At 38.6% G+C, this 144179-nt stretch overlaps 1 long non-coding RNA gene and 1 pseudogene across 1 annotated transcript; one reads left to right on the top strand and one right to left on the bottom strand.

Moving 5' to 3' along the window:
- Positions 1–60540: 60540 nt before the first annotated feature.
- LOC114672626 (uncharacterized) lies at positions 60541–128719 on the top strand. Its single transcript, XR_013404886.1, has 4 exons — positions 60541–60575; positions 63986–64104; positions 123962–124048; positions 128552–128719. It is a non-coding gene; the product is annotated as an uncharacterized LOC114672626 (long non-coding RNA).
- Positions 77861–78396, bottom strand: LOC106993622 (breast carcinoma-amplified sequence 4 pseudogene; annotated as a pseudogene).
- Positions 128720–144179: the final 15460 nt, after the last annotated feature.

Raw genomic sequence — 144179 nt, 5'->3', positions numbered from 1 at the left:
TGCCAATCATGGTGATAACTCATTCCTATCTAAGGGAATGCCCCCTGAAGTCCCTTCTATGGATAACTGTCTCTGTTCACACCCCCTGCTGAAAGAACAGCGTAATAGCCTTGATTTCCAGCACGGAACAGGCTAACATTTCCTACCCCTATGTTTGTCCACCACAACTGCTATAGATAGAGCAACCAACTTATATACAAACTGGTGGAGTGTGAGATATCTTGGTAGGAAAAGTTCCACTCAGAGTCAGACCCTCATTCTTGGAAATGTGTACTGCAAACTCAGATTAAATCTGGCAGTTGATACCTTGATTTTTATCTATAAGCACACACTCTGTTTACCACCAACGGCTGGTAGCACTACTGCCCCCATTGTAGCCATCAGCATGTCTTCTGTGAATTATTCCATTATCTTCTGCCCTTGCCTCAACTAGATTTATTTTTAGCATAGCAGCCAGAATGTAATTCCTTTGTTCAATACCTTCCCGCTCGTCTCAAAGTAAGCCAGAGCATTTAAGATAGTTTGCAAGGCCCTCTACAACCTGGATCCCTGCCTTACCTATTTAACCTCACTTCCAACTACTGCTGCCCTCCCTGCTCATTCACTCCAGCCACTCTGGCCTCTGTTTTTCTCCTTGATATTCCCACCATTTGCTCCCATGCAAGCACCTTCACATTCATTTTTAGTTTCCTTTACAATGTTCTTCTCTGACATATCTGCATGACTCACTCTCTTGCCTCCTAAATGTCTTTGTCAAATTTCACCTTCTCAGGAAGACCTCTGACCACTCTGTTAAAAACCGTAAACACCCATCCCCACCCAAGTCGCTTCTCATCCACTGTCCCTGCTTGACTTGTCTCTATTGTGTGGATTATCCTCTAATCTAGTAGGTTATTTACTGTCTATATCTCCTACCTAGAATGCAAAGTCTCTGTAGGCAGTGCTTATTGTCTGTTCATGACGTCAATGTATCACTAGCATGGCAGACATTGTTGTTACACAATAAATATGTGTTAGATGTTGGTTGAATAAGCGAATAAATAAGTGAATGACAGGTGCAATGAAAAGCCAAAAGACCAGTCATGAAAGGCTATTACTGAGTGATAGAGTTCAGCAAATAGAATCTACCAGACAGAATCTATGGCTATGGAGAGTAGATCTAAAGTATAGAATAAAGAAGCAGGTGAAAAAAACTGGAACAACCACATGTCTTGGAGGGAGGAAGCACAGATTCGTGTTTTAAAATTCAAGGAATCACCTTACACTCCAATTTTTGTGTGACCCAGCCTGCTATACGGAAACACCACTAAGACTTCAGATCAATCATAGTTACTCTTAAACTCCATCCTCTGCCTCAAGAGTCTACCTTAGATTCAGTCTTTGTTTGTAATACTGAAGCCCAAATAAACCTTTGTTTGTCAACAGTTCTGAATTGTTTTGGCAGGCATAATGTTTTACCTGGCACCTGCAGGTATACCAACTCATTAACTCATTGACTATTCCTAGAAATGTTTCATCATAAACATTCTTATGACCATTTTACAAGAATCAGAATCTCCAAGAAGGTAAGTCATTTATCAGAGTCCCACATGGTGTTGCAGCAGGCCTGAGATTACAGTGCAAATTTTCTGACCTCAAGATCATGGTCTTGGCTGTTTTTCTACACCACAGTGCCTCTTCAGGGTTTTGTAGGTAACCTTTGTCTTCAAAGGTGCAACCATATATTGTCTATATGTATCCTTCTTATGATTCTGAAGCTCTTATAATTCTTGTGTCCTCACCTAGCATTACCTTTCAGAAACATTTAATTTGCTACCTTAATTTTTGATGGAACCACAGAGCTAGGGAAACATAAATACCTTTGTTCCTTCTTTTGTCTTCTGAAGATACTGCTTTGCTTTTCTGCCCCAACCCGTATCTTCCAGTAAGTAACAAGCAACATCATGGCTAGCGATATATCAGGACATTCAGGAGCCAATTACACAGGGATGAAACAGGCAATTGACAGGCAAGAGCACCCTTCTGGCCTTGATGGACAGCTGATCAGCAATTAAAGGGATGACTTATGGCTTAAAGGAAAGAGTGCTACCTATCTCATGAGCACATACATATCTATACATATAAAATACATCTTTCCAAAATCTCTGAATCACGCAAGTATTGTCTTGGACTTCATTCTTCATACATACGTTAGCTAATATAAATAGCTTGCCCAACAGCACACAGATAATCAGGATTCTGTTTCCTAATCTGCTCAATTGTTCTTTTCTGGTCAGATGTTGCCTCTTGACTTTTGAAGATAAAACTCAGTTTTTGGCCTTATTTCCAAGACTCACCATGGTCTGAACATTCTCAGAGCCATCCTTCCTCTGTATCCCAGGCTAGAAGCCACTTCTTACCTGAAGGCTTTCACTGTTGTCATCCCTTTTATTTGATGCCTTCCTTTTATTAGTTCATGTTGCATTGTAATACCTCATTGCAATAATTATCATAGTCTGGAGGGTTGTAATTGTGATAGTGTTTCTCTGATTTTTCTGATTCCTACTGGAAAGAGTCAAAGCTTTTCAACAAGAACATTGACTAGGAGAGGCCAGAATCTACGACTTTCCCCCTCTGACTAGTATTCTTTCTATTTTTAACATTCTCCTGGATTCTTGAAGCTTTCTGAATACATGGAATAGTGGAAAAACCTAATAAGACTCCTGCTATTCATAATTTACCTTAGCTTACCTAATGACTTTGAGCCAAAGGTAATCAGTAGAATTAAGTAGAAACATAATCTCCCCTCATAAACCTTTAAGTATTCAAACAACCAAGCCCCAGAAGATATTTCTACCAGATTTGTCAACTGGGAGAGATTAAACAAAGAAGCAACAACCACCACAACAAAACCCAGCAATTATAATTCAGGCTTGAGAGCAGCTTTTCCAGTTGGGTTTAGTGCCAGTCCTCATTGTGTTCTCCTTGGTGGGGCCACCTAATTCTCACCTCTGTTTGCCCATGTCTTCACCAGCCACACTCAGGTATAAGGAATGGATGAGCTTTCAACCAGTGGCTTTGCCCTGCAGGAGCTAGGCAGAACAGCATCACTCCTAAACTAGCAAAGCTACAGAGTATGGACTTCCATGTTTGCCCCTGGTAAGCAAACTTAAACATGATGATATTTCTCAAATATGCTTACTTTCTTTTTCTTGAACCTATTGTATATTCAACACTTTGCATATGCCAATCACACCATGAAGCTTTATTTACATTATTTCATTTATACTTATGCCAGTGAGACAGGCATCGACCAGGAAATGGTAAGCCCAACCAATGAACTAGGCTGTCTGCCCCTGGAGTCCACGCTCTTGGTCCTCAGAATTGGATGGCAGCCATGAACTCCAGCTGGTTTGGCTGAATCCATGGTCTTTGTTTTTAACAAACCTGGTTTTGCTCTACCAAGCTCTTATCCTAATGCAAGGAGTCACAATGGTAGTCTCTATTCCACAGGAACAGATTGCTCAGAATTTGGATTCTTCTGTCCTCTTTTGCTAATACTTCTGATAATGTATCTCTTTAGAGACATATTACTGTTCCAATAGATGCCGAAATTGCAGTGTTCATGTAGGCATTGTGATTTGGATTGTCATCCTTCATCTTTCCACCATGCTTACCTTATTCCATAGCACACATCATGGCCCAGACAATATCTTAGTTCCCTCTTCTGGTCTCTGCATTATTGTACTATTACACTCCATCATGGATATACCCAGAAAATGGGTTTGAAAATCTGGGGTGGGTCAGCTTTCAATTTTGTCTTTACTTTTTTGGCTGATGTTTTCTGAACCTTCTCTTCCTTCCATGAGTGTCTAGACCTCTCCGTGGGCTGGTGGATAGCATTGCTCTCTCTGAAAATGGCATAGAACCATCAAAGCCAAAGGGGAGGGGATTAGTTTACAATGCTAATCAGACAGAAGCATTTACCAAAGTGGTTATAAACATGACCTCTGGGCTCATATTACCTGCATTCAAAACCAGGCACTACCATTTACTACCTGACTAAAGGAGGCAGGCTATTTTATTTTTGTGAGCCCTAGAACCTATACCTTCAAAGTCAAGATTGCAACATCTCCTAGGGTTGCTAGTGGAATGCAATGAGTTAAATCTTGTAAAATGCTTCATATGTTGTTTGGCTCATGCAGGCCCTTCAGCATCATTGCTGTACATGTTATAGAAGCAGATGTGAAAAGCCAGGTCCCAGGACCAGGGATTAGAGGACTGAAGATCTGGGTGCTAGGAGCATGGAAGCATGTATGTGAGACGTGGGAGGACTTTCTTGGACCCCATGATTTCACAGTAGTATTCTCTGTGAAATTCCCACAAGATGTGTGAAAGAGTTGACTTCATTTAAAGGGCCAGAGGCAGTATGGTAGTCATCATAAATAATATCAATTTCCAAGTTACTTTCACCAAATAACAAAAAAAGCAGAAATATTTCTCCTGAATAATTTAGAATATTGAGACAAGAAAAGATCAGGGAACAGAAGGGTGATTTGCTCAATCACTCACTTGTTTTTGCTTGGAAAAACTGATCTCCTAAAATTAATATTTGCATGAAAACAATTTTTAGTTAATGTAATATTTGCTAAACACAAAAGGACATATGAAATGTATATATACATTCAGAAGCATAATAATAAAAGAAACACTTCAATCTACTGCCCAACTTAAGATCTAAACTGCAATGACAGTTTCTGTTTGAAATACCTGAGTATGTCCCATTCTGATCCTTTCTTCCTGCCTCCTCCTCAAAAATAAATTTTGTCCTGAAATTTTTGTTTGATTTTCTTGCACATATAAAATGTAGTTTATTACAATGTACATGCCTCTGAGCATATTATTTAGCTTTGCTAATTTGTTAACTTTTTAAAAATGCTATTGCATTGTAAGTAGTCTTAACAATTGGTTTTATTTTGATTCAACATGTTATGTTTAAAATTCATCTATATCATTTATACCTATAATATATTCATTTTCACTACTATAGAACCTTCCATTGTGTGGAGTCATTTAAAAGAATATTCATGATCACAAGATTTTTAAGAGGACAGTCTCAATTTATTCATCTCACCCAAATTTTTACAATGACTTATATGTTGTTTTTTATTTCTTCCAGATTCTTTCACCTCTAAACCAACTTTCATAATAGGTGCCAGAGTTCTTCCTGAATATGAGAATTCTATTAACATTTCCCCACTTAAAAGTCTCAGTGGTTTCTTTCCGCCCCCAGTATAAAATCCAAGCCACTGGACCTACCTTCCTGACTTATCATAGTCCCACTCCGATATTCCTTTCAGGTTCGTCTTTGATTATAAATTCTGTCTATCCCATCTTCTTCTGACACACTCTTTGTTTGCCTAGACCATCAGAAATACCACCACTCCCTAAAAGCACCTGCATTCCTTCTGTGCATGCAGTTTCCTTTGCAAAAAACAGGGTTTCTCTTATCTTTGCTGAAAAAATAAAATAATAGATATCATTTAAGACCTGGTTTTAAAATTACCTGGATCTCAGAAAAAAAGGAACAAATTATTCCGTACACTTTGCACCCATAACATTTAATTAATTTTTTATTTATTACTTCTGTCTTTTTATATTAATAAAGAGATACATCATATCTTGAAGACAGAAAGCTTCATTGAGTCAAGGACCATATCCATTTTATGGTTGTTTCCTCCCACCACCGCATTCTCACTCTACACATGGCTGTACTCCAGTAGAAAGTTTAGGCCTGATACCTAGAACAGGACAGGTCTGACAACAGTTGCCCAACTGACTAGGGACAAGAGACTTGAAACTCCATCTTGAGGTCCATGTTTATAAATCACTAGGATCTTTTTGATGACTGCATAGCAAATTGGATTTAACTTTTCAATTTTGCATTATTCTTATGTTATTGGGATTATGATGAATAATAAGATAATAACAGCAATTAGCCTCTGAATGACTAATAGTCCATCAAATTGATTTTGAACAAACAATTTGAACATCTTCCCTCAGCCAAAGTAGAATAGGGTGGGGCAGAGAGTGTTCCATGAATATTCCTGAGAATGAAAATGGGAAAATTATGTCCAATGACCACTGAGCATAGTATGGAAACTTCCTAGGATTGGGAATGGGGAAAGGTGCAATTTAATAATTGAAGCTTGCTTTCTGATGAAAAGTTGAAGTGTCAACAGAGTATGTTTCAAAAATGTGCTATGTTAATTACTTAAAACTTAGTGGAGTTCTCAACATGAAACTAGCATTGCATATTATATTTTTAGTTCTTCCCAATCCACCAAAACTTACTGAATCTGTAGTGGGCCTGAAGTTCAGTGTTTGATCATGGCCACAGATTATTAGAGGCATCGAGCAGAAATGTCTTCAAGGGCCAACTTAGGTCTCCACATTAAGACTGCTTCCCCACTGCAGTGGCACCTGCATCCCCACTCTGACTACTACTTCATCACCATAGAAGTGGATCTCACCTAACTTCAGGCCACTGGGAATAAAGACTTTAGTTTTTGTCTAGAGTTTAAATAGGATAGGGTAGGAGGAGGAAAACGGTAGCAAATGGAAGAGTAAGATGCTATCATTTGAATGCAGAGATGTAATGCAGAGATTTTCTTCCTGTTAGTAAAATCTCTGCATTCATCTATGAGGTTCACACTTTTGGTTAGTCTTTTACTTTATTCTGTAGATTTTGGATATTTCTTCACATGCTTTCACAGTTTCTTCCATTCCTTGCTGCTTCTGACTGGATTTATTATTATTTCTAGTCTTAAGTCAATGCACAGGATGCAGCCTTTTATTAAGAAGCAAGGAGAAAGGTAGTGTCATTGAAATATTTAATTCATTGCACAAAACATAAGAATGAGTTATGAAGAATACTAACAAATAGGTATAGCACTGAGGATCAGTTAGGGAGACAGGCACAAACATAAAAATCTATAACAAGTTCTATACACAAAGTTATGTAAGAGCTTCAAAAAGTAATTTATTTTTGTCAAATAGTATTTGAAGAAGACTCCTTAGAGGACAAGGCATTTGATCTTGGTTACAGGAATTGTTCAGACCCAGATGTTCACTGAGCTTTCCTGAGCTTTGAGATCTTCATAAGATTGCTTCAGGTCCCAAATTTTGTCACCTTTGGAATTCTAAACTCTCATGAGATATCTTCAAGTTTCTGAGGAGGTTTATGGTTTAAATTCATAGCTTAGATATGTGTGAGTCATCTCTGTGTCCCATGCATTATTCACCATACCCAGAGACTGCTCTGAGCTGAGTCAAATTAACATTTGTCTTTGCATTTTTTCACTTATATATACACACACGTATTCACATACACTACACATATTTCATGTTTATTCTTTTGTTGTTATTATTATTATTATTATTATTATACTTTAAGTTCTGGGACACATGTGCAGAATATGCAGGTTTGTTACATAGGTATACATGTGCCATGGTGATTTGCTGCACCCGTCAACCTGTCATCTAGGCTTTAGGTCCCACATGCATTAGATATTTGTTCTAATGCTCTCCTTCCCCTTACCCCCTAGCCCCCGCCAAGCCCCAGTATGTGATATTCCCCTCCCTGTGTCCATGTATTCTCATTGTTCAACTTCTACTTATGAGTGAGAACATGCAGTATTTGGTTTTCTGTTCCCGTGTTAGTTTGCTGAGAATGATGGTTTCCAGCTTCATCCATGTCCCTGCAGATGACGTGAACTCATTCTTTTTATGGCTGCATAGTATTCCGTGGAGTGTATCTGCCACATTTTCTTTATCCAGTCTATCATTGATAGACATTTGGGTTAGTTCCAAGTCTTTGCTGTTGTGAATAGTGCTGCAATAAACATATGTGTGCTTGTGTCTTTACAGCAGAATAATTTATAATCCTCTGGGTATATACACAGTAATGGGATTGCTGGATCAAATGGTACTTCTGGTTCTAGATCCTTGAGGAATCGCCACACTGTTTTCTACAATGGTTGAACTAATTTGCATCCCCACCAACATTGTAAAAGTGTTCCTATTTCTCCACATCCTTTCCATTATCTGTTGTTTCCTGACTTTATTATGATCACCATTCTAACTGCCATGAGACGGTAACTCATTGTGGTTTTGATTTGCATTTCTCAAACGACCAGCGATGATGAGCTTTTTTTCATGTTTGCTGGCCACATATATGTCTTCTTTTGAGAAGTGTCTGTTCATATCCTTCACTCACATTTTGATTGGGTTGTTTGTTTTTTTCTTGTAAATTTGTTTAAGTTCTCTGTAGATTCTGGATATTAGACCTCTGTCAGATGGATAGATTGTAAAAATTTTCTCCCATTCTGTAGGTTGCCTGTTCACTCTGATGATAGTTTCTTTTGCTGTGCAGAAATTCTTTAGTTTAATTAGATCCCATTTGTCGATTTGGGGTTTTGTTGCAATTGCTTTTGGTATTTTAGTCATGAAGTCTTTGCCCATGTCTATGTCCTGAATGGTATTGCCTAGGTTTTCTTCTAGGGTTTTTATGGTTTTAGGTTTTATGTTTAAGTCCTTAATCTATCTTGAGTTAATTTTTGTATAAGGTGTAAGGGAGGGGTCCAGTTTCAGTTTTCTGCATATGGCTAGTCAATTTTCGCAGAACCATTTATTAAATAGGGAATTCTTTCCCTATTGCTTGTTTTTGTCGGGTTTGTTGAAGATGAGATGGTTGTAGACGTGTGGTGTTATTTCTGAGGTCTCTGTTCTATTCCATTGGTCTGTATATCTGTTTTGGTACCATTACCATGCTGTTTTGGTTACTGTAGCCTTTCAGTGTAGTTTGAAGTCAGGTAGTCTGATGCCTCCAGTTTTGTTCTTTTTGCTTAAATTGTCTTGGCTATGTGGGCTCTTTTTTGGTTCCATAAGAAATTTAAAGTAGTTTTTTCTAGTTCTGTGAAGAAAGTTAATGGTAGCTTGATAGGAATAGCATTGAATCTGTAAATTACTTTGGGCAGTATGGCTGCCATTTTCACGATAACAATTCTTCCTATCCGTGAGCATGGAATTTTTTCCCATATGTTTGTGTTCTCTCTTATTTCCTTGAGCAGGGATAGATGCAGAAAAGGCCTTCAATAAAATTCAACACCCGTTCATTCTAAAACACTCAATAAACTAGGCATTGATGGAACATATCCCAAAATAATAAGAGCTATTTATGACAAACCCATAGCCAATATCACACTGAATGGGCAAAAGCTGGAAGCATTCCCTTTGAAAGCCGGCACAAGACAAGGATGCCCTCTTTCACCATTCCTATTCAACATAGTATTGGAAATTCTGCCCAGGACAATCAGACAAGAGAAAGAAATGAAGGGTTTTCAGATAGGAAGAGAGGAAATCAAATTGTCACTATTTGCAGATGACATGAGTGTATATTTAGAAAACCCCATTGTCCTCAGCCCCAAAACTCCTTAAGCTGATAAGCAACTTCAGCAAAGTATCAGGAAGCAAAATCAATGTGCAAAACTCACAAGCATTCCTATACACCAATATTAGACAAACAGAGCCAAATAATGAGTGAACTCCAGTTCACAATTGCTGAAAAGAAAAAAAAATACCTAGGAATACAACGCACAAGGAACGTATATTCTTTATACACAGAATATTTAGTGCAAAATTTGAGGAGCTAAGGAAGAGTTTTAGATCACAATAATTCAAACCACTTGTATTAGTCTGTTCTCAGACTGCTAATAAAGATACACCCTAGACTGGGTAATTTATAGAGTACAGAGGTTTAATAGACTCACAGTTCCACAGGCTTCACAATCATGGCAGAGGGCAAAGCAGAAGCAAAGACATATCTTAGATGGTGGCAGGCAAGAGGGAGCTTGTGCAGGTGAACGCCCCTTTAAAAAACCATCAGATCTCTTGAGACTTATTAACTACCACAAGAACAGTGTGGGAGAAACCACTCCCATGATTCAATCATCTCCACCTGGTCCTGCCCTTGACACATGAGGGTTATTACAATTCAAGGTGAGATTTAGATGGGGGCACAGCCAAACCACATCACCAACCAAAACATTATTACATATTCTTGTTTATAAGAGCCCCTTTGTTGCTTGATTGAGGATTTTTCATGGCTGCTTCATCCTCCAAGGTATCCAGGCCTCACATTATCTTATTACCCTTCTTGCTTCTTTCTATTCCATGATTCTTCCAGACACCATCCCTCCCAGATTCCTTCACAAACTTCAAAATCAAATTTATTCAATTTTTCAAGATAATTTAGCTTTCCCCACTCCTGCTCCTGACTCAGCTCCATGCCCACCTTTGGCTATACAAATTTGTTAAATAATATCTGTCCTGCTTTGAACATGTTTATGATTTATAGGCTAATTATTATTTCATTGGATATGCTAGAGTAAAGATGTCCAAGAAAAAGTAATATAACTGGAAAGTCTTTACAAGTATTAATTTTTACTTAACTAGGAACTCATCAAATTTCTTCTTTGGACTCTGAACTAGTGCCTCCCTGGCATACCCTCCTGGATATAAGCCCTGTCCTGCTTTAAACAATACTACATTTACAGAAAAGAAAGGCATAAAGTGATTCTGAACTAGGGAAAAAAATATAAAATTTACACATGCATAATTAGTACCTCATCCCACAACCCCTGGCACAACACATACACACAGCCTGAGACTAGATAACATCCTGTAGATTGGGGCAAAATGAGAAAGGAGGAGCAGTGGGATGTGCCATCAAAAGGAGATTGCCCTGTTTTGCCTGAGATGGAGCACTTGCCACCAGCACAGGGATGGGTGTGGACTAAAGACGATCCCATCTCTATTTCAGTAGTGTGCAGCACATCTCACCTGGGTTGAGGAGCTCTTGAGGAGTACTTGTAACTGCTAACAGTAAGTCTATGATCCACTGACAAGGGAAATTGCTACTTGTGCCTTAATATTTTAACCCCCTCTCACACACACAAACACACCATAAATATGCTGTATGGACAACTATCTTTCTTCCTTTTTTTTTTTTTTTTTTTTGTCCATTGCCGAGGCTGGAGTGCAGTGGTGCCGTCGTAACTCACTGCAGCCTTGAACTCCTGGACTCAAGCAATATTCCTGCCTCAGCCTCCCAAGTAGCTAGGATTACAGTCATGTGCCACACCAGGCTATTTTATTTTATTTTTTGTGTAGAGACGGGGGTCTTATTATCTTGCCCAGGCTGGGCTTGAACTTCTAGCCTCAAGCAATCCTCTTATCCTAGCCTCCCAAACTACTGAGATTACAGGTGTGAGCCACCATGCCTTCCAGACAACTATCTTTCAACAGAAATATAATTACAAACTTTGGGAACAGATAGTAAGGACCTAGACACCTAGGGTGGTGATGATGATGTGGAAAGAAAGGAACCCCTAGCACCACATCCTGACTATCTTTTCTCAAGACACATACAAATATAGATGAACCAAGCAAAGATGCCCACTGAGTTAAGATACAGGTGGAACATCTATCCCATTGAGTATAGAGATAGGGGATTAGGGGAAGGGAAAAGGCAAGGAGGGAACTGACAGATGCTGGCAGTTCCTAGACAGGCCATCTGGAAGTGGCTTTATGAGCCAGATATCTAGAACTGAAGGAGGAAGACACAGTCTCTTGATTGGGTTAGGGAAATTGAATATGTGTGGTCCAGGTCCAGGACTATAGGACTCATCAGCAGCAGTGGTGGAAAAAGGGAAGAGCTGAAATTTCACAGAAGTACTTACCCTCCCTATCTCCTCCACTTTTCTGTTAGCTTCCAGCATCCATAGCAACTTCATCACATGTGCATTTGTCACACCAGGTGTCACCTTCAAATAAATTTGTTTTTATTGATATATAATAGAGGTACATATTTTTCAAGATACATGTGATCATTTGATACATGTATATATCTTGTAAATATCAAATCAGTGTAACAGGGATATCCATCACCTTACATTTTAATGGGTGATGGAATGTCTACAGTGTGCCAGGATATGCTATGCATTTTGGTGCATTCGCCTATATATCTTTTGGTCGTCACATTGATCATAAGGCATTGATATTTTATTCCCATTTTTCAGATTACAAAAATCAAGCTGACCAAAGATATGAATTGATTTACTTAAGGTCACAGAAGTAATAAATGTCAGAACCAGAATTTAAACCTGGTCTTCTGATCTCAAGTTCATGATTCTTTCCACAGCAGCAATATATTCTTAAAATATTAGATTTAAAATGGATGTTGATAATTATTTAGTCCAGGAATGACAGATATATTCTAAATGATGTGCCAGCTTGGATTGTTCCAGGCTGCCTGGAGTGCGTGTTGAGAAGAACACAGGGACCTATTGCCAACTCCATGGGAAAAAGTATCATGATTGATTCTCAATGTCTGCCTCAGGCACCTCTGCTGGGTACTTTCCAACCTTAGCTTAATTCTCTCTTCCCATTTTTACAGATGAGAAAACTAATGCTGGGAGATTTAAAATGAATTGCCCAAGAGCACACAGTGTGGCGTTGGCAGAGCCGTGGATAAGCCTCCACCTTTCCCTATTTCTTATCTCCAGCTCTTGGCCTCACCCTGGTCCTTCCCTCAGAGTTCTCATGGGAAACCTGCAAATCACTCAATTTTTCTGAATCTCTTTCTGACCTTGTTTCTCTCTCTCATATCTCATATATGATATGTATATCATCTGAGTAAAGTGTTTTGAAGAGGAGTCCATTGTGAAACACTAGCTTGCTATTGTCGATAAGATTCCACAGTCAAGGTTTTTGTTGAGGAGTTGCTGAGAAGGATATGTCACAAGGGATTGATGCACACCAAGTGCTGATTCTGAGACTGGATGAGCAAATACAGAGCAGTTAAGAAACAGACAGACCCAACTCAGCCTTTAGCAACTGGCTGGTGCTAAATTTTCCTGAATGAGTTTTATCTGATCAGTTCAAGGCACCATAGAGTGGTTTATTGGTGCAAGGAAAATGGCTGAAGCTCTGTGTTTAAATTTAGGAGAAACACTGACAAACATAGCCACTCACTGAAATGTCATCCATTTAATGGGGGAGAAAAAGTACATATATATAAAATGAAGTGGACATTTAAAGAGTCTATCTAGATCATTCAGGCTGAAAATTATTCTATAGTAGTATTTAACTCAAAAGATGTAAAATTAAATGAGACAATGTTTGTCAATTATTCAACCAGTTTCTGAAAACAATAATTGCTTAAAAGTATAATAATACTTTTAAATGAGAAAGAGTTGTAGGGCTGTGTGCATGTATAGGGGTGCAAATGCATGTATCGATGTATGTGTGTTCAGTTAATCATCTCCTTAAACTAAATTTTCCTTGTGCTGTAGATACTCTAGTTTTCTCCATATCTATAAGTGGAGAAAAACCACACTTTAAACTGGAAGGTCCAGGTATTGCTTTTCCTTTTTCACCAAACACAGGCATCTTATTAAATCTTCTGGTGTCATGAAATGTGGACTAATGAGCATTATTAGATTGGAGTTGCTAGTGATGAAACTGAGTCACAGAGACATTATGTGATTAGCCCCAAGTCACACAGCTATTGAATTCTAGGGCAATCGTGAGGAATGGGTTTCCTTCACTCCCAATTCAGAGTTGTGGTCTGTCTCCCCTTTGTATTAGGTTCAAAAATCCCTCTCCTCTCCCACCCCTTTTTTCCCTCTTCTCTATTCCTTGTATTTGCTTTTTCTATTACTTACTCTAACTCAAATCAACAACTATTTATAAAATTTATTTAATGTGTTCACTCTTGATGACTAGACCATGAATAAACCTTGGTTCGTATTAATGACAAATGCTAGTAGTTGTCTAACCTCCATTTTTCTTTTTGACAGTTCTTGTTAAAATCATTATTGCTCATTTGCTTTACATAGTGTATCAGTCCGTTCTCATGCTGCTAATAAAGACACACTCAAGACTTGGCAGTTTATAAAGGAAAGAGGTTAAACTGACTCACAGTTCAGCATAGCTGGAGAGGCCTCAGGAAACTTACAATCATGGTAGAAGGGGAAGCAAACATGTCCTTCACATGAGGGCAGAAAGGAGAAGTGCAGAGTGAAGGCAGGAAAAGTCCTTTACAAAACCGTCAGATCTCATGAGAACTCACTATCATGAGAACAGCATGAGAGTAACTCCCCCATGATTCAGTGACCTCTCACCAGGTCTCTCCCATGACACAGGGGAATTATGGGAACTATAATTCAAGATGAAATTTGGGTGGGAACATGGCCAAACCATATTATATAGGGGAGGAAAACTCTATTCCTGACTCCAGGAATAAATCCAGAATACCTAGGGAACACTGATCATGTCCTTGCTAGGGATATGCTTAGCAGCATCCTGTGACGATACTTGGGACAATGCAAGGAGATTTACTCAGGACTTCTGGGAAAGGTTTTTGTTGTTGTTGTTTTCCAAGATGATTCCAAAAGAAATGTTCACTTTCTTGTAATTGATGTTGGCATATCTGGATAGAAAGCTGAAATTGCACCTGCTTTGTTCCCAGAGGGAAGCCAGATTTCTGGCATTGTAGGGCTGGACCTTCTGGGCCTCTTGGTATGTGAAACAAGCTCCCATTTGAGATATGGTTTCCTCTGAGTGGCTACTAGAGACATCTTAACAAATAAAGTACCCTAAAGAAACTTTGTAGCTTTGATTATTACTATAGTGTATGGTTACACACTGTGGGGTAAGACTCAGAATATTGTCTCTAGCCCTTGCTAGCTGTGCAATGCTGGGCAATTAGTTTTTCTGTACTTGGGGTGCCTTCTTTCTCTCCTCTGATTTATTGTCCTAACAACACACATCACCCTGAAACAAACTATTCATTTTAATATGTGTGTATGTATACTATACATACATGTATATGTATATGCTATAGATATGTAATATATGTTTATTTTTTATTTTTTCTTTCATTTATATATGCTCCATGAAGGCAGTGATTTTTGTCTGTACTGTTTGATTCTGGATCACAGAGCCCGGCACATTGTAGAAGGTTAATAAGTAGTTGTTTAACAAATTAATTGATTTATAAATGAATTAATAAAACAGTTACAATTAGGTCATAGGATAGTAGTGATGATAAATTTAGATAACTTGTATGAATATGTGGAAACTGCCTGGCATATGATTATTAAAATGAATAAAGACAACCACTTTTCTAAGTATTGGCAAGATACCAATCTTTTTAATATCCAGATTAATCTACCTTTTTAATACCCAGATTTGCTCACGAGGCTCAACACAGTAAGACTGTAGGGAGAAATGAATGAACTTTGGAAACTGTAAGTCATGACACAAGAGTGAGGCATTCATTCATGCACTCATGAATCTGCTTTATATACAATCTATGTGTTAGATACTATTGTAAGCATTGGCGACACTATGCTTAGACATTGCCTGCCTTAGTTGAAATTATAATCTGTTGGAGAAGAGATGGACTATGAAAAAACAAATAAGTAAAAGAATAGCATAGCATTAGAAAGTGGATCACTGTATACCACCTCCAACACAATAATGACAAAGACAACAAAAGCAGGAGAGGAATATAGAGGATGTGGTGGAGAGGATGATGCGATCTTAAGTAGGGTGATGAGGGAATGTCTGAATAAGAAGATGACAGTTGATCACAGAGCTGAAGAAGGTGATGGAACAAGTGTTTCAGATGTATGGGGCAATTATCTTTCAGGTTTGAACAACAAATAAAACAGAATAGTATATTCCTATGTCTCAAAGTGAGAGTATGTCTAATGTGTTCTACAATGGCAAGGAGGTCAGTGTGGCTGAGTTAGAGTGAGCTGAAGGAGAGTATTTGAAAGTAATGCCAGAGTCGGTCAAAAAGACAGAATAAGACTCTGCAAGTCAGTATAAGAACTTTGGCTTTCACTCTGAGTGAGATGGACACTCATCGAAGGAATGATGCCATCTTTTGAAAGGAATTCTCTGGATACTGTGTCAAAAGATGATGTTGTCCTGGAGTCGGGTGATAGTTGTTGATAAATGAGCAATGGTCAGGTTCTGGGCATAGTTTGAAGATAAAGTGAACAAGATTCATTGACAGATAACATGTGAAATCTACCAAAGAAGGTATACATGGATACAAGGATACCACAGTCATTTGGCCTGAGAAACTGAAAGGGTGCAGTTTGTATTGAAAAGTATGAGTAACACTGTGGATAGCAAGTCTTGAAGGGCAAGATTGGGACATTGGTAATAGTTGATATGCCTGTTAGACATGCAGTGGAGATACTTGGAATAGTTGGATACAGAGACCCGGAACTCCAGAGAGACATCATAACCAAAGATGTAAATTTAAAAGTTGTTAGTGCAAAAATGCATTTAAAACCAGGTACTCAATGGGATAACCAAGAAGGGTCTGTAGATAGAGAAAAAAAAAATGGAGCCCTAGGACAGCCAGTGTTTAGAAGTGAGAAGATAAAAGGGACCCAGAAGAAGACCCTTTAAGTGTTCACTGAGGTAGGAAGAGAAATAAAGAATATGTATCTTGAACCCAAGTGAACTAAATGTGTTTCAAAAATGAGAAAGTACAGTTGACCATTAAAAAATGTGAGGATTGGCCGGGCGCGGTGGCTCACGCCTGTAATCCCAGCACTTTGGGAGGCCGAGGCGGGCGGATCACAAGGTCAGGAGATCGAGACCACGGTGAAACCCCGTCTCTACTAAAAATACAAAAAATTAGCCGGGCGCGGTTGTGGGCGCCTGTAGTCCCAGCTACTCGGGAGGCTGAGGCAGGAGAATGGCGTGAACCCGGGAGGCGGAGCTTGCAGTGAGCCGAGATCGCGCCACTGCACTCCAGCCTGGGCGACAGAGCGAGATTCCATCTCAAAAAAAAAAAATGTGAGGATTAAGATCTCTGACCGTCTGCGTCAAAAATTTGTGTATAATGTTTTACTCCCCCAAAACTTAACTACTAATAGCCCACTCTTGACTAGAAGTCTCATCAATAACACAAAGCCAATTAACACATATTTTTATGTTATATGTATTACATGCTGTGTTCTTACAGTAAAATACGTTAGAGAAATAAGTAGATCTTATTAATAAAATTATAAGAAAGAGAAAACATACTTTTTATTTATTAAACAGAAGTGGATCATCACAACGGTGTTTATCCTCTTCTTCACATTAAGTAGGCTGAGGAAGAGGAGGAGGAACAAGTGTTGATCTTGCTGTCTCAGGGGTGGCAGAGACAAAAGAGGTGGAGAAGGTTGAAGGGAAGACAAGAAAGGCAGGCACATTTAGTGTATGTTTTACTGAAAAAAAAAAATCCGTATCTAAATTTATCCACACAGTTCAAATCCATGTTGTTCAAGGGTCAACTGTAATCACGAAGTGAATGTTTCTGTGGAGTCAATTAAGACGAAGATTACAAATGGAATATTGGATTTAGCAACAGGGAGGTTGAGGAGATCTTCAAAAGATTAGGTAGTGCTATCATTAATATTGAACTTAAGGAGTAGAAAGAATGCTGAATTTGGAGTCAGGAAACTTAGGTTCAAGTATAATAAATAAATAAATAAATAAAATAAATAAATAAATTCCTCAAATGGTGATTATGATCATCAAATGATATAATGAAGCTAAACGTACTCTGTGGGACATCAAGAAATATGTAAATATCAACTCAAAAACATCACGGTTATGAAGCATATGTGATTATTAAGTATTTGTAACTACTTGTGTGCTTTCAAACACTGCTCAGGCATACACCAGGCTCCTACCCCCACCACACACACACACACACACACACACACACACACACACACACGGTATACACAAGTTCTTCCAATAACAGAGGAAACGGAATATGTATCATGAAGCTTTAGCAGGTTTAGGAGTTAAGCCAGCCTGTTGCAGTTCTGGTGCTGCTGACATTACCAGACGGCATTAATTTAATTCCACTCAGTTATGCTTTTAAATTTGATTTGAGTAATGTGTCATAAAATGCTATTGAGAAGTGCAGTGCTGCATTCCTAAGCAGGCTGGGAGGCTGTGTCTGCTCTGGGAATCCTTAAGAGAAACGGATTGATATCATGTTGTGCCTACAGACTTTAGGGAGTTTACTCTTTGCTGGGATCTGGCGACAGAGATTTGCTGATCCAGGATTTCTCACTGTTGAGAAGAGATCAGAAGCAAAGCATACATCTCTAGGGAATAAGGAGGAGATTACACAGAATATATGAAAGCATGCGAAAAACTACAATTTTAACAAATAACAAGGATAGCTTAAAAGACTTTGCATATAAATAAAGCTGAGTTTATTTTAAAGTCCTTTAGCTCACTTGTTATACTGGGTCATCCATACTAGTTTCACATCTCTTTTGTCTGGCCTCAGTTTTTCTATGCTTAAACTGAAAGTAATAGACTAAATCAGTTGCATCCAAAGAAAGACAAAGCCTTTGCAAAGTGCACCATAATGGTCTATTGGGGTGTGGAAAAAAATTCTGGAACCTTTGTTTTCGTTGATTTCTAGTACATCTTTTAAAATACATGTTCCAGCCAGTCGTAGTGGCTCACACGTATAATCTCAGTACTTGGGGAAGCCGAGGTAGGGTGAGTGCTTGAGCCCAGGAGTTCAAGACTAGCCTGGGAAACATGGCAAAACCCTGTATCTAAAAAAATACAAAAATTAGCTAAGCATGGTAGCACATGCCCATAGTCCCAGATACTCTGGAGGCAGAGGTGGAAGATCCCATGAACTCCAGTAGTCAAGCCTGCAGTGAGACATGATTGTACCTCTGCACTCCAGCCTGGGCAATACAGCAAGACCCTGTCTCAAAAAATAAATAAATAAAATAAAATGTATGCTTCTTGTATATGTTTTTGTAATGCATGTAATATAAATAGCAAATCAATAAATCAATAAGTTTATATTGACTGTGTGTCCTCCCTGTCTATATATTGGTCTCTTTTATCAGTTGACTGACTAATCAGTGGTCCTCAAACTTTTTGGCATGAGGACCGGTTTCATGGATGACAATTTTTCCACGAACTGCAGTGTAGGTGGGGAGTGGTGGCTTCGGGATAAAACTGTTTGATTCTCATAAGGAGCATACACCTTAGATCCCTTGCATGTGCATTTCATAATAGGGCTTGCACTTCTATTAGAATCTAATGCCACCATTGATCTGACAAGAGGTGGCATTAGGTACCAGTCCTAGCCCCTGGACTAATTGACTGATTTATGTATTCTGAAAGAAACATGTAATCAAAATAATCTAGGGAAGACTTGCCTAACTGATCCCTTACAGACTTCATAGCTCTATTTTATAAACAATGTTATGGCCCTGAAACTTGTTATATTGACCATTGTGATTATCTTTAAAAAGAGAAATGGTAGCTTGACCGTTGAATTGATTGCTCAGCTTTTCTTTGGCTTTTTGATGATTAAAAAATAACAATAATAACACTTTTTTACCAGGAACTTCCTAGAGGCAGTAAGAGCTGTCTCAGCTTCTATATTTTAAAAATATCTGAAGTGATAACTTACATGAAATCCCTGAGTGGTAGCAAAACAATTTAATTTGGTTATAGATATTTCAGTCATAGTCCCAGCTCTGTCAGTGGTTTGCTGGGGTTGGGAGATTGGTGTGGCTGATTTAGATTAGCCATGCCAGTGCTCTGGGCCTCTTAGTTCAGTCTGCTGATGTAAAAGCTTGGAATTCTGCAAACGCAGAGCTCAGCTTAATGTTGATTTCCTCTACTAGGTCTTCCCCAACCCCTCCATCAAAGGGACTGCTTCTTTCCCTTCCTACAGTAACTCTTGGTCATATGTACTACTTTGTTTTCTTCATGGCTATCTAAAATGGTCTATTTATTATTTTGTTGATGTGCTTATTGTCTGTCTTCTCTAACTAGAATGTGAGCTCCATAGAAACTGCAAAGAGTGCAGGCAGGCAGATAAACCAGCAGGCAAATGAAATTTAAGTTTCAAGACCCCAGGAGGTTATGATAACAGCGTAATCATGTGGTTATGGGTTTGGGGGCTATTTTCCAGAATTTTTAAAAAGTATATGTTTCATTATATAAAAAAGACTACTGTTTAGTTTTACCCTGACACTCCATTCATTATATTTTGCTTTGTGTCCAGTGGTGTGGGCATTTTGGGACCCAGCTAAAGGAAATTTTAAGTGGGTATATAATTTGCAGGGTTTGATGGGGTACATTTTCATGTAGTTTGTCATCACTTTTGTGTCTTAAGCTATTGTTAGATTCCACAGATTATTAAGGGATGAAGCAGAGACTCAAAGGGACATTTGTCTGCCTCTAATGCTAATGATCTTAGTATTAAACCATGACCTTTTGTAAGTTTAGTGATAACAGGTGTCTGTTTACAAAATTTGGAAATATAATTATATGTTTTCAGCCACTTGCCAACCAGCCTTCCTAGATTGCATGAGATGTTTCTAGTCTCATAAATCATTTTTGCCCTGCTTGTTCACTGTGCTCTGTCCTAATTATTCTTCCTGACTCTGTTCATTTGAGACTATGTAATTCTGTACCTCTTTATTTTGATTCAGCGGGTACATGCGCAGATTTACTACCTGGGCATATTGCCTGATGCTGAGGTTTGGGTTACACATGATCCCATCACCTAAGTAATGAGCACAGTACCCAAAAGGTAGATTTCAACTCTTGACTCCCCTTCCTCCCTCTCTCCTATAGTAGTACCATATTTCTATTATTGCCATCTTTATGTCTGTAAGTACTCAATATTTAGATTCCACTTATTGGTGAGAACATGCAGTATTTGATTTACTGTTCCTGTATTTATTTGCTTAGGATAATGGCTTCTAGCTACATCCATGTTGCTGCAAAGGATATTATTTTGTGTGGCTGAGTAGTATCCCATGATGTATATGTACCATATTTTCTTTATCCAATTCACCATTCATGGGCACCTAGGCTAATTCTGTGTCTTTGTTACTGTGAATAGTGCTGTGATGAACATATGAATGCATGTGTCTTTTTGGTAGAATGATTTGTTTTATTTTGGATATTTATCAAGTAATAGGATTTTGGGGTCAAATGTTCATTCTGTTTTATTATCTGATTTATCTTGCTTTGAGAAATCTCCAAACTGTTTTACATAGTGATTCAGCTAATTCACATTCCCACCAATGTATATGCATTTCCTTTTCTCTGCAGCCTCATCGGCATTTGTTGCTTCTTGACTTTTTAATAATAACCATTCTAACTGGTGTGAGATGATATCTCATTGTGGTTTTGATTTGCATTTCTCTGATGATTAATGATGCAGAGTATTGCTTCATATGTATGTTTTTCTTTTTTTATTTGCTTCATATGCATGTATATCTTCTTTTAAAAAGTACCTGTTCATGTCTTTTACCCATTTTTAATGGTTTTTTTTTTTTTTTTTTTTTTTTTTTTGCTTGTTTCGTTAAGTTCCTAATAGATTCTGGATACTAGATCTTTGTCAGGTGTGTAGTAGGCAAATATAATTTTCCCATTCTGTAGGTGGTCTGTTTACTCTGTTGACAGTTTCTTTTGTTGTACAGAGGCTCTTTAGTTTAATTAGACCCCAGAGGTCACTTTTTGTTTTTTGTTGGAATTGCTTTTGAGGACTTAGTAATAAATTCTAAAATTGCCTCACCCAGTCAAATATTTGTGTTTTTGTGTGTGTGTGTGTGTGTGTGTGTGTGTTTTGTTTGTTTGTTTGTTTTTTTGAGATGAGTCTTGCTCTGTCACCCAGGCTGGAGGGCAGTGGCATGATCTCAGCTCACTGCAAGCTCTGCCTCCTGGGTTCACTCCATTCTCCTACCTCAGCCTCCCAAGTAGCTGGAACTACAGGCACCCGCCACCATGCCCAACTATTTTTTTTTTTTTTTTTTTTGTATTTTTAGTAGAGACAGGATTTCACTATGTTAGTCAGGATGGTCTCCATATCCTGACCTCATGATCTGCCCACCTCGGCCTCCTTCTTTGTGTGTTTCTATTCAGTTCTTGCTGATTTTTTATGAACTACAGATAACAACAAAGTTAGCATAAAAACTCATAATTCAAAAATACAATGTGTACATTGACTACAAACTGGCAATGAATGCAAAGAATAGATATGTCATTGCACAAAAATCCTTGAAATCCCCTGAAATATTAACCTCATCCATCAAGAAAATTTGAACCAGTTTTTTCAAAATAATATAATGTTAAATAATTATTTACTAATTTTCAATCATGAATTGTGAAGCTGAATGGAACTTTTTCAAATTGTCAGAAAAGATCTAGCTAGAGGAAAAAAATTTAATTAACTTTCTAATCATTCTGTAGAAAATAATTTTAAAACACCATATGAAGATATCAAAAGTATACATATAAAATGTTAACAATATTATAGAAGTATGGTATTGCAAGTTATAAAAACAAATTATGTTGTTTTTCTGAATTTTGTAAAATATTTGTCAGTGTTTCATTATTGTCAGCAGATAAGCATTGTAACTTAATATAATGTTCTTTCTAAATTTAAATAAGAATTATTTTTATGTCTAAATTTTTGCTAATTTGCTATTCTTTATTTAAAGAGCCCCCCAAACTATGTGAGTTATATTCCTCACCAAACATGGGTCCACACTGGCAGAAAACATGCATTTTTCCCTAAAACTTAGAGTCCCAGCTTTTAGAATAAGGAAATAATCAACAAATCCTTGGAAGAATCATAAGATGTTCTCTAAGAATTTCTTTTCAACTTGATTTGCTGTTTCTCTTAGAGTCCTGTTAATAGAATAGGATCCTATAATTAATAGAAACGTTAACCCTTACTTCTTTGAGGTCATTAAGAATTGTTCCAGGGAGAAGCTCTCCTGGTGAGAATTAAAGAATTCACTTTTAACATGTACCCCCGATTTTAAGGGTCTCCCTGAGGGCCAGAGTGGGTGAGTGCATTTTACCTTTCCCAGAAATGGATGGGAAGTGCATGCGGGCTGCTATACTCTGGAGGTGGGGGGTAGAGGTGGTAGGGTAGGTAGAGGGTGGGAGTTTTCTCTGTCAGCCCTGGATTCTCCTATTGCCTTTGATTTCCTGCAATAATTCTGCCCATGCAGTTGAGGGTGGAGAGACATAGTGGAGTTTGGAATAAAGGAAAGTGTTGAGTCTAAGATATAGCTATGTTTGCCTCTCCGTAGCATCTTAATATGCAAAAAGAAGACTGACCTAGGTAACTTCAGTGACCGGAGACCAGTCAGGAAGTCGGTAATTTTACTGAAGATGTTCACCATACCCAGCTCATTATTAGGCACTTTGGTTACTACAAAGTAAGGTGTTAAACAGAGCTTTTTTTCTCTCTCTCTGGTGGAGATCTCAGTCTAGTTGGGGAGACAAGGCCAACTTGGGAGAGTTGGGTTCACAGAATGACTCATTTTCAGTATGGGCTGAACTCCCTTGTCCAGGCATTCACCGAGAAACACATTGATACCATCCTTCTCCTCCGCCAAGTCCAGTATCAGTGCCTCCAGGAAAACAACTCTGAAATCACACACCCACTGCTCCAAAACCCAAACCCTGATTACAGTGCCCCTATTCAGCAGGAAGCAGCCGAATAACCATCAACACCCCTCTTCCTTTTACACTAAAGTAGAAGGAAAGACTGTTAGCCCAAATTGCACCATTTTGTAAGCCCCTGCAATTTTGCAGACTGTGGTTCAAAGTAAAACATTCCATGGAGGTTCCCGCCATCAGAAACATCCTGCCTAACCACCTAACTATGAGGCAGACAAAGGCTCAACTAAAGAAACATTCTTATACCCTACTGGGCAAAGGCTCAACTAAAAAATATTCTGCTGGGAGAAAGTGCAAGGAACACCACATTCCGCTGGAACAAGGGCGAGAACCATTTCGTCATGGGAAAATCTGATCAATACCATGATGGGCAGCAAGCCATACGGCCCAGACCCTTTCCGTCCATACCTACAAGTACCCACCAGCCTGTAAGTGGTGGTGGGATCTGGCATTAAGTTGGTCCCCCACTTCTGCAGGTTTCTGCAATATGCCTGCATTTGCTGTTGAGTCACAAAAACAAAAACAGAAACACGCACCTCTGTGTATTCATAGGCCATACTTTAAGACCCTCTGAAGTAAGACCCCATGTATACAGAGACATCTTCTCTTGCTTGTCTGATCTTATTGGCCAAGGCAGAGTTCAGATGTCCTCTGTGTAGCATCCTTCTGGGGTTCTGGCTCCCAACAGTACAGCAGGTCACAGAGTGCCTCCCTGTAGTTGTAGTGCTATCCCCCCACCACTATTGCTGTCTCTCCCCAGAGTCTGGCTTGTATCTTTTGCCCTATAAAACATAGATCATAGATTTCTTGTCTCGGGTTGATGGTCTTGATATATTATATGTGTATATTCTGTTCCAATATTGAACACTTCAATATTGGGAGATACATCAGGGAAAATTATGCTACTTATTTGTAAGAACAAAAACAACAAAAAGAAAAGCAAACTGAAATACGTTTTTGTTTTCTTTTTCCCTTTATTCCTTGCAAATAAGGTTTATATTCCTAGCATGAAAATCAAGGTTCTTTCTTATCTGGCTTCAGCTACCTGTTCTGCTGGACTTTAATTTATGATGAGATAATACTGAAGACGGTACAGCCATCATGCCACCACCGTAATAGTGTTTGAAACTGCAGGGCCAAAGAAATGTCTTCGCATACATGTTAAGAACTACTGTCTGGTCTGATCATTCTCTGAATTACAGGTACTAAAGACTATGTACTTTTAGTTGTTGCTGATCTTCAGCATATATGGTTACAAAGTGCCTAATTGTAAACACATATTCTCTCCTAAATATGTATCATAGTTTTCTTAAGGTGAAGGGTAAGTATCCTTGATCTTTGCGCTAACCACAGAGATTGGAAAAGAGGACTGTACACAGGAGATAGTCACTGAGTGCCTTTTGGATTGAATCTATGGTCATATAGTCACAGTCCAGGCTTAATCTGTCCAGATTTAGAAAAAATAATTTCTACAATGTCTATGCCTAATGCAATGCCTTATCTATGGTAGAAGAAATTGGAAAAGAGTGAATGAGTACCAATAACTCATTGAGGAAGGTTAGCACTATCTTCAGCTTTTCAATTCAGTTATTTTTCAACAAATACAACAGTAATAGTAATAAATAAGTAGTAATAAATCCATAGAGTATTTTCTTTGAGTCAGGGACTGTCTTTTAAGGATGTTATCTTAAAGTGGTAGATTATCTTGTTTCTATTTTGCAGGTGAAACCAATATTTAAAGAAGGTAAACATATCGCTCCAAGTCATACAATGGATAAGATGCAGAGGCAGCATTTGAACCTAATCTTGACTGATTTTAGAACTCGTATGCTTCATAATTGTGTCATATCTTGTTTTTCATCTAGTTAAGAAAAAGCAATGTATTATCTGATTTAGATATATACTCTTCTTTCTCCTCTCAAAAAATGCCCATCTTTGACTTTGTGTGCCCCAGATATTGTCCTCATCATACTCTCTGAGAGCTAGTTAAGACTTCTTTGAAGTTAATTTTTATTTTCTCTTTCTGTCCATCACTGGCCTTCTGCCACCAGTGGAGTTACATCTCCCTCAGAATTTCCAATCGTAACTAACACAGGCTAGCACGCAGGGCTCTGGGCTCTGCAGGCCCACAAACTAACCTTGGCATAATGAATGACCTGCAGTTTTGGAATGCCTCTGGAATGCCAAGTGACCACAGCTCCCTGTCTGTGGAATGTAGAATGGCCCCAGCATTAGCCAGGTGACCCAAAGCTGCATGCCATTGGCATGAAAAATAGATTCCAGCTCCTAGAATACTAAGTGTCTGCTCAAGAACAAGACAACGAAATATTAATGGATAAGCCTTCCTGCTGAGGAAGATGGTGGTGATTGACATTGTTACTATGAGATAACTCTGTTAATACTAATAACACCTGAGTCTGAGCCAGGGCAACTTCTTTGAACTGCCCACTGAAAAATATCCAACCCTCCCCTAAATCACAGAATCAGATCTCTTCCTGTAGGTAGAAATGCACTCCCCTCATTTCATGCTTTCTATGCTTTGCAGAAAGAAGAAACAGAAAATTTGTTCCCAAAATTCATTTTCCCAATGCATTAATTTGGACTTACAAAGCTGTGTAATCTCTTTAGACAGTGTCCGCAGCTACAAAGTCCTATTCCGAGAATGCAATTCCCCAGTGAGGGAGCCTGAACCCATCGTGGAATTTGACTGTAAAGGAAAAAAGGTGTGAGGATATTTGCATCAATCATACTTAGTAACTGGGATTTTAATGATTCTCATTCCCCCTTTTTTCTTCATCTTTTTTGTTTTTTTACAGTGTCGGTCCTCTGTGAATATGTGTTTCTTCCTCCCTCTTTTTCATTGCAATTCAACGCATTGGTTTTAAAAGGAGGATTTGCAAACTGAGTATTAAAACTCCAGGGCACGACATCTCCAAAATCTATAAGACAATAAGAAGATAAGAGGCCAAACTCACTGAAAGCTTTGCTCCTGGTATCTGTGGAACTTGCAGGGTTGTTTATAATACTCCTAAGCCAAGGCAATCTGCCCACTTCCCCCCAATTCTGCCTGCCTAACACAGGCAGAGAAACTTAGCATTAAAATTCCCCACACTTTGGCAAATGAGTACCCAGGAGGCTGCTGACTCAATCAGGGCTTGTTGTACTTACAGTGTAGTACTGAGAAAGGCCATAAACTCCAGCCTGACAGATCCATAATGCTCATTTCAATATGCTTTCCCTGTGTGCCGGCTTGCTGATGATCTTTCATATTCCGCCAACAAAATATAACAAACATAATAACGACATGTGGTAAATCATCATTGGATATACTGGGTCCTGATGATGGAACTGGTTGTGAGTAAATGAGATTGTCTGGCTGCCTCATACCACTTTGGGGGTCCAGGATGATGCATTGTCTTCAGTGGGAGGAGGACAGTGCATGATGGAGGAAGGAGCAATCAGCTATAGAGGGACACTGATGTCTTCCCAGAGTAGGTGGGGTGTTGGAAACCTAGGACAACAGAATTTCAGAGCCAGAAGAGACTACAGATATCATTTAGTTAAACTCATTAATCTGGCGTGTATTATGATCAAGGCCCAGAGAGGGGATATGAGAATCCCAAAGCTGCGTAGCAAGTATGTGATTCCTGAATTACACACAGCTCAGTGCTCTTCTGGTTGGTGGATTTGATTTGTACTTGAAGCTGTCTTAATAGATTAGTTAGAGACTATGAAAGAACTGTCCCTATAACTCAAGTCAGCCCTGTATCCCTGCATTCATCAATAGGAAAATGCATTGATGGGACTGGCTTTTTTCTTCTAGCTATAGTACTTGGCTTTTCTATTGAGTGAATTAAGGGACACTAGGGGATAATTTATGTGAGTATGTGGTAGTTATTCTCTATTGCACCCCTAAAACATAAGTATAGTTTTCTTAAAGTTGTAGTAGATTACTAATGACCCATTGTCAATATAAAATCTATATATTCTTTATTTTACAGAGTAATTATGGTCAATAAGACTAAACTTGTGCAGACTCTGATTCACTCAAATATGAATCAGCTCTAAAGGTGTTGGGTATATATCAGGACTTCTGTCAGTTGTCTTCCTTCCTCCTTCCGCCTCTTTTCTTCCTTCCCACTCCCTTCCTCTTTCCTTCGTTCCTTTCCCCCTCCCTTTCTCCCTCTTTCCTCCTTCTGCCCTTCCTTCTTTCTCCCTCTTTCCCTCCCATCCATCCATCCTCCCTCCCTCCCTCTTTCTCTCCCCATCCCTCTTTTCCCTCCTTCCTTCCTTCCTTCCTTCCTTCCTTCCTTCCTTCCTTCCTTCCTTCCTTCTTCTTTCTTTGACAAATGTCTGCTTACTATTAGGCACTCTGCAAATCCCAGAATTACACCAAAACTAATCTTTTGTGCATATAGTCAGTTAACTGTAACATAGTGTGAAATACAAAATGATAGGAAAGTAACAATTATTATAGGAGCCCTGGAGATGAGAATCTAGTATAACCTGGATGGAGAAGAGATCAGAGTCAGCTTCCTGAAGGTAATGACTTCTAAGCTGGAATCTGAAGCACTGGCAAGGGCAAACCAGATTGAGGAGGTTATATGTGTCCTCATATGAAAGAGAGAGAAAGTGAGAAGCAGTGGAAAGGGCAAACTAGATTGAGGAGGCTATATGTGTCCTCATATGAGAGATCGAGAGAGAGAGAGAGAGAGAGAGAGAGAGAGAGAGAGAAGGAGGGAGGGACAGAGAGAGAGAGATACAAAAAGAAACTATAAGGGTTCCAAGATTAAGAAATTAAAGAGAAATAATACCAGATTAATAGAGGTTATATGTGCCCCAGAATTCAGTGTGTTAGACATTTAATCCCCAAATATTGTATGTTGATTGGATGTGGGACATTTGAGAGATAATTCAGATTACATGAGGTTATCAGAGTGGGGTCCCCATGATGAGACTGGTAGCTTAATATGAAGGGAAAGAGAAATCTGAGCTGCCTTTGCTTTTGCCCTCTACCCATTTGATGCATCTACTATGTTTTGAATCAGCAAGAGGACCCTCCCAAGAAGTAAAGCAGATGCCTGCACCATGCTCTTGGACTTTCTAGCTTCCAGAACTGTAAGAAATATATTCATTTTCTTTATAAATTACCTGGTCTGTGGCATTCTGTTATAGCAGCAGAAGATAAACTAAGACAGAAAATTGGTACCAGGAGTGGGGTTGTTGCAAATAATAAATACCTTAAAATGTGGAAGCTTAGGAACTGATTAATGGGCACAGGTTGAAAGAATATGGAGAAGTCTAGAAAAAGTCTGCGTTGCCATTAACAGAGCATTAAGTGTGATTCTGGTGAGTTCTCAGAAGGAGGCAAGAGAATTACAGAGAGTCTGGAATTTCCTAGAGTTTTAGTGGTCATAATCAGAATGCTACTAAAAATACGGTCAGTGAAAGCCATTCTAACCTCTCAGATGTAACTGAGAAACAAGGTATTGGAAACTAGAGTAAAAGCCATCTTTGTTTTGAACTGGCAGAAAACGTGGCTGAACTGTGTTCATTATCAAGGGCTTTATGAAAGACAGAATTTAACTTTGACAAGCTGGAATATCTGGCAGAAGAAATATGTAAGCAGCAAAGCATTGAGACTGCTGCATGGCTACTTTTAACTACTTACAGTAAAACAAGAGAAGAAAGAGATGATTTAAAGATGGAATTTATAATTAAAAGGGAAGCAGAGCAGAAAGATTTGGGGGAACTCTTAACCTGGCCATGTAAAGTATGAAAAAGCATGTTTAGGAGAGAAAACCAAGGGTGTGAGCCAGCGAATATTGGCTATGATTAGTACTGATTGAAGTAATCATCAAGGCAATAGGAACAAACCATGAAGGCTTTTAAGAGATCTTCAAGGCTTCCCCAGCCATGACAGATCCAGAGCTCTCTCAAAGGACAGAATGGTTTGGGGAAATAGGCCTGGGATGCCCTCTATGAGTTTATTGCCCATGGCTGCCTCAACTCTCCACTCCCTACATTGGTGGGTGCAGTGCTCCTTGGTCCTCCCAGCTGTGGCTCAAGCAACCCCAAATGTAGCTCAACTAGCTGTGCTGGAAGATGCAACCAGCAGCAAGTCTCAGCATCATCCTTCTGAGTTAAGTCTGCGGGCTCACAGACTGCAAGAGCTATAGGAGCATGGCTTCCTCCACCTATCTTTCAAAAAATGTTGTGAACAACCTGGGGGCCCTGGCTGATACTGGATACAGGGCTGAAGCTACTACAGAGAGGCCCTACTAGGACAATGGCAAGTGGAAATGTGGAGAAAGAACCATAACCACCACAAAGAGCTCCAACTAGGGCAATGCCTATTGGAATCATGGAAGCAAGGCCACTGCAGAGAATCCTTACTAGAGTGATGTCTAGTGGAACCATGGGGGCAGAGCCACCTCTGAGACTCCAGAACAGTGGAACCACTAGTGTGCAGCTCTAGCCTGGAAAAACCACAGACATCTGACTCCAACCCACAAGAACTGAAGTGTTGGCTGAGGCCAAGAAAGCCATGGGAGTGCCACTTTTCTAGGCTTTAGGGACCCAACCCCCACACCAGTGTGCCCAAAATGTAGGACATGGAGTCAAAGGAGATGATTATCCAGCTTTAGGACCAAATGTGGTTTTCCCTATTGGGTTTTGGACTTACTGGGGCCTGTTACTCCTTTCTTCTTACCTATTTCTCTTTTTTGGAATGGGAATATCTATCCTATGCCTGTCCCACCATTGCATTTTGAAAATAGAAAACTTGTTTAATTTCACAGGTTTATAGCTGGAAGGAATTCATCTCAAGATAAATTGTGCTTCGACTCTCACCCATATCCAATCTAGTGAGAATCCGAACTTTGGAATTCTGTTATTGCTAGAAAATTAAAACTTTGGGGCTTTACGGGTGAAATGATTGTATTTTGCATGTAAAAATGACATGAGTTTTAGGGGTCAGGGGTTGGATGCTACTATTTGGATGTGTTTCCCAAATTTTATGTATTGGAGACTTAACCCCCAAATTCACGTGTTGATTGGTTGTTTTTAAGAGGAGGAAGAGAGACCTGAGCTGACATTCATACTCTTGCCCTCTCCTCATATAAGGCCCTCCACCGTGTTATAAAGCAGCATGAAGCCCTCACTAAATGGAAGCAGATGCCAGCATCACGGTCTTAGGCTTCCTATTTCCCAGAACTGTAAGACATATTTCTTTAAACAACAAATTACCCAGTCTGTGATATTCTGTTATAGAAGTAGAATATTGACTAAAACAGTGGAAAAAGGTAGGGATAGGGAAAGTTCTAAGAAGGAAGGTCTAGAAACAAAATAGAAATTCAGTGTGGTGAGCACCCACTGCGTGCTGTGAAATAAATGAAGATAAGTAAGACCAGAGCAGTAGAAGGGATAGCTATAAGATGAAGGCATATAATGGGTTTGGAATTTATCCCAAGGGCAAAGAAAACTGAGGACCATTGAAGTGAGTGGCATGATTGTATTTGTTTTTTGGGGGAAAAATTATCTGGCTAGAAATACAAAGGACACTGATAATCACAATATTGTATTGATCTCCTTATATTTTTAAACAAAATATATACATAAATAAATTGAAAAGTGGATAATAAAATAGCTTTGAGGATATTTTTAAGAATAAGTATCAAAACCCAAAATGAATTATCTCAGATGATTATCATACAACATAAAGAGAATTGTATATGTACAGTGTAACAGAAAGAGGTAGATTTTGATGGGAATTCAAAGTTGTACATAGTAGTTGCACAGTGTATATTTGGGGTCATTGACATTCATTTTACAACAATTAGGCATTTTACAAATGTAGAATTTAGTGCTAGTCCTAGCCTCTTACTTCATAAAGTTTTTATCGGTATGAAAGAAATAATTAAAAAGAACTTCAGAGAAGAAAGTGTATGCTATATATACTTTCTGCACTACCAAAATGGCTTAGAAATCTACAGAGACAAACAGTACTTTGTTAATATCTAAATTGTGAGTAATGTAAATCTTTGAAATCACTAGAAAGTGGGCTAGAAAGCATCCACTACACATTTAAGTGCTAAAATTGAGCAATATATAATGCTATTCATTTAGAAGTAAGCATTTAATAAATGTTACAGTTCTTCCAAAGTTTATCATTAGGCTAGCCTCATTGACTGGTATTAGTTGAGATTTGAATTTAGTTACAATATGTGAATAGAGCTAATGAAAGAGTTATGGAGTTCATGTTGTACTGGCAAGTGGGTGAAAAAGAACAAACACTACTGGTAAGAGGTGGAACTACCATGTCACAATAAGCAAAAGAGGATTTCTAGAAATAACTCATAGATCATTTAGCAACATATTTTATGTTTACCTTTTAAAAGATAAATGGGTTCAGTGATGATCTGTTTATCAATTACTGACTAAGTTATTTAGCAAGTTGAGTATGTTTTACTGTCCACTTGCTAGGCATCCGATACATAGTTTTAAGTATGAAGGTAAATAATGATCCTATGTTCGTGGAGTTTTCAACCTCAGAAGGAAGACCAATTGTAAAAGCATAAATAATAAATGATGTAATTGCAGACAGTTCCAGGAAGAAAATGAAACAGAGAGAAAAGATAGAGATAGAAAGTGGAGAGAAGGGTATGGGGCAGCCATTAGAACATAACACTCAGATCTCCAGGTGAGTGAAATTACTACTTCTTTATGCTATCACCCATTTGCATCTGGGCCAGACTTTCTAGGGGCCATTTCCAGCCAGCAACTGAGCTTGAGAAGGATTCTAAGATAATGTCATTCTTGAAAGAGGTTTGAAATCTCTAACATACAAATTTGGCTCAAGGACCTATGTATGAACATGCCAAAGTTTACTGAGAGTTGCAAAGCATCTTAAGATACTTTTACCCAATTTTTGTTCCCTCTTTTTCTCCTTCATTCACACTCAGAACTTCTCTGCTGTTTGACACTTCTTCAGCTTCTCTGAGCTCCTTCCCCATTTTCTCTCACATGCACTACCCCTGATAAATTCCTTGCCATGTTTAATTCTGTCTTGGCATCTGCTCCTTACGGTCCTCAGTCTAACAACACAGGGTCTTTGAGCTAAGGTAGATGCAAGATCTCTCTGAAGAGGTAATAGTTAAACAGAAAGTTAAATGATAAGTAACTTGTGTAATTGTTCTGGGGAGAAAATACTGCAAGAACAGGGAAGAGTTTGTGCAAATGCCCCGAGTAAACATGTTTAAGTGACCAAAAGGAGACCTGTGTGACTGGAGTGTAGTGGGAATGGGGGGAAAATTGTATCAGATGAAAGTAGTTCTAAGAGCTGCAGCATCTTTATTCCTAGTGAGAGGACATACAAAATCTATCTGAAAACAAACTCCTGCCTGAAGCCAGATGCCTGCTCTTATTTATTTTTAGCTTTAGAATTCTAGAATGTGAGAAATGACAAATCTAAACCAGAGGAAAGAGCTGTGACTGACAAACCAGGAGAATAACTGCAGTAAAGGGGTTGTGGTCAAGTTTGTGATTGGAGCTCCCAAAGGCAGCTGTAGGGAGTGGCAGGCCATTTCACATTCATCCTGAGTGTAGCTCATTCAAGAAATTCAGGACCTGAGTAGAACTGTCCCTCACCATCTACCACGGCCTGTCATTTATCCAGCCTTTGATTAATACCAGGAATTAGAGGCTGGCACAATCATAAGATGAAGCTGTAATTTCAGGGCTATGTACATCACAACTTAGATAAACAAGCAGAGGATCTGTTTCCTCCACTACATGTTTTGGATCTTAATTGACTGAGCATCAAATGTGTGTGCTGAAGGCTGTCAGGGAAATGAAGTGTGGTGGAGTATGCGTCTACCATTCTATATTTGTGTATACTCAGGTCTTTTCATTTTTGCAGTAGAAGCACATAATCCAAATATTATATTCGACACTTGGTTTCTTTTCTGTAAAATAGTCATGCCAGACACACTTGTCTCACAACAAGTTGTTGGGATATCTGATGGAGCTTAAGTGGGAGATTAAATCACAAGTGCTTACCATCCCCTTTCTTTTAACTTCAAAAGAAAAATCTGTCTTTCCTCGTTCATTTTCTTACATGGTTTCATCCCATAAAGTGAAGTTCGTCTTTTTCAGTCCCTTTCCTGGTATTAACTCTGGGATTATTTCCTGGCATTATGATGAATTTGGATCAGAGTGGGCTATATTCACCCAGGACGGGGGTAAAATAGTAAAAGGAAAATAAACAAGAATATCTATGCAGACTGGAAGGATGACTACTTTCTTTGATCTTCTTTGAGGTCCTCTAGGAAATGTCTTAAATTGCATAATTATCTATTATTGCTGCACTACATTTCTTTGAATAAAATACTATGTCAAAATTATATTATGTAAATTCAAGTTTATGGGTTACAAATAAAACTATAAAGCAGGTGGAAATTATTTTGATATTATAAGAATGATAGCCATTGCTATGCTGGGGAATTAGTATGTCTGATAGTAAATTTTAGACTTTGGATCAGATAACTTAAGTTCAAATCTTAGCCTTGCCGATTAATCACTGTTGGGACTTCATCTGTCACTTAATCATCAGTTGCCTTATGAAAGAGCAAACAATATTAAATTTGCCTACTTCTGGATGTGTTATAATTATGGAATGATATTTAATATGTGCATTGCTTTGATGTGAGCTATTCATTCAAACATACACATAAAGCCTTTGAAATATTCTTGCTATTGGCACTTTTCTTAAAGAGTCAAAGAAGGCTAGGTATTTTCTGTGGTATTTCTATGTATTTTGTATTTCCTTCTCTTTGTTATATATTCAAAACATGTAAGATTGATACAAGTGGTCAGTATTTATACAAACACACACACAAATCTATAGCAGCTACTATTCACATGTATTTTATTTTGTGGATAGGAGAGGTCTTAATTTTATAAGTAGGAGAGGAGAAGAGCAGTTCAATAAAGGAAGGGGCAGAGAAATTCAAGAAAAAAAAATCATGGAAAGTGATTGAAAGATGGATGTTTCCAGGCTTTGAGCTACCCTGAGCACAAACATTAATGCTTAGAATACCAGGAGCTAAGATTGGATGCAGAACTTGGAAAGAAAAGCTCTGTCCTCCTATCCCTGTCTTTCACTTTCTACTCTGCACTCATTGTTATACAGGACCAACATTCTGTCAGCATCACAAGGATTGGTAGGCTTGGAAGAATGTAGGGATGTCACCCTTGGCAAGAACGTTAGCACCCCTGTGGTAGAAAATGGTAGCAGAAAGCAAATCTTCCTTCAGTGCAGGTAGGGGCAAAGTCAACTCAAGAGGCTGAGCAGGAAAGAAAGAGCACACAAGGTGAGCATATTGCCTCAGCTACTCTGTGTTTACATGTGAGTCACCTCTTTGAAGACTTATTTTGAGAATGAGGTTTTAATACTAATACCACTTGGTGATATTTATAAATTCCAAGACTTCAAGGCTGTACTACAAACTAATGTATGTGAGAAATGAGAAATAAATAGAGGGAGAAAAAGAGAGAGAGAGAAGGAAAGAAGAAGTCAGGGAAGAAGAGAGAGAGGGAGGGGGAGCAAGAGAGAGAGAGAGGGACAGAGAGAGAGAACAACACAACAACTATAAGGATTTCAACAGTAAGAAATTAAAGAGAGATAATAGCAAACACCCAGAGTTTACTAAGATTTAGTAAATGTTGGGCACTATTTTAAGTTTGTGTGTGTATATGGGTGTGTACATATACAGAAATAAACATGTGTAAATTCACATATAGACACACACACATAATCATTTATTCCTGACCACATCCATGAGGAAGGTAAATTAGTATGCACATAATAGTCTACTTCCAGAAAACTGAGGCTGAGAGGCTAACTTGTCTAAGGTCATATTCCTAGGGAGTAGGGGAGCTGGAATTTTAATCCCAGAAGTCTGCCTCTTATATTCACACTGGCAATCATTACATTCTGCTACCTGGATTCATAAAGAATAGTTTTTTAAAAATAGGCCTTAAAAGATGAGAAATGTAGTGATGCGGGGCCTATCAAACAGAAGAAAAACCATGAGCAGAAGCATGGAGGTGGCAGTGCAGTGCAGGTAATGAAATGGTGGAAGATAATGACAAATGGTTACTTGTAGGCCATGCAGGCTGAGTGGTCTAAAACCATGGGATCTTTCTTTCTCAGCCTGTCATCAAGGCTCAAGGGGTGCCATGTTACTTGGTCATAGGGTAGCAGAAATTTCAATGATGGAAAATGTCAAACACCCCTACTTTAATTACAAATAATGAGTTTGGGAGCCATGGGGAATTGTGGCAGAAATAGTCACGTATGGCAGATAAATTATATCTTCTCACATTTGAATTTCCCATGTCAGTGGCCCTAGAGAGCCCAGATAATGAGGGTACCTTCCAATGCCTGAGATTTCCTGGGAGATTGAACTTTTGTCTAGCATCAACTTTCCTGTTTGCTGCTCTGAGGAATCCTTGAAATCATTTGTCCTTGATCAGAGGTTGGATCATCCTTCTTCCTCACTCCCTAAACACAGTGCCAAGGACTCTGAAGCAATATGACAACATGTGAGTTGCCAAGGTTCCAAATAGTCTCTCTATCTCTAGACTTCTTATCCTCACACTTTCTGGGTGGGAAATGTTTCTCCTTTGCAAGGGCAGATGCCAAGGACTCAATTTCTCACTAACTCAGTTAACAAGCACGTATTGACCACTTACTGAGTACGGAATGCCAAATGAATTGTGTTGGAAGATGTAAAATAAATAAAGTACATGATACCTGTAAAAGTATAGACACTAATGGGAGTTGAAATCATTACTGGAACAGAAGTAGAATGGTTATAGTTTAACCAGATGCAAATGTAAAAGTATTTTTATTTATATTTTATTATAATTCTGCATCATGCCTAACAGTAAGACCAAAGAGAAATGTGAAAAATGGTTATTGAATTCTGTTCTTGAGTTAGTGAGCATCAAACACAGAGCAATCAAAGCCAAGAACGTAATATGATTGGTTGTAAAACCAATATAGGCTTTATTAGAGCAAGTACATGTACACTTCCCTGAACTGTGGCGAGAGACAATCATTCCTACATCATCCCTGACCCAGACTGTAAGCTTAATGATTCCTGAGCCTGATGTAAGTCTTCTAAAAAGGAAATAATTTGTTCTACTCTCAATAGATATATAAATTAGATAGATAGATAGATAGATAGATAGATAGATAGATAGATAGATAGATAGAGTGATTGATTTTAAAAACTGTGAATATGGGGAGAATTTTAGAAGAAGTAGAAAATGTTTAGTGAGGTTTTTGTATAGAATAAAAATGTCTGGAGCAACACAGTGTATAAATATGTAAGTAGATCAAGGGCAGCTTCTTGGAAACAGTGTGTTTTGAGCTTCTTCTTGTTAGCAATGACGGATGCACAAGAACACAAAGATAGAAAGACATTCCAGGAAACATTCTAGGACATCTTAGATTCTCCACAGGCTGATTTGGCTTCAAGGCAGGATTAGTAGGTTTAAATATGGACATAATGAAAATTACTATAAAAGATGTGTAATTGGCTTGGGAAGGAAGATCTTGAATGTTTGGATATTTCCCAGTTAGTCATTTTTACAAAACTAGAGAGTCATTTAGAAATTAACACTGATTCCAAAGTAATTTAGAATGACAAAGTGAGACATGTTAATTAATGCATACGCCATCTTTCAGGTCTCTTCTGAGAGAATGGGTGGGGAGACGGTCAGAGAGTGTGTGTATTAAAAAAAAAATTGTTTTAAAATAATCACTAAAAATTGGTATTTTTAATGTTGAAACAAACGAATAAGAACCCAGTTAAAGGAGACATGAGTGAGACAAAAAGGTTAGAGAGCAAAAGTAAAAATGAGGAGAGAAAGAGAAATTTAAAAGAAAATGTAAATAGAAGACAATAGGAAAAGAATAACAGTACAATTGACTATATAAAATAAGCTTTGAAAAGGACCCTTGTTCCAGAGAGTTTTGAACTCATCTGAACTACCTCATCTAGAGAAGTTAGTGTGGTAAAGGATGTTGAAAATGTTAGCAATTAACACATGTATACTCTATTTCTCCTTTCAAACTCACCAATCGAATAATTCATTCCAACTTCTGTTGGGAGAATGAGTCAGAGAAAGAAGTTGTGAGGTGGTACTAGTGAAGGTCCCACGAAGAAAAGATCCAAGATCAGGAAAACAGAAACTCTCTGCAATAACTGTCTTGCTAAACCATCCTGACTAAAGGTTGATTGCCTTCACTCACCACTTGCTCTACTGATTTGAGTTGGAAGGAAACAGGAACCAGAAGCAAACTCTTAGAAGTTCAAACATCACGGACTCAGGTTCAACAAGAAGTTAAAATGAAAGCTGAGCACGAAAAAAATTAATTTTATTACCTTTCCTGTCCTAGAAACATGCTGTGCTTTGTTCTTTTAGGAGTTAGCTGAAGTGCCTTGCAGGAAGCTCATCACAGAGACCGCGAACATAGAATCTACATTCCATGGCATGTGAGGGGATTAATATTGAGCACTAGGCATGGTCCTTGACTCTCCCCACGTTTGTCCAAACAGTCCCTAGTTTTATCTTACTCAGTTAGCTCTATCCCATCTGTTCTTGTCCACACCATCATTATCACTCCCCTGGATCACTGCAATAGCCACTTAAGTGGTCCTCTTACCTTTAGTATCAACTCCTATCCCCATGCCTACTTCTAATCTTATTTTTTCTGTCGCCAAGAGAATCTTCCAAAACACAAATCTGATCATGTCATTTTCTTGCTTTGCTAACCATTGAACAGGTCTCCACCATTCTCAGACATAGATTAAAATCACTTTATAATCGGCCAGTGTGACCTGGACCCTGCTCAGCAATCCAGTCTTAACTGTAAGAGTTTCCCCTTCTCTTTACAATCTGTGCTCCAGCTTTGTTCAACTTCTTTTATTTCCTTGCACACACAAGGCTTTTTTTTCCTCTCTGGGCTTTTGCACACTGCATTCTCTTTTCTTAGAATACACTCTTTCTTCTTCCTCCAGCCCTGTCTCCTCTCCTATTAATCTCCATCATTTACTTCCAGGAGTCTCCCTTGCTCCGGGGCTGGGTTAAGTGTCTCTGTAACATTTTCACATTTTGCCCTGTCACTTCTTCTGTATTAGTTTTGTTGCTGCCTTTTTTGCATGCGCATATCCTTTGGTGAGTTCTCAAGTAACAGACTATGTTTGCCCTATTCATCATCATTTGCCAGAATTTCATGGTGTCCAGTGCAAAGTAAGAAATTAACATGTATACATGGATTTGATATACTTCAACGAGGCATTTAAAAAAATCCTCTAGCTCAGTGTTCTGTAGATAAGCAAGGATTTTGTGTCCAGATTAACAGCTAGTTGTGTCGATATTCCTGAAGAAGAAACTCTCCAGAAAAAAAAGGTAATGTATTCCTAAATGGCAAGGATTATTGTGAGTGGTGTTGACTTTAAACATATCCCCTGAATGCTGGATATTGTTATTTCATAGAGTTCACGTGAATGTGGGATATTTTTATTTCATAGAGTTCACGAGTTGTGGTTTATGGCACCGAGAAAATCTCATGTTACTTGTAGGGGAGAGATAGAGTACTTATATAAAAATATAAAAACAAATTCTACTTGATCCATTTATCTTAGTACCATGAGAATCCACCAGCATAAACAGAAAAATGAGGGGGAGGGCTTTGACTTTCTAGTCACTCAGACTTGCATTCAAACCCCATGCTTGAATAACCTCAGCTGTGTTGTTAAAACTTGCTTAGCCTCAGTTTCCTCATATGTAGAAGGGAATAAAAACTTACTCAAAGATTTAGGAAAAAAAATACATCTGTATCATGTAAAACAACATTTGGCATACAGCAGTTTTAAAGTGAATACATGTTTTAGATAGGGCTGAGCTAAAGTGAATAAATATAGCTTGCCCTTTCATTTAATGCATTCTATTAAGTTCACATTTTGTGACAGGCACTGGACTAGACTGGAATACAAAAATAACAGTTTAACCCCACCCTTAGGAGGCACAGCATACAGCAATGACAGAGCTGTTGACCTGATAACATGAAGTACTGCACAACAAAATGTGCCATAATGTGGAAAGTACATTGAAAAAGTGATTAGAAAGCTCAGTAATGGAAAATGTTGTCAGGGATATGAGGATAGGAAGCCACCATACACCACTGATTGTAGAATAGAGATACAGGCATTCTGGAGGGCATTTCAACTATGCCTAGTCAGATTAAGAGTAGAAATAATCCCATTCCACAAATCTTCCCTGAGGTCAGGAGTTCGAGACCAGCCTGGCCAACATGGTGAAACCCGGTCTCTACTAAAAATACATAAATTAGCCGGACACAGTGGTGCATGCCTGTAGTCCCAGCTATTCGGGAGGCTGAGGCTGGAGAATCGCTTGAATTCAAGAGGTGGAGGTTTCAGTAGGCTGAGATTGTGTCACTGCACTCCAGCCTGGGTGACAGGGTGAGAGTCCATCTCAACAACAACAAAAAAAAAGAATGAATTTTCATGGATGTACACAAAGGGATGAGTAGAAGGTGTTCATTGTAGAGTTGGTTGCAAGGAGTGTGGAAGCACCTCCTTGGAAAACGAAGCAAGTTAAAATGTGTCAGCTGTTCAATGGAGAACCAAACGGTCAGGAGACACTACATACTAGATGTGCACATAGGAACATGAATGGGTCCAGAAAACAGGACTAATTGAATGAGAATCATGTTTTCATTTATACAAATTAAAAATATGTTAACTACAAAAAAATAACATACATACAAAAACTCATATAAAGAAAAGCAGATATGGTTTAGCTGTGTCCCCACCCAAAACTTATCTCGAATTTTAGCTGCTGTAATTCCCATGTGTCATGGGAAGGACCCAGTGGGAGGTAATTGAATCATGGGGGTGGGTTTTTCCCCATGTTGTTCTTGTGATAGTAAATGAGTCTCATAAGACCTGAGGGTTTTATAAAGGGGAGTTACTGTGCACAAGTTCTCTTGTCTGCTGCCATGTAAGATGTGACTTTACTCCTCATTCCCCTTCCACCATGATTGTGAGACCCCCCAGCCATGTGGAACTGGGGGTCAATTAAACCTCTTTCCTTTAAAAATTATCCAGTCTCAGGTATGTCTTTATTAGCAGCATGAGAACAGACTAATACAAAAGGATCCTTACTAAACACATTAGAAGTATTGCCTGTGATGTGGAGAGGGAAATGAGGACACACGGGAATAAAATAAATAACATACAATCATATTGTGTCTCGAATTGGTTCCTTCTGGTGCGTTCTTGGTCTCGCTGACTTCAAGAATGAAGCCGCAGACTCTCGTGGTGAGTGTTACAGTTTTTAAAGATGGTGTGTCCGGAGTTTGTCCCTTCTGATGTTCAGATGTGTCTGGAATTTCTTCCTTCTGGTGGGTTTATGGTCTTGTTGACTTCAGGAGTGAAGCCACAGACCTTTGCAATTAGTGTTACAGCTCTTAAAGGTGGCACATCTGGAGTTGTTTCTTCCTCCCAGTGGGTTCCTGGTCTCTCCGACTTCACCAGTGAAGCCGCAGACCTTCGCAGTGAGTGTTACAGCTCATAAAGGTAGTGCAGACCCAAAGAGTGAGCAGCAACAAGATTTATTGCAAAGAGAAAAAAAAAAAAACAAAGCTTCCACAGTGTGTAAGGCGACCAGAGCGGGTTGCTGCTTCTGGCTTGGGTGGCCAGCTTTTATTCCTTTACTTGGCCCCACCCATGTCCTGCTGATTGGTCCATTTTACAGAGCGCTGATTGGTCCATTTTACAGAGCACTGATTGGTCCATTTTTACAGGGTGCTGATTGGTGCATTTACAAACCATTAGCCAGACACAGAGCGCTGTCTGGTGCCTTTTTACAAAGTGCTGACTGGTGCCTTTACAAACCTTTAGCTAGACAGAAAAGTTCTCCCCGTCCCCACCTGACCCACAAGCCCAGCTGGCTTCACTTCTCAATATTTTTGTGAGGATGGATCATAAACATTTGTCATGAACTGAGGGGTATGAATTAGCCAACCCTATCCACTGAGGAGAGGAAAAGTGATAAGGAAAACACAATTTGTCTTAGGGTGAAGGGAAAAAAAATTTTCATGGACCAGCATTCATTCATTTAACATTTTTTTTTTTTTTGTACTTAGGATGAGCCTAGTATAATTTGCTAAGAAAAAACAAAGAACAAAATAGGCCAAATCCTTAAATCTAATGAAGTTTAGAAGTTATTAGTGCGAAGGCAGCCTAGAAAGAAATATACAAATTAGTATACACTATGATTTCAGATGGCAGAAATGTTATGAAGAAAGATAAACCAGTGTGGAATTACTGAATATGTGGAAGAACAGGGAATATTCAAAATAAGGAGACCAGAGAAGTCCTATCTTGAAAGCATAATATTTGAGCATGGATGTGAATAACGTCAGGTAGAGATCTAACCAAAAGTCCAGGTTGGAGAATAAGTAGAAGACTGTTGAAGCAACAATGGATGAGTAATGAGTGAGCTCGTGGTCTCCAAATAGCAGGAATAACCACATGGTTGACATGAATGAACAAGAAGCACAGAGAAGAGGAGGTGAAAGGGAAGGCATGAGGCAAACCACATAAAGTCTTAGAGGGCAAAGTAAGGGGTATGGATATTATTCTGAGTATATGAGAAGCCAGTCATAGATCTGAGCTGGACAGTGACATGATTTGAAGTCTTTTGTTCCTCTACTCTTATTTTAGGGTCCAGGTGAACATGTGTAGACCTGTTTCATGGGTAAATTGTGTTTGACTTATTTTTCAAAAAATGTTCTCTTAGGCTATGTTGGGGACCTTTCTTGGAGGGCAGGGTCAAGAGTAGAAGTAGAAAAATCAGGCTGAAGACTATTTCAGCGTTCCAGGTAGGAGATGATGTTCAGTTGGCCTAGGTGTAATCAGGCCTTCAGTGGAATATTTGCTTTGTTTCAGCAGACAAGTTCAGGAAATGATGTTTTGAGATGAAGAACATCATTAAACTTAACTTAGAGATATGAGCTCTCCAGAGGTGATTTAGTGCATAGGGTAAATGAAGGAGGGTGGAAACACAGATTCAAGACAGGCTGAGGTTGGATTAAGAAGGGCTGACTGGACAGGCTAAGGAGCTTGGACTCTTTCTTGCAGAAAACCGGGCCATCAGGGGAATGGCCTGATGTAACCTTGGCTTTTATGAGATAATTCTGGAAGCCTTGTAAATGATGATTTGGAAGAGGCAGAAGGCAAGAGGTGAGCAAAACTTAGACTAAAATTATAGCAGTTTGCAAGGATAAGAAAAGAAATGTTCATGTAATTGAGTATCTAAGGTACTTAAATGTTCTGCATAATGGATATAATTATACCTACTGCATTGGTTTCTTATACTGTTAAATGAATGAGTGCTTGAAAAGTGCTTAGAATAGAATCTGACACATATTAACCCCTTGATAAACATTAGCTATTATTCATATAGTATAAATACTGATGATTTTATTTCTATGTACTAGTCTATGGACTAGTATTATTTCTAAGGATGAGGCGTAAGGAATATGTGTATATTTTAATTATTTTATTTTTGAGAAGAAGTCACTCTGTCACCCAGGCTGGAGTGCAGCAGCGTGATCTCACCTCACTGCAGCCTCCTCTCCTGGGGGTTCAAGGGAGTCTCCTGCCTCAGCCTCCCAGGCAGCTGGGACTACAGGTGTGTGCCACCACACCTGGCTAATTTTTTTGTATTTTTAATAGAGATGAGTGTTTCATCAGGCTGGTCTCGAACTTCCAACCTCAGGTGATCTGCCTGTCTCAGACTCCCAAAGTGCTGAGATTACAGGCATGAGCCACTGCACCCGACCTAGGCCTGAAGAACATAAAAATGACCATCATCTGGTTGGGGCATTCATTACTAAAGGAGTTTGTGTTCCAAATAATGGTAAGTCATAGGAGACCTAAATGCTATGATGGTGGTATGTACATGTGCATGGTTCTTTAGACGAGGGGGGATATGAAGAGGAGAAAGTGATTTAAAATAAGAATATTGTAGAATTTTGAGGGGGAAGCCAGGCACGATGGCTCACACCTATAATCCCAACACTGTGGGAGGCCAAGACGGATGAATCACCTGATGTCAGGAATTCAAGACCAGCCTGGCTAACATGGCAAAACCCCATCTCTACTAAAAATACAAAAAAAATTAGCTGGGCATGGTGGTGGGCACCTGTGATCCCAGCTACTTGGGAGGCTGAGGCAGGAGAATTGCTGGAACCTGGGGGACAGAGGCTGTGTTGATCCCAGATTGTGTAACTGCACCCCAGCCTTGGTGACAAGCAAGAGTCCGAGAAAGAAAGGAAAGAAAGAGGGAAGGGAGGGAGATAGGGGGGAAGAAGGAAGGAAGGAAGGAAGGAAGGAAGGAAGGAAGGAAGGAAGGAAGGGAGGGAGGGAGGGAGGGAGGGAGGGAGGGAGGGAGGGAGGGAGGGAGGGAGGGAAGGAACTGATATTTGAGTCCTGGTTGAATTCCATCTGGGCTTTGTGATTTTTGGCAACTTCCCTTCTCCAAACTTCAGCTTCCTCATCTTTAAAATAATATTGAAAATCCTGACACTTGCATGATGAAAAATTAAGACAATGTAGGTGAAGTGCATAGCATAATGGCTGTTGCACCTTAAGAAGACAACTGATATTGCTATTATATTTTACTTATCATGATTCTGTCAACTCTTATGAGGAGTATTACCAGCTTCCATGAGGAGTATTTCCAGCTTCCACACGCTTATTTTACATGTTTTGAATCTTTAAATGTTTTAAATCTTCCTTTAAATGTTGTCTTTTACCCTACGTGAAGGGAAAATCCTGTCCTGACATTTGCATTTTGTTTCCTTGGTTTTTCCTGCTTTCACCTCAACATCAAGGAAATCTCCCTTTCAAATTAAAAAGAGACTTAACATTTTTAAGCATAGTTGCCTGCTGTCACCTTAGAAGTGTGGCATTTTGATGCTATTTGCACAGACTTCCAGAATGGAAGATACTCCATAGAGTTAGCACAACATGCAGTGCTCGTGTGGCAATGAATCAGTATCAGTATCCCAACCTGCTAATGAGTAGGAACATCCCAGCCATGTGTTGGGATGTTCAGAAATTTATGCAGGTGTTTATGAGCAACAGGTAGTGAAATGGAAATTTGCTTTAAGGAAAGAAAATCTGTTTCCCTGGTCTTTCCTATTCACCCATCTGTCTTTCCATGTTAAGATCAACTGAGTCAGAGCACTTAGGAACAAAGGGACATTAACGTGTGACTATTAATGGAATGTTCAGAACTATAGATACAGAGTGTTGGAAGGAACTTTCGAATATGTAGTTTAACTCCTACCTATTGTTGTTCAGTGTAATCATAAGCAATTTCTGTAGTAAAAACTTAATATCTTCTGACGTTTCCTATCCCATTTGGGGGTAGCTATGGCTACTCAAAATTATTATTTATTAATTTTTATTTTCTTAATGAACTAACCTTGAGATGTGTCTCTCTGTAGCTTATACCTATTTGGTAAGACCTCAGTTGTAGCCCGCTTTTATCTTTAACCCTCCAATGTTTTAAAATACTGGGCACAATGTTCTTTGTCTTGTCTTACATTTCTGGCTTGGCTTCTTTTATTCAATCATCTTGTCATTCTCCTTTGAGATTATCACTTGCTGTTGGGTTTGGGCACTTATTATGGACACAGAACTAAGCGATTCTCAGGTGCTTCCCATTTACTTCTTTCAGTTAACCTGAATAAAGAAGGAAGTAAGGGCAGAAGTAGATTCAGCAACCTAAGTTCACACTAGTAAGCAGCATACAAGGGATTCTAATCCAGGTCTCCTTAACACCAGAGTATGCACAGCTGACAAATATACTATCCTGCCTTCTAATGACCCCTTTAACTGAGCCTCCTGTGCAAGCTCAAAACAGAATTCCTGCATCAGTGATACTACTAATCTTACTATTATGACTAATAAGAATAGCTGAGATTAGCTTCTTGACTCTGTTAACTATTTTAATCTTCATAACAACTTTGAGGTAGGTTCTCATTTTACAGATGAGGAAACCTAGACCCAGTAATATTAAGTAATTACCTCAAAGTCATGTAGCTAGGAAGCAGCAGATATAAAATTCAAATCTTGAAAGTCCACCTCAAGAGTCTACACTCTGAAGCATTATGTTGTCATTCTAAGTTCCCAAATCTTGATGTTTTACCTCTTAACACAGTCTGAGTTAACATGCATTTGTGTCAGTAATAGCTCACTTTTGATGGATATTGAGCTATCAGTGACAGCTTGTCTCTCTGTGTGTGTTAGTATGTGTGTGCGTTTTGTTTTAGAAGAAAATGTCTTACGCCGTAAAGCCCTGTCTTCCTCATACTGGAATTCTTCCATGTGGTTTGGTTTTTGCAGGCCAGCCATTTATCCTCATTAAAGGCTGCATTTAGGGATCCAGCCCATTGACTCAGTCTGACGAGACTTACTTTGCTCCCTTGTTCATCATTCCCTACCCACTTTCCAAACTTTGTGTTAATTACAAAAAAAAAAAAAAATTGATAAACATGTCTTCTAGCCTTGATTTAAGTAATTAACATATTCTGCACAAGATAGAACTTAGGCATTGAGAGGGAAGTATCCTTAAATTTCTGGGAGATGCTTCATTCTTTGAGCATTTGACAAATATTTATTAAGCAAATTTTATGCCAGACAGCCATCATATTAGCCATGGTAAATACAACTTTTAGCCAAAATAAGCTCTATTTCATCATGGCATTTTCAACTTACAACTAGGAGAAATTTGTTAGTCAGATAATGATACAAATTAATGTTAAGCGTCCTGAAAGGGCTGTACAGAGTGAAAATGTTCCTCTGAAGAAGTATGGATTGCACTGAGATCTGAACAATGAGCTGGACTAACTAGATAAGAAAAGGTAAGAAAGGCTGATATTCCACTTAAATTTACTATGGCTATAGGTAATTTTACATTGGTTGAACTATTATCTTAATAGAATGTGAAACTAATGAATACAAAGTATTAATGCTAGAATAAACCTTAATGATATTCCAGTTCATAGTTAGCATAACTTAATGCTTTGTGAGATACAGGAATATGTCGTAAGTGAATAGTCCCCTGAATTTTACATGTTCTCTGAAACTAGACAATTTGGAAAATCTGAAGCTAATCGATATAAACTAGTTTTCCTTCCTTCCTTCCTTCCTTCCTTCCTTCCTTCCTTCCTTCCTTCCTTCCTTCCTTCCTTCCTTCCTTCCTTTTTTTCTTTCTTTCTTTCCTTCTTTCCTTCTTTTCTTCTTTCCTTCTTTCTTTCTTTTTTGACAGAGTTTCACTCTTTCGCCCATGCTGGAGTGCAGTGGCATGATCTCAGCTCACTGCAACCTCTGCCTTCCATTTTCAAGCTACTCTCCTGCCTCAGCCTCCCAAGTACCTGGTATTACAGGCGCCAGCTACCACTGCCCGGCTAATTTTGTATTTCTTTTTTTTCGTAGAGACGGGGTTTTCACCATGTTGGCCAGGCTGGTCTCAAACTCCTGACCTCGTGATCCGCCCATCTCGGCCTCCCAAAGTGCTGGGATTACAGGCGTGAGCCACTGCGCTCGACCTATTTAAACTAGTTTCTTAAGAACTTTTCAGATCCTTTATTACATCTAAACATATTGTGAAACTCTTAGAGTTCTAGATAAAATACAGTGTTTCCCAAACTTATTTGAATAGTATTCCTTTCTTCTGTGCCACATCTCTTAAATTTTTCATTTCCAGAGTATAGCCTGGGAAACACTGATTAAGTTTAACCCAACCCCTCAACTCCCAATGCTTAAAAACTTTTCTATCAAATTATTATCAAGTCCTTTCTTGAACAGCCTCAGTAAATGAGAAATACACCCAAATTTTTTCAAATAAATGAAATACTTAAAAAAAAAAAGACTTTGCCTAATTATCTTAGTCTTGTGAATTTAACTCAGTTGCCTTTGCTAGCGCTCAGAAACATCAAAACAGTAACTGTATTTTGTGATTCTCAGGAGAAGAGCTGTATATTACAAAGGTGAACACTAGATTGGAAAAGACGCTTGGAGCCTGGATTAGTCCTATTTTATTTTTATAAGAAAGCCACTTGATGCTGTACAAGAGCCATTTTCTAAACTTCATTAATAAATAAAAATAAAGAGCCTGCATATTAATAAATGATGAAAGTGTCTCCCTTGGTAATTTTTGTAAGTATCTAAAAATAGCTTCAGTCTTCATCTACAAATGTAATGCAGTTGGAAGAGCCACTGAGAATGTCATTACATTGCATGTTTGTCAGTAGAAGTGGGGAGACTGAAGGAAACCCCATCGCTTGAGACATAAGACATCTTTGTGCAGATCATTCACTCAATGCAGGTTATTCACAGTATTTTTCTTGATTACTGTAGATTGTGCAATGTCACAATGGGGCAAAATTTATAGACCAAAGTGCAAAAGAATCAGATGGCCTTCTGGAGTGGAGCTGAGCATTTCAATATGCTAATATGTCATCACCATTTTGAGGCTATGCTTGTCTTATTACTCATATATCACATTAAATTGTTTACATGTCCTTCTCACTACTAGCCTGCAAGATTTTTTTTTTCAGGTTAGAGCTGTATCTGGCTTAACTTACTTTCTCTAGTGCTTAGCATATCTCCTGATATAAATTATGAAATAAAGATTCAAGCATTATTTATTAATTTTTCATTGTAACAAATGTCAGATTCCGAGAACTGCATCTCTAAGACCCAACAGAATTGCATTCATGAAAATCCAATCATGAAAGTTTATACAAAATCACCGTTCTTGGTGTTACAAGCTTGATGGTAGATTGAAATCAGCCCTTGCAGGAGTGTTTACACCAAGGAGATTGGTAAGCACTACAAATCACTACCTTCTCCACTCCGGTTGTTAAACATTTATTAGCACAACATGTCCTGTGCCTCATACAGTTTCTCGCCAGTTCTCTTTCCTTTTCTCTTTCAGTCTCCAGTGCAAGCAGTCAGAGGATTTGGGGGGCTTAGAGTTTTTTCCTTTTTAACCTTGGCTGATTCTGTGTTCGACCTTGAAAAAATTCTCCCTGACTTTGCTTTTATTCTACAACATTCACCTCTCTCTCTCTGTTTCCTTCTCTTTCTCTTTCTCTGCCTCTCTCTCACTCTCTCAAACTCAATGACAGCAAAGCTCATTCAGACATTGGTTTCAACGGAAGAAAATCCATTTTGGTTAGCATTTTCTAATTAAGGAGCATAGCATAAGAAAAAGCATGCATTTCAGAATTGGAGTTGAAATCCTTGCTCCACCTTTTATCTGTGTCCTTGAAGGAGTTACTTAACATTACTAATCCTCTGTTCTGTAATCTGTAAAGGAGACAATAAAACCAATCACATAAGTTTGCTGTGAGGATTATATGAGATCATGTATCTAAAATGTCTAACAGAGGGCCTGGTACAGAATAGGTAGACAGTAAGTTTAGCTCTCTTATTATGCCATGTTTTTCTTTTAGGATTAGAAATGGACCTTTACTCTGACAGCAGCACATCTGTGTTTAAAAAATAATTGGAGAAGAAGGACCTGAAAAAGATGCCAGGCTTTGTTACTTAAGTGTTGCATGATCTGGGCAAAACTTTTGTAATCTCAGTGTTCCCACTTGTGAGAGAGGATAATGATACCTCATTTACCTCCCTCACAGTACAGTTGAGAAAATTAAATGAGATAATACATACAGAAAAAACTTTGAAAACAAATACAGGTATGTGTATTAAGAGGCAACTTAAAAATCCATGTATCCTGAACAAAAATTTCCACTTTTTTTCAAACTGGAAAAAAATTATTAGAAAAAGAATGTGTACAGAATTTGCAAAAAACAAATCATTGCAATGATGTTACTGATAAGAAAATTGAAAATAAGCTAGATATTCAATGAGAAAAAATTATTAAGTAGATTCAAATACATCCATATAGTAGAATGGTCTGCAGACATTAAAGTCATTTTATAATAAATCTAAAAGAATGTATACCACATTGTTAAAAGATGTCAACACTGGGTGATAGAATTGTTGGTGTTTTATTGATTTTGCTCCTCTAAATATTCCAATTACTTTTTGACTAATATTCATAACAGCAAAGTATTATTACTAATGTATAATAATGATAATATATGTTTTAGAACAGTATTTATCATCTTATTTTTTTTTCCCTCTAGACAGGTCTTACTCTGTTGCACAGGCTGGAGTGCAATGGCATGATCTTGGCTCACTACAACCTCTACCTCCCAGGTTCAAGAGATCCTCCTGTCTCAGTCTCCCAAGTAGCTGGGACTACAGGTGTGAGCCATCACTTCCAGCTAATTTTTTGTATTTCTTGTAGAGAGGAGGTTTAGCCATATTGGCCAGGCTGGTCTTGAACTCCCGACCTCAGGTGATCCACCCACCTCAGCCTCCCAAAGTGCTGGGATTACATGCATCAGTCACCATGCCCAGCCTATGTTACACTTATAATTAGAGGAGAAGCACTAAAATACATCAGTGAAATATGAGGAACCAATATTTACATATTAGCATCATTTTTATTCAATTCACAATATTTACTATTCAAGTGAAGACACTTTTCTGATTACTAGGAGAACAGCTGATTTTCTAAAAGGATACTCCGAAAAGAATATCAGTTGATTTTCAGAGTTTCATAGATGTAAGACCTTACCTCATACATGTTAGTGTTTATCTTTTTTTTTTTTTTTTTTTTTTTTTAAATTGAGACAGAGTTTTGCTCTTGTTGCCCAGGCTGGAGTGCAATGGCGAGATCTCGGCTCACCACAACCTCCGCCTCCCAGGTTCAAGCGATTCTCCTGCCTCAGACTTCCCAAGTAGCTGGGATTATAGGCATGTCCCACCAAGGCTGGCTAATTTTGTATTTTTAGTAGAGATGGGGTTTCTCCATGTGGGTCAGGCTGGTCTCGAACTCCCAGCCTCAGATGATCCGCCCATCTTGGCCTCCCAAAGTGCCGGGATTACAGGCATGAGCCACCGCGCCCAGCCTATCTTTCTTTTTATATTAATTGGGGGAGGAGGAATATCAAAGTAAGAAATAGGATTTTCCAGATCCAATTAGTTCTTGTCTCCCAATTTGAGAAAGAAAGTCTCTTCATTTGGGCACTGCTATTTTTATACATTAAATGCAATGGTTAAGATATTGGATCCATGATGATGGAGTGGGATGTGTGGGTTCGCTGAAGTGGGGAACTTACAAGGCTACTGAAAGGAAGGATTTGGTTTATGCTTCTCAAATAGGTGCATTCAGTATACTGCTCTTTTCTCTGTCAAAGTCCCCAATCCAAATTGAATAGGCCTCAGAATCTTTGACCGAGCAACGCTGTCTTTCCTTGGCCACATTTTTTTTTTTTTTTAAAGACAGAATTTCGCTCCTGTTGCTTAGACTGGAATGCAATGGTGCGATCTCTGTTCACTACAACTTCCGCCTCCCAAGTCCAGGTGATTCTCCCACCTCAGCCTCCCGAGTAGCTGGGATTATAAGCACCCACCACTACGCCCAGCTAATTTTTTTGTATTTTTTGTAGAGACAGAGTTTCACCATGTTGGCCAGGCTGGTCTTGAACTCCTGACCTCAAGTGATCCTCCCACAGTGGTGGGATTATAAGCATGAGCCACCATGCCCAGCCCTTTGCCAAATTTTATCGATCGAATTATGGATACATGTTCTGAGGTTGGCAGGTGAAATTCTCAAGGCACGGTTTCTATGCATCTCAGAAATGTAGTCACAGTATTGGCAGAGCTCTAAAAGAAGATCCAGGAGCTAAGGTTGCTGAGGCTCTGGGATCTGCCCTGACTCCTAAGATTGACGATTGTTCCATCCTGTTTTCCATGCTCTGAACTACCCCATTTTCCTTCTAATAAATTAGTCTCCTTTTAATATAATAGACTAGGCAGTCAGTTTCTGTTGCTTACAAAAAAAAAGAATGTTAATAAAGTATGTGCCTGTTTTTTAAAAAAAGAGCCATTAGTTGGATAAACAGTGTGTGATTACTCAATATTAACTATGTCATTGATAATGGTCGTGGACACACTTATCCCAAATCTGCTTCTAGGAACCAATATGGCAAAAGAGAATGAACTTATACCAAAGCTGAAGGCAAATTACCCAAAGCTGCTGAGAGAGAATTGCTAGAATGGGATTTATGTCATAAAATAGGGACCAACCTACATTAAGTGTGAAGTATGAATTGAAAGTGGGAATGGAAGACAATGGGCAAATTTGGCGGCTAGTGAGAGGCATAGATCAGTGCCTGAAGTTTTGTGATTCTAGCTGATCTGGTAAGAAAAATGATGTTCCATGGGGTGGGCAGTATATATAAAAGGGAGAACAAATCTTTTTAAAGAAGCTTTGAAGCGTGAAACATTGTTTCTTTAGTGTAAAAGAAATGTTAGTTAACACTGTTATAATGTTTCCATGTCCTGCACAGATGTTATTAGTATGCTTAATCTAATGTCTATACCAGTGATCTTCACCTCTGATTTTTGAATAGCCCATGGCATCTTCAATTATCTCAAGACACACTAAAAATTTATCAAAGATTCTTGAAACAGAATTAAATGTCATACCTGCTAATTATAAAAATAAATACAAGTAAGACATAGTTTATGTTGTTGAATTAAATTGATGGCTTTTAAATGCTGCTTGTTCATGGAGGTTTGGAACTGCTGATTTGGGAACTGCAGGATAAGGCAAATATATCAAAAGATGCAAGCAGAGAAAGCTGTGCTTGTGATGGGGAGAGATTGAGAGCTGGTGACAAAAGCTGTTGAGTGGAGAACACCTTGCCACTTATTATAGTTAAGATAGCTTGCTTTGCCTTGGGCTCTTTATTTTAATGTAGATGTCTGAGAGTGTGTGGGTGATTGAGGGAAATGGAGAGAGGTTATGTGTCTTCACAGGGCAAGATAGCAATTGAATGACTACCAAACCCATCCCCTGTGATGTTAATATATGCACTCATTGTTCCACCCTCTTTTCCAGTAATGGTAAACAACATTTGTCACTTGCAATTGACTACTTTTCACTTCCAAACTGATGGTGAGCTGGCATTTGTATTTCAAGTACCAAAGCTTAGGCTGCAGAAGCAGAAAGCCCAGAAAAGATGTATGTGGTGGGTGGAGAGAGAGGAGAGGACAAGGTTCGCATGTGCAATTCAGGGAATCGTTCATAAGTCTGGCCTCCATGACAGGAGATGGCCTAATGCCTCATTAATTCCCACAGAGATGACGATGATGTATCACCCCCTTTCAATCTGAAACTAAGTAATGCATTCAGAAAAAAAAAAAAAAACAAACTAATTTGCACACATTTAATGCGTTCATTAAGCTATTAGTCTTTCAACAAGAGATTTAATAACAAATTAACATTTCTTTTAAATAAAAAAAAATCATACCCTCAACAGCCCCCAGTTGATACAATTATTTTGTGTTTTGAGTTCAGTGGATTACAAGAGAAAACACTTGGTACTAGAGTGCGTGTGAAAAAGACCATGTTGGGTCCTTCTCATCTATTACATAATTAGTCACCATAGGGCATTGTTTTCCTAGAATAACAAGTGTTTCCATGGAACAAAAGGACTCTTGGAAGTAAATGTGAGAAAGTCAAAGACAAAAACCAAAAGTCCAAAACGGGTAATTTTGTGATTTGGATCATCATAAACTGAAAAAAAAAAAAGTTTATTTCAATCATAAGGTTTGTGAAATAAGGAAAATTGATTCTGGTGAAATATCAGTATTTACCTAACAGTCATTTAGTTCCTTTTATATGTTGAGCACCGGGCTAGATGATGTCAGAGATTAAACATAAGGACAAACAAAAAGATGTGTTCTTTGTCTCAACGAGGTTTCCTTGAATATCTGCTATGCGACATGGGCCTTGCTGAGCAAGATGAATAAATCATAGCCTGTTTTCTTGAGGAAGTTACAGATGACTGTGGAAGATGTGAGCAAAAAACCCACACACAATTTACAAAATCTTAAAATATAAGAATAGACAAAGTGCTTTGAAAACAAAGATAAAGGAAGCTCTAACTCAAATGAGAGATTTGGAGCAAGCTTTCTGTGTGGAGTGAAGTTTAAGCTGGGAATGTGGCTTAAGTTTAAGATTGGAATACATTAGACAGGAAGATATAAGTGGAAAGGACACTCTACATTTAGTGACGGCATGAGAAAATATACAAAGGAAAACTGTAATGCATAATAAAAACAAACAAATACTTGGATTTGGCTTCTGTCTCAGTCCTTTCAGGCTGCTATAACAGAATACCATAGACTGGGTGGCTTGAACAACAAGCATTTATTTCTCAAAGTTCAAGAGACTAGGAATTTCAAGATGAAGGTGCTCGCAGATTTGGTGCCTGGTGAGGGTCCTCTCTTTGATTTCCAGACAGCCATCTGCTCCTTGTGCCCTCACATAGCAGAAAGAGAGCGAGAGAGCTCTCTGGGATCTTTATTATAAGGGTGCTATTACCTTTAACGGGTTTCACCCTCATGATCTTGCAGAGGTCCCACCTCCTAACACTATCACATCGAGGGATAAGACTGTGAAATGTGGAGGGACACATTTTATCTGTAACAGCCATTCTATTGGACATTAACCACTTTCTTTTTTCCATGGATTCCAAAGCATTTTATTATGTGAGTTTGAATTTAGTTCTTTTCTATAGAAGCAGAAAAGACTTAGAGATTACACATATTGATTAGGGTCCACAAATAAATTCATATGGTATCTTCAAAATGGGCTTTACCAAGCAATATAACTAAAGTATTATGTTCCTTTTGAGAATACAATCTTTTTTCACTTTCTGTAGTTAACTATCTCAGGGTGACACAAATTCCAATATATTCTATTAAATAAATGCAGGAATTTTATAGCAGTCAAAATAGGTATAGCTCAAGGACATAGCCTCATATTCTTCTACACTTACCCTCATCAAATTTCCTATTTGTTTGTATCATCCATAGCACATTATGTACGTTATTAGTCATAGGCAATCAAGTTGCATGCATTCCCTCCCTTAAGTATGTGCCTTCAAAATAAACCTGATACAACACAGGTTGTATACACACACACACACACACACACACACACATATACACACACATATATATGATATATGATGCATATATATATATTAGAAATGGGATCTTGCTCTGTCACCCAGGCTGGAGTTAACTGATGCAATCATATTTCACTGTAGCCTGGAACTCCTAGGCCACAAGGAAACTCAAGGGATCCTTCTGCCTCAGTCTACCAAGTGGCTGGGACTACAGGTGCATGCCACCATTCCTAGCTAATTTTTTTTTTCTTTTTTTTGAGATGGAGTGTCACTCTGTTACCAGGCTGGAGTGCAGTGGCACGAGCTTGGCTCACTGCAACCTCCGCCTCCTGGGTTCAAGCAATTCTCCTGCCTCAGCCTCCCAAGTAGCTGGGATTACAGGTGCCTGCCACCACCCCCAGCTAATTTTTGTATTTTTTTTTTTTTTTAGTAGAGACAGGGTTTCACCATGTTAGCCAGGATGGTCTCAATCTCCTGATCTCATGATCCACCTGCTTCGGCCTCCCAAAGTGCTGGGATTACAGACGTGAGTCACCACTCCAGGCCTTTTTTATTTTAATTTTTGTATAGACAGGGGCTTGCCTTGTTGCCCATGCTGATCTGGAACTCCCAGTGTCAAGGGATCTTCCTGCCTTGGCCTCCCAAAGTGCTGGGATTACAGGTATGAGCCACCACGCCTACCAGTAATTATAATTAAAAGTAAACTCCAGAGTAAAATTTGTTGTATTAGCCAATCTATTAATAGAAGTATGCACCGTGTTTTCCTTACCATATACATACTGCTTTGGTTTGAAGAAGATCTTTAAATTATTTCTGAGAAAAGACTCTATGCTGATTGACAACTGCACAATGTTAGTTATTAACATTATTCCACGTCTGACGGATTTCTCCCACCGTGATATACTTTGCAAGTTCCTGGGGTGAACTTTGATTTGTCACCTTGGGAACCAAAGAAAGAAGAAATAAATCTTGAAAAAGCTCAACATCCGTCTTTTTGGAAGAGTAAAGAAGCAAATGAGTAAATAACATCTACATCAATATTCGATGTCTACATGCACACCCGAACTTTGAAGAACATCTGTCTTCCTGCCACTAATGATTTTGTTCCAGATGTAATCCAAATATGTTTGCAAATGGAGAGTAGAGAGGTTAGCACAATCTACTTTGCAAGCAGTTGGTGGTTATCATAGCTCTTTTTGTTTCTTTTAAAAAATATATACATTTCAAACATGATATGGCACCCCACAATGATTATGTTTGAAATGATAGTAAAATAAATATAAAATTGCCTTTGACTTTGCTCTGATGTTCCTCAACTTAAAAAGAGAGACAATATGATGTAATGGCAAGAATGTGGATTTTGGAGACATACAAGAATTTGAAGCCTTGCTGGTCAATAGCTTTTCGTATAATGATATGAGCAAACTCCCCATTTATGCCTCTGATTTCCTATATGACCTTGAAAAAAGCCATTCTTATTAATAATAGAAAGAATAGCAGAGTACTATTTATTACATATCAGTTATCTTAAGTGCATTACATGAAATAACAATTTTATAGTCTTCCTATCTGCCCTATAAATTTTGTGGTGTTAATATTCCAATTTTAGACATGAGAAAACCAAGACATAGTGAGGTGATGTAATCTGCACAGAGACCTGGAGCTAGAGTAGAAAATTCATGTTGTCCAAAACAAATTCAAAACCTCAACTCAAAGCAGCCACATTCTAATGTCTGTTGTTTAGCAACACGCCCTCAGATAATTGCAGAGTACAGCAGCTACTAAATAGCAACAGTATCAGTAAGAGTAAAAACAGCTAACACTTGTTTAGCTACTTACTGCATGACTGCGATTACCCTGACAACTTACTGCTTTTAATCTTATAAAGTCTTCCCCATAACCCAATGAGGTAAATCCGCTTATAGGCAAGGAATGGGAGGAAGAACAAATAAAGTCCTAAGTCATAAAGTTATTAAAGGCTAGGGCAAAAATTTGAATTCTGGTATGACTGGGTTGACTCTGGATTCCATATGTTTACTTTTCTTTCTTCTCTTTTCTTTCTTTTTCCTCCTCTCCTTCCCTTTCTCCCTCTCTCCCTCCCTCCTTTTTTTCCTTCCTTCCTTCCTTCCTCCTTCCTTCCTTCCTTCCTTCTTTCCTTCCTTCCTTCCTTCCTTCCTTCCTTCCTTCCTTCCTTCCTTCCTTCCTTCCTTCCCTCCTTCCTTCCTTCCTTTGTTATGGCACACCTTTAATAGTTCTTGAATGAATGGGTAAATTTTCCCTTTCTTAGTCCTAATTCTTCACTGCAAAATGGTTATGATTAATAATAGCTCTCAATAATGAAATATATCACAATTTTGTGAAAGTAGACATTATTATCATTCCTATTTTATGATGACACTGAGACTGGAAAAAGGTTCAGCCATTTCATCAAATGTACTCATTTAGGAAAAGATAGAACCGAGCCTCAGAACTGGCCTTCACTGTCCAAATGCTCTGTGCCTCGCCTTCTCCATGTTTTCTCCTCTGAAGTGTGGACTCTGATGAAATGCTCTTGTGTACTGGATGTTTTGCGATTGTAGACTCATGCTTTTCCGTAGACTGCGTATTTCTTTATTTATTATAACAACTTGGAAATAAATATATCCAATTTAGTATTAGATAGAGGTAAAAGGCAGAGAGCTGAGTCACTGCAATGTTCAAAAGATTTTAAAAGCCATTTGCAGCTTGCAACATAGAAAAGTCAGGAAGAGAGACTTGACACATTGAAATTCAAATGTATCTTTCTGGCAGCAAACTATCTCTGGGTCCTGGGAAGCCTGAGTCTGGGTGAGCTGAGAAGTAATGAAGCCCTGCGTCTCATGTCATTGACTCTGGCATTTCAAGTACCACATTCATAACAGTAGATGCAAACTGCTGGGTCCCTCTCTACTCCACTAAATTGAAATGGTTCCGCAGGGGAATATGGCAACAGGGAAGAAAGAAAAATAACATTTCTTTCTCCACTGTAAAAAGAGAAGGTGCGGATGATGTTTATTCAAAAGAGCAATGTCTGGAAATGGTGCTGGGACATGGTGACATTATGCCTAGCCATGCTTCAGTAAAACGTTCAACATCTTAGTGCAGACTCATGCTATCACGAGGTTGCTTCCTTCCTTCCTTCCTTCCTTCCTTCCTTCCTTCCTTCCTTCCTTCCTTCCTTCCTTCCTTCCTTCTCTCTCTCCTCTTTCTCTTTTTCTTTCTTTTCTTTTTTCTTTCTTTCTTTCTTCTCTGTTTCTTTTCCTTCCTTCCTTCTCTCTCTCTTTCCTTTCATTCTTTCTTCTTTCTTTCTTTTTTCTCTCTTTCTTTTCCTTCCTTCCTTTGTTCCTTCCTTCTCTCTCCTTCCTTCCTTCCTTCCTTCCTTCCTTCCTTCCTTTCTTCCTTTCTTTCTTTCTTTCTTTCTTTCTTTCTTTCTTTCTTTCTTTCTTTCTTTCTTTCTTTCTTTCCTTCCTTCCTTCCTTCCTTCCTTCCTTCCTTCCTTCCTTTCTTCCTTCTTTCTTTTCTTTCTTTCTTCTTGTAATGAGGACATTCTGGACTAAAGATGTTTCTCATTCCACCCCAATCATTCCCGCTATGTAACAGCATGGTCTTTTGGTTTCCATTAACAGAAACCCAGAAGCAAATTAGCTTAACTTAGGTTAAAAATATTTAATGGATCCCATGTTCCAAGAACCAAGGTTAGTATTTTCTGATGATGTTGGATATAGAGGAACAAATGATATGATGAGAATTCATTATTTCCTTCCTAATCATGTGTTTTTTTCTCTATTTTGCCTCTATTTTCTTAGAGTTTTGTTTTCCCTTGGTTCTAATATTGCTTTCAGTATCTTCTGGGGTTACCTCTTTTTTAAATCCTATCTAACAGAAAAAAAAAAGGGTGAGTCTGCTTTTCTGATAGCTTAAAAATATCCCAGAATTTAGTCTTTTGTCTCTGATTAGCTTGACATATCAACATATCTATCCCTGAAACAATCTCATTAGCAGTATGCAGCATTTTATTTCCTTAAACTCCCCTTAGAGCTACAAATGGACTCAACTCCAACAGAATATATAGATTGAGAGTGGAGGAAAGATACCACTCTTCAAATGAAATCTGAGATTTTTGCAAAAGAAGAGTAAATGAATACTGAGTAACAAAAACAAACTATGTTCAATGCACAGGTCCTCCTATTAGACCCCAAAGACATAATAACTAATTAAATTCTAATCAACCACAGAACTGAAAGATCCATTACATCTCATGTAACACAGAGATTGCAAATTCGTGGTTCAAGGAGTGGATTTATTTTTAAAAATGTATATTTCTGAGATTTATACAGGTTGTTTCTTTATTGTAATGTGACTTGATACATTTTTTTCTGGAGATAAATAGTTGCTTTATTCTTTAACCAAAGATACATGCTTCAGTTCACCGTATCTCAACTATTCTATATTGTCTCCTCAACACAGGAGAAAAATTTAAGTAATCAGAATTCAATATATTTCTCCTGTTAACATTTTTGAAGAAGAAAAAAAAATGTGTTTCTATTAAAATCGTGGTGGTGGTAGAATGAATGTTTTATGTGCATCGAGAAAATGGAAGTAGATATGTTCTTTGGGGAAGTAAAGAATAGCCTTAAAAGTTTAATAAGCCAACACTTAAGGTACATAATTTATTTACATTTTAAAAAGTAGGCTTTTGCATTGGAACCCCATGTCAGTTTTATTCATCATTTTACGGAAGGTGAGACTAAGACTAAAGATGTTAGCATCTTGACAAGATCCCATACAGAAGTAATGGAGCTGAGATTATTGGGTCCACATGTTTTTCTCTCCTCCCGCACTTCTCAGCCCCCACCACATGCACCATGAACACATCATAGAAAATTGGGAAAATAGAGGAAAAAACATTTTATTTAAGCTGTAAAATTGATGTAAATATTTGCAGGGAAAAGAATCTCGCTTATAATTTTACCACACTAAAAGCAAAAAGTTATTTTTTTCTTTTCTGTTACTCTTAATAACTATTATTTTATATTATAATGATGGTATGTATGCAACACTGTGTCCTGTTTTGTTAAAATGTTTTATATGCATTTATTTTTGTCATGATATAGTATTCATCACTATGAAATGTGCATATAATGATCCAATAACAAATGTGCTACAATTTTGTGACCCTTCCTTTTTTATTTCTTTGCGCATTCCCCAAACTTTTCTTTCTCTTCTATTTTGAATTCCATTCCAACCACTCTTCCAATCAAATGAAAAATATTTCACAGGAATTCCCCAAAGCATTTAGACGAGCATTTAGTGGCAGGCTTAAGGAAGGGGTAAGAATCTTAATCTAGGATTCAGAAATTGGTAAATTAAGAAGGAAAATCCAAAGGGAACATTCCAGATTGGCAGGGAAGTAGAAGGGTCTAATGGTTTTTATTAGCAATAGTTCCATAATATGTAGAGGAACCCAAAGATATTAAAGCCAGTTCTTGGGATTCTCATATATGGGAGATGCAGAAGAAATACAGAGAGCAGGCATGCCCTGATTCAGGGCTCAAATTATTTGTCCATTAGATTCCTTCTCACACTTGTTCTTTGTCTATGTATTGACTCTTCTATATCTTTAAACGGGTCCAGTCACAGTGTTCTGAAGAATGCTACTGCCAGTCCAGTTGACATTTTTGTATTACCATGACATCCAAGGAAGGAGCAATATTTCCATGCAGAAAAGTCCCAGGGAAGCATGATAAGGCTTGGTTCATGTACCCATTTCCAAATAATTATGGTGGTCAGGAAAATAGACTATTCATTCATTCTTCATTTATGCATTTGTTCATTTGTTTTGCACAGACCCATGTTATGTATTCACTCTCAGGAGATAAGCCTATGCAATCCATTAGCAGATGAAAGGGAATGAGATAGAAGCATGCTAGTATCTACTAGCTAGCACAATAGCTCAAAACTGGAGTGACAAGAAGAGTTAGAATTTGAGGGCTTATGGTAAAGGCAAAATATTAGAAATGGATAAACCATTCTACCAATATTTATTGATCCCTTGAGATTTTCTAAATCCATTGTATGAATTCAAATAATATTCAAATGAACTAAATTTTATTCTGGACCAGAAGGAATTATTTGCTCTTGAAGGCAACAAGAGAAGGAAATGCAAGGTGTCACAAAATTGGATTCTGAAGGTGTCAACTAGGAGAGGCACTGATGGGGAAGAGACTGAACTGGAGACAGAAAAGCTTTATGGGGCAGATGAGCTTTTGAAGGATAAATAAGTAATTGTCAAATAGTTATGATGAGCACAGTGTGTGAGAAAGATGGGAAGGAACGTTCAAGCTGGAATAGTGAGGAAAAGCAGGGAGTAAGTTTGGATAAGTGAGTAAAACTTACATTGGGCATGAATTATTTTCATTATGATGTCTGTTCAAAAGACTTAACCCCAATGCTTTTAAATTGTTTGGAAAAACTTTATATTGAAAGTTAAAATGCATCAGAATGAGAAAACCTAAAGGTATTATATAGTTATCAAAAGTAAACTATAAATAACCAGAAAAATATGAAAAGATGCCTACCAGTACTAATTAAAGGAGAGAAAGAAAAACATTTTTATCAAAAGATTCCTAAGTCTAGTTTTAGCAAGGATATGGTTAAACAAGCATCCTTATGCACTTTTGTTCTGACTATAATTTCCTTAAAAAAAAGAAATATGTCCACATGACTTTAATTAAGAATTTTAATTTTAAGAATTTACATTAAGTAAATAGTAGATGGGTGAATATGTTCGATATAATATTCGAATAAGAAAAAAAGCAGCTGATATATCTAAAATCGAGGTGTCAATTTCATAAATGAATTGAAAATAATTCAATAGGCTATGACACAAAATCAGAAAATAATGTGGTTCTATATGTACTTTCTTAACAGGTGATTATAATTTATCAAATTTTAAACAAAAATTTGAAAATTTCAAAGAAATACATGCTGAACTGTGAACAGTGGTCATCTTAGAGGCTTGCAGTGTAAGAGAGTGAAATCATTTATACCTTACGTTATAAATGGTGGTGCTGTTTAAATTTTTTTGTAGCAAGAATTTATTTATTTACAGTCAACAAAACATGCACACATACTTTTAGCAAAAAGAAAGGAAATTATTAAAGAATAAGTGAGTCAGGCAGAAACTGATAACATGACTGACTTGAAAGAAGCAGTGAAAAACAGAAAATGAACTGGCTGTCAAAGTCAAACTGATATGGTGGCAATTAGCTGATGAATTTGAGCAGTGGAAACATTGACTTGGACAGCTGAGATAAAATTCCACTTGAAAAAATATGTCTGGCTGATCTGTTTGGAAGATATCAGCCTGCATATCAATTCGTTCTACAGAAGAAATATCATAGAAATATTTGACTATGCAATACGGGTAGGCTGAGTATTAAGAACACTGGAGATACCCAAATTATAATTTGCAAAACATTAATTAAGCCATTAAGATTCATATTACAAAGGCACTTTATGTATGTGTGTGTATATTTACATATGTATGTGTATATGTATATATAGAAACACATATATATGTGAGTCACCCTGGAGTTTTTTTAAATAACAAGTGTTTCTAACGTAATTAAGAATCAACTAAATTTACAAAACTTTCACTTACCAAAAGCTTGCCACAATCACAGCAGCTGCATGAAGCAAAGCTTATCTGTTGTTCCCCCTTTGATGATCTTTGATGATGTTTAACAGGAATTTCCATTTGGCTGTGACCTTGTGGATCTGGTCAAAATGTACTGCTAACCCTGGTTAGGTCCATCAGTGCAAATAAAATAAAATGGTTGACATTTATATGGTGAAACTGATCAATGTAGACAGGCACTGTGAATAAATCAACCTTTAAAAGTCATAAAATCTGTTTTGTGTAATTTTATATACTTGGCAAAAGCATTTTTATAGAGTCACAATCTTTTAGAATTAGAAAGGCCTCCAATACTCATGTAACCCAGGTTTCTCATCTTATAACTTTAAGAAACAACGTCCAAAGACTTAGAAAACTTGACTCAGGTACCCATTTCCATCAGCTGAAAATGGAGAACCAGAAATATGTCTGCTAAGTTCAACTGCAAAGTCTTTTCCCAATAAGCAATGTGTTATCTCATTTGTTTCTTAAGGTTACAACTTCAGTTCAAAATAGGTGAGGCAGAGAGTATGTTTACTACTGGTTCCTACTAGTAACTACTACTTACTCTAGTCAAGGGTCTATTAAATCTTTCCCTGGCCAGATAGACACACACACACACACTCATACATACATTACAATATAAAAGTTTTCATCCTGCAAATCAAGACTTCCCTGTGACTTAAATGTCTTTTCTCCTTACTTGGGCTGTTATCTTTTTTAAAGACCTCACTCATTTCGCATCTGCAAAAAATGATCTGTCTCTATGTAGATGATCCTTGGACATTCATCTTCATCTCTGGCATCTCTCTTCAGGCATCTGCTATGTATTTATAATTGTTTTATGTTTCTTCCCAGTTCTAGAGAAATTCTGAAGCCAACATACACAAGGAAATGTAGGTAAAAAAGAAACTTAGGTAGTAATAAAAGTGTTCCAAGGCATCTGATTGCCTGGACTCAGTTATGATTAAAATGAGCAAGCTCTGTCCCTGCCTCTTCTGCACTTTGGATGCTGAGTCAATGAATACTATCTTTCCCTTTAATTAAAATTGGGATTCTGCTATGTATACAACTGACTGGGATGAAGTATTATCTAATAAATACACATACAAACTCACCTATAGATGGATACAGCTACCTATATCTATATTAGTCTATCTAGCTATCATGTTTTGTATCTGATTCCAACTAGATATAGATATAAATATAGAGATAGAGATAAAGATACAGTGCAACTATCGATAGTGAAATATTGTGTTGTACAAAGGTGGCACAATGACACCTCTCATTCCACATGCTCTTCTGCAATGGAAACTGCCATTACTCCATCTAAAGGTGGGGCCTATGTCTTCAGCACCTTGAATATGGGTTGGTCTTGTGATTGTTTTGACTAATAGAATATGTTGGAAATGATATTGTGCCAGTTCTAAACAAATCTTTTAACTCTTTAGGCAACTTCTGCTATCCGTGTCTTGGAATCCAGTCACCATGTAAAAAATATCACTGCCTTGAGACCACCCACCATGCTGTTCAGAAGCCCGAGCAAGTGAAGTCACCGTATACTAGAACAGTAAGAAATCATGTGAAGGCAGAGAAAGAGAGAGAGGGAGAGAAAGAAGGATGAGGAGGAGGGAGAAGAAGAAGAGGAGAAAAAAGTTAAAAGGAGAGGGGACAGGAGAGAAAGGAAGGGCAGGGGAGGGGAAGAGGAGGGGAAGGGAGGAGAGAGGAAGGGAGGGGAGAGGAGGGCAAGAAGCACTGAGGTGCCAACCTGTGAGTTCAAAAGCCCTTGGATGGGCACGGTGGCTCACGCCTATAATCCCAGCACTTTGGGAGGCTGAGGCGGGCAGATTACGAGGTCAGGAGATCGAGATCATCCCAGCTAACACAGTGAAACCCCATCTCTACCAAAAAAATACAAAAAAAATTAGCCGGGCGTGGTGGCAGGCACCTGTAGTCCCAGCTACTCGGAAGGCTGAGGCAGGAGAATGGTGTGAACCCGGGAGGTGGAGCTTGCAGTGAGTGGAGATCTTGCCAGTGCACTCCAGCCTGGGCAACAGAGCGAGACGCAGTCTCAAAAAATAAAAAATGATAGTAAGAAAAAAAAAGAAGCCCTCATCTTGGAAGTGCATCCTCCACCCTAAGCTGTCCCCAGTGGGTATCACATGGATCAGGGAAAAGCTGCCCAACCAAGCCCTTCAAAATTTCTAACACACAAAATTGTGAGAAAAGCCAATTGGCTGTTTTGCAGTATTAAAAGTTACAGGATAGCTTTTACACAGAAATAGATAATCAGGAAAAAATAATGTAGAGAAAATCACTTAGGCAAGAAACTTCAGAAAATGTTAAAAATATAGGTGGAAGGTTTTTTTCCTGGAGTAAGGAACATGGAAGGATGTTGTAGAAACAAAGCCTATATGGGGCTGATTTGAGTGCCCTCGTGGATACTAAGTAGTATGGACATTGCTGTACCTGTAAGCTAGATCCCTGAATATTTTGATTATTGCAGTGGTTAACATTATCTGAGCTATGAGAGTTAACAGTCCAGACTGGAGAGCCAGACTGCCTCTGTTCTAAGCCCATTCTCTTTCATACAAACTGTTAGCTTTAAGACAATTGCTTTGCCTCTATGTTTCAGTATATCCATCTATAAAATTGGTGTAATAATATTACCTACAGCATAAGGTGTTAGGAAGATTAAATGAATTAGTATTTGCATAGTGCTGAGGACAGTGACCAACATAGAGATGCATTCAGTTTCAGTTAATCATTCAAAAATGATTGATTCAGACATCTCAGGGTATATATATAGGACTCATTCGTTTATTTTCTGGGGGAAGCGGTTGGGGTAGTTTTTATTTTTTGTTGTGGAAATATATATAACATAAAACTTACCATTGTAACCATTTTAAATTTATAGGCCAGTGGCATTAAGTATAATACATTTTTGTCATTGTGCAAACATCACCACCATTTATCTCCAGAACATTTTTATTTTCCCATACTGACACTCTATACCCATTAAACAATAACCTCCCATTTCCTCCTCCCCTTCACCCCTACAAACCCCTATTCTATTTTCTGTCTTTATGAATTTGACTATTCTAAGTACTACATACAAATGCAACCAGAAGTATTCACCCTTTTGTGACTGGATTATTTCACTTAGCATAACATTTTCAAGGTTCATCATGATGTAGCATGTGCCAGAATTTCTTTCCTTTTAAAGAATGAATAATATTCCATTGTATGTATATATCATATTTTGTTTATTCATTGATCTTCATCCATCTGTGGACACTGGGTTGCTTTCATCTTTTGACTATTGTAAATGATGTTGCTATGAGCATAAGTGTAGAAATATTTTTTTCAAGTGCCTGCCTGTAATGTTTTTGGGTATATACTCATAAGTAAAATTACTTCTTTCATGGTAATTCAAGTGGTAATCCTACCTTTATTATTTTTTGAGGAAACACCACACTGTTTTCCACAGTGGCTGCACCATTTTGCAATATCACCAGCAATGTGAGATTGTAACAAGGGTTATAATTTCTCCACATCCTCACCAACATTTGTTATTTAATATTTTAAGTTAATAGTCATCATAATGGATGGCTATTCATTCGTTTAACAAGTAATGATTCGAAATCTACTATGTAAGAGACAATGCATTAGGAGCTAGCCATACAAAAGGCAGACCTGGCCAGCTTGGTTGGTGAGACAGAAAAGTAATTAAGTGTTAGAAAGCCATGTAATAAGCGCCATGAGGCAGTAACCCCTCAAAAGGCATAGAGGAATGACAGCAGGACACCTAACACTACCCAGAGGGTTTCTTATAATAGGTGGTATTATTAGGTGGAAAATCAACCAAGGGAGGGCATTGGCTATGTGACAGCCACGGTATACAGCCAATGAAAAGGCTCTGAGGAAGCAGAGGGGTCATGGAATCATCAGCTCACTAAAAATACTCTTATAGCCAGAGAGAAGAGTGTGGAGAGACTGGCGAGGAACAGGGCCTGAAGATAAACTGGGGTGGGTTCTGAAAAGCCACGTTTTAAATGTCCTCTTCCTGCCTAAATATATCTAGAAGTCCAAATTGCCAGTACCTCAACATGAGACCTTACTTGGAAATAGGATTATTGCAGATGTGATTAGTGAAGATGAGATTATACTGGAGGAGAGTGGGCCCCTAATTCAACACACATAGTGTTCTTATAAGAAGATGGTCCTGTGAAGACAGAGACATACAAGGAGAATGCCCTGAGATTATGAAGATTGGAATGATGCATTTACAAGCCAACCGTTGCTGACAACTGCTGGCAAGCTCCCAGGAGGTAGGAAGAGGCAAGGAAGTATTTCCCTAAAAGTTTCAGAGGGGCCATGCCCTGCCAATACCTTAATTTCAAACTTACAGCCTCCAGAACTATGGAAAACATAAACTTCTGTTGTTTAAGTCACTAGGTTTGTGGCACTTTGTTGTGGAAGCTCTAGGAAACTAACACATGATGTAACAAACAGTGGAAGTTGTCCTAGAAAAAGATGATGGGCCAGTGAAGAAAGATTAGGAACAAGACAGAGAAACTCGTGAGGCTAGTTGGAAAGTCAGAGAGGTGTTTTACATAGTGAGTACAGGGACGGTGGACTCAGATAGACAAACGGAAGAGCTGTGAGATGTTTAGTCCAACAAACACTAGGATTCAGCCATAATAATAATACCAATAAGACTAAAATGATGGTGATGATAGTTAAGAACAAATATTTACTAACTACTTGCTCTTTGCCAAATACTGAGATAAACATTTAATTCTGAATTATTTATTTTGCAAAACACACCTACAATGTAGCACTATTTTTTTACATCTGCCATTATAAGGAAAGCAAGTTTATTTTTTCCTTTTCAATTCTTTTATTTTTTGAGACAGGATCTTGGTCTGTCACCCAGGCTGGAGAGCAGTTGCTTAGTCATGGCTCACTGCAGACTTGAACCCCTGAGCTCAAGTGATCCTCCTGCCTCAGCCTCCCCAGTAGCTGGGATTACAGGCTCGCATCACCATCTCTGCTAATGAAAGCAAGTTTTGAAGAAGGTTTGTCCAAAAATAAATGGAGATGGATTCTGACTGAATCAGATTTTCTGCAGAGCCTGCATTCAGAGCCATTTATCTCTACTATTTTCATCAAAATGAATAATAGAGGGGTGAGAAAAAAGAATTAAGAATATATTTATATGGATAAATTAAAAATTGCTAAAGCTTAGAAGATTAGGTGAAGAAGAAATGGATGGCGTCATTCAAACAAACAAGAGTGTTGAAATTTGGAGCAGGTGCAGGCCCATGAAGAAGGAAACTGAGTCCTTCTCTTTCGGGGACAACAAATTGCATCATGTCCCCACCCCTGAATAAGCCTGCTCATTTCCTCTGGGTGTTGTCCCCCATCCTGTTTCAGCCACTCCATGAATGATGTGCAGCTGCACTCCCTTCCCCGTGTTCCAGGAAAGCATCTGGAAATAAACAGCACTTAGCCCTGCTGCAGAGACAAAGGCATTGTTTCTTTAATAACACGTCTCTTTGGAAACCATCTCCAGACCTACTTCACAAGCCCGGCGGTGCTGACCCCGACATGATGTAGCTTGCTCAGTTCTTCTGGGAAAAGGAGCCTGTGGGAGATACAGCGGCTCCCTAAAGAGAAAGCAAGTTGAGATTTGGAGGGGACTTTGGTCCCCTTAGAATGCAACAAGCAGGTACTTACTTAAGAATGCAGATGGTGAGATCCACAGTTTACTTAACCGTGTGTGTGTGTGTGTGTGTGTGTGTGTGTGTGTGTGCGCGCGCGCGCACGTGTTTGCAAGCATGCTGTTACCTGGAAACCCAGGAGAAGTGAAACATCACTCCAACCAGTGTAATAATGACAGCATACTCTGAAATAACACCTGCTGATATTTATATCATACAGGTGACACTGTTGGGAAGGTAGGAGGTACTGTTTATTGAGTACATGCTAGGCACATTGTTTATCTCATTTCCTGTATATGCTTCAGTTAACTGCTGCAAAAAAAAATAAATAAATAAAATAAATGAAAACATCAACCATGAAACCTCAGAGGCAAATAAAATAAACGCTCAAATTTATTCATGAGGCTAGAGTCATCTGGTCAGTTCTACTGTTCTGAGCTGATCTCGGTGGGGCTCAGTCAAGAGTGGTCAACAGTGTTTGCGCCAGGCAGCTATGCAGATCGGAGGAGGGCGCTTACATGTCTGAAGGCTTGGCTGGGATGACCAGGCTGATTGAGCACTGTTCCACTTGCTACTTTCTTCAGCAGTCTGTCTTAGGCATGTTCTCATGGGGAAGGCTGAGAAGTAAAAGAGGAAGCATTAACTCATAAAGACATGTTGGAGTCTCTCCTTGTGTGACATTTTCTATGTCTCCATTGACCAAAGAAAGTTAAAGGGCTAAGGTAGAAGTCAGCATGGGTGGTGTGGTGGTTAATACTGAGTGTCAACTTAATTGGATTGAAGGATGCAAAGTATTGTTCCTGGGTGTGTCTGTGAGGGTGTTGCCAAAGGAGATTAACATTTGAGTTAGTGGACTGGGAGCGGCAGACCCACCCACAATCCAGGTAGGCACCATCTAATCAGCTGCCAGAGCATCCAGAATAAAAAGCAGGCAGAAGAACCTGAGAGATTAGACTGGCTTAGCCTCCCAGCCTCCATCTTTCTCCCATGCTGGATGCTTCCTGCCCTTAAACATTTGACTCCAAGTTCTTCAGCTTTGGGACTCAGACTGGCTTCCTTGATCCTCAGCTTGCTGATGGCCTATTGTAAGACTTTGTGATAGTCTGAGTTAATACTCCTTAATAAGCTTGCCTTTATATATACATCTATCCTATTAGTTCTGTTCTTCTAGAGAACCCTGATTAATATAGGAGGGCACAAAAGGTTACAGAGTGGGTCCAGATACCAGAGGCTGTGGATACATAGATGTCTTTAGTGGGATCACTGATGCAATCAAGCTACTGCTGTATAGTTTTACAATCAATCCTTGCAAAAATTATGACAATTTTAGAAACAAGAAGCTCAGAAGCCATTTAATGTCATTATTTAACACCACACAGCAAGGATGTTAGAGAGCTGGGACTTTAAGTCATGATAATGCTTGCCTATCTTTCTGTCTGTTTGTATATTTGTTTGTCTCATTCCACCAAATGATAGGAAACTAGGATCTGACAGAATGAAGGTAGAGATGCTTGAAAGCAAGGGATACCAAGCCAGTGTGATGACCTGTAACCCAAGTGTTAGTTACGTCAGATTTGGTTATATGTCATCTCCATACCCTAAGGTACTTCCAGAGCACTCTATACTTCTTCATAATACTCTTCATATCTGTACATTTTTTTTCATTGTCTGTTTTCCCTCTAGAGCAAGGATTAGCCCACTTTTTCTAGATATGGCTGGATAATACATATCATAGGCTTTGTGGACCACACAGTCTGTGTTGTTATTACTCCACTCTACCCCTTTACCAAAGAAGCAGCATTGAAAATAAACAAATGAATTTGTTTTTATAACACATGCCTGTATTATAGAAAACTATAGAAACAGGTGGTGGACTGAATTTGATTCATGGACCATTAATTGCTGACCCTTGTTCTAAGGTACAAACTCCAGATCGATAAGGATTTTGTCCATGTTGTTTTCTCCTGGATTCCTGGAATCAGCATAATAATGTTACATATTGGGTATAAAATAGATATTTGTTCCACAAATCAAGAAGTGTAGTCTTACAGGCTGGGCCATTCTTGGACAATGGATGTGGAATGTCTATGATTTGCAGATGTCAACATTTAAACTTAAGACTGTTATCACTTTACCATTCATGGAACCAAGGCTGCAGCATAGACAAGTTTTGTTTAGAAACTGTAGCAGACTTAAACCTCAGTTTAGGTGCCATAAAAAAAGTGAATGTAAGGACATCTAGGGAGAGCCGGGGATGGGAAATCTAGCATAGATTTCAGCTTGTCTGGAAGTCTAAGTAGTCAAACTTATTGTATTTCTTTAACTGTCATGAAACATACCACAACGTCAGTGACTTAAATTAACACAAACATGTTATTCTACAGCTTATAGGTCAGAAGTCTGACAAGATTTTCACTGGGTTAAAATCAAGATGTCAGGAAGGTTGTATTCCTATCTGGATCTGGCAGAACATCTGTGTCCTTGTTTTGTCCAGCTTCTAGAGACCACCTAATTTCTTAGTTTATGCTTCCCTTATTCCATCTTCAACGCCAATGATACTGCATCTTTCTGACCATTCTTCCATAGTCATAACTCTTTCTTATCACAGTCAGCAAATATTCTCTACTTTTAAGAACCCATGTAATTAGATTCGACCTACCCAGATAAGAATCTGATATTCAATCAAAGAACATAATTTAAACATTTTCTATAAATATGTAGCTACTAAAAAAATCTTACTTTCTGAAGATGCAATGGTATTGGAATTTCCATTATTGATTGTTTGCTTTTTGTTAATATTATCCTTCCCTTGCAGAATCTAGGGTTATAAATCCCTTCATTCTCTCTCAAGAGAGCTCCCTGACACTTCTCTTTACTAACAAAACAAACCAGATATAGCACAACAGTACTGAAAATGTTGAATAGAAGAAGGAAGGATAACTGTAATCCACAGCTTTCAAAACACAGACCTCAGTGAGCTGAATGCAATGGTGCTGGCAGACTGAGCCTAGATAATTCCTGCATCTCAAGATTTCTTAGCTGCAGATTGTGAGCTGCAGATAAGCCCAGTGCTTATACTGATGATTCCCTAGAGATGGAAGAGTCTGCATAGACATGAACTAGGATAGACAGAAATCAGAACTTATTTGATTGTGTAAAATTTCCTAGAATTAACAGGAAATATTGAATGAAGACATTCAATATTTGTCTTGATGTTCTTGATTCATTACCTATAGTTTTGAATTTAATGTAGAAATCCATGGGCATTTTAGGAATAAGAGAGGAGATACCATTTGAAACTGAATTCCTAAGAAAGCTAGAATATTTTTTTTAAATCAAGAAAAATTGGGTTACTGTGTTTAAGTCTCAGTTTCTGCTTTTGTTATGATTGGATTTTTATTATCTCTACTGACCTCCGTGGATCTTAGTTCCTTCAATAATCAAATAAGAATAATACCAATACTTACCTCATAGATTTGCTATAAAAATTAAATTATGTCTGTTAAGTATTTAGCATCAAATCATTTTTCAATAAATATTGGTAATTCCAATTACATATTAATTAAAAGGACCCAGGGTACCAGGTTAGCATAAGAGTGCATCAAATTCAGACATTCAGGTTTCCCAGGGGTAGCTTGAAGGTATTTGCATTAAGAAAGTAAGCCTCAGAAGAAAAAAGCTGAGAAAGTGGAGTGAGCACATTGATAAACAGTTCTACATGGAAGCAATTCCAGCTTGAGAACCCTTAGGCTGTCTTCTCTCTCTTTGGTTGACTATCAAACACCAGAGATATGGCTTTTTACAGCAACAGACAGAGACAAATTATGCTCTGGATGAGGTAGGGTTTTCTTTAACTACAGTTGAAGTCAAGGTGGGTCAACTTACTGTCAGAATAAAGCCCAAGAAAGCTTGATACATTTAAAGTAAAAGACAAATTGCAGCATGTGTGTGCACACCTGTGTGTACATGCATGTGTGCACAAATACATGCATGCATGTGTGTATATAGTCCAAGTAAAACAGATGTATTTGTGGAAGATAAATCCTGCCCTGTCTTTCCTTTCTAGTATTTATTAAGTCAACCAGGCACTTTTCCAACTCACTTCATTCTCCATTGCCCATTTATTCCACTTATTGAATCTTTAGGGGATCTCTAGAGAGCACCCACCAATTGTGTCGATCATGCCTAGGGCTGCACAACTGTCAAAGAACGTAATACCATAAACTCCATTCAGATCCATTACAAAGTACTTCTTTCTTCTAAATGACTTATGGTGGTAACTGGTTTGAAAAAACAGCTTAGGAAAGGTATTTAGCCAATTTTTGAGATTTAAATTTGAAACAATAAAATAAAGAAAGCATAAAAAATTTCCTGCATTAAAATAGTGTACTTTTGGCACACACTCTAAAAATTTATCAAATCAATTAACACATTTTTATTTGTAATAGTTCTTAGAATTTTATAGTGGTTTTCTCATAAACATAAACCTAACTGAAGAGAAAAATAATCCCAACTCTAGGTAAGACAGATGCAATTATACACATTTAACAAATGAAAAAAAATTATAACCATACCTATCTAAATATTCAGAGGGTACTTTGTACTGACTTTATATTTTCTAAATTCACCTCCTCTATATATGACTCTCATGAGACCAAGACAACCTAAGAATTGAATCCTGGACACTGGAGCTCTAATTACAACCCTTGTAGTTATTTCACAAGGTAGTTTCACTGCAAGAAAGGGCTATTAATGGCTGTCAATTTAGGTGGTAAATCTCTCCCAAATGCATTTGGAAATGCATACGGGTGCCTTCTCCATAGTTATGCTACTACTATTCAATAGGAAATTAATATTGGGGGACCAAAAATTGGTAAATTATCTGCAATCAGTGACTTGTACAGTACAAGCTGGAATCACCCTGCAAAATTTGCCAACATCTCACCCAGTGAGAATCTTTGGAGTAAGTCATGCATATGGTGATTTGGAGTGCTCATATGCAACTCCGTGACTTGAGCACTTGCTTTTAACAACAGGGAAAAGGATTACTTCATAAAATGGGCCTATAAGATACAAGCAAAAGGTCAGGGTGTGAAGTCCAAAGAAAATGCATACTCAGAATAGCGTCTTGAGAAAAGTGTTAATTGTAAGGTTCACAGAGGTCAATTCCACATATTAACACTGGTAGATGTTAATTAGCACATTCAGATTTCATGAGAATTTTACTGCCAATGCTACTTTGAGTTTCGTTAGTTTGGTGGAATGTATGTGTCCAGAAAGTAATGGTTAGTAGAATAGCTGGGAGGGGAGGGCTTGTTGAAATCCTTCAATGCACCTACTGAAACATTTCATGGGAGCCCTCTGTAACTATGGCATACTGGAAGAACCAAGCACTATGGTCCCCACAGTAAGAGGCAGTGAATTGAAAGAGTGATTTAGGGCCTGTTAACACAAATGAGAGAAGACAGCCTGCCCTATGTGTGACAGTCTCTCTACAAAGTTTAGACAAGGCAAAGATGTTTCTTTTCTCTCTGTCATCCTCTCTCTGCAGCCAGCAGATGAGTATTTCATAGTGGAATAATTCAAAGTGAAAGAACCCATGGGTAATGCACCAACAGTCATCGAAGCTTCCTTAAACCACTTGATCTCACTGGAGCATCCACATGCCATATCTGCCCTTTTGTAGACAAATTTCAGGCATTCAATTGGATTTAAATCTTTCTCTCCATCCTGTCTTTCTCTGTCCCTAGATCCTGATAGGATTATCTAGCACTGGGCAAGGCACTAGCATAAGTTTTAAAAAAGACTCTTTCACATTCTGCTTCAGTGCTTAAGTCAGAATCTGACCAGTCTCACACTCAGAATTTCATATCCCTTTATTCATCAAGGCCTAAGTAGTTGTACATATAGTTAAGGATGTTGCAGCCAAATGCCTTCTCCACAAAAGTAAACTTTTAAAATAAATGATATTGACACGTATTATAACACTTAAATATGTATTGCAAAAACATATAGTATATAAGACATTGTGCATATTAGGTCTTCAACAAATGCCTTTGCAATAAATAAAATTTCTTTGAATTTATGCTTTATTTGACTAGTAAGTAATGAGCTAAGAAACAAATCTCATCAGTTAAGTAATAGAGAAAAATTTGAACATCCAAGACTCATGAAGAAACATCTTCCTAAATGATGGGAATCAAACATTACATCTGTTTGTATTACTTAAAACATTTCCAATTATGGAGGGAAAACAATGAATCAAATTGTTATATTTTAATGCTGTGACATGCACTCTACTTTTAATCTATATGCATTCAGTTTTCTATTATACATTCCAGACTGGCTCATGTGCTTGGTAAAAATCAAATTCTATTTGGATTCTTGGACAAGCCATTAATGCCTTACCATACCCACAGAAAATCACATTCAGCACCATGGACAACACAGAATTGCTCCTTTCTGAACCACAGCTGTTTGCTGAATGATTTTTTTTTCTCCTACTAAAACATCCAGACACACGTCTGTCTCTTAATTGCAGGAGGGGTTGTTACAAGACATCTTGAATTTTAACAACCGATTTTAAAATGAAGAAAATGCACTAAAAAGAGAACTAGGGGAAATCTTAATTACTTTTGCAGAATTCAAAAATTGACACCCCAGAAAGTATAAAAAGGCCTTCCGAGGCAGACATTGATACTTTACAGATGGAAAAAAAAATGAGGGGTGGGGGCAGATAGTCATCAATGACTAACAAACAGAAGATATTAGAGGAGGTACTCAGACAATTACGAAAGAATGGGAAAACGAGACTGACAGTGTTATCATTGTAAATGCATCAAGGCACACTGGAGGAAGTAAAATTTACATATGGGGTAGCAAAAATAGTTTGAGAATTTGGTCTCATAAGGGAAGAAGGAATCCCCATGGTTTTCTAATACAAAAATCATAAATAGTAGCAAACTTGTGGTCAGTTCTTCAGTTTTTATTAAAGAGACAGGAGGTGAAAGACAACTCAATAGTAGAGTTTCTTCATGAATAATTCCTTAGAAATAGTAATTACAAAATATTTCAGATTAGTTTGTAACAAACATACAATCTTGATTTAAAAACGTGTGATGTTCACTTCCTCTATCCATTCCATTCCCTGTGGATAAGGTAGTCACTTGTTTTTAGATTTCTGTTGATTTCTTTATGAATACATGCATTTATCAAATATTTATTAAATGCCTCCTATATTTTAGGAAGTTTGGTAGGTAATAAGTACACAAGAGTGTTCAGGACATAGTGCATATCCTATAGAAACTCAACTGTTGGAAAAATGCAGACAATCATGTTGGTCAAGAGCAACACATTCTCATGGTAGAAAGTAAATAAATACTGATTTTCTTCTGATTTTCGTTTGCATGCATTATGTACAAAATGTATACTGTGCCTAGTTTCATTGAATTGTATAACCTCCTTCTGCACACCTGAGTAGCTTTTTAATGTCTGTATAGTTCAAAGTCCCTCTCCCTGTTTCAACAGAATTGATTTCTCTTTTCTGCTTTCTGCTAAGAATAATATGCTTGTTATTGTTTATTTTATATTTAATATATGTTTAGATATGCTTTTTTGTTTATGATATCAATATATGATGAGGAATTTTTAAGAGAAAAGATGATCAACTGAAGAAGAAGCTTTAAGTTTTATTAAAATACAAAATACTGCAAAATATTTTTGAAGTTTATTAATTAAGCAATTCCTTCCAGATAATTTGTGCTTTTTATGAAGTCTAAAAACCTTAAATTCAAAATAATTGTGGTGATTTTTATAAATAGTTGTTATTATAGTGGTACTATATGAGGATATTCTTGCATTGCTATAAAGAAAAACCTGAGGCTGGGCGCGGTGGCTCACGCCTGTAATCCCAGCACTTTGGGAGGCCCAGGAGAGTGGATGACGAGGTCAGGAGATCGAGACCATACTGGCTAATACGGGGAGAGCCCGTCTCTACTAAAAAATGCAGAAAAAAAAATCAGCTGGGTGCGGTGGCGGGCGCCTGTAGTCCCAGCTACTCGTGAGGCTGAGGCAGGAGAATGGCGTGAATCCGGGAGGCGGAGCTTGCAGTGAGCCGAGATCGCGCCACTGCACTCCAGCCTGGGCGACAGAGCGAGACTCCATCTGTCTCAAAAAACAAAAACAAAAACAAAAACAAAAACAAAACAAAAACCTGAGACTGGGTAATTTATAAAGAAAAGAGGTTTAATTGACCTCACAATTCTGTAGGCTTTATAGAAAGCATGGTGCTGGCATCTGCTGGCTTCTGGTGACGCCCAGGGAGCTTTCAATCACGGCAGAAGGTGAAGGCAACAGGCACATCACTTGTTGAAAGCAGCAGCAAGAGACAGGGCAAGAGATATCACACACTTTTTCTTTTTTTTTTTTTTTTTTTTTTTGAGACGGAGTCTCGCTCTGCCGCCCAGGCTGGAGTGCAGTGGCCGGATCTTGGCTCACTGCAAGCTCCGCCTCCCGGGTTCACGCCATTCTCCTGCCTCAGCCTCCCGAGTAGCTGGGACTACAGGCGCCCGCCACCTCGCCCGGCTAGTTTTTTGTATTTTTTAGTAGAGACGGGGTTTCACCGTGTTAGCCAGGATGGTCTCGATCTCCTGACCTCGTGATCCACCCGTCTCGGCCTCCCAAAGTGTTGGGATTACAGGCTTGAGCCACCACGCCCGGCCTATCACACACTTTTAAACAACCAGATTTCCTGTGAACTCAGAGCAAGAGCTTGCTTATCACCAAGGGGCTGGCCCAAGACATTCATGAGGGATCCACCCCCATGATCAAAGCACCTCTCACCATGCCCCACTCCCAGCCCTGGAGGTTGTATTTCAAAATGAGATGGGAGTGAGGACAAATATCCAAACTATATCAGGTAGTAACAGGTAATAAAAAATACCCTTTGACCTCTATATGCAATGTAATATATTAAGTGCTTTACTTGCTCTATCTTACTTAATTTTTTTTTTTTTTTTTTTTTTTTTTTTAGCTCTCGACACCTTTATTGGAAGGATCCTCAAGGCTGTGGGCACCGAGGTCTAGAGGCAACACAACCAGCACCCATCCACCCATCCACCCACCACAGTGGCAGAGCGCACCCCGTGCAAAACCCCATCACAGAGAGGACCATGGAGCTGCTACAAAGCCATCATGGAGAGAAGGAAAGTCCCCACTGTCCATCAGCCCCGGCCAGGCCTGGCCCCTCAACCCCTGTAGAACCCCAGGCAGGCCAACGTGGGAGGCACCACACGTGGGTTCCAACTGCTTCTCCAAACCCTGTAGTCTCACATGAGGCAGGGAGGAAATCTGAAAATGGCAGCAGCCTGGGCGCGGAGGCTGCTGCCCGTGATCCCACCACTTCGGAAGGCCAAGGCAGGTGGATCACTTGAGCCCAGGAGTTTGAGATCAGCCTGGACAACATAGTGAGAGCCCATCTCGACATTTAAAAAAATCTCTTTAAAATATAAAATAAACAGCAATACAAAGAAAAAAACCCCCAAGCTGCAGCATGTACACAATGTCACTTTTCCAGCATTCCTGATGGGAAGACCACAAAGCTCACAAAGGCCGAGGGCAGGTGCGGGGGTGGTGCTGTGCCTCCCTGGTGTCCGCAGGAAAATAGTCCTCCGTCCTGTACAGCGTGGGCAGCTCATACGTCACGGGTACTGGTGCAGGCGACTTGTTCCTGAAGGAGGGGAGCCCTGCGGATCCCAGCCACCTCCGCAGGGCCTGCGGGAAGGCCCCATGGTCCCGCTCAGTCTGAAGTACGTCCGCTTCCAGGAACGCGACATGGTGTCCGACCATCTTGACGAAGGCCTCTAGCCGGTCCACTATGGCGTAGATGCCACGCATTTCTGTCAGTTTGGCCTTAAGGACTGGGATGTTTTCCTCCAGGATCTGTGACGTATCACTCCTGATCAGGTCAGCCAGGCTGCAAAACTCTTCCAGCCTGAGGAGCATGGCCTCGATGGTCTCCTCCACCTCCTTCGCCTCGGCCCCAGGCTCGGGGGTCAGGAAGAGCGCGAGCTCCCGCGCTCCGCTGCGCACGGGCTCGGATCGGCGTTCACAAGCAGCATCAGGAGGGCGGCGGGGTCCGGTTGAGTCCGTGGTTGCGCCCGGGCCTCCACTTAATCTTTATTTAATCATCACACTTTGTGAGGCACGTATTTTTCTATTTTTATGTCATAAATATGAGAACTGGGACTTATAGAGCTTACGTAATTTACCCAAAGTCAAGCAGTTGGTAAATGTCTCAGTCCATTTGAGCAACTAGAAAAATATACCTTAGGCTAGATAATTCATAAACAATAGAATTTTTTCTCATTGTTCTATTGGCTGGAGAGTTCAAGATCAAGGTTTTGGTAGATTTGGTGTCTGGAAAGAACTTGCTTTCTACTTCAACATGGAACTGTCTTGCTGAGTCATCTGGAGGAGAAGAGATGAACACTGTGTCCTCAAATGGCAGAAGGGCAAAAAGAAACAAACTCACTTCCCCAGGCCCTTTAAAAGGGGACTGGTCCCATCCATGAGGGCTTTGCCATCATGGCTTCATCATCTATCAAAGGCTCACTTCTGAATACCAACACCTTTGGGTTTAAGTTCTAACACAGGGATTTTAAAAAGATGCATCTATTCAAACCATAGTGGTATGGATGTTATTTTAAAATTATTATTAAATACTTTATTTATTAGATCAATTTTAGTTCCCAGCAAAATTGAGATGAAGGTATATAGATTTCCCACATATCCCCTGACTCCATACATGTATGGCCTCCCTCATTATCAACATCTGCCACCAGAGTGGTACATTGATGACAATTGAACTGTTGTTGACACCATGAACATTCAAAGTTCATAACTTATATTAGGGTTGAATATTAGTGTTGTACATTATATGGGTTTGAACAAATGTATAATGACATGTATTTACAATTATAATATCATACAGATCATTTATGTTATCTGCCCTAAAAATCACCTGTGCTCTGCCTATTTTTCCTCTCCACTGTCCAACCACCACAACCACTAATCTTTTTACTGTTTCCATGGTTTTACGTTCTCCAGAATGTCATATTGTTGGAATCATATAGTATGCAGCCTTTTCATCTCGGTTTCTTTCACTTAGTAATATGCGTTTAAGATTTGTATTAGTCAGGATTCTCTAAAGAGACAGGACTAATAGGACAGATGTATACACGAAGGAGAGTTTATTAAGGAGTATTGACCCATATGATCACGAGTTCAAGTCCCACAATAGGCCATCTGCAAACTGACGAGCAAGGAAGCCAGTCCGAGTTCCAAAACCTCAAAAGTAGGAAAGCCGACAGTGCAACCTTCAGTGAGTGGCTGAAGGCTCCAGAGCCCCTGGCAAACCACTGGTGTAGGTCCAAGTGTCCAAAAGCTGAAGAACTTGGAGTCTGATGTTGAGGGCAGGAAGCATCCAGTATGGGAGAAAGATGGAGGCCAGAAGACTTAGCCAGTCTAGTCCTTCCACATTTCTCTGTCTGCTTTTATCCTAGTTGCACTGGCAGCTGATTAGATGGTTCCCACCCAGATTGAGGGTGGGTCTGACTCTCCTAGCTCACTGACTCAAATGTTAATCTCCTTTGACAACACCCTCACAGACACACCCAGGAACAATGTGTGTCAAGTTGACACATGATATTAACCATCACAAGGTTCTTCCATGTCTTTTTATAGCTTGATTGCTCATTTTTTTTTTTTGGCACTGAATAATATTCCATTATCTAAGTGTACCACAGATATAACTCCCAAAATGAAATACTTAGGTATAAATCGAATAAATATGTATGTGATCTATATGAGGAAAACTACAAAACTACAAAAATTGGAGAAAATAAATCAGAGAACTAAATAAATGGAGAAATATTTTATGTTCATGGATAGGACAATTAAATATGGCCAAGATGTCAGTTCTTCCAAATTTGATCTACAGATTCAATGCAATTCCATTTAAAATTCCAGCAAGTAATATTTTTAGATATTGACCAACTGATTCCCAAGCTTAGATGGAGAGGGAAAACACACAGTATAGCTGATCCAATATTGAGTGAGAAGAAACTTGGAGGACTGATACTACCTGACTTCAAGTCTTACTATGAAGGGACTTTAGTCAAGGCAGTGCGGTATTTATGAACTAGATAAATAGACCAATGGAACAGATAAGAGAGCTCTTAGTCAACTGGTTCTTGAAAAAAGGAGAAAAGGCAATACAACGGAGCAGAGCAAAAATAATGTTTTCAATAAATGGTGCTGGAACAACTGGACATCTACATGCAAAAAAAAAAAAAAAAAAAAAAAAGAGACAAACTCTCTCCCTCAAGCCCTTTTATAAGGTCACTAATCCCATCCATGAGGGCTTTGCTATCATGGCTTATCAGCTCTCAAAGACTCACTTCTGAATACCAGTACCTTTGGGTTTAAGGTTAAGACCTAACAATTTTCACAAAAATTGGATCATATATCTAAGTGTAAAATCAAAACTTGAAAACTACTAGAAGATATCAAAGAAGAAAATTTAGATGTCTTTGGATATGGGGTTAGCTTTTGAAATACAATACCCAAAGCACAATTCATGAAAGAAATAATAGATGATCTGAATTTTATTAAAATTAAGAACTTTTGCTCTGCAAAAGATGTAAAGAAAATGAGAAGACAAGCAACAGACTAGAAGAAAATATTTGTAAAAGACACATCTGATAAAAGATTCTTATCCAAAATATACAAAGAACTTTTAAAACTCAAAAATAAAATAAAAACAAATTAAAAAATGAGCCAAAGACCTTAACAGATACCTCACCAAAGAGGATATAGAGATAGCAAGTAAACATATGAAAAGATATTCCACATCATATGCAAATTAAAACAACAACGAGTTACCACAACACATCTGTTAGAATGGCCAATAGCCAGAACACAGACAATACCAAATGCTGATAAGGATGTGGAGTAACAGGAACTGTCATTCATTCCTGCTGGAAATGTAAAATGGTACAAGACACTTTGGAAGAGTTTGGGAGTTTCTTGCAAAACTAAACATACTCTTACCATATGATTCAGCAATTGTGTTTTTATATATTTACCCAAAGGAGCTGAAAATGTCCCCACAAAAATCTGCACATGAATGCATAAACTTTATTCAAAATTGTCAAAAGTGGAGAGCAATCAAGATGTCCTTCAGTAGAGGAATGAATAAATAAATTGTGTCATTTGTGTGTTTTAACAAACGCTTTTGTCAAATTATATTTACTATTTGTCAAGAATTGTTTTAAATAATTTATAATTATAAAATTTCTTATTTTGTTAGTATTGCTGTTATAGTCTTTTTTTTTAAGACGGAATCTTGCTTAGTCGCCAGGCTGTAGTGCAGTGGAGCAATCTCAGCTCACTGCAACGTCTGACTTCCTGGTTCAAGCCATTCTCCTGCCTCAGCCTCCCAAGTAGCTGGGATTACAGGCATGCATCACCATGCCCAGCTAATTTTTTTGTGTTTTTAGTAGAGACGGGGTTTCACCATGTTGGTCAGGATGGTCTTGATCTCCTGACCTTGTGATCCACCCACTTGGCCTTCCTACAGTCATCTTACAGATGTGTTATAGTCATCTTATTGAAGGATAAGACCTATACTTCTATACATCCATAGATGTATAGATTCTATAAATCTGTATATTGAAGGATAAGACTTATACTTCTATACATCCATAGATGTATAGATTGTATACATAGATTCTATACATCTATGGATGTATTCTAACATACAGATTTATAGAATCTATCAGATTTATAGAATCTATACATCTGTACTTATACTTCTATACATCTTATAGAAGTATGAGACTTATACTTCTATACATCTTATAAGTATAAGTCTTATACTTCTACAAGATGACTATTGTTGTTATAGTCATCTTAAAGAAGCAACATAAGGTTTAATTAACTTCCCTAAGACCCATTTTGCAAAAAGATGAAACTGAAACTCAAATCTAGGCAGCCTGTCTTTAAAGCTCATTCATAGTCCTAACTAATATCCTGAGCCTTCGGGAAAGGTTGTTTTATTTTTTTTTTTAATTTTTTTATTTTTTTGAGACTGAGTCTGGCTCTGTCGCCCAGGCTGGAGTGCAGTGGCCGGATCTCAGCTCACCGCAAGCTCCGCCTCCCGGGTTTACGCCATTCACCTGCCTCAGCCTCCCGAATAGCTGGGACCACAGGCGCCCGCCACCTCGCCCGGCTAGTTTTTTGTATTTTTTAGTAGAGACGGGATTTCACCGTGTTAGCCAGGATGGTCTCTATTTCCTGACCTAGTGATCCGCCTGTCTCGGCCTCCCAAAGTGCGGGAAAGGTTGTTTTAAATAATCTCTTAAACGACATGAGTTAACTAATTATTTTTTGGTTTATATCCATCCTATATATCTCTTTTAATTTTGAGGACTTTGAACCATTATTTTACCATTGTGTATAATACATTTTCTGTCACATTAAATTCTCTCTTTTTTTTTTAGAAATTTGCAAATTCACTTCATTGCTTTCAAAAGGATTTGGAATCTCAGACTGAATTGTCCTGAAATCTAAAGGGCAGTTGACACAGTTTTGCCTCTCATCCTGAGCATCCTTATCCACCATTAAAATACAAGTCTTTTCACCCATCTGTACTCTCACAACACAGACACACATATAGTTACACATCCTACCTTACCTTGTCATTTAAAATCTATGCTTTCTGGTTTCTGAAAATTTCCTTGACCTTTATTTCTGTGCCAGTTATAACCTAATCTCCATTATAAATGCCTCCTTTATATCAGGAACCTTGTCACCAAATGTTCCTTCTCCTCTTGTCTTTATAAAGCCAAGTCTCCTCTGACAACTGTTTCTTAAGCCTGCTTATTCTTTCCCACCTCATGGTCTCTGAGGTTATGATTCTCTAGTATGTCTTTGCTTCCACTACAAATATTTTTCATGCACTCATGTAAAAACGAAACTCTTCTTTGTGTTTCATAATCTCCAGCTGTACATTTTATTGAATTATGGACCGCTTTTACTATCTTAGGTAAGAAATTTTCCCATTTCTTTCCAAAATGCAAAAATATCTTTTTCTTTCTTTTATCTTTTTTTTCTTTCTTTTATCTTTTTTTTTTTTTTTTTTTTTTTTTTTTTTTTTTTTTTACATAGGGTCTCAGCTCTGTCACCCAGGCTGGAGTGTGGAGTGCAGTGCTGTGACAATGGCTCACTGCAGCCTCAACCTCCAGGGCTCAGGCAATTCTTCCAACTTAGCTCCTTGACTAGCTGGGAGTACAGGTGCATAGCACCATATCTGGCTATTTTTATTTTTTATGGAGATGGTTTCTCATTATATTACCAAGGCTGGACTCAAACTCCAAGGCTCAAGGGATCCTCTCACCTTGGTCTCCCAAAGTGTTGGGATTACAGGTGTGAACCACCATGCCTGGCCCAGAAATAATGTTGTTTAAAACAATATTTGAGTTTCTAGTTATAAATTCAAAAGTCTCACAATATTTCCATGGACCTTTGAATAGACCACTTGAACACTAAGCAACCCTTATCACTCATTAATATCATATATGGAACAGTTTCACTGCACACACTTTTTTAGCACCTGAATTCCTGTTTTCCTTTGAACTTGCCTCCCACCTTCAACACAAGCACACTAGTACAACCAATACAACTTCAGTACAGCCACACTACATTAAGCATTTCTTTATCTGCTTCACATAGCCTTCAAAAACACTTCCTTAAGCAATCCACATTAGACCATAACAATATCCAACCATTCCAACATCAAATACTTATTGATTTCCAATTATATATGGGAGATATGTCAATAATAACATTTATTGATGCAAAATAAGACAAGCAGCTTAAATCTATTAACTCTTAATCCTCATCATGATTTCTATTACATTTTCTAGTTTTGAACTAAGAAGTTAAGCCCAGATTGGTTAAATTATCTGTCGAAGTTTATACACCTATTTATAGAACGAAAGTTGGAACTTAAACTAGAAAATATGGCTGTTGCACCCGTGTTCCCAAATGTCAGTATTATACAAGCTTTGATTCTTAGCCCAAGGAAACATGTGGTTTAATAGTAAATTCAGATAAGTAGAGAAGTCAATTATGCTAGATAAATAAACAATCTAATCACTATTCAGGGTGCTTGTAGGGTGATATGCCTAATACAGCCTAAAAGATAGAAGGCAATCATAAATATTATTTACTTTTCTTTCCACATTCTTCAGGGCAATCCACATAATAATTAACTGAGGGGAAAAAAAGGAGCTATCAGTAATTATTTGGACACTGAAATATGGATTTTGGGTGTTTGAAGATTTTTGACGTGCATATTTTAGGTCTTCAATTCTATGTGCAGAGATTTTTACACAGTATATCATAGCTCTGCCAGATTGAAATTTCTCATCCAAGCCCCATTTGTTGAGAATCTGAAACACTGAAAATGTTTTCTTTGACAAAAATCCCAACAGCTCTTAAATTACCTATCCTCAAGGAAAGTGAAATAGAAGGGACACATTGGAGGCATGAAGGAGAAATAGCATTTTGAGAGACAGAATCCCCAAGGATATTGGACTGCTCTCCTAAAGTGAATGCATCAGCCCCTTGCGATGCTCCTTTTGCTAACATCATGTATTGTTTACTCTGCTCTTTTATTCCTTGTCCCCGGCAGGAAATTTGGTATTGTGCTTACCTTTTAAATGATTTCAAAACTTCTATTCACTAGCACTCTTAACTGTTCCACCTACTACTGCCTGATGTGTCATCTGTAAGTACCACTCTGCACTGCCACTTTTTTTCTCACAGGCTCTCTAAGACTTCAGAATACATACAGAAAATAAAATTACTTAGCCTGGCATTCAAAGCCCAGAAAATCTGAAGACTTCCTATATTTTCCAAATGTTCCAACATAACAGAATATAAATTTACCACAAAAGACAGACTTGCTTACTCATTTGTTTCCATCTTTCTTTACATTGTTTGACCAATAGAATTACCAAAGCTTAAAGGTTATATTTTTTTCTTTCTTCTTTTTTTTTTTTTTTGAGACAGTCTCACTCTGTCATCTAGGCTGGAGTGCAGTGGCACAATCTCGGCTCACTGCAACCTTTGCCTCTTGGCTTCAAGCAATTCTCTTGCCTCAGCCTTGCAAGTAGCTGGAACTACAGGCGCATGCCACCGTGTATGGCTAATTTTTTTTTTTAAATTTTTACTTTTAGTACAGTTGGGGTTTCACCATGTTAACCAGGATGGTCTCTATCTCCTGACCTCGTGATCCGCCCACTTTGGCCTCCCGAAGTGCTGGGATTACAGGCATGAGCCACCATACCCAGCCTGTTTCCATCTTTCTTTACATTGTTTAGCCAATCATATTACCAAACCTTAAAGGCTCTTTTTGTTGTTGTTGGTAATACTATCTTTCTACATGGACATCAAATCTCAACCATTCCTTAAATATTGCAACTTAAGATTTGCAGCCTGGAGCTGCAGTCTGAATTACAGATTCCTCTACATAACTTCCTCGTTCGTATTTCCACTTCCATGATACTTGCTATTTGCTCTAAGCTTTGTTACTTTAACTCTCTTTACTTTGGTTTCCTCTTTTTTCAAATGGAGAGACTAGTCATATCTCACATATGAAGCTGTTTTGAAGATTAAGACAGCCAACGTCTGTAAAATGCAGAGAATGTTTGACATATAGTACTGTGTAAGCATTGCCACTATGGCTATTTTCATGTTTAATGTTGCAATTATACTATGTCGAACTGCAGTATGTGACCATCACCAACAAAACATACAAGCATCATTTCTAATCCAATCATCTCTTGAAATAATACTCTCCACAGTTAGGTATTGTTTTGATTTTTAAATTTTTTCTCTTGCATTTATCTTTTCACCAATTTTTGTCTATGATAACTTAGAAAACCATATCACATTCATTTACTTCTTGCATTCTCCACTTCTACCACCATATGAAAGTCATCCTCACCTGGCCAGGTGCAGTGGCTCACGCCTGCAATCCCAGCACTTGGGAGGCCGAGGCGGTTGGATCACAAGGTCAAGAGTTTGAGACCAACCTGGCCAACATGGTGAAACTCCGTCTCTACTAAAAATACAAAAAAAAAAAAAAATTAGCCGGGCAAGGTGGCGCATGCCTGTAGTCCCAGCTACTAAAGAAGCTGAGGCAGAAGAATTGCTTGAACCCAGGAATTGGAGGTTTCAGTGAGCCGAGATCATGCCACTGCACTCCAGCCTGGGTGACAAAGCAAGACTCCAACTCAAAAAAAAAAAAAAAAAAAAAAAAAACAAGAAAGAAAGTCATCTTCACCTGTCATATGGACCATGGCAATGCCTCACTAGTAGTTTTATCTGCTTTCATTCTTTTCACTTTTGTTCGTGAGACAGCCAGAGTGACCATTTAAAACACAAATTTTAATTTTAAAAAGTCCATGTGGATTTTCATTATTTTTAGAATAAAAACTCATGCATTTTGCTATGACCTAGGTAATTATCATAGATTTTTTAAAAAATCTGTCTCTGACTTCATTTGATGCCATTTTTCCCTGAATCTCATAGAATTCTAGATTCATCAACCTCCTTCATCTTCCTGCATTATTCAAAGGTCTTTTTTACATAGGTTACATATTTTGTTTAATTTGTTTGGAAAGTGAGTTTATATATCTTTTTGTACATCTGCCCAATTTGTAGTATTCAAACCTTATGCAAAATACCATGTCCTCAAAGGTAATTTCTCTAATTATTCCATTTAAAGGGGACTCTTTCGGCTATACGTTAACTCATCATCTTATCTATTGTTTTCAGAGCACATAGTTCACCTGTAGTGATCTTGTTGATTTACAGTGTTCCTTTTACTGTATGTCTTTTCCTTTAGAATATAAATTTCATTAGGACAGGGGTCTTACTTGTCTTCTTCATTGATACATTCCAACATTTGCCTTCAATGAATATTTGTTAAGTGAATGAAGGATCCATGTTACTTTTTCTTTTAAACATCCTTTGTGCCACTTCAGTAAGTAAACTAATTTTTTATACTGTGCAGTGCATTACAACTTTCCCAATTTCAATTGATTGCTCACTTTTTCATTCCTCTTCCATATTCTAAGGCTCCTGATAATATGGACTCTTGTCTCATTATAGTATCAATGGCAAATACATGGCCTGATATGCCATTGACGCTCAGTAAATGATAAATCAGTAAATGATTAGCCTGTGTTTGTAATAAGGAATATGTGTTCAGCCAATCAACATCTATTAAGCACAATATATGTCAAGTAAAGTCTAGGCCCTGGGGAAACGGGAATGTTTAAAGAAGGCATGGCTTCCACCTAGATCACAGTGCTTATAGTCTAGGCCATGGTTTCTCAAATATTGACACTGTTGCCATTTTGGTTTGGGTAATGCTGTATTGTGAGAAAGTGTCTTGTGCATTATAGGATGTTTATAAGCATCCCTGGCCTCTACCAACTAGATGCCAGTAATATTCCCTTCCCTGGCATACAATTTTAACAGCAAAACAACCTCAGACATTGGCAAATCTCCCCGGAGGGAAAATTCAACTCTGGCTGATTCACTGGTCTAGTGAAAGAGAGAAATATGTATATATCTGCAGATATACATATAAGTACAAATTGTGATCAATGTTATAGAGAAAGGTAAAAGCTGAAATGTCAGTGTATAACTGGGAGACTGATTTATATTGGTGGGTACGGGTTGTCAATAGAATGAAATGTTGCTGACAAAAAAAAGTGAAATTTAGGCTTTAGTCGATAGAATAAGCCAGATGTCATGTAAAGGTGGGAGGAAGAAGGTTTCAGGCAGAAAGAGTAACCTGTATGGAGGGCCTGAAACTCGACAAAGTTTGTTTTATGTTGAAAACTAGTGCAAAGTAGAACAGAAGGGGGCTAGAAAGTTAAACAGGGGCAAGGTCATGCAGGGTACCATAAGCTATTGTGCCTTAGAATTTTATCTTAAAATTAATGGGAAAAAGAGTTTAACCAACAGGGATGTTAAGTGGGAATACAAAATGGAATTCTATTTCTATAAACCAATTGTGGTGGCTGCGTTCTGGAGAAGGAGGCTGTTAAAGCAATTAAACCGAGAGACCATGGTGATTTAATCTAGAGACATGGTTTTGAACATGGAGGAAAGTGGATGGCTGATGAAGTCACCTTCTTGTATACATGGATAGTTGGGTGGATTTATATATTTCCCAGTGGAAAATATCCTCTAATGGGAAGATAGTCTGTGTTGAGAATGCCATGGTGATGTTTTCTTGGGAAGCTTTGTAGTATATTTATTGGCTTACCTACTTGGTCTCTTTCACATTCAGTCCAACTCCTGAGTCAGCCTAAGGGGTTCTCTCTGGTAAACATCCCAGATGATTCCTACCTTTTCTCTATTCTGAAGAGGCCATTCCTTCATGCCTCCTCTTCCTCTTCTGCCAGGTGTGAACATGTGTATGTGATCAGCGTGGAGAGTGGGGATCAAGTCGAGTAGAATGAGTCCCAAAGTCCAGGGACCTGAGGGAGAATGAACACAGGAAGGAAACATTGAGGGCTCTTTCCTTTAACCATCCACCTGCTTTGAGTGGTGAGTTAGTTAGCAATAGGAGTGGAAGTTGACGGCCCTGGAAAGGAGCAGTAACGCAGTGGGAGGTGAGGTAAAGTAGTCTTGCTGGGAAAGCTGTTTCTGATTTATAGATACACCTGGTTATTACGATGGTGCCAATTTGAGATTTCATAGTGAAGGATCTGTTAGTTGTCCTCATCTAAACCCCTTGTTTTCACAGGTTTCTAACACAATGAAAGGAACTCACCACAGCACCAAACTCAGCATACAAATCAGGTTTTGTTTTTAAACATTAAAAAGAAAAAAAAATCTGTTAGATTCACATTCACAAGGAAATAAAGCCAGGTTATTGAATGAGTTCATCTGAAGGTTATTTATGGTGTTTTTGCCTGTTTGTTTTAAATCACAGACCATATAGTGTCTTAATTGGAATGGGCAATAAAGATGAACTGCTTCAGCCCTCTTGGTAAAATGGTGGATGGGGTGATACTCATAGCTGAGATTTGAAGAAATACTTTCATTCATTTTCATCCAGCAATCATTTGTTAAATGATTATTCACCACTGAACCATGGACCAGAAAAGGGGCAGACAGAAAGAAGAATAAGGCAACGTTGTCCTCTTGAAGTAGTTTGAAGTTTAGAGGGACACACATTTAATCATTAAATCTTCAGTAAGAAAAAAACATAACATGTCTTGGCTGGGTGTGGTGGTTCACGCCTGTAATCCCTGCACTTTGGGAGGCCAAGACGGCCAGATCATGAGGTCAGGAGTTCAAGAACAACCTGGCCAGTATAGTGAAATCCCATCTCTATTAAAAATACAGAAAATTAGTCGGGCTTGGTGGCGGACGCCTGTAATCCTAGCTACTCAGGAGGCTGAAGCAGGAGAATCCCTTGAACCTGAGGGGTGGAGCTTGCAATGAGCCGAGATTGCATCACTGCACACCAGCTGGGAAACAGTGCGAGACTTCGTTTCAAAAAAAAAAAAAAAAAAAAAAAAAGGAAAGAAAAAGAAAAGAAAATAAATAACATGTCTTGTAGCACAAATTAATTTCTACAAAGGTTGCAGTAAATTTTACTTGGCTATTTTAGCTTGTTAAATGTGAGTTTTTTTTCTGTACCAAATGAAACTTCAAATACAACCTAAGGAAAAGGGAAATGTGTGTAAAATATTGTTGAGGGTACCAGAGAGAAAAGTGACTGACATCAATGGGGCTTCCATGGAGAAAAAGAGGAAAATGCAAGACAGATGTGAAAGAAGAAAAGAAAAAGAAAGGTAAGAAGGAAAAAGGTGGAGTAATCCATATTTTCTTTTTCTTTCTTTCTTTCTTTCTTTCTTTCTTTCTTTCTTTCTTTCTCTTTCTTTCTTTCTTTCTTTCTTTCTTTCTTTCTTTCTTTCTTTCTTTCTTTCTTTCTTTCTTTCTTTCTTTCTTTCTTTCTTTTTCCTTCCTTCCTTCCTTCCTTTTTTCCTTCCTTCCTTCCTTCCTTCCTTCCTTCCTTCCTTCCTTCCTTCCTTCCTTTCTTCCTTTCTTTCTTTTGTCCTCCTCTCTCTCTCTCTCTTTCTTTCTTTCTTTTTTGTGGTAAGAACATTTAAAGTCCACATTTACGATCTAAGAGTAAACCAATTTTGCTTCCATATTAATGCGCTCAGCGTAATAATAGTGAGTTGAGATTCAAATTTTTATCCTGATATAGAAACTTAACTGTTTCCTTATTGCCCTAGAGTAGAAATCATGGAGAAATAGAAATGGGCAGAAAACTGACTTAGAACAGAGTTCAGAACCCCGTCACTCCCCCGAAGAAGCAGAGATCAGACTGCTTTTGGTTTTGTTTCTTATTTCTTCTTAAGAGTAACTCCTCCTGTCCCTGAAAGAAGGGGAAAGACATTTCAGCTATTATTCATTATTTTAACTTGGGTTATGTCCAGGCTCTTTTTGATTACTTGCTAAAGGTAATATTGAGAAATAAAAAGAAAAAATATACATAACATTTTTGAATTTATAAAATCTCTTGGCCAAGAAGCTTGGTGAAGACAGGGAGGGATATTTAGGAAGTCTGAATATCAGGCAAATGTTCAGAACTCAGACAATAGATTCCAAGTGGAATGACTGTCCAGGAAAAAATGAGCTTGGAGGCTGGGCAAAGATTTCCTAGAAGCCCAAGATTTAAGATCAGTATCCGTATTGGCACAATGACCTTGTTAGCTGGTGGCTCCTTTCTTACATGATTTAGAGTGCTTACAACTCAAAATCCTGCTTCTTGTACCAGTTAGATATTTAGACTAATCATAGGAGCATCTCATTCAATTTATATCAAGTATACTTACTATTATCCAATGGCAAAGAGGATAACTGATAACCAGCTTGGTCTAGCTGGTAAAAAATATCTCCCTATAATGCTTCCAAATATGACAGTAGATTAAAAGGAAGCCCTGGACGTAAAGTGAGGAGGAATTCCTACAGTTAAACCTAGGAACAGGAGGTAAAACTGAGCATGCCAGAATACCTGAGACTGTGGGGAAGGTTAGAATTTTTGCAGCTTTTAATATTAATCAAGTTCTCACTACTTACCAGGCACTGTTCATCATTACAAGCATTATCTTATCTAGTGCTCTTAAATTCCTTTGTTATTCCAACCATATACTTAAGAAAACTGAGACACATAAAGATCAACTTTTCTAAAGCTCATATACCCATTTAGGAATAGATAATTCAAATTAAATATTCTACTACAATATCAATATTTTTCCCATTTTCTTTGCAATAGTTTAACTTTCTGTATCATTCTATCTTCTTTTTAAAATGATAAAATTAAGTATTCTTAGCCTTTCTTTGAACAGCTTCCCTTTTCTTAGAATAATGCTTTCCAAAAGTATATTCCTTAGAATATTTTTGCAAAGGAATATTAATAACCGTTCTGTTGGAGGTTAGAATAGGTACAAAGGTATCTATAATCCCAAAATCTTAAAACGTGGTGGGTCAGGGAAGGCAAGGAATCATATTTTTGTAACTGCAGAACTCCTCACAACCTTTAAGTTTACTGTTTGTTTGTTTTTGAGACAGAGTTTCAATCTGTCACCCAGGCTGGAGTACAGTGGCATGATCCGCTTCCCGGGTTCAGGCCATTCTCTCTCCTCAGCCTCTGGAGTAGCTGAGACTACAGGTGCGAGTCACCATACCTGGCTAATTTTCGTATGTTTAGTAGAGAACAGATTTCACCATGTTGGCCAGGCTAGTCTCAAACTCCTGGCCTCAAGTGATCTGCCTGCCTTGGCCTCCCAAATTGTTGGGATTAAAGGCGTGAGTCATTATGCCCAGCCACAACCTTGAAGTTTCTAGTGTGAATTAAACATGTTAGAAGTGGCAGATGCTAAGAATTTAAAACAGCATTAACAAACATATTTGACCACAGAATCCTCATTTTTATTGTTTTCTTGTGTATTTATGATATTTGTTTGCTGTGGAATACATTTGGGGGTAGACTGGTGGAAATGATGAAGTTCATATTTATAATTAACAAAGTTTATAAATTATACTCTCTTCCCTCAAACTCTAGTCTCTGCCATCTTATCTTTTCTTATCATTTACTGCAAACACAAATACACACATGTGTACAGCCCTCCTTCTTTTATTCCACTCTCTCCAACACAGATGCACACAGGCTGTTTGAGCTCCTCGAAGGCTTTGGTCTGTTTATCATGCCCACATGTTTTCATAGAACACACTCTTCCTAGACTCTGCCTTTCAGTCTCCTATTACCATCTCTGTGACAAGTATTTGTTCAGCTTCCTGTGACTCTGATCAAATGTTATCTCCTCTTGAACCTGCTTTTGAGAAATATTGACATAATCTCATGCTGTCTCTTTTCCCAGTATGCATTTTTTATATTTTGGTAACACCCCAGTGAAAACCACACTCTGCTAGGAATTAATGGCTTGGCTTGATACCTGAACCCTTAGTAAGATGTTTGTCAAGATCCTACATAAATTTTGGAGGGTAATTTCTATGTATAAAGGCACCAGGGTATTAGAAGTGCTAAAGATGCACAGGAAGTCTAATTAGATACTTGTTTTCTCACTGCCATTAAACAAAGGACACTTTTTCAAACAACCCCATAACCTGTCTAATATGATCATAACTGACCTGTTTCCCAAATCTAATTCTATCCTTATAACCTTGCCCCCAGTCTAATGTTATCCTAGACATTATATTACTAAATCAATCCCATCCTTAAAACCCTTTGGCCCATTAATATACTTCTAATCATCCATTTATAAAACATAACCCACCCAAACAGCCCTATAACCTTTCTAATGGATTCAGAACCAGCCAATTACCAAACTTGATCTAATCTGCATAGTTCCCATCACCTTTTAATGAGCTCTAACTGGCCCTGCAAGTTTCACCATTAACAAAAAACTATTTTATTCAATTTGTGGCCTTTTATTTGATTTTTTTTTAAAATATCAAATACTGTACCATTTATTAGAAGTCCATTCTTTCCAACTTAAATTATCTTATTTCTTGTTGGAGAAAATTGTAGTATTTCCCAGTATTTTAGTTCATTATCTTTCCCAAAAGAATTTGAGATGGGTTTTACAAAATGCATAATGTTTTCAGCTTCCACTACCAAATTTACATTCCTCATTGGGTTTCATAGAGGCTTTCTCTGTGTGACCAGGGGAAGGCTCTGATGAATTTACTTCAGTGAATGCTTATAAGAAGCCTACCTTAAGGTTGCACACAGACTTATGGACCTTTCCACACAAATGGATCTGAGCTCAGAGCATTGCATGAGAAATATTCCTTCCATTGCTATTATAACAAACCAGATAGAGCTAGGAAGAAGGAGGAGGAAGAAGAAAAAGGAAGAGGAGGAGGAGGAGAAAGAAAAGAAAAACCTGCATATATAGGAGGCAGATGGCAAGTTAGCATCTTCATTAAAAAATTTATTTTTTTACAATTTTAATTAACACTACGGACTTTCATTTATGGAGGTAAGGATTGGCATGTGGTACTTTTATTCATGTGTTTATCTGACAAACATTTACTGAGTATTTGCTGTTTTAGTCAGCTCATGCTACCATAATAAAGTACCATACGCTAAATGGCTTAAACAACAGACATTTATTTCTCACAATTCTAGAGGCTTGGAAATCCAAAATCAACATGCCAGCCAAATCAATTCCTGGTAAGGTCCTTCTTCCTGGCTTTTAGATGGTTGCCTTCATATTGTGACTTCTTTACATGGCAAAAAGAGAGAGAACTCTGGTTTCTTCTTCTTCTTCTAAGGATACAAATAACATGTTGGCCCCAACCTCATGACTTTATCAAAACCTAATTACCTCCCAAGGCCCCACCTCCAAATCCTATCACATAGGGGGTTAAAGCTTTAACATACGAATTTTAAGGAGAGACAAACATTCAGTGCATAACACCTGCGTTATGGTGATGAGGCTATGTGAATCTGGGGCAGTGAATTCTATTCATCTTGTGGCACATCTTTATTGCTTTGCCATGTTTTCCATCACCTCTTGGACTTTTGTAGGGGTAAAAGTGCACAAATGTAAATATTTGATTACTTAATCGCATACATATTGGTGTGTATTAAGTTATACATGTAAAAGTTCAGTTATGTAGCAAATATGTACTGAAGACTGTGTCCCAACTAGCATACCCAGTGCCCTGTAAAGAATGTGTTATTATTCTCACTTGTTTTTAGTTGAGGGAAGCAATGCTCTACAAGCTCAGGAAGCTTGTTCAAGACCTCCCAAATGGCTGAGCAGAACTTGAATCCTTGAGTCTCTTAATTAAAAGCCTAAATTCTCTCATTCCACACTACATGTCAAGCAGAGTCATTTCAGTGACATTAGACTATTCAAAATTCTTTATATTATTTGTGAAAACACTAAGGCCAGAGAAAGGAAACGATTTTCTCCAGGCTTCATATGTACATCTGTACATAGAAAGATGGTTCATCTGGAGAAGAAGACGGTTTCCCTTGTGAGCACAGCATCCTGTCATTTCAGACGGGCTCTGTCCATCAGCACAGCAAGAAGACAGAGTGAATACCCCAATCCTCAATCCCTGCAAATGGCCCTTCAGTAATTGATTTGCTGAGGCCTAGGCCCCCCGGGGGAAGGATGCATTGTACATGATATGGACCCAGCCATGCTATGTTTACAATTATGAAGTACCACATATCAAAATTAGCATTTGTGCAAATGATCACACAATTCCATCAGGGCTGCTATGTCCCTTTAATAGGCCCATCTTTCAATTATGAAGTAAAAATCAGTCAATGTTCTTCTAAAATCTCATTCTGTTTGTTATTTTGACAGTAAAGAAGGAGGTTGTTTTTTTCTTCCACTTGAAGTCAGGCCCATCAACATGAGATGGTTATCGAATCTATAGCAGAGAAAATAGATATTTTGAATTTGTACTTATATCTCAGAAGTGGAACACCTTTGAAATGCTCATGAATAGGAATACAAACATCCATATTTAAGACTTTATCTCCTTGAGTACATCTGATTAGTCTAATTCTACCTTCCATTGCTCAAGGAATCATAAAATGTTAAGTATTCCAGTTCGAGGAGAATTTAGAAATCAGGCTTTCCTTCATTTCTACTTCATCTATCTGTTTTCCCACATCTTTAACAGGTTATCCCACTGACTAGCTCGAGCAGATCTTACTATAGGGAACTCACTATCTTACAAAGCAGTATTTCTCTTAGGCAACTATCTCTTTTTGAATCAAAATTGAATATAAATATAATCTTCAATCAATTGGTTTACCATCTGTGCCTAGAGAAATAAATACAATCACTTTTTCATCAAAAAGAACTGCAACTATTTGAAAATGTAACTATTATCTGATTTGTAACCCACATTAGGCAATCTTAATGGTATTTTGGTAGTTCTTTTCCTGTTTATTAAATGACCTGTGCATTCAACACATGGCTCAGTACTCTTATGGCATGGCTCACTAATATTTGTATATCTAAAATCAAACAAATTACCAAAGCACTCTGTGCATATGAATTAGCTCATGCATATGGAGAGTTGAGAAGAGTTGATCAATTGCCTACTGCCATCATTCTGTAATGGATACCATCAGGCAATGCACCAGCTGAGTTGGAAAAATGTGTACTTGATATTACCAGAGAAAGTAATTTTTAACTTTTACTTTTTTCTCTACTGTTTTTTAAAAATTTGAAGTAATTTTAAACTTATAAAAAAAATCATAAGAATAGTGTAAAGGTATCTTTATTTTCCTTGAAGCATTTGAGAGTGAGTTGTGGATATGATATCCCATCATTCTTAAACGTTTTAGTGTGTAAAGCCTATGAACATTAATATTTTGCAACATAACAACAACACTATCTCCAAAATTAGGAAATTAACATGGATACATTACTAATACCCAATTCTGCAATCCCTCTCAAGGGTCTTTACTTTCCCAGAAATGTTCTTTATAGAAAGATGGCCCAACTCAAAATTATGTGTTGAAGTTAATTTTCGTATTTTTTTAGTATCGTTCAATCAGGAATGGTTCCTTGGCCTTTACTTGTCTTTAATGACTCTGACACTTTTGACTACCATAGACCAATTATTTGGTAGAATGTCACTCAATTTGAATCTATTTTGATATTTGTTTATGATCAGATTTAAATTATGAATCCTTGGCAAAAACATAAAGCAAGAGGTCCTGTGTTCTCATTGTATCCTATCAGGTGGTACACAATTTCAGTTGTCTCACTGCTAACTTTGATTGCCTGATTTAGGTTGTTTCTGTCAGGTTTCTCCACTATAAAGTTACTTTCGTAATTAATAGCATATGGGAGTCATTTTGAGACTAGGCAAACATTCTATTCCTTATCAAACTTCCACCCACTAATTTTAGCATCCATTGATATTAGTTGGAGAAATGAATTATTACAATGGTTGCCAAATGTTGATTTCCTGTGGCCAACCATCTTTCTCCATTTATTAGTTGGTATTTACTTATCCCTATTTATTTACTAGCATATCAGAATGTACTCTCAAATATCTATTTTATTCAATGGGTTATAATGCATTACCATAATTATTTAATTTGACATCAGGCTTATTTCACTGGGAGGTCCTTGAGGCTGGTTACTTTGTTTTTGATACCACACCACTGTTCTTTGCACTTGTGTATTTTCTGGTATACTGAGATATATCAGGCTTATTTGATACTTTTGCTCCCACAACATTGAAATAAGCAATCATTTTAGGAATCATTCCTTTCTCCTTTCTTTCTTTTTCCTTCTTTCTTTCCTTCTTTCTTTTCTTTTCTTTTTTCTTTTCTTTTGAGACGGAGTCTCGCTCTGTCGCCCAGGCTGGAGTGCAGTGGCCGGATCTCAGCTCACTGTAAGCTCCGCCTCCCAGGTTTACGCCATTCTCCTGCCTCAGCCTCCCAAGTAGCTGGGACTACAGGCGCCCGCCACCTCGCCCGGCTAGTCTTTTGTATTTTTAGTAGAGACGGGGTTTCAGCGTGTTAGCCAGGATGGTCTCGATCTCCTGACCTCGTGATCCACCCGTCTCAGCCTCCCAAAGTGCGGGGATTACAGGCTTGAGCCACTGCGCCCGGCCCCTTTTCTTTTCTTCTCTTCTCTTCTCTTCTCTTCTCTTCTCTTTTCTTCCTTCTTTTGTTTGTTCTTCTTTCTTTTTTCTTTCTTTTTTCTCTCTTTCTCTCTTTTTATTTCCTTCCTTCCTTCCTTCTTTTGTTTTTCTTTTCCTTTTCTCCTCTCCTCCCTTTTACCCCTCCCCTCCCCTCCCCTCCCCTCCCCTTTCCTTCCCTTCCCTGTCTTGCTCTGTTACCCAGGCTGAAGTGCAGTAATGTGATTTCGACTCACTGAAACCTTGACTTCCTGGACTCAAGCGATTCTCACACTTCAGCCTCTTGAATTGCTGGGACCACAAGCACAGACCACTACAACTGGTTATTTATTTTATTTTATTTTTTTACAGACATAAGATTTCACCATATTGCCCAGGCTGGTCTCAACCTCCTGGGCTCAAGTGATCCACCCGCCTCAGCCTCCCAAAGTGCTGGGATTAAAGGCATGAGCCACTGTCCCTGACCCTGAAGGGGAAAATGTTATTGAAACACAAAGATGTACATCTTAGATGTGTTCATTGCTATGAGTTTTCTCTGTTTCTAAGACCTCTCAATGAAGAGATATAGAATATGTATGTATATACATACAGAAATTACATACATATGCATTCTGGCACCAGCCACTCTCCCCTAAACATTCTTCTCACTCGTTCAGGTTCCAACACACCCCTCAGGCATTGACCTTCCTTGGAGAATGTAAACCTTTTTACTAGATAATTTATGTGGGAATAGATGCAGAAAAAAAAAGAAAAGGAGGGAGAAAATGAAGAAAGTTAACACTGAAGGGAAGGAAGAAAAGAAGAAAACTGGAAGGAAGGCAGGCTGTCTATTCCAGTTAAATGTTATTAAAATTTCTTCATGAAACTAAGGCACCTTGAAGCATTTCTTATACAAGTAGTAATGAATCATTCAATATTCACATGCTGAATGTGGGAATTTAAAAAAAAGCGATTAATACAGTTATATCAATCTTTTGGCTACCATTATATTGGCTTCATACTATTAGGCCTAATATTGGAGAAATAAATTAGATGTTTCTATGATCTAAGCTCTTCCTGAAACCTCCTCTCAGAGAAATATTCAGGTTACCAACCCTCTTCTAAAATATATCGTCACAAACTGCCCATATATCTATATTTTTCCCTTCCCTTCCGTTCCCTTTTCCTTTCCTTCTCTCCTGTCCTTCCTGTTATTCCTTCCTTCCTTCCTTCCTTCTTTCCTTCCTTCCTTCCTTCCTTCCTTCCTTCCTTCCTTCCTTCCTACCACCCCTCCCTTCTTCTCTTCCTCCCCGCCCCCGCCTTTCTTTCTCTTTCTCCTCTTTCTTTATCTTCCCCTTCCTTGACCTGCTGGGCTCAAGTGATCCTCCCATCTCAGCCTGCCTGGTAGCTGGGGCTGTAGGCACATGCTACCATGCCCAGCTAATTTTTTAAACAATTTGTTTTACTTTGGGAGGGGTAATATGGGGCCTTATTATGTTACCCAGGCTGGTCTTGCACTCCTGGGCTCAAGAGATCCTCTAGCCTCAGCCTTCTAAAGTGCTGGGATTACACTCATGAGTCACTGTGCCTGGCCCTGTTTTTCGTATAGGTGAAAAATACAATACAATTACAGCAATTTCAACTTGACAACGAATCTTTTACTTTTTAACAACATGGCTAGATATTATATTATCAGTTTTATATATGTAATAGAATGTTCAAATGCAAATTTTGACTGAGGCATATTCTCAAATAAGGTTCTAAACCAAGAAGCGCACATTTCAAAATAGTGGATTAGAATCTATCTGACAATACTTCAACCCTGATCTCTCTTTAAGGCTGTAAAGTACTCAGTAATTGAAGACTAAAGAAATAAGTCTGGAGACAGCTCTGTTTAAGTTCTAAGTCTCACGCTCCTGCCAGGAAACAAGTAAAGGAAGCTTCCCTATTTATCTCATATCAATACACAAGATTTTAGGAAAACCATTTGAAAAGTTTATTAAATATTTTTTGTAATCTGACACCTGAGTCATATCTCAGAAATATAAAAGTCAAGACCCTAGATAAAGTGACCTGTGTTCTCAGAATGAAGAGCTGTGGTTTGAGAAATAACCTTCCCCACCAAGTTTATTAGAGCAAAGGATATTTGGCCTTCCCTACAAGCCAGCTCTGGGTCATGAGATAAAGAGCACAGATTTAGAATTGCCTAGCAGTGTCTAAGGGTTACATGGAGAAGCATGAGGAACAGAGGATAGCTGAAGGTTGTGTGCTGAGTCAGAGGGGGTAATCTAGAATAGAAATGCATCATGAAAACTTTAAATGAGAGACACTCAGAATTGGGGATGTTAGAATCAGAAAAACCTAAGAGAGACATGGACAGCATTAAACAGCTTTCACGCACAAAGAGCACTGAAGCTAAATCCACAGCCAGTGCAATGAGAACTTTTATGCTTGCTTCCTGACATAGCCTCCTGAATGCTTGCTCCAATAATGGAATGTTTAGAAGTCAAGACAAAAAGAAAGGTGTGCCACTAACCACATGCTCTCTTTCCCCTACAGACTACTCGACTGAAGAGGGCCTATATGAGAGGAGGAGAGAAGCTTTCACTTTATATCTAGTTACAAGTTGTGAGACTGCATTGGACAGAACATAATAATTATTAAATTAAAGTAGAGTTTTATAACTTAGTGACCTTAGAATATTTTATATGATGACCAGGGTAGAAAAGGTACCTGTTTAAAGGCAGAGAAGCGGCTAATCTCCTAGAATAGTTTGGAAGTGGCTTTGTTATTACATCCCAAAATATATACATGTTTAATGTAAGACTATCTATATATTTTATCATTTAATCTAAACAGAAACATCCCAATTTAATGAAATTAAATTTTATCAATTTAATAATAAATTGCATAAATTATAGTACATTTATGTAAATATATAAATGCATTAATAATTTATGAACTTATTATTTTATTAATGTGGCAAGTAACTGTCAGAAAGGCAAATAATTTTTATTACATTGCAAAGTATTTTAGTGGCAGAATAAGAATTTGAATTTAGGTAGTAACTGATACTTCAAATTCAAATTCTTGGGCCCAACCCTAGGCCCAAATTACATTTAGCTGATACTGAAGCCCAAATACTCTGAGCTACTCCGTATGAATTTGTGTCATCTGAACACAGATAAATATGATTTGATCATTTCATCAAATTTTTGAATTAATACATGAGACAGACATTACTGAAACCCAAACCTTTAAGAAACGAGAAAATCTTCTCTTTCTGTGGACATAAAATAAACAAACAAAAACCTTTTAGGAACTCCACTTAATAATAAAATGTTCAATTGCTTAGGAAATCTATGCCCTTTCCAAAAATCCTGAACATTTACTAGACCAACTATACATAAGTGTACTAACAGTATTATACTAATTATACTATACTACCGAAATATAACTACAGTAACATTCAGTTGTTACAATTGTTTTTGAAATATTGAGGTGCTTTTTAAAAATGTTTCATTGGAATCCACATGCATCCTCTCCTGTCACCCCTTGGTCGATTAGTAAAATTCAATTATATAAACAAACCACAATCATAAAATACAAATGAGAATTCATCCTCTACTCAAACTAGATTGGAGTTTCTAGTATCTTGTACTCTCCATTTAGTTTCTATCTCCACAGCATGTCCTTCCTCGCTCCTTTCTCTTTCCTTCATTTTTTCCCCCAAATCTTTTCCTATGCTATGGAAATCAAATAATTCTTGGTGTCAGAGAAAGCTATATAACTCTACCTTGGGAAATGATGCAATAGTTATTACCCAATCACATCATGCTTGTAAAGTAACCTAAGTGCCTAGCCTAAAACTTGTCCCTACGTTCACAACAAAAGTCTCTACAGATAATAAATGTTGTAATATATGAAAATACCTGGTATAAAGTGGGTGTTCCAAAATTGCAGCCCCCATGAATACATATTCATATGTCTTACTATCTTATCTATCTTTCAATGTCAAGTTTGAATCTTATGTTCTCTATGAGGCCTAGTCTGGTAAGTCCTGTCTCGATGAAGTGATCTCCTTCCTGTTGTTCCCTTTCACACTTTTATCAGCCTTTCGTTTGTTATCTTTCAAAATAAGCTTTATTCTGCATTATGTTATTTTAAAAATTCACAAGACCTTATAGAACCATTTTTTCAAGCTCCTCAACAATTTAAGATTTTAGGCCAAAGGAATTAAGACACTTTCCCCTAGTCACACTAAGTTAAAGGCAAACATTTGTTCTAGTTCACCATTAGTGCTTAATTATCTCATTGAAAGCTCCACAAGGACTAAAATTATGCTATCTCCTTTTATTATCTTTACTCCCTGAAGCTAACAGTTAGTGGTAGCATCACCAAGTAGGCACTCAATGCACTCTTGATACATTAAATTATACTGATTTTACATCCAGGAGGGATTTCTGAATGTGGCCAAGCACAAGATTCACCTGAGGGCTTGATAAAATATATAGAATCTTGTCTTTACTCCCAGATTCTGACTGTAGCTCTGCAGTGGGCCCCAGGAATCTGTATTTTTAACAGATTCCCCAACCAAGTAGATATTAATGGTTCAAGAAGTAGTGCTTAAGAATCACTGACTAGGACACATACCCTATTCTGGAATGTTTCCAGAGGAAAAATTCCACAGTTTTGCTTAGTAACATGTTTGGTGTCTAATAGACCTTATAGTTAAAGAAAATTTTTTTTATAATGCTGTTAACTAAATTCTCATGACTGCAATTTCTTCCCTACTAACCCGGGTGGAAATGGGTAACAGCTGGTCCTTTAATAACCCTTGAAGATTGTTATTAAGTTACTCATCCACCTTCTCTTCCCTCAGCTAAATAGTTCCAATCTTTCTCAAATATCCAACAGGCACTATTTCCCAAGCCCTCTTTTCTCTCAGAGTTGTCTAAGTTTTGATTTAACACTAATAGCCTATGATTGTGCTGTATTAGATAAGATGTAATGAAAAGCATTTTAAAAATTTGGAGAAGTAGCATACAAGTGGTAGGATTTGGTTTGCGAGTGATATTTTTATATGTCTTGTCTGCACACATCTCTATAGGTTTTTTTTTTTTTTTTTTAAATATTTCTAAGCAGATACAGAGGCAGTACAGTGCCAAGGACTTCATATAGCCAGGGCAGGGCACTAGGGCTTCCACTAACAGGGTATGTATCTTGGAACAAGTTATTTTCCCTTTAATATTGTTTGTTTCCTTACAAGGAAGACAATCTATGCTCTACCTAAACTCTAGCAGTTATCGTGAAGCTCCAATCAGAGCAGCTGAAGGAACTTTGAAACATACAGAGTCCAGTCTGTATCTAGACTTCAGGATTAGACACAAAGGAGGCTGGTTTAATGGAAAGTGATAAAGAATTGATCCATTCATGTTCACGTGAATGCTAGAAAGTTAGTAGCACGGGGATAAATATTGCAGGATTACTCAACAACGTCAACTGTCTGAGATACAGCTCGGACAAGTCAGCAGGCAAATTCATGGCTAGTTGAGCCAAACTTCAAATGGGAGTGTTCCTCCTCCAACAACTAACCAGTGATTTTCTTGAAAGGCAGATGGTTTTCTGAGCTCTGATAATTGTATCTGCCCACCCTGGACCTAATTTCTCAGCAGGATTTCCTCATGATGGCCCAGCTGTGGTATCACTCCTGCTGTGGTATCTCTATTGCAATTCAGCCAAAGCCATTCTATTGTAAACTCTGATGGTTATACATGGGTTCATAGCAGAGCAATACCCATTGTCAAAGAAGAAATCGGATGTAGAGTGTCAGCTGTAGGAGAAAGACTGATTCAGCATCATCATCACCTACCACCCTGGTCAGTCATTATTCAATAATAGCTATCATTTACTAAGCGTTATTAAATAGCTCGTTGACCTAGGTGATGATGATGCTAGTTGTCTGTTGTAAATGATGCAGTATATTATCTCATGTAATCATCATATGGTAATATGAGTTAGTAATTATCCCACCTTACTGATTAAGAAACTGAAGTAGAAAGAGATGAAATCATTTGACTGAGATGCCATAGTCACCTGATCCTCAAAATCAGACTACGGGACATCTGAACCAATGCTCTTGAACACCAGTCTTCATCAGTTTGGCCTGCTATAGCAAAGTGCCATAGACTGGGTGGCTTATAAATAATAGAAATTTATTTCTCTCAGTTCTAGAGGCTGGAAGGCTGAGATCATAGTGCCAACATGGTCGGGTTCTGGTGAGGGCCCTCTTCTGGGTTACACACTGCCAGTTTCTTACTGTATCCTTGCATGGAGAAAAGAGGATGTAGTCAGTCCATTTCAAGCATGCTACACAATTTTAAGGTTGGACATGGAACTAGGGCCTGATAAAAATAAATGATGACATTGCATCCTGCTTGAGGAAACCTTCTGGTAACTTTATTATTAGAGATTGAAGTCATAACTTATTGGCGAAGCATCTAAGACTTTTCAACCTCTAGATCCAAATTTTTCTCAGTCATATTCCCTGACAGTACCCCTCATTACACCCCATACTCAAAGACAAACAAAAACGTCTCCTGCCTGCTGCTCCGCTTTAAGCTCCCCAACCTCACAACCTTTGTTTTCACTGCTCTCCCTAACTCTAATAGTCTTTACAAAATTATCATGGCCAAATACTAACCTTTCTTCAACAAACAATTTCAGCATTCCTGCTTCATTTCCTTATTTCTAATCTAAACAAGCAGATGTTATTTTTGAACTCCTATCTTTTTTATTCCTAGAATTTTCTGTTCTATAATGTTACGTGATAATATCTTATCACTCTTAAAAATCAGTAATTTTTGAGGGCATGTACTGGGGGCTAAAGACAATGTCACATACTTTCCTAACCTTCACGTCAATCCTATGGTGCTGGTGTTATCATTTTCATTTTATGAGAAGGAATTCAGATTTGCATAAGGAACACAAGGTCTCAACACCTGGGTTTACATCCAGATATCTCTCAATGTGAAACCTGTGTTATCCATAACCACACTGTACTATCTCCTTATTGTTAGTAAGCTCATAAAAACAAAATCTGCATCTTGTTTTATATTATATTTGATTCCCTACACATTGCACATGACAGGCACCATGCTTTTTTTTATTCCTTTGCAAATTGATTTAAATTAAATTCTGCCTTAGAGCATAAGCTTTCTTGAAGCTGTATATTCACTCCAAACACAAAACAACCTGAGACCTTCTTCGCCTTTGTTCATCATTGATGAATGTTTGCTTGTTCTTTTAGTTACATTAAACTCTTTTATTCATTTTTACTTTATACTGGCTCCCCACGTTTTGTTGCTGAACTGACAATCCTTCATTTTAGCTGTTTGACAGCTTTTACACCCTGCCTGCCAGCATCAATATTTACTAATGGACCCTTTATCTTACAAAAGCTGTTTTCAATCAAGAAAGATAATGAAGAAATTACGTGACCCTAGACATGTAGCTACCAGTAACCACGGCCTGTATCATTTGGCTTTTTTGCCATCTGTGCCCAAGCAACAGGGCAGGGCAAGGAAAGGATAGAGGAGCAGAGATAGCAGAGGAGAACTCCAAGGAGAGAGAAGATTGATGATTCAGAAGCAGGAAGGGAACAAGTTTTTTTGAGTCTGTTTCTATGGCCCAGACATTTTACATGCATGTTCCTATTTAATTCTCAAAACAATGCTAAGAGATTATGGCTAGCCCTTTTAATTTTTTCTTAAATGAAGAAAAATTGAGGATCAAAGACAAATGATTGGCTCAAAGGAAAAGAAATAGAAGTGAGAGAAACTGTTTATTATGTTAATTTAAGTCCCTGAAATTTGGAACTGTCCAGAACAGATTTGAATCCAGGCATTATCCATAGGATTAGGTAATCTTGAACAAGTTGTTTGTGTGTGCATAAGTGTGTGTGTGTGTGTTTGTGCATGCGTGTATGCATGTACATTTAGCAAATTTCCTTTTTCCCCCCCAAGGCTTATAGTTTTGTATTTTTTAATTTTTCTACTTTTATCTTAGGTTCAGGGAGTAATGTGCAGGTATATTACATGGGTAAATTGCATGATGCTGACACTTGGTGTATATGAATAATCTATCACCAAGGTAGTGAGCATAGTACCTGATAAGTAGCCTTCTAAACCACACCTGCCTCCTACCCTCCCACTTTGTTTATTGTTCCCATGTTTATGTCCACATGTATTTAATGTTTAGTTCCCATCCGTAAGTGAGAACATGCAGTATTTCATTTTCTGTTCCTGTGTTAGTTCGTTAGTTCATTTAGGATAATGGCCTCCAGCTGCATCCATTTTGCTGTAAAGGACATGATTTCATTATTTTATATGGCTATGTAGTATTCCACAGTGTATATATATCATTCTCTTGTTATCCAGTTCACTGTTAATGGGAATCTTAGATGATTCCATGCTTTTGCTGTAACGAACATATGAGTGCACGTGTCTTTTTGGTAGAATGATTTGTTTTCCTTTTGAGTATATACCCAATAGTGGGATCACTAGGTCAAATGTTAGCTCTGTTTTAAATTCTCTTAGAAATCCCCACACTGCTTTTCGTAGTGGTGGAACTAATTTTTATTCCAACCAGCAGTGTGTGTTTCCTTTTCTCTGCAACCTCACCAGTATTTGTTGAATTTTGACTTTCATAACAGCCATTCTGATGGGTGAGAGATGGTATCGTATTGTGGTTTCGATTTGCATTTCTCTAATGATTAGTGAGTATGAACAGTTTTTCATGTATTTTTTGGCCACAAGTATGTCTTCTTTTGAGAAGTGTCTGCTCATGTCTTTTGCCCATTTATTAATGGGGTTATTTGTTTTTGTTTGCTGATTCGTTTTAGTTCCTTATTCTGACTATTTGACCTTTGTCAGATGCATAGTTTGCAAACACTTTCTCTCCTCTGTAGGTTGCCTCTTTGTTGATAGTTCCTTTGGCAGTGCAGAAGTTCTTTAGTTTAGTTTGGTACCACTTGTCAATTTTTGTTTTTGTTGCAATTGCTATTGAGGACTCAGTCATAAATTCTTTGTCAAGGCTGAAGTCCAGAATGGTATTTTCTAGTTTTTTTTCTAGAGTTTGTCTTGTTTGTCTTGTTTTAGGCTTTACATTTAAGTGTTTAATCTATCTTGAGTTTATTTTTGTATATAGTGAAAAGAAGGGGTCTAGTTTCAGTCTTCTGTATATGGCTAGCTAGTTATTCCAGCACTGTGTATTGAATAGGGAGTCATTTCCTCATTGCTTGTTATTGTTGACCTTGTCAAAAATCAGGTGGTTGTAGATGTGTGACTTTATTTCTGGGTTCTCTATCCTCTTCCATCTGTTGATGTGTTTGTTTTTGTACCAGTACTATGCTGTTTCAGTTACGGTAGCCTTGTAGTATAGTTTGAAGTCAAGTAGTGTGATATCCTCTGCTTTGTTCTTTTTGCTTAGGATTTCTTTGGTGAATCAGGGTTTTTCGGTTCTGCATGAATTTTAGAATAGTATTTCTAATTCTCTGTGAAATATCACTGGTAGTTTGATAGGAATACCACTGAATCTATAAATAGCTTTGGGCTGTATGTCCATTTTAGCAATATTGACTCTTCCTATAAGTGAGCATGGAATGGTTTTTCTTTTGATTGTCTCATGTCTGATTTCTTTCAGCAGTTTTTCCTAATTCTTGTAGAAATCTTTCATCTCCATTGTTCACTGTATTCTGAGGTATTTTATTCTCTTTCGTGGCCATTATAAATGGGATTGTTTTCTTGACTGAGCTTGGATCATACTAGTATATAGAAATGCTACTGATTTTTGTACATAGATTTTGTATCATGAAACTGCTGAAGTCATTTATTAGTTCTAGAAGCCTTCTGGTGGAGTCTATGGGGTTTTCTTGGTATAGAATCATATTGTCTACAAAGAGATATTCTGACTTCCTCGCTTCCTGTTTGGATGCCTTGTATTCTTTCTCTTGCCTGAGTGCTCTGGCTAAGACTTCCAGTACTATGTTGAATAAGAGTGGTGACAGTGAACATCTTTGTCTCATTCTGATTCTCAAGGGGAATGCTTCCAGCTTTTGCCCATTTGGTATGATGTTAGCTACTGGTTTGTCATAGATGACTGTTATTATTTTGAGATATGTCTATTCAATTCCTAATTTGTTGATTGCTTTCAAAATGAAGGATTATTGAATTTTATTGAAGGATTTTTCTGTATCTATTGTGATGATCATGTGAATTTGGTTGTTAATTCTATTTATGAGGTAAATCACATAACGAATCCTGCATCCTAGGAATAAAAACTACTTGATTGTTATGAATTAGCTTTTTGATGTGCTGTTGGATTTGATTTGCTAGCTGTATTTTGTTGAACATTTTTGCAACTGTGTTCACCAGAGATATCAGCATGAAGTTTTCTCTTCTTTGCTGTTTCTTTGTCAGGATTTGGTATCAGAATAATGATGCCTACATAGAGTGAGTTAGGGAGGATTCCCATCGTCTTGATTTTTTTGAATAATTTCAGTAGGATTTGTACTGGGTCTTCTTTATATTTCTGGTTGAATTCAGCTGTGAAGCCATATGGTCCAGGACTTTGTTTGGTAGGCTTTTTGTTACTGATTCAATTTTGGAATTTGTTATTTGTCTGTGCAGGATTTTAACTTCTTCCTGGCTTCATCTTGGGAGGTTGAGTCCATCCAGGAATTCTTCCATTTCTTCTATGTTTTCTACTTTTTGTGTATACGGTGTTTGTAATAGTGTCTGATAATTTTTTTTTTTTGTATTTTTGTGTGGTTGGTGGTAATGTCCCCTTTGTCATTTCTGACTGTGTGTATTTGTATCTTTTCTCTTAATTTTTTTATTAATCTAGTTAGTCCATCAATCTTGTTTAGTCTTTCAAAGAACCTACTTTTGATTTCACTAATGTTTTGTATAGTTTTTTTCATTTCAATTTTGTTCAATTAACCTCTGATTTTGTTTATTTCTTTTATTCTGCTGGCTTTGTGATTGGTTTGCTCCTGTTTTTCTAGCTCCTCTAGGTGACACAGTAAGTTGTAAATTTGAGATTTGTCTAACTTCTTGATGTTGGGGTTTAGTACTATGAATTTTCCTCTTAATATTGCTTTACCTATGTTCCAAAGATTCAGGTATGTTGTGAGTCTGTTTTCATTAGTTTCAAAGAATATTTTTATTTTTGCCTTAATTTCATTCTTTATCCAAGAGTAATTCAGAAGCAAGTTGTTTAATTTCCATAAATTATTGTATGATATTAATAGATCTTTTAGGTATTGATTTATATTTTTGTTGCTCTGTGGTCTGAGAATGTGGTTGGTATGATTTTGATATTTTTGAATTTGCTGAGACTTGCTTTATAGCTAAGCTGTGATCAGTCAGAGTCTTATATGTGTCATGTGGAGATGAGAAGAATGTATATTCTGTTGTTGTCAAGTGGAGTATTCTGTATCTATTAGATGTAACTGTTCAAGTGTTTAGTTTAAGTCCAGAATATCCTTGTTAGTTTTCTACCTTGATTATCTGTCTAATGCTGTCAGTGGGATGTTCAAGTCCCCCAGTATTGTGTGATTGTCTGTATTTCTTAATAGATGTCTAAGAATTTGTTTCATGAATCTTGGTGCACTAATGTTGGTTGCATATATATTTAGTATAGTTCAGTCTTCTTGTTGGTTTGAGCCCTTTATCATTATGTAATAGCTTTGTCCTTTTTGATCATTATTGTTTTAAAGTCTATTTAATCTGATATAAAAATAGCAACTCCTGATCTATTTTGTTTTCCATTTACCTGATAGATCTTTCTCCATCCCTTTACTTTGAGCCTATGGGTGTCATTACTTGTGAGATGAATCTCTTGAAGACAGTAGAGAGTTGGGTCTTGTTTCTTTGTTCAATTTGTCACTATATGCCTTTTAAGTGGGGCCATTTAGCCCATTTGCATTCAGGTCAATTGATATGTAAAAATTTGATCCTGTCATTGTGCTGTTAGCTGGTTATTATGTAGACTTGATTGTATAGCTCCTTTATCATGTCATTGGGCTTTGTGCTTAAGTGCGTTTTTGTGATGGCAAGTATCGTTCTTTCAATCCCATGTTTAGCACTCCCTTTATGACTTCTTTTAAGGTAGGTCTAGTGGTAAATTATCCCCTAGGCATTTGCTTGTCTGAAATTAACTTCATTTCTTCTTCACTTATGAGGATTACTTTGATGGCATATGAAATTTTGTCTGGAATTTCTTTTCCATATGGATATTAAAAATAGGTCCCCAATTTCTTCTGGTTTATAAGGATTCTGCTGTAAGGTCTACTGTCAGCCTAATGGGGTTCCCTTTATAAGTGACCCACCTCTTCTCTCTAGCTGCCTTTAAGATTTTTTTCCTTTGCTTTGACCTTGGGGGATCTCATAATTATGTGTCTTGGAGATGGTCATCTTGCACAGTATCTCAAAAGGGTGTTCTGAATTTACTAAATTTGTTTGTTGACCTCTAGAGGGATTGGGAAAATTTTCATGGACTATATCTTCAAATATGTTTTATAAGTTGCTTGCTCTTTTTCCTTTTCTTTTAGGAATGTCAATGAGTCATTGGTTTGGTCTCTACATAATCCCAAATTTTTCAGAGGTTTTATTCTTGTTTTAGGTTCTTTTTTATTTTATTTTTGTCTGCCTGTGTTGCTTTGAAAGAGCAGCCTACCGCTTCTGAGAGTCTTTCCTGAACTTGGTCTATTATTTTGATAAAGTTTCCAATTATATTTTGAAATTCCTGTAGTAAATTTTTCATTTCCAGAAATTTAGTTTTGTTCTTTCTTAAAATGGTTATCTCATTATTTAACATTTGGATCATTTCACTGATCCTTTGGATTAGGTTTCAATCTTTTCTTATATCTATCTTAATGAACTTCATTGCCATCTAGATTCTAAAATCTATGTCTGGCATTTCAATCATTTCAATCTTCTTGAGAGCCATTGCTAGGGAGCTAGTGTGATCATTTGCACGTAAAAAGACACTGGCATTTAGAGTTGTCAAAGTTATTGTGCTGGTTCTTTTTCATCTATGAGGGCTGATGTTCCTTTATCCTTTAAAGTTACTGTTCTTCCAGTAGGGCTTTTTGGTTTTTTTGTTTTTATGATCTTTATTGCCCTTGAGTTTCCTTTTTTCTTTTATTTTTGAGGCAGGGTCTTACTCTGACACCCAGGCTGTAGTACAGTAGCATGATCATGGCTCACTGAAGCCTTGACTTCCTGGGCTCAACCGATCCTCCCAGCTCAGCCTCCCAAGTAGCTGGGACTGCAGGCACGTGCCACCATGCCTGGCTAATTTAAAAAAAAAAAAATCTGTAGAGATGGAGTCTCACTATGTTGCTCAGGCTAGTCTCAAACTCCTGGGCTCAAGTGATTTTCCCACCTTGGCTTCCCAACGTGCTAGGATTACACGTGTGAGTCATCATGCCCAGTCTTGAGAGTTTGTGGTGCAAGCTTGGTGTAATTGAATGACTTTATTTCTGGATGTTTTCAGGGGGCTCAGGCTCAGCTCTGTACTCCCAGGTTGTCTACTCTAACCCTGGGTGGTTGGGATCAGGTCTGCAGCTTTGTCCTTTAGCCCATCACGGTTGAGTGTTGCCTGAGCTTGATGGCCTAGGATGCTCCCAGACTGCTGGCAACAGCACTCTGTAGGGGTGAGTGGGGGGTCATGGGTGTAAGTGCTCCAGCAGGGGTGGTAGGGGCACCATAGATGTGAAGCATGGTAGCGGTGGCAGGGGTACTGGGGACAGGAAGCACTCCAGCAGGGGCAGAAGGGGTGCTAAGGCGGGGAGTGCTTAACGTGAGCATCAGGGGTGCCATAGGCAAATGTGCTCCAACAGGGTAGGGACAGGGTTGCAGGAGAACACATTCAGCGGGGAGGCTGTCAGCAAAGGTGCTCTGGTAGGGCAGCAGGGAGGCTAGGACAAAACCACTGTGGTGGTGGACACTGGCAAAAGTGCTCTGGTGGAGTAGTTAAAGCTTTGCTGCATGCAGACATGGCTAGGCAGGGACTCTGAAAGGGGCTGGCGGACAGTGGGGTTCACAGATCAGATTCATCCTGGTCCTGTAGCAAAGAGAGCCCTGCTCCCTCCAGGTTTAATGACTTATGTAACTCAGAGCCATTATATCCTTATGAGCCATTCAGGGCCTGGAACATGTCCCATATTCAGCAACCCCATGAAGGATTCCCAGTTTCCTCTCCCTTTCATCCTGCTATCCGGGTTGTCTCTCTAATATCTTTTACTCCATTCTTTCAGGTGATCTGTTCTGAGTATGCTGATTTACTGGATATTTTGGTCTGTTTTGGTGGAAGACGTTTCTCCTGGCAGTATCTAGTTAGTTGTCTTGTCTTGGATACACTGTCCAAATTTTTAATTTCCAAGCATATAAAATGAGAATAATAGAAGATAAGCTCTGATGGTTTACTATGAGGATTAAATGAGATAATGGATATACAGTTTTTAGCCCAGTTTCAGATACAAAACAACTGCTGCAAATATAACAAGCTTTTATATTTTTATTCTTATTAGTACTAAAATGAAATAATGGCTCCAACATTTAAATGTGAGCCCATTTCCCTTTGAATTCTATGTTATTTCCATGCTATCATGAAGTCTGGACAAGTCAGTAAATAAAAGGAATAAGAAAGAAAGGGCAAGAATAATATATTAAAAAGCTCTCTCTATCTGTAAAACAGGCTTCATTATGTTGATTAGACTATAGGAAGAGTTCTCTCCAGCCCAGATTAGTACTTCCAAAATTTCAGAATTCACCAAGCTTAGTCATTCTTCAGTTTTCTGGGTAATGTAATGGTACTTTATTGCCATGCTCAAGTTGATTCCTTTATATTCATATTGCAGTTTTATAGTAAAATTTGCTCTTTATCAACACATACAGCATATTTATTGTGTTGATAAAGCAGCAGAATACAATGTATTTGAAGCAGAATACAACCTATTTAACTGAGAGAAATATGTTCATACTTTATTCATGCTACTCTAAAATCATAGAATCCTCAATTTTTATAGTTCCCATAGGAAAAATTGTTTATAACGTTAATCCTTTGAAGATGAAAGAATGTTAAAAACTTAAAAAAATATAATCCTGATAGCCTGGACATCTGTATTCTACTTCAAACTCAACCTTGTACTGTGTGACCTTGCTTAATCTGTCTGTTGGTATTTGCAAAGCTTTGGAAATAAGGAAAATAAAGCTTTTATTTTTTATATTCACCTATGATAAAATGTTTTGTACAGCACTAATTCGTATATTTGATGAACAGGTGTTCTCTTTCATTTCTGCTTTTTTATAAACATGACCTGGTCTATTAGTCAAACAATGGTCTTAGTCTGTAAAAGGTGGATGCATAATCAGTATTTAATTACTAGGCATGTTATTGTCATTGATTCCTGGAAAAAGTGAGAATAGTTACATATCTTCACTTTTTACAAAAATGCACATGAACACATGCTCACACAATCAGGACTGAATTTCAGCTGAAGCGTGTACTCCCTACAACCCACCCATGAATGGGTCCACACCACTAAGATTCAGTTTCCGTCTACTTTTCTAGTCCAGACACCCACCACGAGCCTAACATGTCAGTTTTTCAACAGTAAGTGAGCTAGCCCCTTTATCTGACATCAGCTTTATCAAGAGCTGGAACATTGTCTTTGAAAAAGAGTGAGTATGATTTCACTGAGAAGCCAGAAGAAAGAAATGAGGTAGAAGAGCCTGATTGCTGTAGGCATGAGAGGTGGCAGCACAGCGTAAAGCTCTCTGCACCACTCTGTCTAATGATAGAGTTCTACCACCTCTCTAGGGACAAACTGGGACGGGACAAACTGGGACGGGTTCTCCCTACAGCAACCAAGCGTGCTATTCTCTGTCCTTTTATTAGCAAGGCAACTTCCACTGAAACCCTCCTCTGCCCAGTGCCATGTACTATCCTAAAAGAGAAAGACTCTGAACCTGGACTCCAGCCCTTTCTCTATGTTGAATTTTAGGATCTTCATGACTTACCAGATGAGATGGTTTTACAAATGAGATGCATCTGTGAATTGTCAGAGTGGCTGGCACAGAGTTGATGATAAAAACAACACAACAACAAAAAACCACTAGTTTTCTTTTGAGTCTTTTTCTTCTGATGATCTCCTTAAAATATTTTCCCACATTCTTGTATATTGCCTCATAACTCTTTATCAGATTTCATGACCCTTATATCTTTACATAGCTGCCTTTCTGTATTCTAACAGTATACTCCAAGCATGATGCAAAAGGTCTGTGGTATAGTTGCTAGAAAATGAAGGATGAGTGAATAAAGCAATAAATGAAAAACTAAAAGTATAAATAGAATTGTACTAATGTATGCACATATGCCTGATACTTAAGTTATAGAAAACTCTGGGTGAGTGTCCCTTCCTCAGGAAAGTTTACCTCGATCACATAATGTAGCGTTTGCAGAAAGTTATGATTATATTTTTGTGTTTGTTTCTTTCTTATAAAGGCAAAAGACAGTAATGTTTAATCTTGTACTTTTGTTTTTGTTTTTGTTCAGTTAGGAAGAAAGTTTACTCCTGGAACAAACATTGTGCCTGGGTCAAATATTGGTCTTCAATGTATATGAGTAGAACAAATGAGTCACTCACTTCTCTCTCCTCCCCCTTTTTCTCCTTATTCCCTCCTTCATCTTTCCTCGTATTCTTTTTCTTTTCTTTTTTCTGAGACGGAGTCTCACTCTGTCACCCAGGCTGGAGTGCAGTGGTGCCATCTTGACTCACTGCAACCTCCGCCTCCCAAGTTCACGCCATTCTCCTGCCTCAGCCTCCGGAGTAACTGGGACTACAGGCTCCCGCCACCACGCCCGGTTATTATTATTATTATTTTTTTTTTTTTGTATTTTTAGTAAAGACGGGGTTTCGCTGTGTTAGCCAGAATGGTCTCGATCTCCTGACCTTGTGATTCGCCCGCCTCGGCTTCCCAAAGTGCTGGGATCACAGACGTGAGTCACCGTGCCCGGCCTTCCTTGTATCCTTTTTATTCTGCTTTCCCTGATTCTCACATTTATACACCTCTTCTCTCTTTTTCACTCATTTAAAAACATTTTGCATATGACCTTCCATCTTTCCTGCAAAATATAAACACATTGTACTTGATGAAAATGATAATAAAGAATGTGATGATGATGATAGTAATAACGTAAAGTGTGTAATATGCCAGACATTATTCTAAGCATTTTACCTAAATTAACTCACTCAACCATCCCAGAAATCCTATGAATCGGGTGCTCCTCTAGTCCCCAGTTTACAGAAGAGAAAACTGAGGCTTGGAGAAGGTAACGAGCTACTCCAGGTTTTGGAACTAAGAAGTGTCAGAGATGGCTACAAATCAGAGGGTTTAACTTCAGAGTGTAAGGTCTTTAACCATTTAGACACGCTACCTCCCTAAAACCTCAATTGCCTCAAGTAATGTGTTTTAGGAATCTCTGGAGAGCTTTGGATTTTAGGATAAAATAAGATAGCTTTTACATTTTCTTTGTTACTCTTTCACCAGTTTCTAAGAAAATTCACTTCACATTATCATTCTGAAAATAGATCTGACTGGATTGAAACTCTGAACCACTCTGGCCTCCCCTGCTGTCAAAGGCAGCCTGACAGCCTCCATAGTTCTTGATCTGGGGAATTATGGGAGAATCTTGAACCTGTCAGGATGCTTGACCAAGTCCTTGTCCAGTGGGTGAATGATAGAAGCAACATTTCTGTGTCTACTTGATGTGCCATCTGGGAGCAGCCAAATCTCAGAGTTCTGTGCAGGATATCTGCAACTAAAGCCCCCAGTAAAATGCTATGTTGTGAAGGAAAGTGGGCGTGAGGTCAGAATGAAGGCACTGGCTGGGAGTCAGCATACCTGAGTTGTAATCTTTCCTAAAGATCCCCAGCTGTGTGATATGGGGCAAGCCACTTAACATTTTCAAACTTCATTTCTCTAGTTATTATACAAAGAGGTTTGGCTAGTACATCTTTCAAGGTCCCATTTATCTATAAAATTCTCCGAAACTCATTTAAAACAACACACAAAAGAAGAAAAGCAAAATAATGAATTGTCAGTTCAGGCAATTTGACCCCGAGGCTGCAACTCTGAAATTTAAATCAGAGCCTATATGAAACTATCTTCTTCCCCTCTCCAAAGGACCTCCCTACTGAGTATTAGAATACCAAAAAAAAAAAAAAAAAAAGAGAGAGAGAGAGTAATAACTGATGGCTTATGAAGAGAGGTAAAACAAATGAAAATCAGCTGTGAAGGTGAGTCAGGTGCTGGGAGGTGGTAGAGATCTGTAAGAAGGGGGCATTAAAATAAGAACAATAAAAAGAAAAATGGACCTGATGTGATCTGAGAGATGGAGTCGGAGACTTTATGTCGGAAGAAGGTGGTGAGTGAAGCAGAACTTACCTGAGTCTGAGACTGAAAGTGTTGTTAAATTTGGCTTTTAGGAATAGTCCTCTCAAAGTGATTCAAACAACAAAGATGACTTATTCATGACCTCATAAAGTGGAAGGTCTTCAGTATGTTTCATTCAGTCTCTCAGTGATCTCTCTAAGCAAGTAGCTTTCTTCTGTCTCTCTACTCTGCCTTCCTTTGTGCCAATTTCAACATTATTATAAGGCTGGCTTCACTCCTGGGGTCAAGATTATTAAGCTACTTTTTGTACTACAATTTCCCAGTATCTACTAGTGGGTTGGTTTTGGATAGCTTACCCGGAAGGGCAAGTAACTATTTCTATAAAGCCCTTAGAAAATCTTCTCCCATGAGTCATTGATTCAACTTTAATCACATACACAATTTTATATCAATGTCACTGACCATGGGCATGATGTCCTCTGACTGGCTGAAGCCTCTATTACCCAAATTAATCACTATAGCAATGAGGTGGGGTGTTCCTTACGGGATTATATAAATTTTAAATAGTACAAGAAGAGCTGGGGCACTTAATCTCCTCTACACCCAGGGCTGCTTTGCAATGGAAAAGGAGAAACATGAATATTGGGAGGCAGCAACCATGGCTATGTCATGAAAAGTCAAAACAAAGCAAGAACAAATGCTTAAAAGGAATGACAATGCGGTTTACCCTGAGAACTAGTTTTGATTGATTGGAGTACAATAGGCACTTAGAAAGACAGCCTGAATGCCATGTGTTTGCAACTCTTGATTTAGCAGGAAAGTATATTAAAAAGAAGAAACAGATGTTGCCTGATTTCTGAAGTCCAGTTATTTAGAATCCGGAAGAGACAAGGCATTGCTAGGTAGCCTTCAGACTGCATTTGGTCCTGTATCTGCGTCATAATATCCTGTACTACTAAAAGTTGGGTTTACTTAATAGGCTTTTCAAATTCTGCAATTTTTGCCTATAGACTCAGCAGAGTAAATGAAAAAATTAAGACAAAATTAACACAACAAATGAAATGAGATGCAACTGAATTTGATACATAAAGTCGTTATTACATCTAGGAGTAAATAAAAGGAGCGAACTGCATAGAACACAGTCTACAACCCATGATTATCCTGAACGTGTCTCCTGGTCATTAGTACGTGGGCATCAGAGAATAGATGGAGATATTGCTTATTCAGTTTTCCAGGCTTAGATTCAGCCTCACAAGTGGGGGAAGGGACAGGCAGAAGTTGGTAATTCACTGTGTACAAATATTGAATTCAATAAATATGTGTTTAGCATTACTTAAGTACATATTTTTCTATAAGAAAATCTAGTAAATGTAGATATATGTTCTATTTAAAATAAATTTCCAGTCTACCTGGAATGTGGGTAGGAGTGGCCTGTGTTAATGAAGGTTCAATCAGGAAAATAAAAACTATTCTGAGAGGAAATCTAGTACAAAGAATTTATTACACAAGTGATGGAAGAGATGAGAAGACAATGGGGGCCTGGGAAGCACCCCAAGATTATCAACAGCTGAACTACACAAGCATCCCTAAGTTTTAAAAGGAAAGGAGAAGAATTGTGATATTGCTAGATTCTGAGACAAGGTTTCACAGAACCACAAGAAATTTGTCCAATGGACTAAACAGAGAAACAAAGGAGAACCAGCCACAAGTACAGACATCACCTAAGGTGGAAGTGGAAGTGGATGTTCAGGGGCAGATACTCTGGACTTTCCCTTCCTCTCACCCTCCAATACCATTTCAGTGCTCGTATTGTTTGAATATCTATGCATCTCTTCAAATGAGATTCTGGACCATGCAGTATACAGGGCTATATTCCACAGAACAGAGACAAGGAAGAACAAAGAATTAACCTTATGAAAACCAGACAGGACTGACACAGAAACTGTCATAATAGCTATAATTTATTACTTACTATGTGCTAAAAGAGGATGCTAAATATTTTTCATCCTATTTTATCTCATCCTCCCAACAGACTCATGAGATAAGTTCTATTATCAATCTTATTTTTTCAATGAGGAAACTTGCTTGGAACAGTTAAAGAAAACAAAAGAAAATTATATGGCTTATGAGAGGCTGAGCCAAGATTCAAATCCATGTCTGTCAGTCTGTCAAGCCCAGGTTTTCCCCCCTAAGTTGATGACACAGACTCCCATAGTAGGCAGGCTGTAAGATGTATCATAATGTGCTCGAGTTCTTCATGCAGATAGTAGGAGTTTGCATTGGGTGTATCTAAGAAGCAATTATAAAGGCTAGGACATTGGAGTTATTTCTTCAAAAATGAGAGCACAGAAATGACAGGGGCAAAAATAAGATATGGTGATAATTGGCAAAGCAATGCTGGAGATACTAGGGCAAATGGGAGAGATAGCATAGGTATGAACAATGACAAGAAACTGCAGGACATTTTAAAGAAGGGTGTGTGTGTGCGTGTGTGTGTGTGTGTGTGTGTGTGTGTGTGTGTGTGTGACAGAGAGAGAGAAAGAGAGAGAGGAGAGAGAGACAGACAGAGAGAGAGAGAGATCTAGTTTAAATGTTGTACAGAATAACATTCAAAATATAGTTTAGAACCTGAGGTTAGAAGACCTCTGATTTACACTAAGGGTGCATTTTAAAAGAAAATAAAAACATATAATTTATAATAATTTTTAATACTTGCATAATTTATAAAGCTCTTTCAAATCCATTATTCTCCAACCAGCCTTGATATAACTCAAGACTATTTTTGCTGATTGTACATGATGGCATTGAGACTCAAGAAAGGGAATCAACTTTCCAACTATTGCATACTGATAGAGTTTGGCTAATTGTCCCTGCCCAAATCTCATGTTGAAATGTAATCCCTAATGTTGGAGGTGGGGCCTGGTGGGACGTGTTTGGGTCATGGGTGTGGATCCCTTATGCCTTGGTGCTGTCCTTGTGGAGGTGCATAAGTTCTTGAAAGATCTGCTTGTTGTAAAGTGTGGCACCTCCCCACCCACTTTCTCTCTTACTCCTGCTTTTGCCATGTGACGTGCTTACCCCTACTTTTACCTTTCCCGATGAGCAAAACCTCCCTGAGACCTCTTCAGAAACCAAGAAGATGCCTGTTCCATGCTAGCACAGCTTGCAGAACCATGAGCCAATGACATCTCTTTTTTTTATAAATTGCCCAGTCTCAGGCATTTCTCTGTAGTAATGCAAGAATGGCCTAATACAGAAAATTAGTACTGAGGAGTAGCACATTGCTATAAAGATACCTGAAAATGTGGAAACAATTTTGGAACTAGAAAATGGGAAGCTGGAAGAGTTTGGAAGGTTCAGGAGAAGATAAGAAGATGAGGGGAAGCTTGGAACCTCTTAGAGACTGGTTAAATGGTTGTGACCAAAATACTGATAATAATATGGACAGTGAAGGTCAGGCTGATGAAATCTCAGACAGAAATAAGAAAGTTACTGGGAACTGGAGTAAAGGTCACCCTTGTTATGCCTTAGCAAACAGCTTGACTAGCAAAGAGCTTGGCTGCATTCTGCCTATGCCCTAGGGAATCTGTGAAAATTTGAACTTGAAAGTGATGATTTACGGTATGTGATGGAAGAAATTTCTAAGGAGCAGAGTATTTAAGAAGTGGCAAGGCTGCTTCTGACAACATACACTCAGATGTGGAAGCAAATAAATGACTTAAGTTGGAAGGTATATTTAAGGGAAAAGAAGAGTGTACAAGTTTGGAAATTTTGCAGCCTTGTCATATGGCAGAGAAAGAGAAAACTTCTTCAGGAGAGGAATTCTTGCAGGCTGTGGAGCAACCACTTACTATAAGATTTATGCAATACAAAAGCTAGGTGCTGATAGCCACATATATGGCAAAAAGGCCTTGAAGGCATTTCAAAGATATCTGAGGCACTCCCTTCCATCACAAGCCTGGAGGCCTAGGAGGACTAAATGGTTTTGTGGACCAGGGCCAGGGTGGTGCTGGCCTGCACAGCCTTGAGACACTGCTCCCTGCATCCAGGCAGCTTCAGCTTCATCTGTGGCTCAAAGGGCTCCAGTACAGCTAGGGCTGCTGCTTTGGAAAAGGCAAACCACCATAAGTCTTGGTAGCTTCCATGTAATATTAAGTCTGCCAGTCCATAAAATGCAAGAGTGAATGGAGTTTGGCAACCTCTGCTTAGATATCAGAGGATGTATGAGAAACCCTGGGTGCCCAAACAGAAGCCTGCTGCAAATGCAGGCTCTCACTGATAACCTCTATTAGGGTAGTCTGGAGGAGAAATGTGAGCTTGGAACCCTGACACAGAGTCATCACTGGGGCACTGCCTAGTAGAGCTGTGAGAAGGGGGCCACTTTCCTCCAGACCCCAAAATGGTAGATCCACTGGCAGTCTGCACCCTGTGCTTGGAAAAATCTTTAGGCACCTGTGAGAGCAGCTGCAAGGGCTGAACCCTGCAAAACCACAGGGGTGGAGCTGCCCAAGGCCTTGAGAGCTCACCCTTTGCACCAGTGTACCCTGGATGTGGGACATTAAGTCAAAAGAGATTATTTTGGAGCTTTAAGATGTAATGACTACCCTGGGATTCAAATTTGCATGGGACCTATAGCCCCTTTCTTGTGGCCAATTTCTCCCTTTTGGCACAGGAATGTTTACCCAATGCATGTACCACCAATGCATCAGGGAAGTAGCTAACTTGTTTTTGATTTTACAAGCTCATAGGTGGAAGGAATTTACCTTGTCTCGAATGAGACTTTGGACTTTTGAACGAATTCTGGAATGATTTAAGACTATGGAGGAAGGTATGATTCTACTTTATAATGGGAGAAGGATGAGATTTGGGGGTACAGGGAGTATAATGGTATAGTTTGGATATATCTCTTGCTCAAATGTCATGTTAAATTGTGATCCCCAGTGTTGGAGGTGGGGTCTGGTGGGAGGAGTTTGAGTCATGGGGAAGGATCTCTTATAGTTTGGTGCTGTCCTCACCAAAGTGAGTTTTCACATGGTCCAGTCATTTAAAAGTGTGTGGCACCTCCCCTCAACCCCTTGTTCCTGCTCTGCCACGTGAGATACCTGCTGTGGCTTCAGCTTCTGCCATAAGTAAAAGCTCCCTGAAGCCTCCTGAGAACCAGAGCAGATACCTGTGCCATGCTTGCACAACTTGCAAAACCATAACCCAGTTAAACTTCTGTTCTTTGTAAATTACACAGTCTCAGGTATTTGTTTATAGAAATACAAGAATGGCCTAACACATATTGTAAATATTACGTGAGAGTCAAGACTAGAACTCTTGCTGCTTACTCCTAATCTCAGATCTCTTCACATATAATCAATATGAATTTGTGAATAAATTATATATTTGGCTTCAAGACACAGCAACTAATTCTAAATAACTCAAAGAAAAAGAAGCCTCATTATAAGCATAAAAGAGAGTCATGTTTCCTTGAAGTAAAGATACAACTGAGACAGCATGATACTGGGACTCAGGTAAAAAAAAAAAAAACACGTTAATTTTATCTTGATCTGTTTAATCTTCTCCCAGACTAGTAACTTTCCTCACTTTTTCAGTCCACTTAGAAAGAATAAGAAAGGGAAAGATACCCATGTCATCATAAAATCTGGATTTAAGTTCTAATAACCCAAAATTATCTCCCCCTCTCTCTCTCCACCCCAAACTCTCAGGAAGAAACTATAACTAGACCAGTTTTGATCAGGCATCTCTGTTTAATTCAATCAGCAGTGAGAAATATGTGTATATAGTCACATTATTAAAAATGGTTGGCAGGGGTTCCCAGTAAAGTGAGGTCACTGGAGAACATTACTTCAAATGGTACTTATCACACTCTGACTGTATTATAAAGAATTTTTCTACTGTCAGATGGGAGGAAAGGCCATGTCTCTGTTTATCAATAAAGGCTCTAGACCAGCACAGAAGAGAAGCAGGATGATCAATTCCTTGGATTGCCTGAAGAGCAAACCCATGCCTCCTCCTGAGCAATGCCCATCAAGCAGAGAAAACCAGAGGGAGTGCCTTAGGTCTCTCCATTAGTTCACATCCAACCTGGTGACTTTTAGTCCTCCAGAGTCTTTTGCTCAGGCAAAAGGAAGACTGTCACATGAAGAAGATTAAGAAGACTCATTCACAGGTTGTGATTTCATTTAAAATCTGAGAGCCTGACTCTCTGGGATGCACCACTCTTAATAAACTTAGAATGAATTCAACATTTTATAATAAAAATGTCCCTTAGGTGGGTACAGTTAACAAAGCACCTCTATTGCTCTGATCTCATTTGATTCTCTCAGCAACTTTTTATCACGGGAAGGATAGGAAAAGCTGTTTGTTTCCCTATTTCACACATGAGTCTACTGAGGTTCATAGAGGCTCACAGCATCATGAGGTAGTTTGTGCCATTTCGATTAGATGCCATGTCTCTTTATTCCCAATCCAATGCTCTTTTCTATTATACCACAATTTTTACCTTGTAAGATACCTCTCCTATTTCTTTCTTTTCTTAAATTTTATTAACCACCCCTCTCTGGCTTCTCTTTATCACCTTAAATATATTTTTCCTTCTAGGACATAAAATTATTTGCTATAATTGAGTCTCTTTGTTTATAACCATGTTTTCCCTTTCATTGCCTAGTGTTTCATTTGGAGATATGCAGTCAGCATTACAACAGGTATCTACTTTTCAACATGTGAGAAGCTCATCTGATGAAATTACAATTCCTAGCTAAAAGAGGCAATCAGAATAAAGTATACACTGAAGAGAGACCCATGCCTGCATTGGATTACCTTGGTTGCTTGTCAGAATGTTATTACCCAAACTCCTTTCTCCCTTTCTCATCTCTTTATCTGTCTTAGGCTGTTCAAGCATTACTATAAAGAAATACCTGAGAAGGGGTAAGTTTGAAATAAAAGAGGTTTAAATGGCTTACAGTTTTGCAGGCTGTACAAGCATGGTGCTGATGTCACTTGGCTTCTGGGGAGGCCTCAGGTAGCTTTTACTCAAGGTGGAAGGCGAAGTGGGAGCAGGCATGTCACATGGTGAATGCAGGAGCAGGCGAGAAAGAGCAGAGGGAGAGATGCCATACACTTTTAAACAACCAGAACTTATGAGAATGCAGAGTGAGATCCCACTTACCACCAAGGGGGCGGCCCAAGTGATTCATGAGGGATCAACCCTCATGATCCAAACACCTCCCACCAGGCCCCATGTCCAGCACTGGGGGTTATATTTACATATGAGATTTGGGCAGGGACAAATAACCGAGTTACATATCCCTAATTTTTTCTCTGCAAAATCATTTTTCAGAATTTGTTTTACAGTTGAAATGTGAAGAAACGGTACCCCCAACATTTTTTTTTTTTTTTGACAGAGTCTTACTCGGTGCCCTAGGCTGGAGTACAGTGACACAATCTCGGCTCGCTGCAACCTCTGCCTCCTGAGTTCAAGTGATTCTCATGCCACAGCCTCCCATCATAGCTGAGATTATAGGCGGCTACCTCCATGCCTGGCTAATTTTTGTAGAGACCAGGTTTCATCATGTTGGCCAGGCTGGTCTTGAATTCCTGGCCTCAAGTGATCAGCCTGCCTTGGCCTCCCACAGTGCTGAGATTACAGGCCTGAGCCACTAAGCCAGGACCCAACATCTTTATTTTTAAAATTCAGTGGCTTGGTATTGGAGAGAGCCAGTTGTGTGTGACTCACTGTCACACAATGCTGCTACCATTTCCCAGGAAAGTGGTTCTTCTCTATAGCCATCTTTGGACATGCATGTTTCTGAAATTTGTATATCCTGAAGTTGGGAAACAGGACAGAACTGGTGAAGTTTTTAGATATACTAGTATCCAGGTAACGGACACAGGAAGTAAAAACAAAGGCTCTTTGGATATCTGAATTCACCAGAATAGAGCTTGGAATTCTGAACGTGTAATGCTGGAGCCAGGACCAACTGCAAAGATCCTTTGGCATTGTGCTGTCAAGGAAACTGAGGTAATGTACAACAGAGGGACTTGCTGAGAGTCACCTGCAACATCCCAGTTCGGCAAGGTGTGCAGTAAACCTTGCTCTGTCCCTTTGGTTTACAAGCTGCTGCCCCTTTGTATTGAAATGAAGCATGCAGGAAGACTCAGTGAAATTACCTTTGAAAATTTCCAGCTAGGTTGTACCCTCCTAATACCAGGTTTAAAAGCACAAGGTGGTTGTAAAGAACGTTTCCAAAGGGTGGGCTGTGGGGATGGTGGAGTTGGTGATGGAAAGAAGAGAGATGGAAAGAAATGGTTTTTATGATGAGATTCTCACTGGGAGCTAAAATCATCCAGCGGGGTGGAAGGGGGGAGTTGTGTTTAATGTCTGTTAAATTCTGGATAGCTATTTAAGCTGGGAGTGGTGAATTCATGGGGTATTCTGGGTCTCTTGGAAGATGGTTCAACCTTTCGTTTGTCCTTCCCCTAGAAGAAACCAAGAAGAAGGGGAAGGTATGGAAATGGATGGGTGGGTGAGGTTTAACACAATGTTGAAGTCTACCAAAACACAAATCTTTCTGCTGAACAAATCATGGTGTTTCCTGGGCACCAACCTAGGAAAGTGAGTCTAATAATGTGGCGATCTGTGCAGCACCAAAGAGCATTTGATCTGGAGTGGCAGCGGGAGGGTAATCCAGAAAACCTTGCCTCAACTTATAATAAAGGAGTGGTGGGTCTATTTATTAACATGGTAATAATGGGCCAGTAAACATTAAAAAATCTTGACTGTATGCTGGGCACTGCCCCTGGCACTTGCCCTCAATTATTTCATCTCTTCATTACCTCAAACCTATCTGTGAAAGTAAGTATTGTTATCACTGTGATAAAAATGCATAGGATTAGAAAAGTTAACTAATTACCAAGATCACAAAACTGGCAGTGGAGAAACAGCATTGTGATTCAAGTTAATCTGTTCCAAGACCTGTGCCCAGTAATAGATACAAGTATTTTCATGGTATTCTTGCATAACAAAAACAGCCTGATTTTTGAAGCCCAGTTCTATGTCCTGTCTGAATCCTGAATCTGCACTTCTAACTTTTATAATACTAGATCTATTTCTAGTATTTGGTTAGAACTCAAAAGTGCTCAAGAAAATCAGTCAGTAGATGGGAATCAGACAGGGCTGGGTAAATAGTGAAGTATGGTGAGAAGAGAAGGATCAAACAAAATGGCTGTGAAAGAACAAAACAGTGTTGAGAAACCAAGCAGGCAAGTTGAGTATAAAAAGCTCATGGTTATGACAAAGAATTCACTTTAACAAGCTTGTTTTTCCATTCTCTTCCCCCAGCTGATCTGATGACAGTCTCATTCCAACTAAATTCTCTTGTGTCGTAAATCTCTGTTTTTCCATCTCATTTTTTCTCACCTATTTTATTTTTGTTCCATTAAACATCACCTCCTCTTCCTTCCTGACCACTTCATTTTCTGCCTGGCCTTGAGATGCTCCCCAAGCATCTCAACAGCTTGACTTCTTCCTCTGCTAGGGGACTAATAGCTTTTTGTTGATCTACTGGCCATCTGGAAGCCAGAGCAGGCTCTACCCCACACAGGACCCAGGGAGAGAAACCAGTGTAGGTGGCATGAGGAGGCAGAAACAAGGAAGAAGAAGAAATAAGGAAAGCCAGGGAATATAATAAGGAGATGACAGAAATAAAGCAAAATGAGAGGAAAATAGGATGGAAAGAAGGGAAAGAATAAAGATAGAAAAGCCTGTATTTCGAAGATAAAGGAAGATTCATAAGATAAAATGAGAGGTGGAAAGTAAAAACGCATAGGAGAGAGGGAGAGAAAGAGAGGGTAAATAGAAGGGGGGAGATACAAAAATTTCACAAAGTGAAGGGAGAGGAAAAAAAAAGAAAGAAAAGCTGAGAAAAAGTAAAATCTATATATAGTAAAGGAAAGACACCCAAGGTGGGGAGGAAGGAAGTTAGGCTGAAAGGGATGAAAAAGCAAAATGAAGTAATCAAACTAGTTGAGAAAGCAGTGAGAGACATAGCCAGCAGAAAGAAATACTGAGAGAAAAGGAAAACAAACCCAGCGGGAAGAAGATAGATGTAGGCAAAACAAGATTGAGGGAGATTCTTAGATAAAATGAAAAGACTGTGTTTTCAAGTCGATCTTTTCCCTTGCCTCTACAAAGACATCATTTCATTTAACAACAAATGTGTGCATTAAAATAGCTGAAAAACAAGTAATGCTGTAGAGCTGTGCATGCAGGGGATATTGTTTGGTCAGCAATGTCTCTCAGGAGACCCCAGGATTTCATTTAAGCTTTAGGAACTATACAAACATCATCATAATAGCTAATATTAACTGGAAATGTACTATGCACTCGCACTGTGTTTAGCACGTTGAACAGTAATTTGCATGTAATTCTCACAACAAGCTTATGAAATAGTTGCTATCAATATCTTTGTTGGTCAATGAGGATAGGGAGGCTTAGAGAGGTTAAAATAATTTGCCTAAGGCTGCACAGCTTTAGGTTCCAGGCCCAGAATGAAATCAGGTAGTGAAACTCCCTAGCCCATGCTGTTAACCACTTACTTTCCAAAAAGAAAAAAAAAAAAAGCCATGGTGTCTGGAAGCAGGGCTCAGAACTGGACAAATTCAACCATATTGGCTGAGTCCCACTGTGTATTTGGCACTAAGTTAGTGGCCAGGAGACAGTCAGAGATAAATAAGACGTGATCTTGGCTTCCAAGAAGGTGATGAGGCAGGGCTGGGGAGAAGATGTGTACATGCACGGTTCGCAATTAGGGGAAGTGTGTTTCTGTAGGTAAGAACTAAATGTTGTGGACACAAAGATCTGGAATGGCTCCTCATGGGCAGGTTTGACAAGGAAGAGTAGAACTTCTCAGTGCATGTTTTCTGTAAAAAGCCAGGTAATAAATGCTTTGGGCTTTGTAGGCTACAGATCTCTGTCACAACTACTCAGCTCTTTAGAGCAGTGCAGTCCCCAAACTTTTTGCCACCAGAGACTGGTTTAGTGGAAGCCAATGTTTCCACAGACAAGAGATGGGGCTGGTTTCGGCATGAAACTGTTCCATCTCAGATCATCAGGCATTAATTGGATTCCCTTTCATGCCCAGATCACAGTAGGGTTCGTCCCCCTGCTCCTAGGAGAATCGAATGCCCCTCACTGCTCTGACAGGAGGCAGAGCTCAAGTGGTAATGCTGGCTCACCTGCGGCTCACCTCCTGCTGGGCAGCCTGGTTCCTAACAGGCCATGGACCTGTACCTGTCCTTGGCCTGAGGGTTGGGGGCCCCTGCATTAGGGCACCAAGAAAGTCACAGACAATAGGTGAACAAATAAGCAAGCACGGATGTATTCTGAGAAATTTTGTATTAAGGACAATGAAATTTAAATGTTATATGATTATTTATGTGTCACAAAATATTACCTTTTAAACATTTCTTTCAATCATTTACAAATAATTTTAAAAAGAACATCCTTAGCTCATGAGTGATGAGCTGAATTTGGTCTGGGGGTTGCAGTTGGCCAATCCCTGCCCTAGCGGGGATAATTAAGGAGAGCATTCCCAGTATTGAGAGGCATGCTCAGAATCAGAGTGGCATGACAAGTCCTGGGGTTTCCAGAGAATTACTACTGTCTTCCTCAAGTGCCAGGTGTAGCCTAGGGCATGAAGTAGATGAAGTTAGACATCTGTGTTGGGACTGGATTATGAAGTGTGTAGAATTCCACATAAAGAGGTTGAATTTTATGACAATGGGGAGCCCTTGAAGTAGGTTTTAAGCAGGGATTTACCACAGTTCAATTTAATTTTAGATATGAAAAAATGAATAGGAGGATTGGAAGCTCTAGCAATAATTCATGGGTGCACTTATGAAGGCCCCAACTAAAGCAGAGTCAACAGATGTGACAGCAGGGGAGGTTCCAATCACTGCTTAAAAGATGGGATTGATTGGCTTTGGTGGTTGAATAGGTAGGGAGGAAAAGATGCCCATTGCGGCTCACTTGTTAGTTACGTTTTCAAAGTGAATCAAAAGAAGTAAATCTCATAAAAATACTGAGATATTCTGCAAAACCAAGCAAGTATGTGTATATAAATATGTGTGTGTGTACTTTTATAATTCTAAGAGTAATATGTGCTTATTTTAATTAATGCAAGGCTAGATACTGTAATAAACCAATTATACATTTTCAGTGACTCTGTATATTTCCTGTATACCACTTCAAATCCTTTGAACTTCACCTCTTATTTCAGCCATGTCAGTCATAAATGGCCTAATTCAGACATGACATAGCAAGACCTTACCTCAGACATGCATTAGGCACCTCCATAATTCTGACCTAGGACATCTCTGACTGATTGGCAAGGAACACTTTCATGACATACTCTGTGCAATCATATGCAGCCTGGAAGCCAGAGAATCAGTGCCCCAGGGACCAGCTCTTGACCACTTGAAGATGACAGCAGATGTATAAATGCTCCCTCCTTCTCTTCCACAGGTACACTGTTCTGAGATGAATTTATATGCCTCTTCAGAAGACCTGGTGGGATTGTGCACCAGCTGTCTGCAGTGAGGGTCAACTCAATAATGTGTCCTTACAATCCCTTTTTCTCCATCTCTAACTCGCTTCATTGACCCCTCACTCTGGCTCTCTGAACAAATTCCTAAAAACCTATCTGCCTACAGTTTTTTTTATAGCTCTGTTCTTAGGGAAAACCAGGCAAAGGAATTTGATTAACAACAAAAGCTTAATTTTTGCTTGGATAATCAAAAAATATAACTGTTCTACTTAGCAGGCAGCTTTCAAGGGGTAACGTGAGGACCCAAGTTCCTTCCACCATGTAGCTTTGTGAACTTTTAGGATCTCAGAGTCCCCTCTGAGGGAAAAAGTAGATAGAGAAGGTACAGTTGCTTTTTCAATTACACGTCTCCCATTCTCTCACATCCTATAAGGCAAGCATGGGATCACAAGGCCCTACCCAGATGCAAAGGGGCCTGGGAAACATAGTGTCTACTTAGTAGCTTTTTCTTAGCAAAACTCTACACTATGAAATGGGAATAATGTATTTTGGTCAACAGTCAGTCATTTCTACTTTAATGTTCAATAAATAAAATTTGTCAATAAAAAGAGAGTAATAAAATAAGTTGAAATAACTTATAACTCCAACATCCAGAGTTAGTCACCATTTCATTTTGATGTATTTCTACCTAAATTTTTTCCATATCATTATTCATATGTTTAGAAATGTGTGTATATATAAAGAAATACACACACACACACACACACACACACACATATAATTAGAAACCTCCAGTAATTACAAATGTACATTCTGCTTGCTTCATTTAACATTTTATTGTGAACATTATCTCCTGGATTTTATATTCTTTATTTATTTATTTATTTATTTATTTATTTATTTATTTATTGAGATGGAGTCTGGCTCTGTAACCTAGGCTGGAGTGCAGTGGCACCATCTCGGCTCACTGCAACCTCTGCTCCTGGGTTCAAGCAATTCTCTGCCTCAGAATCCTGAGTAGCTCGGATTGCAGGCGCCCACCACCACGCCCAGCAAATTTTTGTGTTTTTATTAGAGATGGGGCTTCACCATCTTGACCAGGCTGGTCTTGAACTCCCGACCTCGTGATCCACCCACCTCAGCCTCCCAAAGTGCTGGGATTACAGGCTTGAGCCACCGCGCCCTGCCACATTTTATATTCTTATTGAGATGTCAGGAAGGTGGAATTTAAGTTTGCTGATTATGTGCAACATGGAGACAAACCTCAACAGGCCCAGATGCAGCTCACAGTCTATGAGGGAGGTAAGACCTAGACCTAATTAAACATATGGTCTATTATGTTAAGAGCTAACTTATGAATTGGTGTGCTGCTGAAATGTGATCACCAAAGACTTTATGTGTCCTAACTTTAGTCACTTACTCTAATTTTTTGTCCTTTCAGAGCTTAGTGAAAGTAATTGAATACTTTTTTGACATTTGTTGTTATAAAAACAAGACCAACTTATATTTCATGAGCATGTCAATAACTATTTCTGCCAGCCCAAAGCATGTAATGTAGCCTCACAGAGAAAAGGGAAGAGAAATTGAAGGCAATGACAATATCCCCATTTGCACACAATTTAGGCAGTTATGGGGTTGTCCTCAGTGCAGCTAATAATAGGACACAGAGAAATATATCCATAACTAACAAAAATCGAATTCCTAAAGATAAATAAACTGTTTTGTTTGGGGCAAGCATTTCTTCTTTTTTGTGTGTGTCCTTATAACCAATAAAATTTAAACATTAAAATTCTTGCCACTGAATCTGTATCAAGCTCAAGCAGAGCCAAGCCAACTTGAGGGTGTTTCCTTTCTTCTTCTTTTTCTTTATTTTTGAGACAGGGTTTTGCTCTTGATGCCCAGGCTGGAGTGCAGGGGTGTGATCTTGGCTCATTGCAACCTCTGCCTCCAGGATTCAATTGATTCTCTTGCCTCAGCCTCCCCAGTAGCTGGGATTACAGGCACCCACCAGCTAATTTTTTGTATTTTTTGTAGAGATAGGGTTTCACCATGTTGGCCAGAATGGTCTTAAACTCCTGACCTCAGGTGATCCATCTGCTTTGGCCTCCCAAAGTGCTGGGACTACAGGCATGAGCCACTGTGTCCAGCCCTGAGGGTGTTTTCTGTTATGTATTCTATTTACCCCAAAGCTGTTATGAAAGGGGAAATTTCAAATCTTTCCTCTGTGAACTGCTGGCCCCAAAGAAATTTTCCACCATTGCTGCACCAGAGAGCAACGTGGACAAAGCGTCATGAGAGTTCCAAGAAAAAAAGCTATAACTTCCATCAGGGACACAGAAAGTGTGAACATGTTCACAATGAATTTCCTGAAGAAAGCAGAACCTACTCTACAGGGTTGCAAGGTTCAATTAATGTTTAATTACCTGAAAAAGATATTCGATGGCTAAGAACTTACGCTGGAATTAAACTGACTGGATTGAATACCAAGTTTGATACTCACTAAGAAAGTGACCTTGGCAAAGTAGTTTAACTTTCTGCATGTCCTTTAAAATAGTGCTGCTCACATGAAGTTATCATGGAGTTTCTATGAGAAACGCATGTAATAAATTATGTAAATTATCTGGAACAGTGTTTAGCCCATGGCAAGTGTTCCTCACATGTTACTCCAATTTTCAAAGTGCTAAATAAATGTTGAGTGGCATTGCAGAATTGTTTTTTTCAAATCTTGAAACACCTGGGAATTTAACATTTCCTTCAACATTTTTGAAGATTTTGACAAGTTTTCTAAAATGTGACATAGAAAAATAAAATTTTCACAAAGACCTAATTTAATTTGCAAACTAAAAGCAAAGAAGAAAAATTGTTTCTATCAGCCACGGACATATGAAAAAGTCATAGTAATAAAAAGTAATATATTTAAATAGCAATGGACAGACTAGAGTGAAAAAATGCAGATTCTTGATAAGAGTATAAAGATCTTAAAAAGTGAAACATTTATAAGTGGCAACAGTATATCGTGAAGATAGTCCTATAAACTAATGAGGAAAAAGGAGTATAAAGATCTTAAAATCTGACTCATTTATAACTGGCAACTTAGTATATGATGAAGATAGTCCTATATATTAGTGAGGAAAGGACGAATTATTTACTAGATGGTGCTGGGAGAACTGAATCACTATATAGGGAAAAATAATGTTAAAACTCTGCCCTACTGAGGATGGATTGGCAGCTCATATATAAATGAAAAAAAAAATATACCACTAAGTCAATAGGTTCCAACATTAGAGAATTATAACCCTGTGGTAAAGAGATTTTCTTAATTATGACCCCAGATTTATAAACTATAAGGTTATGGGAAAAGTATGGATTTTTAAATATCAAAAGAACAGATTTTTGTTCAAATGGACACCACACACAAGGCTAGAATGAACTGTATTTTAGCATATGGTATCTGCAATGGTGAAATATAATAATCCAACATCAATCTCACAGGAAAACTGATGTCAGCAAGATGATGGACTAGGCAGTCCCAACACTCATCTTCCTCTAAATCACAAACAAAAAACAACAACAAGTGAAGAAATAAATATCAATGGAAATAGCTATGGAATAACTCCTGAGTAATGCAAAAAGTAGCAGAAACTCTGGGTAGCATAGAAACTAAGGAAGACCCCATAGAAAGGGATAGAAAACACTTTGCCTGAATCACCTCATCCCCCAGCAAGAGCAGCATGGTGCTAAGAAGGAACACCTCAGAGGGATATTTCCCCCATGGGACAAAGGTGAGCAAGAGGACCCCACTGACACAATACCTGGAGCCTTCACCACTGGGGATCTCTACAGTCTTTATCAATGCTAAGCCCAACTGAAAAAGCTGCGCAGATGGAGTTCACACTGTCCACTTGTCCCAGAGAAGGAGACAATTCTATGTTTTGCATCGCAACTTTACCTGAGTAGCCACTGCACTTCACCATTTCTGGGCCCGTGTTACCATAGTACCACACCATCTTTGAGTGTGGGGCCTAGGATGCCATAGTACCTACCACACCATCTTTGAGTCTGTGTTGCTGTTGCTCTATGTCTCCATGGTCAAGCTGCTGCCCAAAAGCAATATTCCTAGGGCTCAATTTATTGCTGCATCCTACATCTTGGGACCTGGGTTTTTGCCTTGGGCCAAAATTTCTGGGGCTTTGCTGCCAGGGCATTCTGTACCCCTGGAATTAAGCTGATATGGCACCCCACCTTTCCAGGGACCTTTAGCATTCAAGCCACAGCTGCAGCCTATTTCTCCAGCACAAATTTCTGAAGCATGCCACAGATTCATAGACTCTAGCTCTCTGTGTGATCTGTGCAGGCCCACACCTCAATGAGTAGATCTGCTCCCAAGGATGTAGGTGTCACAGTATTTCCTTAAGTTCATGAGCCCAGATGCACAGCCACTCTAAAAGTTTGTGTCCTGGAGCTTCCTGGAGACTACACTGCTGCTTCCCATGCTAAACCAGAGTCACTGCATTGCACCCAACCTGTGACCTTGCAATCATCAGCAGCTGAGAGTCTTTTCCCACTGAAGTCAGCCTGTAAGTTCTGATAAAAGTAACTGCTCCATTAAATGCACAAACATAAACACAAGAGCACAGGAAACAAGAAAAAACAAGAGAATATGACATCACCAAAAGAATAATAATTATCAGTAATTATCCAATAAATGAACATGAAGTAATGGAGATCTATGAATTTTATAAAAAGGAATTCAAAAAAATTATGTTAAGCAAACTCAGCAAGATGCAAGAAAATGCAGATAGACAATTCAACAAAATAAGAAAAGCAATGCATGAAGAAAAGTAGAAATTCAGGGGAGGTTCCAAGATGGCCAAATAGGAACAGCTCCAGTCTACAGCTGCCGGTGTGCATAACGCAGAAGACAGCTGATTTCTGCATTTCCAACTGAAGTATCAGGTTCATCTCACTGGGGCTAGTCGGACAGTGGGTGCAGCCCACGGAATGTGAGCTGAAGCAGGGCGGGGCATTGCCTCACCCTGGAATCACAAGCAGTTGGGAAATTCCCTTTCCTAGCCAAGGGAAGCCATGACAGATGGTGCCCGGAAAATCAGGACACTCCCACCCTAATACTGCTCTTTTCCAGTGGTCTTAGCAAATGGCACACCAGGAGATTATATCCCATGCCTGGCTTGGAGGGTCTCATGCCCACAGAGTCCCACTCACTGTTAGCACAGCAATCTGAGACTGAACTGCAAGGCTGCAGCGAGACTGGGAGAGGGGTGCCCACCATTGCTGAGGCTTGAGTAGGTAAACAAAGCGGCCAGCAAGCTCGAACTGGGTGGAGCCCTTTGCAGCTCAAGGAGGCCTGCCTGCCTCTGTAGACTCCACCTCTGGGGGCAGAGCATAGCTGAACAAAAGGCAGCAGAAATTTCTACAGACTTAAACGTCCCTGTCTGACAGCTTTGAAGAGAGTAATGGTTCTCCCAGGACAAAGTTTGAGATCTGAAAATGGACAAACTGCCTCCTCAAGTGGGTCCCTGATCCACGAGTAGCCTAACTGGGAGACACCTCCCAGTAGGGGCCGACTGACACCTCATACAGCCAGGTGCCCCTCTGACACGAAGCTTCCAGAAGAAGGATCAGATGGCAACGTTTGTTGTTCTGCAATATTTGCTGTTCTGCAGCCTCTGCTGGTGATATCCGGGAAAACAGGGTCTGGAGTGGACCTCCAGCAAACTCCAACAAACCTGCAGCTGGTTCTGACTGTGAGAAGGAAAACCAACAAGCAGGACATCCACACCAAAACCCCATCTGTACACCAACATCATCAAAGACCAAAGGTAAATAAAACCACAAAGATGGGGAGAAACCAGAGCAGAAAAGCTGAAAATTCTAAAAATCAGAGTGCCTCTTCTCCTCCAAAAGAGCACAGCTCCTCGCCAGCATGAAACAAAGCTGGACGGACAATGACTTTGATCAGTTGAGAGAAGAAGCCTTCAGATGATCAGTAATAACAAACTTCTCCGACCTAAAGTAGGATGTTCAAATCCATTGCAAAGAAGATAAAAACCTTGAAAAAAGGTTAGACAAATGACTGACTAGAACAAACAGCATAGAGGAGACCTTAAATGACCTGATGGAGATGAAAACCATGGCATGAGAACTACGTGATGCAAGCACAAGCTTCAGTAGCCGATTAGATCAACTGGAGGAGAGGGTATCAGTGATTAAAGATCAAATGAGTGAAATGAAGTGAGAAGAGAAGTTTAGAGAAAAAAGAGTAAAAAGAAATGAACAAAGCCTCCAAGAAATATGGGACTATGTGAAAAGACCAAATCTATGTCTGATTGGTGTAACTGAAAGTGACAGGGAGAATGGAACCAAGTTGGAAAACACTCTTCAGGATATTATCCAGGAGAACTTCCCCAACCTAGCAAGACAGGCAAACATTCAAATTCAGGATACTCCTCAATAAGAGCAACTCCAAGACACATAATTGTCAGATTCATCAAGGTTGAAATGAAGGAAAAAATGTTAAGGGCAGCCAGAGAGAAAGGTCGGGTTACCCACAAAGGAAAGCCCATCAGACTAACAGTGGATCTCTCAGCAGAAACTCTACAAGCCAGAAGAGAGTGGGGGCCAATATTCAACATTCCTAAAGAAAAGAATTTTCAACCCAGAATTTCATATCCGGCCAAATTAAGCTTCATAAGTGAAGGAGAAATAAAAATCCTTTACAGACAAACAAATGCTGAGAGATTTTGTCATCATCAGGCCTGCCTTACAAGAGCTCCTGAAATAAGCATTAAACATGGAAAGGAAAAACCAGTACCAGCCACTGTAAAAGCATGCCATATTGTAAAGACCATCGTGCTAGGAAGAAACTGCATCAACTAATGAGCAAAATAATCAGCTAACATAATGACAGGATCAAATTCACACATAACAATATTAACCTTAAATGTAAATGGGCTAAATGCTCCAATTGAAAGAAACAGACTGGCAAACTGGATAAAGAGTCAAGACCCATCAGTGTGCTGTATTCAGGAGACCCATCTCACATGCAGAGACACACATAGGCTCAAAATAAAACGATGGAGGAAGATCTACCAAGCAAATGGAAAACAAAAAAAGCAGGGGTAGCAATCCTAGACTCTGATAAAACAGATTTTAAACTGACAATAATCAAAAGAGACAAAGAAGGCCATTACATAATCGTAAAGGGATCAACTCAACAAGAAGAGCTAAGTATCCTAAATATATATGCACTGAAACAGGAGCACCCATATTCATAAAGCAAGTCCTTGGAGACCTACAAAGAGACTTAGACTCCCACACGATAATAATGGGAGACTTTAACACCCCACTGTCAAACATTAGACAGATCAACAAGACAGAAAGCTAACAAGGATATCCAGGAATTGAACTCAGCTCTGGACCAAGGGGACATAATAGACATCTGCAGAGCTCCACCCCAAATCAACAGAATATACATTCTTCTCAGCACCACATCACACTTACTCCAAAATTGACCACATAGTTGGAAGTAAAGCACTCCTCAGCAAATGTACAAGAACAGAAATTATAACAAACTTTCTCTCAGACCACAGTGCAATCAAACTAGAACTCAGGAATAAGAAACTCACTCAAAACTGCTCAACTACATGGAAACTGAACAACCTGCTCCTGAATGACTACTGGGTACATAATGAAATGAAGGCATAAATAAAGATGTTCTTTGAAACCAATGGAACAAAGACACAACGTACCAGAATCTCTGGGATACATTTAAAGCAGTGTGTAGAGAGAAATTTATAGCACTAAATGCCCACAAGAGAAAGCAGGAAAGATCTAAAATTGGCACCCTAATATCACAATTAAAAGAAATAGAGAAGCAAGAGCAAACACATTCAAAAGCTAACAGAAGACAAGAAATAACTAAGATCAGAGCAGAACTGAAGGAGATAGAGACACAAAAATCCTTTCAAAAAATCAATGAATCCAGGAGCTGTTTTTTTGAAAAGATCAACAAAATTGACAGACTGTTAGCAAGACTAATAAAGAAGAAAAGACAGAAGAATCAAATAGACACAATAACAAATGATAAAGGGGATATCACCACCAATCCCACAGAAATACAAACTACCATCAGAGAATACTATAAACACCTCTACACACAAAAAAACTAGAAAGTCTAGAAGAAATTGATAAATTCCTGGACACATGCACCCTCCCAACACTAAACCAGCAAGAAGTTGAATCCCTGAATAGACCAATAACAGGCTCTGAAATCGAGGAAATAATTAATAGCCTAACAACCAAAAAAGAGTCCAGTATCAGACAGATTCACAGCTGGTAGACAGAGATACAAAGAGGAGCTGGTACCATTCCTTCTGAAACTATTCTAATCAATAGAAAAGAAGGAATCCTCCCTTACTCATTTTATGAGGCCAGCATCATCCTGATACCAAAGCCTAGCAGAAACCCAGCAAAAAAAAGAGAATTTTAGACCATTATCCCTGATGAACATCGATGCAAAAATCCTCAATAAAATACCGGCAAACCAAATCCAGCAGCACATCATAAAGCTTATCCACCACGATCAAGTTGGCTTCATCCCTGGGATGTAAGGCTGATTCAACATACTCAAATAAATAAATGTAATCCATCATATAAACAGAACCAAAGATAAAACCACATGATTATCTCAGTAGTTGCAGAAAAGGCCTTTGACAAAATTTAGCAGCGCTTCATGCTAAAAACTCTCAATAAATTAGGTATTGATGGGACATATCTCAAAATAATAAGAGCTATTTATGACAAACCCACAGCCAATATCATACTGAATGGGCAAAAACTGGAAACCTTCCATCTGAAAACTGGCACAAGATAGGGATGCCCTCTCTCACCACTCCTATTCAACATAGTGTTGGAAGTTCTGGCCAGGGCAATCAGGCAAGAGAAAGAAATAAAGGGTATTCAATTAAGAAGACAGGAAGTCAAATTGTCCCTGTTTGCAGTTGACATGACTGTATATTTAGAAAACCCCATCGTCTCTGCCCAAAATCTCCTTAAGCTGATAAGCAACTTCAGCAAAGTCTCAGGATGCAAAATCAATGTGAAAAAATCACAAGCATTCTTATACACCAATAACAGACAAACAGAGAGCCAAATCATGAGTGAACTCCCATTCAGAATTGCTTCGAAGAGAATAAAATACCTAGCAATCCAACTTACAAGGGATGTGAAGGACCTCTTTAAGGAGAACTACAAACCATTGCTCAACAAAATAAAAGAGGACACAAACAAATGGAAGAACATTCCATGTTCATGGATAGGAAGAATCAATATATTGAAAATGGCCATACTGCCCAAGGTAATTTATAGATTCAATGCCATCCCCATCAAGCTACCAATGATTTTCTTCACAGAATTGGAAAAAGCTGCTTTAAAGTTCATATGGAACCAAAAAAAAGAGCACACACTGCTAAGACTATCCTAAGCAAAAAGAACAAAGCTGCTACCTGACTTTAAACTACACTACAAGGGTACAGTAAACAAAACAGCATGGTACTAGTACCAAAACAGATATATAGACTAATGGAACAGAACAGAGGCCTCAGAAATAGCACCACACATCTACAGCCAACTGATCTTTGACGAACCTGACAAAAACAAGAAATGGGGAAAGGATTCCCTATTTAATAAATGGTGCTGAGAAAACTGGCTAGCCATATGTAGAAAGCTGAAACTGGATCCCTTCCTTACACCTTATACAAAAATTAATTCAAGATGGATTAAAGACTTAAATGTTAGACCTAAAACCATAGAAACCCTGGAAGAAAACCTAGGAAATACCATTCAGGACATAGCTATGGGCAAGGACTTCATGACTAAAACACCAAAAGCAATGGCAGCAGAAGCCAAAATTGACAAATGGGATCTAATTAAACTAAAAAGCTTCTGCACAGCAAAAGAAACTACCATCAGAGTGAACAGGCGACCTACAGAATGGGAGAAAATTATTACAGTCTACCCATCTGACAAAGGGCTAATATCCAGAATCTACAGAGAACTTAAACAAATTTACAAGAAAAAATCAACCCCATCAAAAAGTGGGTAAAGGAAATGAACAGTCACTTCTCAAAAGAATACATTTATGCAGCCAACAGACACAAAATGCTCATCATCACTGGCCATCGGAGAAATGCAAATCAAAACCACAATGAGATACCATCTAACACCAGTCAGAACAGCTACCATTAAAAAGTCAGGAAACAACAGGGGCTGGAGAGGATGTGGAGAAATAGGAACACTTTTACACTGTCGGTGGGATTGTAAACTAGTTCAACCATTGTGGAAGAGAGTGTGGCGATTCTTCAAGGATCTAGAACTAGAAATACCATTTGACCCAGCCATCCCTTTACTGGGTATATACCCATGCTGCTCTAAAGACACATGCACACGTATGTTTATTGCGACACTATTCACAATAGCAAAGACTTGGAACAAACCCAAATGTCCATCAATGATAGACTGGATTAAGAAAATGTGGCACATATACACTATGGAATACTGTGCAGCCATAAAAAGGATGAGTTCATGTCCTTTGTTGGGATATGGATGAATCTGGAAAACATCATTCTGAGCAAACTATCGCAAGGATGGAAAACCAAACACCACATGTTCTGACTCATAGGTGGGAATTGAACTATGAGAACACTTGGACACAGGGTGGGGAACATCATACACTGGGGCCTGTGGTGTGGTGGGGGGAGGGGGGAGGGATAGCATTAGGAGATATACCTAATGTAAATGATGAGTTAATGGGTGCAGCACACCAACATGGCACATGTATATATATGTAACAAACCTGCACATTGTGCACATGTATCCTAGAACTTAAAGTATAATAAAAAAGAGAGAAAAAAAAGAAAAATAGAAATTCAGCAAAGAGAAATCATGAATAAGAACCAATTAGAAATCCTGAAACTGAAGAATGAATGAATAAAATTAAAAATGCAATAGCAAGCTTCAATAGCAGGCTTGATCAAATGAAAGAATCTGAAAATGTGAATACAAGTTTTTTAGAATTATTCAGTCAGAGGAAGAAAAAAGAACAAAAAGAGTGAAGAAAGACTATGGGACTTATGGGACACAAACAAACCAATTGATAAATTATGAAAATATATGGAAATTAAACACACTCTTGACAACCAATAGGTCAAAGATGAAATCAAAAGGGAATTAAAAATAGTTTGAAGCAAACAATATGGAAACACAATGTATCAAAACTTATAGGATGCAACAAAAGCAAGGGAAGCTTATATTTATAAACATCCATATAAAGAAAAATAAAAGATTGCAAATAAATAACCTAACTTTATAATTCAAGAAACTAGATAAAGGAAAACTATGCCTAAATTTAACAGAAAGAAGGAAATACCAACAATCAGAGCATAAATGAAACAGATGAAGGAACACCACAGAGCAAAAGAGCCAAATAGAATCCTCCAGTGATTGCACCCTCTGTTGGAACACCAAATTGAACAACTATTCATACAAGAAAGCACCTCTGTAAGAACTAAAAATCAAGTGAGTGGTCACAGTACCTGATTTTAGCATCCTATCAAGAAAAGAGGCATTAAGTTAGGTAGAAAAGACAGTCTTGGATTGCCAACATCAACACTCCCTCATCTGCTGGCAACAGCCACATGGCATGGAGAGAGAATCTATGTGCTTGAGAGAAGGACAGCATAGTGACTGTGGGGCTTTGCATTGGAACTAGATATTGCCTGTCACAGTGGAAAGCTGTACTGGGCAGAATTCAACTGGTCCCCACTGAGGTAGCATTAAGCTAACCCTAGCCAGAGGGGAAATGTCCCTCCCAGCAGTCAGAACCTGAGTTCTGGCTAGCTGCACTACCATGGGCTAAAGCAATCTGGGGTCCTAAATACACCTGAAAGGCAATCTAGGCCACAAAGACTAAAATTCCCAGGCAAATCCCAGTACTTTGCTGTGCTCAGAGCCAGCAGGCTTGGCGTGTATGAGACCTAGTGAGATACCAGCTAAGGTGGCCAGGAGAATGCTTGTGCCATCCCTCCCACAACCCCAAGCAGTGCAGCTCACAGAGCTGGGAGAGACTTCTTTTTTCTGCTGGAGGACAGGGAAGAATAAAGAAGACTTTCTCTTGCAATGTGGATACCAGCTCAGCCATAGTAGAACAGGACATCAGTCAGAGTCCTAAGTCCCACATTCAAGGACCTAGCTCCTAGATGACATTTCTAGACACATGCTAAGGCAGAAGTGAACCCACCTTCTTGAAAGGAAGGACCCAGTTCTGACAGGATTTATCACCACTGACTAAAAAGCCCTTTGGCCTTGAATAAACACCAGCAGTAGCCAGACAATTTTTGCCATGGACTTTGGGTGAGACTATGCTGTGCTGGCTTCAGCATGACCCAGCACATTCCCAGCTGTAGTGGCCATAGTGAGAGACTCCTTATCCTTGAGGAAAGCAGAGGAAAGATTGAGAGGAACTTTGTTTTACAGCTTGGATGCCAGGTCAGCTGCAGTAGGAGAGAGCACCAAGTAGATTCCTGACTCCAGACCCTGCCTCCCAGACCAGGAGAAGAACTCACCATCCTAAAGGGAAGGAAACAAGTCTGGCTGGATTTACCACCTGCTGAGCAAAGAGTCCTTAGGCCTTGAATGCACATCAACAGTAGCCAGGCAGTGGTCACAATAGACTTTGGGTGAGACCCAGTACTATACTGGCTTTAGGTCTGACGCAGCCCAGTCTCAGTAGTTGTGACCACAAGGGTGCTTGTGTTACCTGTCCTCCAGCTCCAAACAGCTCAGCATGGAGATAGAGCCCTTGTTTGTTTGAGAAAAAGTAATAGAAGAGAATAAGAGTCTCTGCCTGGTGATCCAAGGAACTCTCCTAGATGTTATCTAAGACCACCAAGGTAGTAGTACCTTTACAAGTTGGCAGAAGTTACAGTGTTACTGGGCTTGGGGTGCCCTGTAATGCAGATATGGCTGCAGTGACCAAAGTTTTAGATCACAATACTCAGTTCCCTTTGAATACTTAGAAAACCTTCCGAAGGATGAGTAGCAACAAGCATAGACTGTGAATGCTACAATAAATACCTAATTCTTTAATGCTCAGACATTGATGAACATCCATAAGCATCAAGGCCATTCAGGAAAACAGGACCTCACCAAACAAACTAAATAAGTCACCAGTGAATAATCCTGCAATGATAGAGATATGAGACCTTCCAGACCAATAATTCAAAGTAACCATTTTGAGAAAGCTCATCTAAATTCATGATAATGCAAATAAGGAATTTCAGATCCTATCAGACAAATTTAACAAAGAAATTGGAATTATTTCAAAAAATCAAGCAGAAATTCTGGAGCTGAAAAATGAATGTGACATACTGAAGAATGCATCAGAGTCTCTCCAAAGCAGAATTGATTAAGAAGAAAGAATTAGTGAGCTTGAAGACAGGCTATTTGAAAACACAGTCAGAAGAGATGCAAGGAAAAAGATTACAAAAGAATAAAGCATGCCTACAAGAACCAGAAAAATAGACTCAAAAGAGAAAGTCTAAGTGTCGTTGCCTTAAAGAGGAGGTAGAGAGACATTGGGATAGAAAGGTCATTCAAAAGGATAATAACAGATAATTTCTCAAACCTAGAGAAATATATCAATATTCAAGTACAAGAAAGTTAGAGAACACCAAGCAGATTTAATCCAAATACTACTACCTCAAGACATTTAATAATCAACTCCCAAAGGTCAAGGATAAAGAAAAGACCCTAAAATCAACAATAGAAAATAAACAAATAGCATAGAAAGGAACTTCAATATTTGCCAGCAGTCTTCTAATGCTGAGAGAGCAGCATGACATATTTAAAGTGCTGAAGAGAGAAAAGATCTTTTATTCTAGAATAGTATATCCAGCAAAAATACCCTTGAAACATGAAGGAGAAATAAAGTCTTCCCAGACAAACCAAAGCTGAGGGATTTTGCCAACAACAGACCTGTCCTATTAGAAATTCTAAAGACAGTTATTTAATCTGAAAGAAAAAGGATGTTAATATTCAATAAGATATCATCTGAAGGTACAAAACTTATGGGTACTAGTAAGAACATAAACACAGAATATTGTAATACTGTAATTGTATGTAAACTACTCACATCTTGAGTAGAAAGATTCAAAGATGAACCTATCAAAAATAACTACCACGCCTTTTCAAGACAGGAAGTATAATAAGATGTAAATACAAACAACAAACAATTTAAAAGTGGTGAAGATGGAGTTAAAGTGTAGAGTTCTTAGTTTTCTCTTGTTTGTTAGTTTGCTTTTGCAGTCAGTGCTATCATCAGTTGAAAATAATAGGTTATAATATTTTATTTGCAAACCTCATGATAGCCTCAAATAAAAAAATCTACAACAGATACACAAAAAATAAAAAGCAAATAATTATGGTGGCTCACGCCTGTAAACTCGGCACTTTCAGAGGCCGAGGCGGGTGGATCACAAGGTCAGGAGATTGAGACCATCCTGGCTAACACGGTGAAACCCCGACTCTACTAAAAATACAAAAAACTTTAGCCGAGCGTGGTGGCGGGCGCCTGTAATCCCAGCTACTCGGGAGGCTGAGGCAGGAGAATGGCGTGAACCCGGGAGGCGGAGCTTGCAGTAAGCTGAGATTACGCCACTCCACTCCACACTGGGCGACAGAGCGAGACACCGTCTCAAAAAAAAAAAAAAAAAGCAAATAATTAAAACATGCCATCAGAAAAAATCATCTTCACAGGAAGGAAGGAAAGAAGGAAAGTAAGACCACAAAACAACCAGAAAGCAAATATAATGGCAGTAGTAAATTTTTACTTATCAACAATAACATTGAATGTAATTGGACTTGTCTTCCCTTTTCTTTTCTTTTCTTTTCTTTTCTTTTTTTTTTTTTTTTTTTGAGACGGAGTCCCACTCTGTTGCCAAGACTGGAGTGCAGTGGCCTGATCTCAGCTTACTACACCCTCGGCCTCCTGGGCTGAAGTGCTTCTCCTGACTCAGCCTCCTCAGTAGCTGGGATTACAGGTGCCTGCCACCATGTCTGGTTAATTTTTGTATTTTTAGTAGCGACAGGATTTCACCGAGTTGGCCAGGCTGGTCTTGAACTCCTGACTTCAAGAGATTCACCTGCTTCAGCCTCCCAAAGTGCTCAGATTACAGGGGTGAGCCACCAGGCACAGCCCGACTTGTCTTCCCAATCAAAAGATATAGTGTAGCTGATTAGAAGTTGAGACCAGAAAAACAATAGAAACGATTAATAAAATTGAGTTGTTTTTTGAAAAGTTAAACAAAATTGACAACCCGTTAATAGGCTTAGAATAAAGGAGAGAAGACTGAAGTAAATAAAATAAAAAATAAGAGACCTTGCAATTGATAACCCAGAAATATGAAAGATTATAAGGAACTACAATAAAAAAGTATATGCTGACAAATTGGATATCTTTGAAGAAATGGAAAAATTTCTGGAAACTTCCAACCTACAATGCAATCATAAATAAACAGAAAATATGAAGAG

This window comes from Macaca mulatta, chromosome 15 (assembly GCF_049350105.2).
Source record: "Macaca mulatta isolate MMU2019108-1 chromosome 15, T2T-MMU8v2.0, whole genome shotgun sequence".
Classification (NCBI taxonomy): domain Eukaryota; kingdom Metazoa; phylum Chordata; class Mammalia; order Primates; family Cercopithecidae; genus Macaca; species Macaca mulatta.
This window is presented reverse-complemented; position numbering and strand designations above follow the sequence as displayed.